The sequence below is a fragment of the Cervus elaphus genome, chromosome 2 (genome assembly GCF_910594005.1).
Source record: "Cervus elaphus chromosome 2, mCerEla1.1, whole genome shotgun sequence".
Lineage (NCBI taxonomy): Eukaryota > Metazoa > Chordata > Mammalia > Artiodactyla > Cervidae > Cervus > Cervus elaphus.
The window spans coordinates 985,674-1,124,117 of record NC_057816.1 but is presented as its reverse complement, the minus strand read 5'-3'; the positions used below and the strand labels follow the sequence as shown (position 1 = coordinate 1,124,117).

At 60.0% G+C, this 138,444-nt stretch overlaps 2 protein-coding genes across 27 annotated transcripts in view; one reads left to right on the top strand and one right to left on the bottom strand.

Moving 5' to 3' along the window:
* The window catches only part of MOB2 (MOB kinase activator 2), a 52,525-nt gene extending 11,738 nt beyond the window's left edge, over positions 1-40,787 (top strand). The window contains exons 1-6 of one of the 6 annotated variants that reach the window (XM_043923088.1): positions 13,829-14,072; positions 14,425-14,563; positions 26,931-27,091; positions 27,794-27,887; positions 39,420-39,544; positions 39,946-40,787. In XM_043923088.1, coding sequence (XP_043779023.1) covers positions 14,502-14,563; positions 26,931-27,091; positions 27,794-27,887; positions 39,420-39,544; positions 39,946-40,238 — 735 coding nt within the window. In that variant the 5' untranslated portion in view covers positions 13,829-14,072; positions 14,425-14,501 and the 3' untranslated portion in view covers positions 40,239-40,787. Of the gene's footprint in view, positions 1-13,828; positions 14,073-14,424; positions 14,564-21,389; positions 21,565-21,676; positions 22,315-23,502; positions 24,000-26,930; positions 27,092-27,793; positions 27,888-39,419; positions 39,545-39,945 lie in introns of those variants that run through there. The other 5 variants (XM_043923079.1, XM_043923072.1, XM_043923064.1 and 2 more) reach the window with 5 other exon arrangements.
* A 4,800-nt stretch (positions 40,788-45,587) lies between these two features.
* BRSK2 (BR serine/threonine kinase 2) lies at positions 45,588-94,350 on the bottom strand. Of its 21 annotated transcripts, none has more exons than XR_006344826.1 (23): positions 93,946-94,350; positions 65,659-65,753; positions 65,351-65,436; positions 62,962-63,102; positions 61,972-62,088; positions 61,506-61,539; positions 61,250-61,318; positions 60,935-61,081; positions 60,330-60,361; positions 59,873-60,037; positions 59,690-59,787; positions 59,468-59,618; positions 57,889-57,954; positions 56,827-56,844; positions 55,994-56,054; positions 55,120-55,327; positions 54,851-54,899; positions 51,699-51,822; positions 50,994-51,174; positions 50,821-50,910; positions 50,549-50,643; positions 48,540-48,587; positions 45,588-47,012 (listed from the first exon to the last, which is right to left on the bottom strand). XR_006344826.1 is itself a non-coding variant. In XM_043922936.1 (22 exons), the coding sequence occupies exons 1-22, from the start codon at positions 93,991-93,993 to the stop codon at positions 47,238-47,240; spliced, it is 2,277 nt and encodes a 758-aa protein (XP_043778871.1). In that variant the 5' UTR covers positions 93,994-94,350; the 3' UTR covers positions 45,588-47,237. The 21 variants fall into 21 exon arrangements, 16 of the variants coding, with proteins under 16 accessions (XP_043778871.1, XP_043778900.1, XP_043778866.1 ...); XR_006344827.1 differs by lacking the exon at positions 45,588-47,012 and adding an exon at positions 47,352-47,413; XR_006344828.1 differs by lacking the exon at positions 45,588-47,012 and adding an exon at positions 47,375-47,461.
* Positions 94,351-138,444: the final 44,094 nt, after the last annotated feature.

Sequence of the window (138,444 nt, the reverse complement as noted above, 5' to 3'; positions counted from 1 at the left end):
GCACCACCCCGGACCCTGCCCAACCATCGAGCTGGGTTCCGCCGGGCCCACGTGGCCGTCCGCACGGTATGGGGACCAGCCCAGGGCCCTCTGCCCCCGCTCGGCTCCTGCTTGGGGGTTGAGGCAGGTCTAGCTCCCCTCCCAGCTGGAGCTCCCCTGGGGTGCAGGAGTGCTCATGGGACCTGCGAGGACCCTTTGAGGACGGAGCAGCAGGGGCCTGACGGGGTCTGCTTCAGCTTCCGCCCCACCTCGGGCTGGCCTCCTCCTGTCAGCACAGCCAGAACCCGTGGGCACAGGGTGACCCGGGGCCGGCATGGCTGGCCCTGCATGTGGTGGTCAGAGGCCCTGCCCCTGCCGCCTCACCGCTGGGCTCCAGGCCTCTGTCTGCCTCCAGCCGGGTGACCACGGCTGCTCTCAGGTCTCCAGGCCTCAGTCTGGCCCCCCGCCTCCCCCGGGGGCTGTGGCCCCTCGCTGGGAGGAGGTCGTTCCTGGTGTCTGTTCCTGTCATGCCTACAGTGGTGGCTGTGTTGTGGGAACAGGCTCTGCTGCGAGGGTCCTGGTGACCATGTCTCCACAGCGCCCGTGCCCTGCGCCTCCCAGCAGGGAGGGGAGAGCAGGGCTGGCTGCGCGGCTCTGTTTTCCCAGTGTCCATGGGCCTTACGGCGTCAGCGCGCATCAGGACGCTGGGCCCGCAGACGCCCCCAGCTCTCTGCTGATTGGCTGTAATCGGGGTCACAGGCCCTCCGGTAGCACAGCTGATGGGAGAGCAGCGGTGGTCACGGGTCCCTCCGGGAGCTGAGTGACCCGCCGGGGGCAGTTCACAGGTGGTGCCACAGTTTTCCACCTCTCATGTTTTTCTCAGAAGTCTGGGTCACTTGGTTGCTAATGAAAACAATAAAATGTCCCCTAAAATGAGGTTTGGAGGGGTCTGGGCTAGAGACTGCACCCTGGCCTTCATGTCTGGGCTAGAGCCTGTGCTGGAACAGGCAGGGTCCTGACTGACGGCCCTGGCCATGGGACCCGATCCAGGAGTCACTTCTGGGCGGTATGACCACACCAGGGTCACGACTTCCCTGGGCTCCCTCCAGGCGGGCCTATGGTTCCCTGGGCTGACCCAACTCCAGGGCCTCAGGCCCTCCTAGACTCAGGCACCCATGGGTGGGATTGGGGAGCTTACGTCTTTATCTTTGGTTCGCATCTTCTGCAAACCAGCAGAGTACTGACCGTGTCGTACTCCTGCCCAGAAGACCTTCTGGACCCCCTTGTCTGAGGGGTGGAGCCCTCGTCTCCCTCCATCCCCCCCCACCCCCACGGGTGCCCGTTGCACTGAGCCTCTGACGCCAAAAGCCCTGCCTGTGCTCACGCGTCTCCTTGGCCTGGAGACCCTCCCGTCTGCCTGCCTGACTCCTGTGTGCTTCTCTGGTCACAGGCTTTTAGAGTATTTGACCTCCAGCTTCAGGGCCCAGACACAAATGAGGGCAAGGATCGGGCTTCCCAGCCGTCTTCTTAAAGATGCTTGCCGTGTCCATTAGAGGTATGAGGGGGGCGTGCCTGGCAGTCCAGTGGTTGGACTCTGGCTTCCACTGAAGGAGCTTGGGGCCAGTCCCTGGTTGAGGATCCTGCATGCCACATGGCATGGCCAGAAAAAAAGAAATTAAGAAAATGATCCCATTTCCAACAACATCAAAAAGAATAAAATATTTATGAATAAACTGAGGAAGTGAAAATTTTGTATGTTGGAAACTGTAAGACATCAATTAAATTGAAATCATAAAAGATACTCTGTTCATGGATTGGACGAACTAATATGGTTAAAATGTCCACACTATCCAAAGTAACCTAGCGATTCAGTATAATCACTATCAAAATTCTAATGGCATTTTTCACAAAAATATAAAAAATGATTGTAGAATTTGTATGGAAACACAGAAGACCCCAAAGCAATTGTGAAAAAGAACAGAGTTGGCGATAGATATCACATGCAATGATTTGAAACCATGTTATAAAACTGTAATAATCAAAACAGTGTGGTATTGGCATAAAAACAGATGTAGATCAATTGAACAGAATACATAGCCCAGAAAAAAAAACAAACAAAAAAAACCCACGTGTATATGGTCAGTTAATTTACAACAAAGGAGCCAAGAATATACAATGGGCAGAGGACAGTCTCTTTAGTAAATGTTACTGAGAAAACGACATGCACATGCAAAAGAATGAAACTGGACCACTGTCTTTTGCCACATAAAAGTGAACTTAAAGTGGATTAAATATTTGAACCTAGCACATGAAATCATAAAACTTACAGAAGAAAGCATAGGCAGTATGTTGACAACGGTCTTGGTGATGATTTTTTTTTTTTTTTTTGCATTTGACACCGAAAGGAAAGGCAACAAAAGCAAAAATAAGGGGGGCTACATTAAGTCAAAACCTTCTGCTCAGCAAAGGAGACCATCAACAAATGAAAAGACAGCCTAGGGAATGGAAGAGAATATTAGCAGACCACCCATCTGATATGGGGTTCATGTCCAAAATATACCATGAACTAAAGTGTACAAAAGACCTAAATAGACATTTCCCAAAGGAAATACACAGATGGCCAACAGGCACATGAAAAGATGCTCAACATCACTAATCATCAGGAAAACGCACGTCAAAACCATACTGAGATATCACCTCACCCGTCAGAATGGTCATAAAAAAGACGAGAGGTCTCAAGAGTTGGTGCAGATGTGGAGAAAAGGAAGGCTTTGTGCCAGGTTGGTGGGAATGTCAACTGGCACAGCCACTGTGGAAAACAGCGTGGAGGGGCCTCAAGAAACTGAAAATGGAACTAGTATCTGATGCAGCAGCCTGCTTTTAGGAGTACATCCAAAGGGAGTTGTTTTCTTGAAGAGCGTTCTCTACGCCTGTGTGTGTGGCGGCACTAGTCACGGTTGCCGAGATAACGGAAGTAACGTCAGTGTCGATTAGCGGGCGAACGAGTGGGAAAAATGCGGCCCCTGTGTGTGCACACAGAGACCTCTAAGGAAACGCCAGCCTCCTGGGGAGGCATGGTGCACGCGGCCCCGGCAGAAGGCACGTCCAGACCCCATCAGAGAACAGAGGAATGGGCAGAGGCCTCCTGGCAGTGGAGGATGTGCCCCCAGCCCCTGAGGAGAGCCTGGCCACGCTGCTCGTGGCTGTAGTCGAGGGGCCGTCCACAACGCGAGACTGCCCATCTCTGCTGGCCTCGTGTAAGTGGGCAAGCACACGTACGGAGATGCCCTTCACCCCTAGTGAGCACACGTGTAGGCTCCGGCCTTCCCGAGATGTGGGCCGAAGCCCTACTCAGGTTGAGGCGTAGGGCAGCGTGGACGAAACAGGGAGGAGAGGCTGCCGGGAGCAGCCAGGCTGCTGCTCCAGGGCCAGAGGCAGAGAGGCTGGGAAACAAGTGAAGTGAAGTGAAGGGTGCTCAGTCGTGTCCGACTCTTTGGGACCCCGTGGACTGTCCATGGAGTTCTCCAGGCCAGAGTACTGGAGTGGGTAGCGTTTTCCTTCTCCAGGGAGTCTTCACAACCCAGGGATGGAACCCAGGTCTCCTGTGTTGCAGGCAGATTCTTTACCAGCTGAGCCCCCAGGGAAGCCCAAGAATACCAGAGTGGCTAGCCTATCCCTTCTTCAACAAGACGGTCCTATACAGACATCGGCTGCGTGAGCGACTCAACCTGTTTCTTACTGAAGGATTTTGAAAGCAGCCTCTGTTGATGATAATCAGTAAGACCCTTCCTTTTTGTCTGCTGATTCTGCAGTATTTAGGTTGAAGCTGTTTACAAGAGAAGGCTGCTCCCCTGCTCCTGTCTGTAGGCCCTGCCTCTGCTCTGGGTCGCTGGGTGGTGGCATTAGAGCCCCTTGATCTGATTGTGAGGTCAATGGGCCAGTGTCCACTGGGGTTTCTGGGCAGGCTTTGCTCCAGCGTGCTTCCTTTCCCAGCAGACCTCATGTGACCCCGCTGGTGACCCTCCCAGTAGAGGCCTCACGCATGCCCTGGTGGGGCCCGGGCTCTCCCCGCGGCACCCCCCACAGGTTCCCAGGACGTCCTAGACGCACTGGTAGCTTCTCCTTCCATCCCATTCAGTATCTCGTTCTTCCCTCCTTCTCCACCGGGTGGCCAGACGTGCCCAGAAAGGCCCCGTCCCCGTGCTCCTGCAGTGTCGGGCCCCTCCAGCCGTCCCTCGTGTCAGCGCCCCTTGCTGGCCGTCCCTCTGGAGGCAGGCAGGGAGGGCTCACGTCTGTGAGTCGTCTCTGGGGCCGGCCTGGGGAGGTGCCGACTGCAGCGTGCACCTCGTCCGCCTGCTGCCACCCCCAGCCTCACGCTGGCATCCCAGAGAGACCACACGGTCCTCCCCACACAGCAGCCTGCCCTCGACCAGGCCTCTGCTGAGACAGGTCTGCCTGGCCCTCTGCCTTGGAGGGGAGCCGAGGCTGCCTCTTTGGTGGGTCCCGTGTGGTGTGAGCAAGGACCGCGCCCTGCAGAGCTTCCTGTGAGCCACTGGGGTCTGAGGTATGGCAGCAGCCCCTCTGTGACGGGAACAGGGCAAGTGCTGGGCTCCATGCAGCTCAGGACGGGGCAGCTTGCTGCCTCCCCCGGCTCAGCCGTGCCTGGGGACTGGGGAGAGGGAAACACACCCTCGGCCTCCTGAGAGCTGACAGCCCGCTGAGGGAGGCCCCGCCGGGCCGCTGCACACCGCCTCTCGTCCCAGTCCCCTCTGGTCCACGGGGGAGATGTCCTCCTGGGCCGTCGTGGCCCGGGGCCTGTCCTCAGCGCTCAGAGGAGATGGCGTGAGGCGGTGCCCGCCTCCTGCAGTGGCCACAGGCAGCGTGAGAGCGCGATCTGCAAAGCCCGACGTGACCTCTCTGAGTGCCGGCCAGAGAACCTCCCTTCTCGGAGCTCACGGTCTCTCTGGGGTCCCCACTCGCCTCCCAGGTCGGAGTTGGGCACATACTTCTGTTCACTGTGTGTCTTGTTCTCTCCTCACGGGGTGAGGGGGAGAGAGCAGGTGTGAGCCTTCGCCTTTCTGGGGTGTGGACACAGTGACAAAGGCTGCAGGCCAGCATTGGGGCGGCCTGGGGCACAGGGGCTTTGGCCGTGACGCCTCTGAAGAGACACTTTCTCCTGTCAGCCCTTTGGTTACCCCACATTAATATATACAAGTCCGGATAAATGCTTGATTCCTTGCGTCTACTTACCAGCTCTCAGAATCAAGTGTTGATTCTGTGACACCTTCTCCAAGTAACCAAGAAGGTTTAAAGTATATATTTCACTAAGAATTCATTGATTAAAACAGTCTCGGTCTTGGAGGATACCGCAGCTCTCATCCTCCTTGATGGTCACTTTGCCCCATCTGTGGCCTCTGGGCGTTTATTCAAGCTGGTTCCAAGCCTTGTGACAGGGACTCTGGGGGCTTTGGAGATTGTCCCTGCTCTCTGCTGTGACAGCGAGGCCCTGGCTAGAGCCCGCCTTTCCTCCAAGGAGCCCTGGTTTCTTGTGGTGGGAGTGGCTTGTAGAGACCACATTCCAGGTGCCGGGGCGCCCACTGCTTTGGGGTGGTCATTGTCTCTGGGGCTTCCCAGGGAACAGACCATGCGTGGGAAGACAAGGTGCCTTGGAGTCATGCTGGCCCTCCCCATTCCACTGCAGGGCACAGGGCTTTCACGGAATACCCGGCCCATGCTGCAGCCGTCTCACCACGCTGAGGAGCCAGGTGCTCCGTCGCCTGCTGACCAAGCCCCTTGACTCCTCCTTGTCTGGACAGGGGACTCTCCTGACAACCCAAGGCGGTGCTGAAAGCGGGGGTGGGAGCAGGGGGTTTCCTGACCACCCTTCAGTCACATCTGGCTGTTCCATTGTCACTGGGGTGGGTTTCTTCCCAGGAGGTTCTGCTACTAACCGACTGTATGATTATAGATAGCGGTTCTCTGCTGTCGGTCTGAATCTTTGTAATTCTGATTCATGATTATGGTGGTTCTGTCCTGGCTTTTTAAATTTTCCTAATGTTCAGAACAATTTTGGAATTATAGGTGATAGTTTTTATTTTCAGGGATAGATCTTTCTGGCATGCTGTCCTGGTATAGAGGATGTTCTAATTCTTACTTATTCATTCTCTGTGTTGTCTTTTTATTTTTTGAAAGAGAGCTCCACTTTAAAAAACAACATTTATTTATTTTTAAGTTTATTTCTGACTGCGCTGGGTCCTCATTGCTGTGTTTGGGCTTTCTCTAGTTGTGGCGAGTGTGGGCCACTCTGGTTGCCGTGTGCAGGCTTTTCATCGTGGTGGTGTCCCCTGTTGCGGAGCACAGGCTGTCGGTGTGCGGGCTTCAGGAGTTGCAGCTCGTGGGCTTAGTAGTTGGGGCCCCCACGCTCCAGAGCACAGGCTCCGTAGTTGACAAACGGGCTTAGTTGCCCCTCGGCATCGGAGAGCTTCCTGGGTCAGGAGTCAGACCTGTGTCTCCTGCATTGGCAGGTGGATTCTTATCCTCTGTGCCACCAAGGAAGTTCTCTGTGTTGTTTTTTAATAACTTTGAATCAGACCACCCATCACCCTTTCTTTTGATCTCTTTTTAAATAGAGTGAGTTTTCTTGTGTGTGTGTGTCTGTGTATGTTGGGTGGCCTGCTCTAGCTTTTTTAGTTTTGTGCTCTAGAGGTCCCACTTCTGTTGTTATCAGAAGTGACAAAGTTGGGCCAGATTGGCCTCCCCCAGCCAGGCTCCCCCTCGGAAAGGAGCTGTGGTTGGTTGGCCCTGGCTGGCCCATCCACAGCATCAGACCTCACCATGTAGGGGTCCACCCGAGCCCAGACGCCTTGATGGGCACCTTCCTTGCTTTCCAGGAGCCTGTTTTTGGTGGCGGGCTCCTTGGCATTCACAGAGCCCCGTGCCTTCCTTGCTGTCTCCGCTCATCGAGCCACCCCGTCGTGTGGTTAGCCTCAGTGGCTGTGCCCGGGGGCAGCCTGCTCAGCCCCGTGTGAGGGCCTGGGCATACAGGTCCACTGTGCCCCACCTCTTCTGCAAGGTCAGGCGGGCTGCTCTGCCTTCTGCTCTAGGCTGAAGGCCCAGCCTCGCCGCCCCTGGGCTGGGCCTGCCTTTGGGGAACGAGGTGTGGACTCAGCGGCTCTCCTTTCCGGGGTTACCATGGTCTTCACCTCCTCAGCCAGCCATCTGTTTATGCGCCGAGATGTTTCCTGTGAGTGAGGACATCAGCAGGGGGCACTGAGCACCTTCTCTGCCCGTGGAGGGAGTCCTGTTGGGTGGACTGGCCTCAGAGCCAGCAGAGGTATCCCCCTGTTGTCCCCTCATCTCTCAGCTTCCTTTTTTTCCGCGTGAGCAGCAGTCTCCTCCTCACCTGCCTGCTCTGCCCAGGGCAGCCGTGATCACAAAGCTTCCTGACCCACTGTAGGCCCTGGGTTTGGGGCAGCAGGGCTTTGATCATCTGTATGGGACAGGCAGGGTTTCCCTGGGTGAGAGGCCGGGGTCGGGCCTCTGAAGGGCTCCAGATCCAAGGAGACCTGGAGCGGGGAGCCTGATCCGGAGCAGAGAGAGCCGCTGGCCCAGCACCCACACCCAGGTGCCAGGGCGCAGAGCAGCCAGCGCCAGGCTCGAAGCTGAGCCTAGGTTCCTGAAGGGAACCAGGTCCAGCAGGAAGGCCCCGGTTGGGCCTGCTCCCCAGCTCGAGGTTTTTCTCATCGACCTGTCTTGACTCTTAAACCGCCAAACCCACTGGATCTGGAGAATTGCAGGCCTGGGAAATGCAGGCCCAGTGTCACACTGGAGCCTGAGACGGACACAGAAAGGGAACCACGGTGCCCAGGTGGTGAGCTGGATAGCGGGACGGGGCGTTGGTGTGTCAGTTCTGTAAGGTGTGTTTGGGAAAGGCATTTATTCATTAAGTGGACACTGAATAACTGTCTGGAGTAGAACTTGAAAAGCAGGTCTAAAAACAGCAGCCTTTGTTTGAAGTTCACGGCCAGCCTGTGGAAACACGGATTCATTGAACACACTTGAGGGCATCACGCTTGGAGAGCATTTCCCGTCGGCTCTGATTTTAGGCACAGCTCGGCTTTTCTCAGGACGGTCTCCTCAGCACTGTCACAGACCCCGGTGCTCGCCACGCTGCCCGCACCAGGCACTCGTGTGCCCCCCTGCAGGAAGGACCCCCTGTGCAGACCGCCGCAGACGGAGGGCCAGAGGCAGAGGCAGAAGTCTCTGGTCTAGTTGTGATGATGACCCCTAGTAATGCATCCTGTCACGTGACCTAGAGCGCGCTGTGTGCGCATGTGTGTGGTATGTGTGCCCACGCCGCGGGCAGTGTCCGGGAGGGGCTGAGACGCAGCCTGACCCGGCCTTGGAGCCAGTGCTGTTGGGATGGGCGTGAGCCAAGCACAGTCCTGCCTGGGGGTCCCTGGGCGCTGGGCCCTCGAGGCGCCGGCCCCTGGGCGATCCTCCGCAGTCCCTGGCGGCTGCTGTCTGCAGTGAAGGGGGCGGCACGGGGCCCCGGCTGTGCTGGTGCAGTCCCTCCCCCCGGCCTCTCCTCGCGGGGGGCCCCACACCTCTTCCTCTCTCTGAGCCCCTCCCTGGGCCCCCACAGAGCTCACCGCAGAGCTTGGGGCCCTTGACTTCACATCCTCCGCTCCCGGAACCTAGAGCGGTGAGGCTGTGGTGATGAGTAGAAGCAAGAGCCCCGGAGAAAGCGAGGTGCTCAGATGTCTGTGCCCGTGATTCTGTCAAGAGCATCACATGTCAGCTCGTGAGGAGAGGCTTTTCCCAAATTGAAGTCCCGTCTCACGTCCCTCCTCGGGCCGAGCCTTCCCCCTGAGCCTTCGTGGCGCCTGCCAAGAGCTGCAGGGTCTTGGAGGGCTGCTGCGCTGAGACGTCCAGCCCGCAGGGCCTGGTGGTCCCATGCCGATGGCTGGGAGGCTGCGGGGCCCCAGCTCTGTCTCCAGCCCCTCTCCCTGGCCCGGCCCAGGACGAGGTGGCGTGGAGACCATGGAGAGGGGTGAGCGGCAGGAGGGTGGGTCTGTTCTGGCTCCTAACCTGCTATGGCTCCGCACCCCCGTGGCCGTGTCACTCGTGTGAGTGTAACAGCCTGCAGTGGTCATCTCCTGGGTGTTGTCACGAGCAGCCGTTCCCCTTGCTGATTGTTCTCAGGAAACCACGGCTGGTCCACGGGGTCCCGCGCCTTCTCCTCCTGCTGACCGGCCCTGCCTTGGCTGCCGCTGTCCGTCTTTTCTGGTCCTCCGTGTGCAGAGTGGAGCGTCACTCCCGTCATGGCGTTTCTTGCCAGTGGGGCTGAGCCTACTGCGTTTTTATTGCCTTTTTTCATGAGCCTTCCTTTGTGAACTGCTCGGCAGGGCCTCGGGGGTGCCCTTGGGGCTCACGTGCCCGCCGTGGGGAAAGGTTTTGCTTGCCCCTTCCCTCAGCTGCGCTCACCCTGCCGAGGGCCTTCGTCCGGCGGCAGAAGCCGGGCGTCAGTCAGGTGGAGCGAGACCTCGGAAGCAGTGGTGCTTGGCGCCATGATGGTGCCGCAGGAAGATTTCCTTTTCTTCCCACGGCCACGCTTGCTGGAGGGCCATCCTTGCCTTGCCACCTGCGTTCTGCTCCTGTGGAAACGCTCCCTCACGCGGTGTATCCTGGGGGCCCAGGCTGGGCAGAAGCTCTGCGAGCCAGAAGCTTGCTGGATCGCCCCGCAGCTGTCCCATGGGGAGGGGGCGCGCTGGGAAGTGCTGGCCGCTCTCTGCCCCAGCCCACCCAGCCCGCTCTGCAGGCCTCTGGGCTGGTCTAGGGGCACCCAGAGGTACCCAGGAGGCGGTCGGACCCGCCTCGCGGTTCTCCTGTCGGGGGCGGGGGTGGGGAGGCTGCGGTAGCTCTTTCCCGCACTTGCTGGAGGAGGCGGGAGGCTCTGCAGGCTGAAAGCGCCGTCTGTGGCTCTTGCGTCCACCAGAGGGCGCGCCGGGCACGGAGGCCGCCCGAGCCCCGGGGCGGGGCTTCAGACCCCAGCGCTGGTGGGCGGAATGGTCTCCCTCTGCCGCTGGGCCCCGCGTCCGCACGGGCTGTTGGGTGCTGCTGCTCCGCTGGGTGGACGTGACACGGGGTGGGCTTGGTGGGAAGATGGGAGCCTCGGGTTTCCGGGGCCTGCACGGGATTCCCGTTCCCACCTGCGTGGGGCGGGGGCAGGGTGTGGGGACGGGGGCTCCCGGCAGCGTCAGTGTTTCAGTGTCTCGAGTGTCTGAAAGGTGAAGCAGGTGTTCTGTTGGCTCCGCTGGCCCCACTGCTGGCCTCCTTCATTGTATCTTGCCTCCTCCACCTCCCCACGCCCCCCACCCCCGCCACCACTGGGATCCTGTTTGAGGGATTCTTGGCAGTTTGTGAGCACCCCATGTCTGGAAGCAGCCCTCCAGTGACGGCGCTCGGGGGCACGTGTCCATCTGGTGCCCCGTGTCCATCTGGTGCCCCGTGCTCTGGGGAGCCCTGGCCACCACCAGGGGCTGGCTGCAGTGACTGCCGGTGTTTGAGCAGCTGAGGGCCGCCAAGGCCAGGGTCTGCGTTCTGCCGCTCACTGACCTTCAGTGAGGTTCCTGTCAGTACTTCTTAGAATCCTCATGGAAACATCGACCCCAGGCGGAGCACACTGCCCACTTGTGCCCATTCTGCCACAACGGCCTGAGAACGGGGCAGGCCATCCAGCACCCGGGACTGCGCCTGTGACCTCGGCAGGGGGGGCGGGGGCGTCTCTGAGCCACACAGCCCTCCTCCAGGAGCTCTGGTTTCAGAATTTCCAGGGGGGGCAGTGGCTGGTGGTGGTGTGGTCCTGTGAAGGCAAGGTGCCCGCGGGGCCGTGAGCACAAGGCTCACCAGAGCCGCTTTCTGAGTGGATGCGGGCGCGCCTGCTCCCCACATTCCTGTGCAGGCAGGAGCCTGCGTTCCCAGCCCTGGCCTGGCTCCGGCTGGACCTGTGCTTTGTCCTGGCCTCTGGGCGCGTCTCCGTGAAGACACAGGTGTCCATTTGGAGGCCTTGGACAGGATGCGCGCGGCCCACTGACCCTCAGGGCTGGGTTCCGGGGTTCTCTGACTCTGGGATTTGAGGGTGAGGGATGGAGGGAGGGGAGTTGGGCAAGGCTGAGCTGTTCAGGGACACCGTTAAGAAGAGTTTTCTCTGAGGCCCGCCAGTCCCATAGGCAGGCTAGGCCCGCCTCCGTGAGTCTGCCTGAACTGGGTGGGAAGCTTTGCCCAGAGGAGGAGTGTGGGCATCAATTGGTAGCTGAGTTGAGGGGCTGTCAGAAAGGGGAGAGCCCTGGGGCTCTGGAAGGGGAGCAGGGGGCCACCCACCAGTGTCCCATCGCATTTGGCCCCTTTGCCTAAAGAGAGTGGGCTTTGCACTTGTATGTTGAATCTGCTCCCTCCCCAGTCCCCCGGAATGAGAGCTGAGGGCTCTGGAAAGGCAGAGACCGAAGGGAGCAAAGGTGGGAGGCAGCAGAGTCAGAAGTTGGAAAGCTGGCGATCAGGTGGAATGCAGCCGTGAGGAAGCGGAAACCCGAGGAAGCTCAGCGTGGCTCCCTGGGCCGTGGGACCTCAGACCTTGGAGGGGGCCCGTTGGCGGTCTGGAGGTGCGCGGGAGCAGCAGACAGCCTGCTGCCTCCTGCTTGCCTCGAACCCAAGGATCGCTGTCCTGAGAGCGCGCGTCCCCGGACCACACCAGGGCCTCCCCCATGCAGATAAAGCCACGAGGACATGTTCCCCAACCCAGCCTGTGCCCAAGACCCTGGCGCCTGCAGTCCACTCTCCAGGCAGAAGAGTGGAGTCTGACCTGCCCAAGAGAGAGCCCTCCAGACACTTGCCAGTGGAGGTGGTGGGCGTGCCTCCTGCTTGGGAGCCAGGTGGTCCCCCAGGGCCTGCCTGAGCCAGCCCCGCCCCCTCATCCCCCGACACCAAACTGTCCGTGAGCCCTTCAGTGCCCGTCTTTAAATAGGAGTGGATGGCCTGTGATCACCACGTGTTTCATGGACTGTGTGAACAAGGAAGGCAGAGGCCAAAACCAGTAGAAAAGGAGGGAGCAGACTGAACAAACAGATGAGCTGCCCCATCTTAGTCCCCTGAGAGACCTGCAGGGCACGGAGGGTCCCCTGGCAAGTGAGAACCAACCGGTAGAGAAGAGGAATGTCCAGAGAGTTAACAGGAGTGCTTGGAAGCTGGAGGTGTGATGGCACAGTGAAGTCCTGGTGAAGGAAGAGGTGAAAAATGGGGTGCATTTCCCAGCAAGGGAACAGAACATCAGGTGTGGACACCAGGACGGCAGGAGTGAAGACGTTGGTGCATCAGTGCAAGGGGCTCTGAGCCACAGCAGGGTTCCAGAAAGAGGGACTTTTAAGCAACTCGGAAAATTTCTAGAATCACAGGAAGTGAGTTGAGATTGAGTAGGCTCACCCCGTGCCCCACAGAGTGAAAGCTTCCCCGCTGCCCCCAGGAAACACGAGTGGGACCTTCAGAACATGGGATAAGGGAAGGATTTCAGAAACCTTCAGAGGGCAACAGAGCAAAACTAACCAGGAATCTGAACAAAATCCAACCCGGAAACTAAAAACCAAGGAATTTCATTTCACATCAGCCACATCAGTGGAAGTCATTTCACATCAGCTGAACTATTAATCCAATGCAAGGATAGAATAAAATGTTTTTCCACTTGAAAATTCTGGAAAAAGTAGTACTTCTCATCCGCTACCTTTTGGGAAACTGCTGGGGAGGCCCAGTGCCCAAGGGAGAGGAAAGGGGTCCTTGGGAGGCGGCGCAGCCCAACAGGCTGGGGGTGGCCGGGCTGCGGGAAGAGCCAGGGCCGAGACGTTCCTCCTGGGCTCCTGTCAGGAACCCGCCTGGGAGGTACCAAGGCGGGTGCAGGTTCTGTTGGAGGAGTTTGATCCTTGCTGGGGGCTTGTCCTTAGCAGATCTCCCTGGACTCACGGTGGGATCACCTCCTGCCAAAGCTGTCATAAGCTGAAAATACAGAGCGCCGAAAAGGCATTCAGTGCATGTGACCTCCTCACCCGCCTCAGCCGTGCCCAGAGCTCACACGGCAGCCTCCACAGGGGCCAGACCATCTCACACAGCCCTGCGGACCCCCTGGGGACAGGCCCGCCCCCAGCCACGGCCACGGCGGGACAGCAGCCGGCAGGGTGGCGGGAGCTCTTTGGTGGTCCTCGACCCAGGTGCCGCCAGGTTCGCCCGTGTGCTGTGTGTCCGCAACAGGAAGCTGCTCCACTGGCTTGGCACGCCTCGGGCGCCTCTGGGGCGCGTGGACGTCTCCACGGACGTGCCGGGGCACTCCCAGACACTTGACCCGGTGGGGGCCAGCCTGGGGCGCTCACCATGGGTGGGGGCTGTGGGGCCTGTCACTCTCCATCCCCGCTGAGCTCCCAGCCTGTCTTTTCTTGGGGTCCTTTCCTCTTGGGAAGCTTCCCTACAGCCCTGCATGAGCAGTGGACCTCATCCAGCTCTCTCTGACGTTTTTCTCAGGGAAGTCTGTTTCTTGATTGGATTCCAGTATTTTAGATTCGGAGGATTCCCAGTGTCTGTGCTTGAGCGCCTGTAGGGGTCAGGCCCCAGGCAGGGGGGCGGCTCCCCTGCTCCATGTGCTCCACCAGCCGCCTTCCTGTGCACTGAGTCGGGGCTAAATGCTGCCTCCGACGTTTTTATACCAGCGGGGAGGGCGGGGTGACTTGGCAGGACCCACCTCAGCCTTTTCTTAGGCAGCCTGGGCTCTGTGCCTGCTGGGCTTGGGAAGGCTCGTGGGGGAAGGCAGCAGTCCCTGTGCCTGCGGCCAGCACTTCGGGGGGTCAGGAGTGGCTGCTGCGTGACCTGGGTGCCCCGTAGGCTGTGGTCCAGGAGCCCACTTGCCGGGCTCCACCAGCCTCTCCCACCAGGGTGCAGTTGGCTTGGCTGGAACCTCACCCAAAGCTGACGGCCTGTCGGGCATTTGTGCCACTCTCCCAGCCCCGAGCCCGCGCAGTGCAGCCTGCTTCCAAGCTCCCCCTGGCAGCCGGGCCCAGGTGGGTACTCTGCCCCAACCCTCACGTCGTCTTCTCTGCCCTCCTTGGCAGGCCGTCCGGGGTGGGGGGCTGACACAGGGATGCGGAGGGAGCCCGGCACTCAGCCTCGGGCGGGCGAGGCCAGCGGGGCTCCTGTTTGCCCGGGGCTGCGTGACGGGGGGCTGCCCTTCCCATGAGTGTGAGGTGTGTGGGCAGCTTCCCAGGAGCCCTGGCGGATCGGGGCTTCCTCTTCCTCTGGAGAGGGAGCACGGGGCTGGGAGGGAGGCGGGGTGTGGCCCTTGCGCTTCCAGTGACTCACCTGCCTCCTGAGCAGCTGCGGGGCTGTTTGTGAGGCTCGCCTCTCCCTGCCCAGGGCAGCTGCGCTCTCACCAGGGTCCCGGGCCTGCCTTCCTGGAGGTGTGAGCGGCCCGGAGCCGGTGGCGGGGTCAGATGTGGACCTGGTTTCGGCTCTGCCTCCGCCTCCTGCACTGTGAGATGGGACGTCGGGTCAGGTGAGCGGGCCTGGAGAGGGCAGTGCCGGGATGGGGCGGGGGGTGGCCCAGGCCTGGGGCTGGCACGAGGGTGTCGCCCTGGGCAGTGGCAGCTCGGGAGCCAGTGTGTAGGGCTCCCGGCTATTGAGGGTCCAGCCGGCTGGGGCGGAGCAGGCCGGGCTGTGAGGAGACGCCTGCCTCTTCCCCTCTGGGGGCCCTGGGCTGGGGGCCTCTGGTCTCAGGAGGCTATTTCTGTGCTGGCGGCGGAGGCAGTCACCGCAGAGGACCCCCCCACCCACCCACCTCCCACCACCGCCTCTCCCGCCACCAGCGGGCGCGTGCCCCAGGTTGTCCCCTGCTGTGTGCGCCCTTCCCTTGGCTCCACGCGGGTTCTTTGAGTGGATCTCTAGCTTTCCCCTCCGAGATCCAGCATGGTGAACCCCCCACCCCACCCCCGCCGGAAGCATCAGCTGTGACATTCAGCGAGGCATACCACCCTTCCCAGTGAAACCACAGGAGCCCCTGCCTCACTTGCAGGGCCTTGAACAGGGTGTCCGTCCACACCCCCAGCCTCGAGCTCACCAGGCTGCTGGCGCCTCTGGATGTGGCCCCAGTGGTGTGGCTGCCGTGCGGGGTGCTCAGGGGCCTATTGGGGGGGCAGGTGCTCTGGGGGTTCTGAGGACAGAGATAGGGCGGGCCTGGGAAGAGAGAGCCTCTGTGCGGCCACTCCAGGCCCTCAAACCTTTGCCTACTCCCTTTTGTCTTTGAAAACGTAGATCAAGCTCTTTGTTATTGTGAAATAGATCAGTCAGAGAAAAGGGACTGGAGAAAGTGGTAACAGAGCCTGAAACCACATCCAGCCTGGGAAGAAGACATTCCAGCACGGTCGTCCTCTTTTTCTCTCCTGCGATAAGTGAACAGCTCTTTGCAATGTAACGCAGGAAGAGAAACCACAGCAGTTCCAAGTGCGCAGGTGTGTGGGTTTCAGGTTAGCGCCCCGCGCCCCTCCCGAGTCACGGAACCGGGAAGGAGCAGTGGCACCTGGCCCTGGCCCTCTGGTCCCCCCCCGCCCGCCTCTGGCCCCTCCTGCCCTTGGGCGCCCTGTGCCTGGAGTCCTCGGCGGGAGCCCTGTGGGCAGCGGCTTCTTTGGGGCCCTCGGGACTCCCTGCAGGGGCCCCAGCGAGAGTTCCTGCTTTGCTGTGGGCGCATTTGCCTCCGGTCAGCTTGCGGAGGTGTAATTTACATTCCACTGAGTCTGAAGTGTAAGCTTTGTTGAATTTTGACATATGCGTAGCCTCCGACCTCCCGCAAGGCTGATCTAGAACCTTGGACTGCCCTCGCTACACCCTGGGGGCTTAGCACCCACTGAGCTGCCACGGCCTCAGGTTCCGACTAAAACCCGTTTGGAGGGGATCCTTGAGTGTCCGTGTGTGGGGTCTGCCCTTGAAGCCTGCTGCAGTGAGGTTTGCCGGCTGCTGTGCAGAGCTGTCCTCTGTCCTGTCATGAGGAGCAGCCTCACAGCAGAAGCCTGGTCGGCTCCACCCTTCCCGCGTGTTCAGACCAGGATCGCGCCGCCTGAGCACTCTCTGTGCCTCCATGTGCCCGGCACCTTAGTCCTTTGCCGAGGGGAGCAGGTGGCTGGGTCCCCAGGGAGGTGCGTGTGGCCTGCGGAGGATCGGGCTCTGTGTCTGCATGTGCTCTCTGGCCCTATCAGCCTCCGTGGTCTGATTCTGACCGTCCTGGTGGATGTGGGTGCCACTTCTCTGGGGAAATGTCTGTCACCATCTCCTGTCCATTTTCAGTTGCGTTTTGAGAGTGCTGTGTCTGCTGGGGATGCAAGTCCTGGGTCAGTACATGATGCTTTTTTTTCATTCTCTCACGGGGTCTCTTGAGGTGCAGATGTCCTTGCTGTGGACTGTGTCCAGCTCCTCATCGCTGTCCGGGGACCAGGCCCTGGCGGCTTGCTCTGTTATGTGCAAGGACTGAGCGTAGGTTGCTGCTGCTTCTGGACAGGATGCCCAGTTTGGTGCATGCCCCTTTCTGCACGCCTGGGGCCAGCCTCCTGAAGGGGGCAGGGGCGGGCAGGCAGGGTGTCCAGGTGGACGTGGGCACCTGACTCTGTTTCTGTGTCCTTTGCTGGAGCTCACTGACTCGATGGACATGAGTTTGAGCAAGCTCCAAGAGTTGGTGATGGGCGGGGAAGCCTGGTGTGCTGCAGTCCATGGGGTCGCGAAGAGTTGGACACGCCTGAGCGACTGAACTGAGCTTATTGGAGCTCAGGAAGGTGGGGGTTGCAGAGAGATGCATCCTGACAGCAGCCACAGGCCCGTGGAGGAGGGCCCGTGGTCCCGGAGGGCGGCCGCTCCTTCACCGTGCCCGTTCACAGCACCCTCGGGCCAGCAGGGTGGCGGGGGTGGCACCGGGGAAAGCCTGGGCCAGGGGTGGGAGGAAAGGGCATGGTTGCCCCGCAGCTGTGCTCACACACCCACGCACACGGTGCTTCCCCGTGTAGACACACACACACTCCACCTGAACAGCCCTGGAGGCGCCCACGGGGCTGGACCGTCCAGGTGCTTGTCCTGAAAATAAACATGAGGGTGGCTTCCGACCGGGAGAACATCTCTGCCCACTCAGCGGGGGGCGTGTTTCTGTATCTTTAAGTGGACGCACGTGACATATGCCCTGCACGGTGTGGTTAGGGTTTGTTTCCTGGGGTGCGGTGGTCTGAGAGGAGCTCGGAGGCTGGGACGGCTGTCGGGACCCTGAGTGCAGGGCACTCACTGTGAGTGAGGCTTCTGGCGCAGAAGCGCCTTCAGTCCAGCTCTGCCATCCCCCTGCCTCCTGGCCTTGGCAGAGGCCTGAGCTCTCCAGACTCTCCTTCCAGCATAGCAGGCTGCTCTCTGTTCTCCTGAAAGTCCACCCACGGGAGTGGGGGCCTTGACCTGATGGTGGCGTCTTGCCTGCGGTCTTACTGAGGAAGCGGGCAAGGTAACTCGTCAGGGGCCCCAGGCCCTCCTTCCTCAGCCTGGGTCAGCCTGCCCCCAGGGCACTTGGGCCAAGCCCCCACGTTCTATGTACTCACAGGCACCCTGCTGGCAGCGGGGCCGGGGCCCAGCCCCTATTCATTGGCGGTGAGGGACTCGGGGGGCCGTGGAAGCAAGGTCCAGGCCGTGGTTTGTGTCCTGAAAGGCCCTCTCCTTGGAGACAGCAGCCCTTGGGAATGGGCTCTGAGCTCTGGGCTTCTGGGGGGGGGGCCTAAGTATGGGGGTGCAGACGCCCGAGCGTGCCTGAACGCAGGGCACCAGACCGGGGACAGCTTGTGCTCCAGGGCACGAGCGCCTGTGCAGAGGCAGAGGCCCGCCTGCGGCGCTGGCCGGGTGGGTGCCCCCGGACTGTCGGCACTGGGCCTGTCCTGTCATGAGGGGCATCGCTCTGCTGGCTGGTGCCTTGGAGGCCCGTCCGCCCATTGCTGGTGGCCACGTGGATTGTTTCCAGTCTGTGACCTGGTGGGCAGGTTTCTGTGTAGATCTGCGCTCTCTCTCTGGGGTCCGAAAATGCTAGGCCGCCTTCTCCCAGGGTGGGCCCACCTGCCCTCTCTGAGCTCGCGGCAGCCTCTGAGTGTGGGTGCCACTTGTGTGTCCAGCCTGGTGGCCGCGTGGCCCCTCGTGCTGACCCCCCTGCTCTGCCTGGAGGGTCCCCGTTTCCTGTGCGGTCTTGCTGTTGAGATGCAGGAGCTGGATCTTCCGGGCGGGGGCGGGCCGGCGGCTTGCCCTCCGGCGGCCTTGTTGCGAACGCGGCCCCTCCTCTCGCGCCTGGTCCCGCCAACTCCCGCTGCAGCGCCTTCCGTCGTCAGCCCGTGTCTGCAGCGTTCGGCCTGCCCTCACCGCCATCCAGGGTACTTTTTGTCTCAGATCTTTCAGTTTCTATGTCTACAAGTTCAACTGGGATCTTCAAAACACATGTTTGTTAAATGTCCTTGTAAGGTATCCACTATTTCTCTTGTCTCTAGAACAGGTGGGGCAGTCATAGTGACCCTAACACCACTGTCTTCTCTCTCTGCCCCTGAGCCCCCTTGGGGTCTTTTTTGATCAGTGATTTGATTCCTAGCAATGCACTGTTTTCCTCCTTTGTCGAGGTTGGTGATTTCTGATTGGACACAAAACCTCGGGAGCTTTGCCTTGTGTGGTGTTCGTTTTTGCTGTTCAGTCGCCCAGTCGTGTCTGACTCTGTGACCCCGTGGACTGTAACACGCCAGACTCCTCTGTCCTCCACCATCTCCCAGAGTTTGCTCAAGTTCATGTCCATTGAGTCAATGATGCCATCCAACCATCTCACCCTCTGCCGCCCCCTTCTCCTCCTGCTCTCAAACTTTCCCAGCATTGGCTCTTTTGCGTTGTTTGCTGCTGGATATTTTTGTGTGTCTGTAAGTTGCTTGGACTCAGGTTGGAAATGATTGATTGCTTTCAGTCTTGTGTGTGTTCTGTGTTGGTGGGGTTATGGCGCTATTTCATATATTCATATATATGAAATATATTGAATGAATATATATGAAACATTCATATATATATTCATATTCAGATATTTCATATCTGGCCAGTTTTTCTCACCACTGACCTCTGGAGTTCTCCACCTGTCCCGCTCTGGTTGAGAGGAAGGAACTCGTTTTAGGCCCACGTGGGCCTTGAGGTCAGCCACGCCGATCCTTCTGGGTGGGGTATGCTCCTGGAGCATGTGTCCTGGGGGGCTTAGCCGGGGGCCCGAGGGCCCACAGCACATCCACACAGCGCTCGGGGTCCCATCCTCCTGGTGTGCTGCCCCCAACTGCTGCCCGTTTGGCCCCCCAGACTCGCTGCTGGCGCCCCTCAGCGGGGTCCTCTCCCTGCCGAGGAGCCTGGAGGAGGAGACACTGCCCAGCCGACTCCACGAGGCCGGAATATGACAGGACCCCGCCAGGCAGGCCCAGCTCCGCGCAGCGCCCTCCATGAACACCACGGGAAAGCTTCCTCAGCCCAGCAGTTGGCTGGAGGCTTCGTGGCCCTCTCTCTACCCACGTGGCCCTGCTCTGGTGTGCCCCGTCCACTCTGCTTCTCTGCCGTGCGTGTCCACAGCCCCAGCTTCTGTTCTTGAGTTCGCTGTGGCCGAGACCCTGGGGCCCTCCAGCAGGCTGTTGCGGCCCTCCCCAGGCCTTCTCTGTCGTCCAGGGCACCATCCCCCACATTGTCCAGCGTCTGAAACCAGTTGCTTCTTATGTTGTATCCAGTTTGAGGTTGTTGATGGTGGAGGGCAAGTCCAGCATCAGTTACTCCTGGTGGAGAAGCTCTTCATTCCTTTTTCATTAAAAACCAAAGCCCTTCCCCTAGTGTCTCCCCGGCACTGCCACGGTGTTTCTTGTAGTCTAGACTTCATTTAGGAGCTCCCGTTTCTGGTTCTCATTGTGAGCCTTTTTGTCTGTCATTTCAGTTCTTTAATTCGCTTTATTTCTGAGGTTTCCAAATTTGAATTTATTGAGGTACGGGTTTCACCTGTTTTATGTGTGTCTTTTTAGATTGTTTTAATTATTACTCTTCCCTCTTGTTTTCCATTTTCGTTGGACTTGGCCTTGGAGCTTTGCCCACTTGCTTTCACGTGAACCACGTGTTCCTGCGCCTTCAGCCAGGGTTCTGGGCTCTGCTGCCTTCACAGCTGGGGCGCCGCTCAGAGCCTCCAGGTGCGCCGTGGGTGGGAGGGTTACAGACAGGGAGGAGATGGGCGGGGTCCCCGGGGCCGGACCAGAGGCGGAGGCGTCAGGGTGCACGCATGTCTGGCTCCACGTGGATGCCGTGTCCCACCGGGTGGGGACGCAGACGTGGAGGTGAGTGTGCACACCCGTGTCCTCGCTTGTCAGCCCCGAGCGTCCAGGACGGGGACCCTGGCAGCAGTGGGATGACGGGTCAGGTCTCGGTCTTTCATCTGCTCCGATAGACGGGCCCGGGGCCCCTTGAGGAAGCAGCAGTTCTCAGCCCGTGGCGGGCAGTCAGGCACCCTCTGCTCAGGTGCACCAGCTGCCTGGCAGGCCGCGTCCTCCCCACCCAGGGCCTCCACGGCTCAGCTCCCCGGTGGGCACAGTACCCGGGTCCTGCCCTGGTCCTCATGTGTGGCCAGGCAGCCAGCCTGCCCCACTGCGTGTGGGGGCTCCTCCTGGGGGCTCTGCCGCGGCGCGGAGCTGGCTCGAGCCTGGGTGAGTGGTTGGTTTTATGGGACGCGGCCGCGGGGCTGGAGTCTGGCCACGGCCCGGGCGTGGGGGCGCACTCCTGCTGACTGCAGGTCGGCCCTGCACTGACGATGAGCCGGCCTTGCAGTCAGCCGGAGGCTGGAGCCCAGCCGGGCTCGTCCTGTCGGACGCTTGCTTCTCTAGGCCTTGATGGTCCTGTGTGGGGCCCGTGGTAACAAAGACCTTGGCCACACCCCTCTCGTGCCCCTTGGAGGCCTCTAGCTGTGTCCACGGGGCTTGCCGCCCTCTGCCTCGTGCCCACTTGGCACGCTGTCTTCCCGGGGCCATTCGGGTGGAAACGCTGCCCGCCTGCCCCGCTCTGCAGTGTGCAGCCCACCCGCCCGGAACGTCCCGGCCACGTCAGGAGGGCCCCCGGCAGGTCCTCTCTGGGGCCACGCCGACCCCGCCGCAGCGGCCTTGCCCCACACCGCGCCGGAGCGGCGCCACTTTGAAAGGCAACTGAGATGTTCCCTCAAGTAACCAGACTTGGCCGGCCTGCCTGTAAAAGGAGCAGCTGCTGTCCCTGCCCGCTGGGCCGGCCGCCTCCCCGCCCCACTTGTGCTCATTGGCCGGCGTGGCTGGCTCCTGGTCAGGGCTGCGAGGCCGGCGGGGAGCGTTGGGGCTGGGCGCCTGCTTCCCCGGCCGCTTCTGCGCTGCCCACCATGCTCGGAGACCACAGCGGTCTCCCCGCAGAGCGAGCTCTGCTCAGCCAGCCCCCCAAGGCTGGGCTCAGCTGCAAGACAGTGCTTCAGGCAGTTGGTAAAGTGCTCAGGTGAGCGTGGCAGGGCCGCGGGGCATCGGAGTGTCCCTCATCCCGCCCCAGGGCTGTCTGGGGAGGAGTAGCCGTCCCCCTGCTCAGGTCTCCGTGGCGTGCAGACCCTGCCGGGGCCGGGGAGCGGATGGGCCCCGGGCGGGAGCAGCTGGGTGTGCTCAGAACTTTGCTTGGAACGAGGCTCTCCCTAGACTTCAGCCCTTCCTGCTGTCTGTGGGAGGCAGGGAGCCCCCAAAGCGGGTACTCAGCCCAGAGGGTCTGGGTGAGAGCAGGGGGCTCCCGAGACCGGCGTCTGCCTGCGGTGAACCGTGCCCGCAGCAGACCTGCGTCGTGCCCTCCTGAGCCCCCTGGACCGCGCCTTCGCCACCCCCAGTCCCCGGGCAGAGTGCCCGGAGTCTGCGACGAGCGACCTTGTCCGGAGCCTGCCCTGGTCTTGTCTGCCGTGGGGCCTCTTTCCTCACTCGTCTCCCTCAGCTGCTCCACGGAGCCTCCAGCGTCCCACGTGAGAGGCTGGAGCCTCTCCGCCTCTTGTGCGTCAGGGTGGAAGCGTCCAGGTTGGGCATTCAGGAGCGCGGGGGGCTGGGGAGCAGACCTCCTGGGCCCTCCCAGGCAGGGCGTCCGCCCTGTGCTGCGTGCCCTGGGGGCCTGGCTCAGCCCTGTGGTGAGGGGGCCCCGGACACGCTGCTGGCGGGTGGAGCACTGCCCTCCCCTCCTGGGAGCCGCAGTTCAGACGAGACCCGGCCGGCCTCGGTGTGTGCTTCTTGTGTTTGCTTGTGAGTTGGGTGCATCACAGCTCTTAAGTAAAACTATCTTTTGCTCTTCTAATTCTTTGATTGTAATCAGGCTATGCAGGCCTCTGGGTGAGGGTCTGGGTGAGGCCCAGCTGTGGCTGCTGCTGGCCCTGGGGGAAGGACCACCGTCGGGCGCCGTGACCCGCGGCCCGAGTTTCTGTGGTTACTGCCCTCCTCCCCCACAGGGCCGCCCCCGGCCGCCCCCCACCATGGAGGACTCCGCAGGGTTGCAAGCAGAAGCCCAGAGTGAGCTGCCCTGGAGAGGTGTGGGGTGTGGGGACGCTGGCTCTGATCAGGAGCGGGGGGGCTGCTGTGTGCGCCCGGTGTGGCGGGGGGTGGCCGGACCCGGAGTGGGCGCCCTGGAGGCCACAGGCAGGGCTGGCCCTCCGAGCCGTCTGGGGGAGACAGGCCGAGGCCTGCCGCGGGACCAGGAGGACTTCGCACAAAGGTGGCGATTCAGCCAGAAGTGGGGAGGGAAGTCCCGTGGATGCGTCTCAGCGGCTGGCCCCCTAGAGGCTGCGCTGCCGGGTGGGCCGTGCCATGAGCACCCGGTGTGAGGACTGTCTCGGGGGTCGGCCGCCTTCACGTGTCTCCCCACAGCGTCTAGCCGCTGCAGCCCCTGGGGATTTGATGGGGGTTCCGTGGGGGTCTTCCTGGTCTTCTGCCTCCACGTCCCTGCTCTGGGAAGGGGCTGGGCACCAGGGCCCAGGAGGACCATGAGAACATGGCCGGGGGCAGGGTGGTCTCCAGGTGTCAAGAGTGCAGATGCCCCAGGCCCGCTCGTCAGAACCTGGGGTCTGGGGAAGGGGTGCGCTCTCCCTGGGCACCTCCTTCCTCAGCCGCCTGCCACACCACTCTCTCTGTCCTGGGCTTCGCTGTGGGGCCCACCCAGCACCCAGGTTTCACTCGGAGTCCACGTCCTCACGTCTCAGGAGGCTCGTGACCCAGCTCCCTTCCAGCCGTGAGGCCGCGCCTGGGCCGCCCGCCTCCATCAGGGTCTCCGCGCGCCCTGCTCCTGCGGCCCCTGGCCCAGACCGCCCCGAGCCCCCTCCTGGGGAATGCGCTGGCTGCGCTGGTATCTGTGTCGGCATCTGGGGAAGGCGGTGGGCCGGCCGGGCTCTGAGGGGAGAGGGGCGTGCCCCGCCTGTATCCGCCGCAGTCCGGCGCCACCTTGCCGGCTCCGGCCCACCTGGCCCTGTGCCTGAGGCCCCGGCCCCTCGCCCAGCACGGACGCCTATGCCTGACGCTGCCCGCCACTCCCGGAGGTCAGGACCTCACCACAGGTGTCCCTGTGGTGGCCCTTGGGGCGGCCTTGCCTGGGGCCGAGCCGGCCATGTTGCCTTTGGAAGGAGTTGAGCTGAGCTGGCGGCCTCGGCTGGAGGGGCGCCCACCGCCTGCGGGCCTGGAGCCGGGTCCTCCCCACTGGCGCCTGGGTCACCGTGTGTTGCCGGAAGCCTGTGCCCGAGGGCTCGGCCTCCTGGCTCCAGGCCTTCCCTTCATGGAAAGGACACCACGGAGGCGGAGGCCCTTGGGTGTGGCTGGCCCTGCCAGCCCCCAGACCCGCCCCAGGCAGGCCCTGCCCTCCGTCCTGCCGCCTTCTGGCCAGCGGCTGTCCTCTCGTGGTGGCGTGTGTGCGGGGCGCAGGTATGTGCAGGGCGTGGATGCAGAGAAGGCCAGGCCTGCTTCCCAGCAGTGCTGGAGCCTGGGGCCCAGGGCACTTCTGCTGGCCAGCTTGAGGAGGGCAGGTGCTGACGGCGGAGTGAGCGGATGGGGAGGCAAGGCCTCTGACCACACAGACCACAGCCCAGGGCCTCCAAGTCCCATCTCATGGAGCAGAAGCCCAGTTCCTCCGGGGGGGTGTGTCCCCCAAGAACCAGAGACAGCGGGCACCCCCCGCCAGAGGGGCTGACCATCCCCCTGGAAGGGACATGTGGGCACGGGGACACCATGCCCTGGGCAGGAGGCAGCCCTGGGCAGGCCTGCACGAGGCCCTGCGTCGCCCCTGCATGGCACCCACTTCCTCTGCCCCTCTGCCCGACCGCCCATGTGAAGGCCCCCGGGGGAGGCTGCTGTGCGTGCCCAGGCGCAGGGGTGGGGCCGTCGGGGGCTTCCCGGCCCGGGCTCCCCTCGCCCCAGCCCCCGTGGACGATGTTGGCGCCCTCCACCCCTGCCACCGCCTCGGGGTGGCTGGCCCCAGCCAGATGTGCCACCTGGAGCAGAGGCAAGGGGGTCGGGTCAGCGGGGCCGGGGCACAGTGGACAGTCCGCCCATGGGCAGACGCTCGGGGATGGGCAGAGCAGAGGGCCACCCAGGTTTGGAGGCGCATTCTGCGGGCTGGCCCCTGGTGCCCAGGCTGTGGACGCAGGCACCTTCCAGGCAAGCGCAGGCTTTCCGCCGGGTGGCGGCGGCTCCGTGGCGCAGACCCAGGCTCAGGAAGGCGCTCCACCCACCGATCCCTTGGTCGCTTCTGTGCCCGCTGAGGGAGCTGCAGGGCCCCCAGAGGTCCGTGTCCACGCTTGTCCCTGTGACCCGCACCCCCCCCAGGACTCCCGAGGTGCCCCCTGCGTGTGCTTGTGTGTGTGTGTGCAGTGTCCACACCTGGGCCCAGCGCAGGATCCCGCGGCCCCCACCCAGTGCTGGCCGCTGCCGTGCCGCACCCAGAGGCCGAGCACACGTTGCCTTTTAAGGCAAAGATCTGCTGTGAGAAGCTGAGGGGAAAGCATTTCCCTGGCATTCAGGGAGCATTTTTCCTTCCTGTTTCTCTTAAATAAACCACTAGCAACTTTTCAAAACAGAAGAACAAAAGGGGCAAGGTCAGGAGCTGCAGACCTTCCATCCCGTGTGACCCCCCCGACCTCTGCACCTCAGTGGGACTGGGGGGCGCACACAGTGTCTGGTTGGCGCCCGGGTCCTCCGTCTGCCCGCCCCCCACCCTCAGCCAGGCTGCATCCCCCAGGCCTGTGGCTGCCCCTCGCTGGGGGCCTCACTGGGCGGCTGTGCCCTCGGATTCCCCCCAACCCCAGCCAGGCTGCATCCCTTGGGCCTGTGGCTGCCCCTCACTGGGGGCCTCACTGGGCGTCTGTGCCCTCGGATGCCCCCCACCCCCCAGCCAGGCTGCATCCCCCAGGCCTGTGGCTGCCCCTCGCTGGGGGCCTCACTGGGCGGCTGTGCCCTCGGATTCCCCCCACCCCCAGCCAGGCTGCATCCCTTGGGCCTGTGGCTGCCCCTCGCTGGGGGCCTCACTGGGCGGCTGTGCCCTCGGATTCCCCCCACCCCCAGCCAGGCTGCATCCCTCGGGCCTGTGGCTGCCCCCTCGCTGGGGGCCTCGCTGGGCATCTGTGCCCTCGGATGCCCCCCACCCCCAGCCAGGCTGCATCCCTCGGGCCTGTGGCTGCCCCTCACTGGGGGCCTCGCTGGGCGTCTGTGCCCTCGGATGCCCCCCACCCCCATCCCAGATGGCCCGTCCCCAAGAGTCCACCCCTGAGGGCAGCCTTTTCTGGCCAGTGGACTCAGGCCGGGCTGATGGACCGACCGTGTATTTGCTCAGAGTCGGGATGTTGCCACTGGAGATCCCAGGCACTCGAGCCAAGGAAGGACACGAGTCCCTGCTCTTAGGAGCCTCCCCCACCCTCCGCGAGAGCCTGACCAGCCTTGAAACGTGGCGGAGGGGGAGCAGTGTCCCCTCGTGTCGGCCCGGGCGGGGCCCTGCTCCGGACACGGCACACACTGGCTCCCTCAGCCCCAGCCTGTGGCAGACACGGGGACTCGGGTCAAACCCGGCCCGGGCTGGTGTCCCGGCTACGGCTCCGGGTCTGCTCCGTTGGGCGTGTCCTCCCTGGGGGATGTGCCGTCCCCTCCATCTCGGGCCTCGGGTGGGGGCGAGGCTGGCTGTAGGGCCACCGCCATCCCGCCGAAGTGGGGCAGGGCCTCCCTCAGGCCCAGGGAGCTCTGAGTCTTGTTGCTCATGTTCAGAGAACATCTCAAAGCCGTGTGTCCTCTCTGTTATACGGCATCAGACTCTTAACAGGTGAGAAAAATGTTAGTGAGAAGTGGCTATTTCGTCAGATCTCTGTGACATCCGCTCACGCCGACGTCTGTCTGTGCCTGGAACCACGCGGTGCCCCTTAGCGGGTGTGTGGGCAGCGGGCAGGGGGGCCTGTGGGGACAGCAGGCCTCGGGGCGGCCCGGGGTGCCAGCACACAGCAGGGCCTCCACGAACGTGGGTCAGACAGGACCCTGTGAGGCCGCGGGCCCAGCCAGGTGGTGCCCCCGCCACGTGCCCCCGGTGGCCCTGCAGTGGGGGCCTGGGCCTGGTGGGGGCCGGGAGGGCTGCGGGGCCGTGGTGTCACACGTTGGGGGGTGAGCCGGCTCATGTGGCCACTCTCCTGTCCTTGGGTGGGCTACGAGCCCCCTGCTGCCTCGGGTTCCAGGCTTGGGCCTTGAAAGGGCAGGGAGGGCACAGGCGCAGGGCGGCTTCCGCCCACACCTGGGCCGCAGGAGCTGCAGCCCCCAGGGCCAGGCCTGCGGCCTCCATGCCTGCCTCCGCCGTGACCCCTGCCTCCCTTCTCTCTGCAGGAAGTCCAAAGCCAAGCCCAACGGGAAGAAGCCCGCCGCCGAGGAGAAGAAGGTGTACCTGGAGCCAGAGTACGCCAAGTCCAGGATCACAGACTTCGGGTTCAAGGAGCTGGTGGTGCTGCCCCGGGAGATCGATCTCAACGAGTGGCTGGCCAGCAACAGTGCGTGGGGGTGGGGTGGGGCCAGGGCGGGGTGGAGGGCAGGGCGGCCCCTCGTTTCCCCCGAAACCCCGGAGCTGGTGCTCAGCATCCTTGCGCACAAGCTGACTGACGCTGAGGCACGGGATGGCCAACCAACAGAGCCTTGGGGTCCCCGCAGAGATGGCGACTCGGTGGGGGTCCTGGTCACGCCGGGGGCGGGACACCAGGGCCAGGGAAAGCTGTGGGATGCAAGCGTGGTGGCAGGGCCGCGGTGGGGAGGGCCACGGCCTGGGGGATGGCTCCCCCCACCTGCCAGCCAGGCTCGGGGCTCCGCTCGCAGGACACCCCCCACAGGGCCGTGTGCCGGCTCTCCTTGGAGAGGAAGTCATCTCTGTGGCCGCAAGCTGGTGCTGCCGGCCATGTTAATGGTGTTCCTGACCAGCTGGGGATGCTAAGACTAGGGTGGGAGGTTTTCTACCCAGGCCTTCGTGGAGGGCACTTGGTCTCAATGGCCAGGGGCACCCTGCCCAGCTCAGCACCGTGGCCTGTGCCGCCCACCCCCGAGGGCCGTGCTGTGCTGAGGCTGTGGTCTCTGCTCTGTGGTCGGCACCAGCCCGCACACCCAGGGCCTGCGGAGAAGCTCCGGTCCTCTTGGGCCCGCAGGACACCGGAGACGAGACGGGCACCACGGTGAGGCTCTCAGGTGCCACCCTTCCTTTGCAGCCACGACGTTCTTCCACCACGTGAACCTGCAGTACAGCACCATCTCGGAGTTCTGCACCGGGGAGGCGTGCCAGACCATGGCCGTGTGCAACACGTGAGTCCAGGCCCGGCGCGGCCACGCCCGGGGCTCCCCTGTCTGACTCCACTCCTGCAGCGTCCCTGCTGAGGTCTCTGCAGGGCCCTTTACCAGGGCTGCTCCCTTGTCCCCCGAGGCCCCAACCTGGTGGGGAAACGGGAAGCAGAGCCCAGCAGAGTGGGGGACCCGGGCAGCATGGGTACCCCTGGGCATGGGTGCCGGGAGCCAGCTGGGGCCCAGCGGGCTGTGTCCTGGGGCAGAGACATTTCCACGGGACGTGCCCACCGTGCTCCCTGAGACCGTGGGGCGTGTGCAGCCAGAGACACTTCCCGGCGCTGGTCCCGCCGGCTGAGGCCCGACCCAGATCTCCTGCTCTGCGTGGAGGAGGCGCTGCTGGCCCATGGGGCTGGGATGCCCTCCTGTGGGCCTGCTCTCTTCTGGAAACGGGCACCCCGAGGGCTCCAGGACACCCCGCCTCTGTGGCAGCTCTTGAAGCTACATGGGTAGGAGAGCCACCACATGGCCCCAGGCTCACCCCCAGCCCCGGGGGCAGGAGCCACGGAAGCGGCCACGGACAGGAGGCTGCGTGGGCCGAGGAGGAGGCACGGATGCTCCTCTGATGGCTCCTTGTCAGGGTCACGGCTTGCATGCCGAGCTGACATGAGCGTGTGCGAGCAGCCGGCCTCCACTCGTGGACGTGCTGTGCTGCCGCGGGCAGCCTGGCTCAGGCCGGACACGGGGCCCTGCTCTTGCTGAGACCCCTGAAAGCCCCTGCCCCTCAGAGGGCGTGAGTGCAGAAGACGGCTGCTCTCCACTCCTTACGTGGCTAGAGCTGCTGATGGCATGTTCAGGTGTCACTGTGTTCCCCAGAGAGCCACAGCCCGGCCTGGCCCGGGGCAGGTGCAGCAGTGCTGGGGGCATGCGCGAAGTGAGCCCTGGCCCCTCAGTGGGACGGTGGCCTCCAGAGCAGATGTGGCTGGGCGGCTGGAAGTGGGCAGGGCAGGGCTGCATCGCCCTGCCTGCGGCCTGTGCGCATGAGAGGCCCGGCCAGGCACCCAGGCGTCAGAGGGGGCCTGCGGGCTGGCAGGTGTGGGAGCCAGGGTCCTTCTGAGGCACCACCAGGCACCTTTCAGGCAGCAATGTGCTTGAGAAGAGGCTCCTTGAAGGAGCCCAGGATTGGGTGTGAGGCAGACCTGTGTCTAGATGGCTCTGCCACGTCAAACTTGGAGATCTGGAGATCTTGAGAATTCTGCTCTTTATTTTTCCTACCTGTAACCTGCTTTATATGGCTTTTGTAGATTTATATGAATGATTATTGTTGTTCATTCATTCAGTAATGCACAATTCTTTGTGACCCCATGGACTGCAGCACACCAGGCTCCCCTGTCCTTCACCGTCTCCTGGAACTTGCTCAGACTCAGGTCCATTGAGTCGGTAATGCCATCCAACCATCTCATCCTCTGTCATCCCCTTCTCCTCCTACCTTCAGTCTTTCCCAGCTTCAGGGTCTTTTCCAGTGAGTCAGTTCTTCCCATCAGATGGCCAAAGTATTGGAGCTTCAGCTTCAGCATCAGTCCTTCCAATGAATATTCAGGACTGACTTCCTTTAGGATGGACTGGTTGGATCTCCTTGCAGTCCAAGGGACTCTCAAGAGTCTTCTCCAACACCACAGTTCAAAACCATCAATTCTTCAGTGCTCAGTTTTCTTTATAGTCCAACTCTCACATCCATACATGACCACTGGAAAAACCATACCTTTGACTTGATGGACCTTTGTCAGCATAGTAGTGTCTCTGCTTTTTAATATGCTGTCTAGGTTGGTTGTAGGTTTTCTTTCAAGGAGCAAGAGTCTTTCATTTCATGACTGCAGTCACCATCTGCAGTTATTTTGGAGCCCAAGAAAATAAAGTCTATCATGGTTTCCATTGTTTCCGCGTCTATTTGCCATGAAATGATGGGACCGGATGCCATGATCTTAGCTTCTGAATGTTGAGTTTTAAGCCAGCTTTTTCACTTTCCTCTTTCAGCTTCTCAAGAGGCTCTTCAGTTCCTCTTCCCTTTCTGCTGTAAGGGTGATATCTGAGGTTATTGATATTTCTCCCTGCAATCGTGATTCCAGCTTGTGCTTCATCCAGCCCAGCATTTTGCATGATGTACTTTGCATATAAGTTAAATAAGCGGGGTGAAAATATATATCCTTGATGTACTTCTTTCCAAATTTTGAACCAGTCTGTTGTTCCATGTCCAGTTCTAACTGTTGCTTCTTGGCCTGCGTACAGGTTTCTCAGGAGGCAGGTCAGGTGGTCTGGTATTCCCATCTCTTTCAGAATTTTCCACAGTTTCTTGTGATCCACAGTCAAAGGCTTTGGCATAGTCAATGAAGCAGAAGTAGATGTTTTTCTGGAATTCTCTTGCTTTTTCGGTGATTCAGTGGATGTTGGCAATTTGATCTCTGGTTCCTCTGCCTTTTCTAAATCCAGTTTGAACATCTGGAAGTTCTCAGTTCATGTACTGTTGAAGCCTGACTTGAATTTTAAGCATTACTTTGCTGGCATGTGGGAAGAGTGCAATTGTGCGGTAGTTTGAGCATTCTTCGGCATTGCCCTTCTTTGGAATTGGAATGAAAACTGACCTTTTCCAGTCCTGTGGCCAGACTGGAACTGCTGAGTTCCAAAACTGCTCAGTTTCCCAAATTTGCTGGCATATTGAGTGCAGCACTTTAATAGCATCATTTTTTAGGACTTGAAATGGTTCAGCTGGAATTCCATTACCTCCACTAGCTTTGTTTGTAGTGATGCTTCCTAAGGCCCACTTGACTTCACATTCCAGGATGTCTGGCTCTAGGTGAGTGATCACACCATTGTGGTTACCTGGGTCATTAAGATCTCTTTTATATGGTTTTTCTGTGTATTTTTGCCACCTCTTCTTAATATCTTCTGCTTCTGTTAGGTCCATATCGTTTCTGTCCTTTATTGTGTCCATCTTTGCATGAAATGTTCCTTTTATCTCTGATTTTCTTGAAGAGATCCCTAGTCTTTCCCATTCTGTTGTTTTCTTCTATTTCTTTGCATTGATCGGTGAAGAAGGCTTTTTTATCTCTCCTTGCTATTTTTTGAAACTCTGGATATATCTTTCCTTTTCTCCTTTGCCTTTCACTTTTCTTCTTTTCTCAGGTATTTGTAAGGCCTCCTCAGATAACCATTTTGCCTGTTTGCATTTCTTTTTCTTGGGGATTATAGAAAAAGCAAGAGAGTTCACGAAAAACATCTACTTCTGCTTTATTGACTACACCAAAGACTTTGACTGTGTGGATCACAACAAACTATGGAAAATTCTGAAAGAGATGGGAATACCAGCCTCCTCAGAAATCTGTATGCTGGTCAAGAAGCAACAGTTAGAATCGGACATGCAACAATGCACTGGTTCAAAATTGGGAAAGGAGTACGTCAAGGCTGTATATTGTCACCCTGTTTATTTAACTTATATGCAGAGAACATCACGAGAAATGCTGGGTTGGGTGAAGCCCAAGCTGGAATTATGATTGCAGGGAGAAATCTCTATAACCTCAGATATGCAGATGACACCACTCTTATGGCAGAAAGTGAAAAGGAACTAAAGAGCCTCTTGATGAAAGTGAAAGAGGAGAATGAAGAAGTTGGCTTAAAGCTTAACATTCAGAAAACTAAGATCGTGGCATCCAGTCCCATCACTTCATGGCAAATAGATGGGGAAACAGTGGAAACAGTGACAAACTATTTTCTTGGGCTCCAAAATCACTGCCGATGGTGACTGCAGCCATGAAATGAAAAGACGCTTGCTCCTTGAAAGAAAAGCTGTGACCAATCTAGACAGCATATTAAAAAGCAGAGACATTCCTTTGCCAACAAAGGTCCATCTAGTCAAGGCTATGGTTTTTCCAGTGGTCATGTATGGATGTGAGAGTTGAACCATAAAGAAAGCTGAGCGCCGAAGAATTGATGGTTTTGAACTGTGGTGTTGGAGAAGACTCTTGAGAGTCCCTTGGACTGCAAGGAGATCCAACCAGTCCATCCTAAAGGAGATCAGTCCTGAATATTCATTGGAAGGACTAATGCTGAAGCTGAAGCTCCAATACTTTGGCCACCTGATGGGAAGAACTGACTCACTGGAAAAGACCCTGAAGCTGGGAAAGACTGAAGGTAGGAGGAGAAGGGGATGACAGAGGATGAGATGGTTGGATGGCATCACCCACTCGATGGACATGAGTTTGAGCAAGTTCTGGGAGCTGGTAATGGACAGGGAAGCCTGGTGTGCTGCAGTCCACAGGGTCACAAAGAGTTGGACACGACTGAGGAACTGAACTGAACTGAACTTCTTGGGGATGGTCTTGATCACTGCCTCGTGTTATGAACCTCCACCCATAGTTCTTCAGGTACTCTATCAGATTTTATCCCTTGAATCTATTTGTCACTTCCACTGTATAATTGTGAGGGATTTGATTTAGGTCATACCTGAATGGTCTAGTGGTGTTCACTACTTTCTTCCGTTTAAGTCTGAATTTTACAATAAGGAGTTCATTATCTGAGGCACAGTCAGCTCCTAGCCTTGTTTTTGCTGACTGTATAGAGCTTCTCCATCTTTGGTTGCAAATCAGTCTGATTTCGGTATTGACCATTTGGTGATATCTATGTGTAGACTCGTCTTCTTGTGTTGTTGGAAGAGGGTGTTTGCTATGACCAGTGCGTTCTCTTTGCAAAACTCTGTTAGCCTTTGCCTTGCTTCATTTTGTACCCCAAGGCCAAATTTGCCTGTTACTCCACGTATCTCTTGACTTCCTATTTTTGCATTCGAGTCCCCTATGATGAAAACAATATCACTTTTTGGTCTTAGTTCTAGAAGGTCTTGTAGGTCTTCATAGAACTGTTCAACTTCAGCTTCTTTACCATTGCTTTTGGGGCATATACTTGGATTACTGTGATGTTGAACGGTTTGCCTTGGAAACAAAGAGATCATTCTGTCATTTTTGAGATTGTACCCAAGTACTTCATTTTGGACTCTTTTGTTGACTATGAGGGCTACTCCATTTCTTCTAAGGGATTTTTGCCCACAGTAGTAGCTATAATAATGGTCATTTGAATTAAATTTTCCCATTCCAGTCCATTTTAGTTTACTGATTCATAAAATGTCATTGTTCACTCTTGCTATCTCCTGTTTGACCACTTCCAATTTACCTTGATTCATGGACCTGACATTCCAGGATCCTGTGCAATACTGCTCTCTACAGCATCACCATTTCCATCACCAGTCACATCCACAGCTGGGCGTTGTTTCCATTTTGTTCTGTGTCTTCATTCTTTCTGGAGTTATTTCTCCACTCTTCTCCAGTAGCATTTTGGGCACCTGCCGACCTGGGGAGTTCATCTTTCTGTATCATATCTTTTTATCTTTTCATACTGTTTATGGGGTTCTCAGCAAGAACACTGAAGTGGTTTGCCAGTCCCTTCTCTAGTGGACCATGTTTTGTCAGAACTCTCCACCATGACCCGTTCATCTTGGGTGGCCCTACACAGCATGGCTCATAGTTTCATTGAGTTAGAGAAGGCTAATGTGCTGTCTAGGTTTGTCATAGTTTCTCTTCCAAGGAGCAGATGCCTTTCTAGGAATCGTTCAAGATCAAGGAATGGAAACTCACACGAGTCAGTTTAAAGGAAACGGGAGGTTTGTCAGGCCCACAGAGCCGTGTGCTGTCTGTTGCAGGGCCATCAAGTCCACCCAGGGCCCAGGCCGGACACCCTTCTCCACCCTGCTGATGCCTGAAGGACTGGAACCAAAGGGGAGTTTGCAGTCCCAAAAGAAGGAAGGCCTATGCCCAAAACACATTTGAAGACCTAACAGCTGAAAACTTAACAAATTTGGCCAAGACACAAACCTACAGATTTAGGAAGCCTAATGAATTCAAAATAGGATAAATCCAATGAATCCACCCCAGGCATGTAATCAAACTGCTGAAGAGAACACGCTGTAACAGCCAGCAGAGCCAGCAGCTTCGCCCCTGCAGGGATGTGGTGGGGTGGCTGTGGCCATCCTCTCCCATCTGGGGGCCAGGAGGAGGCCCCACAGCATGGTTAAGGTGCTGCATGGAATCAGCAGTCTCCCGGGAGTTCCACATAATGTCTTTCAAGGATGAAGGTAAGATAGAGACAGCTGTCAGTGAAGGGAGACTTGGAGAGTTCACTTGCAGTGCAGTCAGGGAGGCTGTGCTAGGAGGGAGCACGGGGCAGAGGACGCGGGGCGACGTGATGGCCGCCTCTTCAGCTCCTTGAAATACGTCTGGAAGGTGAGCAAAAGCCATGACCGTCTGACAGGTCTCCAGTGTGCGTCCGCAGCACTGCCACAGGGTGGCCTGGGGGCGGGCAGAGAGCCCTGTGTGCTGGTCGGCTTTCTGACTCAGATGCGGAAGAGGTCCTGGGCGCCAGGTGCAGGGTGGAAACATCGGGACGCGCTTTGTAATCCTTTGAGCCACCTCTAAAAAAGTTGCATGAGGGACATAAATCATAATAGATAAATTAAAAGGAAATAGAGAGTGGGGAAGAAGGCAGGAAATATAAGGAGTGAGAATCAAAGGGAACAAATAGTAAATGATTGTGAACTTAAATTCAGACAGATCCGTCATTGCAGTGAATGTCAGTGGTGTAAACATGCTGGTGACAAGACAGAGACCGTAAGTCTGGATTTTCAAAATGAACCAGCTGTACAGGGTATATGAGAAACTCCCTTTAAAGCAGTGACATTGGCAGGTTGAAAGTGAAAATATGGAAGAAGAGATGCCAACAAAACATAAGTCAGAAGAAAGCTAAAGTGGCTGCGCTCATGCGGACAAAGCAGACTTCGAGTCAGGAAGCACTGACCTTGAATGCGTCTGTGCCAGATAGCAGAGCTTGTACACGAAGCAGGCAGACAGAACTGAAAGGACAAGTGCTAGGGCTGGAGATTTCAACATGCCTCTTTTGGTAATATACAGACTAGTGGACAGAAAGCCAGCAAGAATCTGGAACTAAATAGCACCACCAGCCAGCTGGACTGAATTGACATTCACTGCACCCTCAGTAGCAAAATCCACATTCCTTTCAGGTGCACTGGGATTATTCACCAGAGGAGGTCACGTCCTGGCTCACAAAACGGACCTTAGCAAACTGATCAGAGGTGCAGAGTAAGTTATCTGCCCACAATTAGTTACGTTTGAAATCAGTAGCAGAAAAGTCTCCAAACATTTAGAGATCACTGTACTTTTTTTCCCTTGCCACGCTGTGTGGCATGTAGACTCTTAGTTCCCTGATCAAGGCAGATCGAATGTGCCCCCTCCGTTGGGCACACAGAGTCTTAACCACTGGAATGTCGGGGACATCCCAAGAAATTAACGCACTTTCAAATCGTCCATGGGTCAGAGAGGAAGTCTCCAGGGAACTTAGAAAACGTTGTAAACTGAAATGAGAACGCAGCATATTTGAACTGCATTTGAGATGCAGCTAAAGCAAGGTTTAGAGGATTAAATGCTTATTTTAGAAGAAGAAAGATCTCAATTCAACCTCAGCTTCCATGTTAAGAAATGAGAAAAAAAAGAAGCATGTGTGCGGTGTATGTGTGTGCTGTCATGTCCAGTTCTTACAGCCACAGACTGCCAGGCTCTGTCCATGGGATTTTCCCAGCAAGAACACTGGAGTGGATTGCCACGCCCTCCTCCAGGGGGTCTTCCTGACCCAGGAATCAAACCTGCATCTCCTGTGACTTCCTGCATTGCAGATTCTTTACTACTGAGCCCGTGGGGAATCCCAGAAAAAACAAGAGCAAAAAACAAAACCCTAAATGGAGCAGAAGAAAAGAAATGATAAAATAAGAACAGAAGCCACTGACATGATTGTTTCTGAAAACAATAGGGGAAATTAATGAAACCAGAAGCCGATTCCCTGAAAAGAGAAGTAAAATTGAGAAACCTCTAGTAAAACTAACAAAAGTAAAAAGAGAAAAGATACAGATTATCAATATAAGGAGTAAAAGAGGAAATAACTATAAACCCAGCAGAAATTAAGAGGGTAATAAGGAACCATCAGAAAAATCTCTGCATACGTAAATTTAACAGTTTAGGTTAAATGAATTAGTTCCTTGGAAAGCACAAAATATCACAATTGACCCAAGATGGGTAATGCAATAAGGCAAGAAAAATGAATAAAAGTCATTTAAATTGGAGAAGAAAATAAAACTATTTGCATACAGCATGATTGTCTATGTAAAAAAGCCCAAGAGCTCTGGCAAAAGGTTGAATCAATAAATTTAGCAAGCTCAACACACAAAAAAATCAGTCATAGTTTGTATACTAGCAGTGTACAACTGGAACACAAAATTGATACAGTTTTATCATTTACAGTAGCTCCAAAAACAGTGAAATACTTAGCTATGGACTTAAGGAAACGTGTACATGCTGGAAACTACAAAATGCTGATGAATGAACCCAAAGACCAGCAGCGTAAATGGAGAGACACTGTATTCATGGATGGGAAGACAGCATACCAGAAGTATAGATTCATTTAATGCAACTTCAGTCAAACTCCCAGCAGAGTTTTTATCCATAAATAAGCTGATTATAGAATGTACATGGAGTAGCAGAATCCCTAGAATAGCTACAGTGATTTTGAAAAAAGAACAGTCAGATCAGTAGAGTCCAACAGCGCTGTGCTAAGAGTTACTATAAAACTGTGGTAATCGAGACCGGGGGCTTGGTGACGGAAGAGGCACAGAGGTCAGTGCCACAGAGCAGGGTCCAGAAATGCACCCCCACAAACACGGCCCCTTGGTGTTTGGCAGGGATCAGAAGCATTCAGTGGAGAAAGGATAGTCTTTTCACCTAAAGCTGTTAGAAAAACCGGTCATCCAAATGCCTCCTTCTGCCAGAGTTGACTGCCACAAGATACAGTCCATTGATGAAGGAGAATCAGTAAAGTTGACTTCATCAAAATTTAGAACTTCTGTTCTGTGAAAGACACTGTTGAGAGAAAGGAAAGACAACTGCAGACTAATCAAGAAAGGACTAGTGCCTGGAAGGGATGAGGAACCCTCACAGCTCACAGTGAGAGAGCTGGTTATGACTGGGCACAGGACTCAGACCGGCCACGGGGGAGGACCCGAGCAGGACGGAGGAGCACCAGCAGCAAGTGGAGAACACGGATTCAGACTTGGCTGTAGGAGCGTCTGTTAGCTCCTCGCCACGTGCCGGCGAGGATGGAGGGGCTGCCGGTGGGGCGGCCGTTCCGAGGACATCTTGGTGGCGTTCCTACTGCGGACCCGGCGCTGCTGCTCCCGAGCATCCTCCCAAGAGAAACGGGAACTGGAGCTCATACAGACACCTGCCCAGGAAGGGTTTCGCAGCCTGACCCATAATTGCCCCAAACTGCAGGCCACCCAGGTGTCCTGCAGCAGGTGACGAGATGGACTAGTGCATCCACATAGGAGTCCATCTCAACGAGGAGAAAGACAGGGTGGATGGCAGAGCCGGGCTCCGGACATCACCTGGAGTTCCTGTGGACACATCGCTAGTGTGCGGAGGACTGACCGGCAGGCCAGGGGCCGCGGTGGGAGCTGTGCCTCGTCACGTGTCCTCTGTTGGGGTTAAAACCCGTCAGGCTGCACGCCAGAGCCAGTCAGCTTTACTGTGAGACAGTGCAAAAATAAAACGAGAACGAAGAAAAGGAGTGCTGAAAGCAGAGGATCCCAGCTGTCACGGAGGCAGGGCAACCGCGGCAGGGCCCCTGAGGACCTGGTCTCTCGGGTCTGACCTCTGGAAGCTCTCCTGGTTTCGAGCTGCAGTGGTTTTCTGACTCTGGCACTGGTGGCCAGGGACATCTGCACCAAACGAGGCTGGAGAATCGCTGGGGTGGAGCTGCCCTCTTCCCTGCACCGGCCCCAGGACCCCAGGGGCCGCTGTGAGGGGAGGGACAAGTCACCTGTCTTCTCTCAGCGCGTCCTTGGATGGGGCAGGGGCCCGGGCAGGGGCCAGACAGTCAGCAGGGCCACTCTGTGGTGGGGAGGGCTCTGGATCCTTGCTGGGTGTCTGCTTCCTGGGGGCCTGCAGGGAGCTCGGCAAGCTTCTCAGGACTTTGTCTGACCCGCTCCGGGGCCTTGTGGGGTGTGCGGGTGCTGGGCTCTGCGGGGCAGCGTGGGCACAGGCGTGGCAGGGAGGCCTCGCCGAGGTGGAAGTGGCTGGCAGGTGTCGTCTGCCTTCTGCATCGGGGAGGCCGGAGCCAGGTACCCAGTGGCAGTCAGGGCTGTGTTCCCTTGTCCACAGAGGGGTGGCCTTTTTCCTGGTGGCCTGCCCATTTGTTGTGGGCTGTGTTCCTGTCTTGCAGCCTGACCCCATCCCGACCAGGGGCACAGATGAACTCACAGGCGAGGGGGGTGGAGAGCCCCGTTCCTGCTCGAGGAGTGGGGATGGGCAGGGCAGCAGGGCTGTTCTGAGGTCCCCTAGGCCATGTCCTTTCTTTCGGCCATGAGACCTGGAGAGCCTGCTGTCCTAACAGCAGGTCTGGCCAGGTGCCGGGAGGGGGGGCCCTGGGGCTGTCACCCAGGGGTGCCTAGTGAGCTCAGGAAATCAGGGCAGGGTGCTCAGGGCCAGCCTGGGGTCCTGGCCTGCGATTAAGTGGGATGGTGTCGGGGAAAGCTGTCTGTTCTGAAGCCCAGTAAAGACAGTGAGAAGGCGGTGGGGTGCTGGTGGAAGTCTGTGTGCAGCCTTGCCATCTGGCTGGGGCAGGGTTGGCGCCTCGGCTGTAGAAGGGGCTGCCTTGGTCATCACTCACTGACCCAGGCAGCATGCGGTTCCCCCCTCCCTGCCATGGGCTCCGAGCAGCCCTTGGCCAGCCCGCCTGCAGGTACAGGGCCCCCTGCTGGGAAGACTGGAGCCCACCCTGAGGCGGGAGGGGAGAGTGGGACTTGGCGGCTGCCGGGGCTGATGTCTGAAGGACGGCCGAACAACAGTGTTACGTGGACTAGGATATGTGCTGGGCTGGGGTCCACATCTCCCGACACCCTGACCCACTCCCACCTGAGGACTGCCCACCCTACCCCCACCTGCTGGGCAAGTTTCTGAGGTACACAGAGACCGAGTGGGTGTGCAGAGGCCCCCTCACCCAACCTGGCCCAGGGCGCAGGTTTGGCCCCTACTGGGGGCAGCAGGAAGCCTCCCATGGAGAAAGTGAAAGTGTTGGTCGCTCAGTCCTGTTGGACACTTTGTGGCCCATGGACTGTAGTCTGCCAGGCTCCCCTGTCCATGAGATGCTCCAGGTGAGAGTACAGGAGTGGGGTGCTGACCTCTTCTCCAGGGGATCTTCCCGACCCTGGGACCGTACCCAGCTCTCCCGCACTGCAGGCAGATTCTTCACCATCTGAGCCACCAGGGCAGCCCTGGATCCTGACAAGTCAAGGCAGGGTCTCCGGGGAAGGACGGCAAAGCTGTCTGTCACCGTTAACCTAGGGGGAGGTCCCGTACAGCCAGCTGTCCCGTCACCACGCGCTTGTCCCCACAGACAGTACTACTGGTACGACGAGCGGGGCAAGAAGGTGAAGTGCACGGCCCCCCAGTACGTGGACTTCGTCATGAGCTCCGTGCAGAAGCTGGTCACTGACGAGGACGTGTTCCCCACGAAATACGGTGCGTGTCCCCGCCCTGCCCTGCCCATGACCCCGCCCACTCCAGGCCAGGCCGGAGGAGCCAGGGTGGAGCCCAGACCCGCCCTGAGCCACCACGGCAGCACCTGGCCAACGGGAGGTACCATTGCCCAGGCCCCTCCTCTGCGGCCAGGGCACCGAGAGCCCTGGGCGCTGGGCCGGCTTCAGCTGGGTCGCGGGCCCCTGGTCCCAGAGGCGCCCGGTCCAGCGGGGAGAGCACCCACCGTCAGGACCCCGCGTGGCGCCCACTCACTCGGGCGCTGCAGGCGGGCACGCAGGGCGGCCTGTGGCAGGGGGAGGGGGGCAGACCCCCGGTCCGGGCCTGGGGACGGTGCCACGGCCTTCCTCCCCCGGGGCCGGGGTGGTGACCCGGCCGTCCCGCAGGCCGCGAGTTCCCCAGCTCCTTCGAGGCCCTGGTGAAGAAGATCTGCAAGTACCTGTTCCACGTGCTGGCGCACATCTACTCGGCGCACTTCAAGGAGACCCTGGCGCTCGAGCTGCACGGACACTTGAACACGCTTTACGTGCACTTCATCCTCTTCGCCCGCGAGTTCAACCTGCTCGACCCCAAAGAGACGGCGGTCATGGACGACCTGACGGAGGCGCTGTGCGGCGGGGGCGGTGGGGACGGGCCGGGCGGGGCGGCGGGCGCACAGAACCACGTCAAGGAGAGGTGAGCCCGGCGGCGCCCGCACCGAGGGAGCGGCGGCGCGCCGCGCGCGTCCGTGTCTGTGCGCGCACGGATTGTGCGCACCTTGGACTCCGCTCGTCCGTGGCAGACACTTCCGGGGCCGCCCGCCCGAGTCTCCCTCTAGGGTCTTCCGCGTCCGCCCCACCCCCGGCTGGGCCTTGGCCTCCGGGGAGACACGCAGCGGGGCGGGGGGGCCCTTCCCCGAGGCGGGGGCCGCAGGCTTCGCTTCCGCCGCCCTTGGTCTTGGCTCCGGTTGGAGTGGCTTTTAGAGACCCTAGCCTGGCTTTCTCCTCTCTCCGCCCGATCTGGACTCACTCTGGCTCAGGGCCGGCTGGAGGGCCAGGGAGGCCGCGTGTCTGGAGCTCCGCGAGCTGCAGTGTCTCCCTCCACTGCCTTCACTGCCCAGGAGGGGCCCCGGGCCAGCAAGGGTCCGGGCTGCGGTGCCCGGGGGGGCGGCCTGTGTGGAGCCGCGGCCGGGGGTTGGGAGAGCCTGGCGTCCCTGTGCGGGTGTAATAAAGAGACTTCTCTCAGGTCAGCTCCTGTGTGTGTCCTCAGCGTCTCGGTGCAGAGGGCGGCCTGGCCATGTGCCCTGTTCCTCACATGGCTCAGGGCAGCGCCCTCCCTTGCAGGCCAGCCCAGGGAGCCCTCACTGACCACAGCTGTGCTGGCCGAGAGCAGGTGCTGCCTTCCTGCCAGGGCCCACCCCAGACTCCTCTGCTGCATGCGTCCACGGTTGCTGGGAGCTGGGGGCAGGGCTGTGTTCCGTGGGTCAGGTCCCCAGGGGTTCCGGACCCTCAGTCTCCCTGTGGTGTGCCCTCTCCACCCGGGCAGCAGGGACCCTGGAGTGGGGGCCACAGTCGGCCAGAGGTGAGCGTCCTGGCCAGCTGGCACAGAGGCTTTGCTGCGGGGGCCACCTCTGGAACGGGCAGCATCACTTGGGTGGGTGTAGGATAGCTGGGGGGGTGGTAGGGTGGGGGGTGGTATGAACAGCCCTGGAGCTGGTCCAGCCCCCTGTGGGCAGAGACGCGGGTTTCCCGCAGGGCCCTGCACCGTCCCCGCGTGTTGACTCCTGTCATGCGCCCCTGCCCCCTGCCAGCCCGTGCCCTGCTGGATCCTGAATTTCCTGCCCTCCTGATGCTCAGCTGACCTCAAACTCAGTCGTGGCCAGCAGACCCTTCCTCTGCTGCCCTGGCATGTCACCAGCCCCCAGGCCTGGCGGGGCCAGCTGCTCCCTCCACCTCCCAAAAGGACAGGCTCCTAGCTGACCACCCTACGCCCGCATGCCAGCTGCAAGAGCTCTGTGCCTCTGGGAGGCCACAGCCCCTCCCAGGCCACCCACCCTGCCCGTCCTGCTCACCTCCCCTCTGCCTCCCGGCTCACTGTGAGCCCTTGGCCCACAGGCCGCATGGGCTGTCCCCCTCCTCTTTGGGTATGGATCTCTGAAGTAGAGGCCTTCAGACGCAGGGGAACTAGACCACGGCTGACCTGGCACCCAGGGAGGACCCTCTGGGGGAAGCCGGAGGGAGGGTGGAAGGGAGCCGGCCTGCTGGGTCCCCAAATGTCCGTGCAGCAGGCTTGTGAGCAAGCAGCTTGGATGTTTAGCTGAGGAGACTCCAGCCAAAGTGTCAAAGGTGCAGCCTGCTTTCTCTGTTGCTTATAGTAAAATACACGTTGAGAGACTGAGAAAGAGCTAGTGACAAAAGGGACCAAAACACTCGATGGTCTAAGAAGTTCTCAGCCCAGCCCGACGAAAAAGACACTAGAATGAGGAGATTGCCGGTCGGGAAATGCCCCCTGGAGAAAAAGCCAAGGGTTGCTGGGCAGCCTTTCGCTGATAACTCGGAACATGAACGAGGGCAGAGATTCCATCAGAGAGTCTTGGAACAGACCTCAGTCGTCCCGGCAGAGCCGGAAACAGGAAGGATCTCGGGAGGATCTGAAGGAGCCTCTTGCCTTAGGGAGAGAACCCCCACGACGTACCACGATACCTCCATGGTTCTTGAGAACTTCATTCCGTCACAAACGCTGCCAGCGAGGACTGAAGGGGGCAGAGGGTCGAGTGGGAGGCTGTTGGACTCACAGCTGTCTGGGCAGGACACAGGCTGATGGAACCTCGGCTGAGGACGCTGGCTCCTTCTCTCTAAAATGAAGGGCTGAAGGGGGCAGAGTCCTGGGCGTGGAGCCCTCAGCCGCAGAGGGCAACTCCCAGGCCTTGCTGGGCACCTCCCTCAAGGGGTGTGCCCCATTGGACTTCGAAATCCTCCTCCTTCATTTTCTCCCTTTTTGTATGGAAACACCCGTACCTGGCCTCTTGTACCTGTTCTACTGTTGTATTTTGGAAGTAGATGACTTCTCGTCTCAGAGGCCCAACATGGAAAGGGGCAGTTCCCCAGTATGTGCCGGGACAGTTCACATTCTGCGTCTGGCTTTTACCTGGTTCAGGTGGTTGAGGTGAGATTTGGGGTTTGACTTGACCTTGCAGTAGGTTGAGACTTCAGGAAAGCTCAGGAGACTGGTGTGTTTTACACACGAGATGGATGTGGAACTTGCTAGGGAGCAGTCTGCAGTGAGTGGGCAGAGTAACACACCCTCCCCCCAAAAAGGGTCCACCCCCACGTGCCTGGAACCTTACGGCCTGCTACCTTCCCCAGCGGAGGGGGACAGCTGCAGGTAGAGTGAAGCTTGCTCACCGGCTGAACTTCAGGGGGGAGCCTGGGCCGAGTGTGGTCACGGGGCTCCTTCAGACGGAGGGGGGAGAACCAGGGCAACGCAGCGTAAGGAGGGCTGGCCTGTGCTCCTGGCTCCAGGGAGGCAGGGGAGCCTCCGGAAGCTGACCACGGGGATGTCCCTGGTGGCTCAGTGGTTAAGAATCGGCTTTCAGCGCAGGGTAGTTCAATCCCTGGTCGGCCCCGTGCCTGTGTGCCCCAGTGACAGAGCCCGGGGGCACCCAAGAGTGAATCAAATGCTAAAAGAAAAAGCTAAGGAAGGAAGCGGATCTTCCCCCAGGGCCTGCAGAAGTGAGGCCATTTCAGTGAAACCCCGTTCATGAACTCCGTAACTTAAGAAGGCACGTTTGTATGGTTTAAGCCCCTAGGTTTTGAGAACACGTTATACCAGCACCATGTGTAAGGCGGGCCATGGAAGTCTTACAGGGTCATCGAGGGCCCGAGAGGGTCCACACAGGCACTGCACCCAGGGCCTGACCCCACGGACAAGCGTGACCGCAGCATAGACTCCGCAGTCCCACCTGCGCCCTGGGGCCAGCACTTGCCTCCCCGCCTTGGCGGGGGACTGTGTCCGCGGCCCCCGCCTACGCTGACACCCCGGCTTTGACGTCCACACTGCTTCTCCTCCCAGCCCTGGCCACCGTCTCTGCGCCCTGCCACCTCCACCCCTGCCAAGCCACACAGGGAGACTGGGCTGCTGGGCGGTGGGGGCGGGCCCAGGAGGGAGGAGCTGTGGACTGGACCTGGTGGCCTAGGGTGAGGAAGGAGTGGGCGCGGAGCCGCGGGGGGGCGGGGTGGGGGCGGGGTGGGGACCGGGTGGGGCGGGTGGAGGGCCAGGCCCCTCCTGCGGCAAGCGAGCTCTCCGCTCCGCAGAGAAGCCGGCGGGTGGAAGCGCCTCTCCCAGCTCAGGCACCCCTGTCAGCTGAGCGCGTGGACAGGCCAGGGTGGGCTCCGGGCAGGGCGGAGGGAGGGCTGGGTGGGGGCTCCACCCACGGCTGGGTGCCCTGCCCACCGACTCTGCCCCCGGGGCCCCCCGCCCAGGGTTACCCTGGGGGGGCTGCACCCACACCGGTTGGTGGGTCACCAGGCCTGCGACGTCATCCTCTGATCCTTTTTGTTTTCTGCAAGGGCCCATTGAAGTCTCTACTTCACAGACATGGTGCTCAGTGTAAAGCGCTCAGAAGGCATCTGTCTGGCACACACTGACGTAGTTATAGGAGGAAACAGTAGCCCTAGCAGCTTGTGGCTTAGCTTGCTTTGGTTTCTTTTGTTTACAACCAAGAGCAAGCTTGGTGTAGAAGCGGGGCTGCGGAAGGGGTGCTCCACCTCAGGGAGCGCGCTGGTGGGCTCCCACGGGAGGCTGAGGGCGCTGCTGACGACTGTGGTGTCCTCTGGGGATGCCAGTCATGCCCACTGAGGCCGACTCGTCAGACTGCAGACTGTAAGAGGGCCGGGGGGAGAGCCGGGAAGGTCTGTGGCGAGTCAGCTGCTTTCAGTGAAGCACGTGCAGAACCGTGGGGTCAAGAAAACCTCTCTGGCGGCCGGTCAAGAGCCTGACGGCCACGCGCCTTGCCAGGATGTAGCAACCAGACCCCCCCCTCCCCCCGGTTCTTAAGCTGAAGTGAACGGGACACCACGCGGGGCTGGGGCCCAGGGCACCCTCTGGGCGCCAATCTCCTCGGCGGTGGGCGGTTTCCAGCGTCGCCTCATGAGTCCGGGGCCCGCCCTGCTGCAGCAGAGCCCCCAAGCTCAGAGCTATGCCCGGGAAGCCCGCTGTGCTCCCCGCATGATGGCCGGGAGGGGAGTGCGTGAACCGTCGGCCCGACCTGCCCGCCCCAGGGCCAGACGGCAGCATCTAGGAACAGCCGGTTGGGTGGCTGGAAGCCGGGGATGTTGCCTCCCCCACCACGGGCGAGACGGCCGCCCAGCCCCCACACCGGGGGCGCTGCGCTGGTGCGGACGGCTGGGTGCAGAGAGTCCCCTCCACGCGCCGGGTGGCGGCTCCGAGGGCCTCGTGCTCCCCGCTGGGGGCCCGGTCAGGGGCTGCCCTGCGTCCCTCCTCCCGGCTGCTGCCCTCGCATCGTGCGGCTGGGCGGCTGGGCGGGGAGGCTGGGCCTGTCCCCGGCATTGCAGCAAGGGCGGTGGGGCGGGGGGGGCGTGGGCTGCCAGTCAGGGGGTTGTGGTGCCTCCGCCCCTGGCGGGGACCACGCTGCCCTGCCGGCCCGCCGGCCCAGGGCTGCCCACCGCCTTAGCCCATCACTCCCGGGCTGGGCCACATACCCCTCTGCCTCTTCCCGCAGAAGGGAGTGGCGAAAAGGAAGGTCATCGTCCCAGAAGGGCTCAGGTGTGATCTCAGGGTGTGGTCTCAGGGAGGCAGCAGAGGCACAGTGGCCGGGCGGGGGCGCGCCCGCCCGGCGCCCGTCCCCAGCAGAATGCCCTCCTGGCGTCCGCGCCCCACCTGGCCCAGCCCCCGCGACGCCCACTCAGGTCCGCGGCCCAGGTCCTCGCTGGCCAGGCAGACGTCGCGCCATCACACCTGCTGGCTCGGTCCCAGGCCGCCCCACGTCCCCGCCCGCCCGCCCACCCGCCCTCACGGAGACTGGCGTGGGTGACTTTACGGAAGGAATTTATTGTTCGGAACTAAAGTTGCTCACAGTTATTTGATGGGGTACACTGGGTGGGGCTCGTCCAATTCCGTGACGTCTGTGTGTGTCCGAGTACAAAAGAGGGAGGCTAAGGAGAGGTATTGCTTTCCGGTCCTCGTCTCTGGAGGAGCCCCTCCAACGGGGCCGCGTGGCTTTGCTGTTATAGGTGTTTCGGTTTTTGTTATGTACTGAGATCCCAGCCTGGGGCGGGGTCAATGGAACAGAAGCATTAAAATGTATCCACGACGGGCGAGCAGGCAGGTGGACGCGACGTGGCCTTGTGGCGGCGCGGGCATGCAACCCCGCCTGCCGCGCGGCCCTCCGGGTGCAGTGACTCGCTGCCTTTCTTTGTCCTTGGTTGTTTTTTTTTTTTTTTAACTTTTTGTCATTTTAGTAAAAAAAAAAACCCTTGCAATGCCCCCTGCCGTCTTGCGTGTTACGTGTAGGGGGCCAACTCGGGCCTTCCCCGGGCCCCACACTCGGACACAAAACCAAGATGGGCCCCGGCCTGGGCCCCCCAGGATGGAGTTGCGTCTCCTTGGGACCGAACCTGGGACAGAGCGAACCACGCCATTCTCTAAATATATTTATATGTGTGTGTATAGAAAGAACCGAACTCCAAGTCTAGCCCTGCCCCGCGGCCCGCCCCCCCACCCCAACACCCTTCTCCAAAAACAACCAAGAAAAAAAGTTTATAAAAATATCTTGCAGGAATTCTTTAAAGTTTACAGTAGCTTGCCGGCGCTGCACCGGCCGGCTGCCCCCAGCACCCCAACGGCTCTGTCCACGGGGCACCTCGGCCCAGACCCCACCCTGCCCAAGACACACACACACAGACAGACAGACGGATGGACAGACGGCAGGACGGCGCTGCTGCTGCCCCTTCCCTGAACAGAGAAGAAACTCAATAAGTTAAAACAGCAAATAAATAATACTGATCTCAGCCAGCCTCTGGGCGGGCGGGCACGCTCGGCCCTGGGTCTCTTTCCACCTGCGGCGCCCAGGGAGCTGGGGTGGGACGCGGCGGGTCAGGTGGGCAGCGCTGAGGTGCATGGATGTGGACGAGGAGCGGCAGGGAGGGGTGGGGCGCGCCGGGAAGAGGCCGAGGCGGCCGGGCCAGACGACTGCTTCGCCCCCTCGGGCCCGCCCCGGAGGCCGGCTGGACCGGCCGAGGGCGCTGGTCAGCGCGCGTCCAGTCGGGGGGCCCGGGTCCTCCTCCCCATGGCCATGCGGAGCTGAAACTGGGCAGAGCTGCCGCGCGGGCGGGCGGGCGGGCGGGCGGCGGGAGGAGGGCGGGTCTGCGGCAGCTGCCTTCGGTCAGCCAGAGTCCGGCGCAGAGCACGGAGGACGGCCTCGTGGAGGTGACATGTTAACTTTTCGGGATAATTCCTGGTATCAGAGTGGAGACAGTGGCGTTGTCAGAGACAGGCAGAGAGAGAGACAGCGAGAGAAAGAGAGAGCGGGCCCGGGCGGCCCGGCCTGGGCTGCAGACCCCGGGGCCCCCTTTCCTTTCCTCCCCGGCTTCACGACAGTCTAGACGGACAGAAGGGCGTGGCCCTCGGTCCACACGGGGCGGGCGGCGGGCCGCGCGAGGGGAGGGGGCTATGTGTCTGTCTAAGGCTGCTCCCGGCGGGCGGCGGGCAGCCCCGTCCTGGCCGCGTCCTTGCCCGCTGAGTACTCGGCGTCCCCTCCAGGGCCGGGGCCAGCGGCCGCGGAGTCCCCGAGTGGGCCGTGGGCACTCCGCTTGGCGGGTGTGCTGGGGGCCTGGGCCGCCTGCCCGTTCTTCTCGTCTGAAAAAAGTTGTTTAATTACGTCAAAGAAGTTACTCAATGGGCTGCCTGGGTGCACAGAACAGAAGACAAAAGAAAAAAAGAAAAGAGAGAAAAGGGGGGAGGGAGGGAAGAGAGAGAACAAGACGAATGAACCAGGGGCCCGCGAGGGCGTCTGCGCGGGCGCACGGGGCCGCGGCAGCAAGCGGGGCAGGTGGCCGGGGGGCTCGAGGCCTCTGGGCAGCGGGCTGGGGCCCAGGCCAGCAGGGACCCTCCTCCTCCGCCAGGCCTCCTGTCACCCTGCATCTTCAGCGGCAGGCCGGCCCAGCTCTGGAGTCAGAGGCGGAAAGGCCAGGGCCAGGCGGGACCCAGGGACTGGAGGCCAGAGCCAGTGTGCCCATCACACTCCTCCCGGGAGGCCTGGAGCCCGGCCCCCGGCCAGCCCAGATGGCACAGCGTGGACACAGAGGTCAGCAGCGGACAGACAGACGGACGGATGGGTGGACACGCATGGAGCTTGAGTGTGGTGGGGGCTGGGGCAGGCAGCCAGAGTGGGGGCCCTGGTCCCGGCGAGACCGTCCCAAGGGAAGAGGAAGGGGCAGCCATGGGGGCCCAGCCCACCAGGGACCCTGTGCTCTGGCCCCGGGACACCTCAGCCCCTCCTCCTAAGCCGGGCCCCACCCGGGCAAGAACGGGCAGGACCCCCTCTCTGCTCCGACGACGGAGCAGCAGGAGCCCCGCCCCCGCCCCTTCCAGGGGGCAGAGGGCCTGACCCCAGCCTGCGGCCCAGGGATTAGGAGACCTAATCCAGCAGCTGGGAGCCTTGCTGGCCTTGGGGCCGAAGCGGCCCTTCCTGCTCTGAGCCTTGAAGTCCCTCCCTGGCCTGCCCTGATCTTGGGTTGGGCCTGCGGCCGCTCTGGAAACTGAGTGAGGGAGGCAGCTGGTGGCAGAGGCTGGGGGCTGGGCAAGCCGGGCTCCTTGGGGGCCAGCGCAGCCACGTGTGCATGTCCAGGCCCCTCAGGTACACGGGGACCCCAGGACAGCCGGGGGTGGGGGCAGCACCCACCAGGAGCAGGCTGCAGGGGGTGCAGGGGTGAGCGACGGGGTGACAGGCTGGGGGGCCCAGGTGCGCGTGAGGGCTTCTTACCACATTTGGAAAGCCTCCCCGTCATCATTTCCATACAGTTAGTGGTGTCTGGAGCACAGAACGGAGAGAGGAGGGGAGACGTGTGAACACAGCTTCCAGCTCAGACCTCCAGCTGGGGGCAGCCTCAGGCCGGGCCCTGGGAGGGGGCGGGGCCGAGGGCAGGGCCGTAGCCACGGGTGGGCGGGGCCGTGGCCAAGGGTGGGCGGGGCTGTGGCCAAGGGGTGGGGCCAACGCAGGCGGGCTAAGAGGGCCGGGGCTCAGAGCCGGGCAGGGCTCCGCAGAGGGCAGAGGGCAGCGGAAAGCGGGGCCCCTCTCCTGGGCACTGGGGGGGGGGGGTCGTGCCTGGCCCTCCCTCCCCTCTGACTCTGGGCCCAGAGCATGTGCATCGAAGCTGAGAGGTCCAAGCCTCTGGTTGGGGTCTGTGCTGGCTACCTTTGGCTCCTCAGCCTACCACTCACTCTTCGACCCGCTAGCTACAAGGCTCCCCTTTGCCCCAGACTCAGGGAGGCACCCTTTTCCCTACCCTCTCCACCCTCTGCTGGGCTGGGTCGGGTGGGCTGGGGGTGGGGAAGGCAGCCATGCCCTCTAAGGGCCCCTCCCTGGGCTGTGGCGGGGCCCTGCCGGAGTGGCCACCAGGTCTCAGCCTGGAGCCCCAGGGGGACCCCAGCTTCTGCACCCCTCCCCCCGTCCAGTGGCTCTAGGAATGAACTCTCTGGACAAACGAATCCAGTATGAGAGGGAGGGAACAGGTAAGGGCCAACCCCTGGGAGGGGCTAGGACTCCTCAAGTCCAGGGCTCCCTGAAAGAAGGCAGGGCAGAGGCCCAGAGCCGGCACCCAGCAGCCTCCAGGGAGGAGGTTCAGACCCAGAGCTGACGCGGGGGTGGGGCCTTGCAAAAAGGCTCGGTCCACCAGGTTTGCTACTGGGCCGGGGCCTAGTGGGGGGACACTGGCTGACGGGAGGGGGTCCCCTAGGATGGGACTCTGCCTGGCCAGGAGCAAAGAGGGCCCGTGTCCCTGTCCTCCAGGCAGTTCGCCAGGCCCCCTGCTCGCTTCCCGGGACAAGCTGTTCTTCCCCAGCTTTGGCCTCCCCCTGGGAACACTGCCTCCTCTGAGGTGGGGGCATTAAAGGCACAGCCCCCAGGCCAGCCAGCCCCCAGGGCCAGGGGAGTGGGCCCCCTCCGTGGGTCAGAGCCCCCCAGCCCCAGCCCCCCCACCAGTGGGGCACACGTGACAAGGGGCGAAGGTGGAACACAGACGATGGAATGAGCATGGCAGGGCGGGATGGACGGGGGCCACTCGGCCTCTAGGACCCCACACACAAGCACAGACGGTCACGGGGGCCCTGAGAAGGGGGCTCTGAGGGGGGTTCTGGGCTGGACCCTGTGCTCCCCAGGCCCACAAGGGCCTCACGGTCAGCTGGCATCTCCCGCCGCGAACCCGCGCCGCACGCCCTCCCTGACACGCCGCTCACCACTCATGCACGAGCCCCAGGGCTCACCCACACCCGCGCGGCTGCAGCCCCTCCCCGGCAGGGCCCAACAGGGCTGACGCTCAGGCTCCCGGGCCTCCAGCGCTGCAGGCCTGGGCAGCGCCGGCCCCTGTGTGCCCCGCTCTAGGCCCAGCTGGGGGGCCCCTGCTTTGGACCCCCCTGTCCTGCCCATCTAGGGGAGGGTGGGTGTGGTGGACAGCCCCTCACATCAGCCAGAGTGGGTACCAGAGTGGGTACCACCCCCGCCCAGGAGGATGCTCTGTGGGGGACCCCAAGGGCGCAGGGCCCCGGCAGGACCCTGGTCACTCCAGAGGAGCCCGCTCTCGCTGGCCTGGGGCCGGGTCGCCCCAAGTCCAGCTGCTCAGCTGGGTGCTGGGCCCGCGTGGCCTGTCCAGGGCCGGGAGGCGGCCGCTGGATGTGTGGGCGGGCGCAGGGCGCCCTCCTTGGGCCGGCCTGGCTCTCACAGAGGACCTGCCCACAGCCCCCTCCCTGCCCCGGCGGTGGGGCCGGACACCTTACCTGCCAGCGTCAGAGGCTACTCTCGTAGCTGGTAGCCACCTTCTGGCCCTTAAGCCCAGCACCCCAGCTCAGTCCCGGAGCTGGCGGGGGGGGTTCTACAGTGGACAAGAGGCGCCTTTCAGCGTGCGTGCGGCCCTACCTCCCTGGTGTGCAGACGCCGCTGGTGGGAGGGCCCTGCTCCCTGGGGGCGCGCGGCTGCGGGCAAGGCGGCTCGTGGATGGGCCGCGCCCCGTCCCCAGCCCTCGCGCAGCCGAGCGGGGCCCCACCCTCACCTGACAAGTGCTGGGCAGAGGGCTGCTCATGTGTGCTCAGCAACTGGGCCTGAATGGTCTCCACGACCCTCTTGAAGCGGCGGCTCGGGCCTGGGGGAGACAGGGCAGGTGAGGGGCAGGGCCGGTGGGGACCCCGCGCCCGGGGGCGGCCCCGGGCCTCCCCAGCGACTCACCAGACAAGAGCGTGAACGTGACCGAGTAAATGCCGTTCTCCTTCTGCGCGGCCCCGCCCTCCGTGTACGTGATGTCCACCTGGAACTTGACCGGCTTCTGGAACACGGCCGGGCCCCCCGTCGCCTTGTACTCGGCCCGGAAGCTCGTCTGGGAGATGACGCTGTGGCTGAGGCTGGGGATCTGTGGGCGCAGGCGGCGTGAGCGCGGCCTCCCCTTGTGGAGCCGCCCCCTCCAGCCCTGGCCCCAGGCCCCAGTGGCGGGGGCTCTCCGCCTCAGGCAGGTGGACCCCGACACAGGGCAGAAAGCAGGGCTCGAGTGGTGGGAGGGGAGAGGCCGGGCCAGAGTCTGGGCCGCGTGTAGGGGATGTGCGCCCCCGGGGTCGAGGCCCGGCTCTGCTGGATGCAGACCTGCGGTTCTGGTCGGGCCAAGCAGCCTCTGCGTGGAGGGGCTGCGGGGCGACCCACCAGGGGGCGCGTGGGGCTGCGGGAGGCGGGCAGTCTTGAGGCCCCAGGCGAACCCCCCAGACCTGCAGAGCCCCCTGCCCCATGACGAGGCCTCAGGCCCCTCCTCAGAGCAGCTGTGTGTCACCCCACCTCACCCTCGCCCCCAGCCTGGGCCCGCCCCAGGGGACCCCCGTCTCCCGCACCCCCGGCCCTGCCCAGGCCAGGGTCCCGGGGGCAGGGACCTCGTGGCATGAGGCTTACCGACAGGAAGGCGTGGACGATGTCCGCTTTGATGGAGCTCAGCGGCTTGTCCTTGATGACCACAAAGATCTGCTCCTCCTTCTCCAGGCTGATGAAGTTCCCGAACCAGGACTTCTTGGCAAGCCTGGGTGCAGGCGGGCGGCTGGTCAGCTCAGGGCAAGCCAGCATGCCGTGAGCGCCGGCCTGTCCACCCCCTGGGCTGCGGGCAGCTCGCTGTCCTAACTGGACCCCTACCCTGGCCCCAGCATCCTGACCCTCAGCCCACAGCCCCGACCCTCACCATCCTGACCCTGACCTCTGACCAATTATCCTGACCCTCACCCCACAGCCCTGACCCCCACCATCCTGACCTGACCTCTGACCCCATCATCCTGACCCTCACCCCACAGCCCTGACCCCCCACCATCCTGACCCTGACCTCTGACTCCATTCTGACCCTCACCCCACAGCTCCTGCCTTGACCCCATCATGGTGACTGTGACCCCACAGCCCTGACCCCCACCATCCTGACCTGACCTCTGACCCCATCCTGGCCCACACCTTGACCCCATCACGGTGACTGTGACCCCACAGCTCTGACCCCCCATCCTGACCCCCATCCCAGCTGTGACTGTGACCCCATCTTGACTCCACTATCCTGACCGACTCCCCACCCTAATCGTCCCTCCATCCTGACCCCTGACCACCCCCGCCCGACCCCGCAGCCCTCACGCTGGTCCCACAGCCACCCCCTCCCACCTGGGTGTGGACAGCAGCCACTGAGACCCCATCAGGAGGGGAGAGTGGGGGGCGCCCTGCCCTCAAGTGCCCCCAACCCCAGCCTTGCGTTACGCCACGGTTTGGGGGTGACTTGCGGAGCGGCCTCCCTGCAGTTTCCAGGGAGAGGTACCCATCGGGGGCTCTGTGGGTGGGGCGGGGCGGGGGGGACTCTGCGCAGGTCTGCCCAGGGTGGGGGCAGGGATGGGGTCAGAGGACAGGGTTTGTGCCCCAGATGCCACCTGCCCTCCCTCTGTGCCCGGGGACTGGTGCCGGTGCCCCCGCCCAGGTTACTCCTGGAACACTGAGCTCGCTTCGACCCCAGGGGGCCCAGCTGCTGCGTGGGGCAGAGCAGGGGCCACCCCAGGGACCCAGGGCAGCAGCACCCTCTCGCATGAGAGCCCGCATCTCGTGGGCACCCAGCCTGCGCTGCCCATTGCCCTCCGTCCCTCTGCCGCGTCCGAGGCCCTTCTCCGGGCCGGGCCGCCCCTCAGCGCACACGTCCTGCCTCCCGCATTCAGCCTGTGTGGGCCCCTCCCACAGAGGACAAGGCCTGAGACTCGCTTCTGAGCAGGAGGGCGGTGGGCCTCTCCCCAGAGATCAGGCTCTGAAAGGCCGGCCTCCACAAGCAGGGGCCCCACCCAGGCCAGTCTTGCTCGCAAGGCGCTGGCAGCGTGAGCGGTGGAGCCTGACGCCCCGCGGGCGCCGGGCTGGGTCGTGGCTTGCGGGGTATCCTCCCGCTGTGCGGCGCCGCTTTGTCTTGACCGTTTCTGGAGCTGCTCTGAGGCCCCTGGTGACGCCACGGTGGCTGGCAGCCTGCCCACAGAGGCTGTGTCCACTCATGGGGCCGGAGCCGGCCTCTGGGCGTGGCCTCCAAGGCAGAGACGCGGGACCTGCCCTTCCTGGCCCGCGGCGGTTGCTGGCCACCTTCGCCTCCTTCCGCACACCCTGCTGGCTCTGCAGCCGTCGGCGCATCAGAACGCTGTGGGCCTGAAGTTCAGACGAGGGGCCAGGAGGTGACCCTGGAGTCCGCGGTGGGGGCCAGCACCCCGTCTCCCTTGACGAAGAGGCCAAGAAACAGGAGCGCTCAGTTGTGCACTTGGCGTCGGGTCTGACGGCAGCCTGAGGGGCTGGGAAGGCCTGTGAGGTCCAGTCTGGGCCCGGCTGGGCCTGTTGGTGAAGGCATGTTGTCTGATAGCAGCTTTTACACGTGCTGACACGGACTCTGAGCCTCACCCGCTGGGGGAAGGCGCTGAGAGCAAAGGCTGGGCCTCCCGGAGGAGACGGGGCTCACAGGCCCGAGATGAGGCACCTGCCTGGTTCCCTGCCCACGGAGCCCAGAGTCTGCGCCATTGTGCAGGCTGGATGCGAACGCCGCGCACACACAACGGGCCGAGGCTGCGACCATGTGGGGGGCACGTCTCTGGGTGGGCGACCACGACCTCACGAGGAGTGGGTGCCGGGGACGCCCCTGCCCCAGAGCCACCCATCTGCTCCCCCGTCACCCACACCCACTGGATGCCAGCCAGGGCCCTTGGCGGGGGGATGAGGCCTCCAGGACTTGAGCGTGGGCGCGAGAGGCTGTGGGCCGCCTGCACGTGCTGTCCGCTGCTCTGGGTAGGCTTTTTTTTTTTAGCTTTTCTGGAAAACCTAACAATTAAGTTACAAACGTGGTTGCCAGAGCTGCTAATGACAGCAGGAAATCTGGCCGAACGGACACCAACGGGGGTCCCAGAGGCCCCGAGACCCTGCACCTGGGGCTGGCAGCCCCGTGGCTCCAGCCTAGTACTGCATCGACAGGCCCCATGCGGGGTCTCGACACTGCGGAAAGGGAGCTTCTCTCGCAGTGAGGTCACGGCAGCCCTGCCCACGGCCACCCCGCAGGTCGCGTTCACACGGTGAAGGGAGAGAGGCTGGAGCCTCTAGGGTGTCTGGGCTGCAGACACAGGGACTTGTGTCCAGACGCCCAGGCAGCACTGCGCCCCTGTCACCTCAGGGCCGCGCTTCCGCCTCATGCGGGATGGTTGGCAGAGGCCCTTCCTATGGGCACTTCACAGCTGGCCCCCAGGGGCTTGGGGCCCGCCAGCTTCCCTGCGTGGAGCCCGTGGCTCGCAGCAGGAGCAGAGTCACTCTGAGGCGCAGCTGTGCCATCCCCACTGCCTGCGACCCCCCCACCCCAGCTTCGGAGTAGCTTTGGAGCAGATCTGGGCAGGCCCGCGTCCCCCTCCGCCCGGCCCGGCGCCTGCCCTGGCACTCAAGGTGGAGACGCGGGCGGCCCCACCGCCCTAGTGACCCCGGCCTGACACCCAGGGTCCATCCTGGATGCCCACGCACTCCACATCCAGGCAGCGGAAGGAGCCGGCAGCTCACACTCGAGCTCAAGCAGGGCCACTTACTCTGGGGACGACTCCGGGGTCAGGTTGGACATCTCCTCGGGCGTCGGAACTGCGCGGGAAGGACAGGGAGAGAGCGCGGTGACTGCCCCGCCCCCGGCAGGGCCGCCGCACGGGGAGCTGTCCGCTCTCCTGGTGCTGAAACCAGGCTTCGCCTTCTCTGGCCTCAGCCGGCGCCGCGGTCTCTGATGGCGGCCCCGCCCCCCGCGCCCTGCCCGGCTGACCGGGTGCGGCTGCTGTGCCCGGCCCCCGCCGTGTCTGGCCACGCTCACCTTGCAGTTTCCGGCGGTGGAAGCGGGGTGACCCCAGGAAGCTGTTCTTGATGGAGTTGAGCCGCGTCCTCCAGGGCACCCCTCCCACGCTGGGGCTGGACGGCGGCGTGGGGTTGGGCGTGCCGGCCGGGCTCTCCTTGGGCGTGTGCACAGGCGTCCCCTTGGGGGTAGGGAGGGGACTGCCCCTTGGAGAGGGGTGAGGGGTCACCTGTATGGTGGGGACAGATTTGGTGTTCGGTTCAGTTCCGGTGGGTGGGAGCTGGGCAGGCGACGGCAGGGCGGGTGGGCCCGGGGGCGGGGCCAGCTGCGGGCTGAGGCCCCCTGGGACAAGGGGCTGGGCCTGGGTGCCCGCCGGGAGCGGGTTGGACTTGGCGCCCTGCAGCGGCTTGTCGGTCAGCTTGGCCTTGCTCGGCAAGGTCTGGGTCTTGGGGTTGGGCCGCGGGGCGGCCTGCGGAGGGAGGAGTTGTCCAGGCCGGGAGGCGCTCCGGCAAGCTTCAGGCTCCGCGGAGGTGGCCGGGGGGCAGGGCACAAAGGGGAGCTCATGGGGCGGGGGAGGCAGGACGAACTTTCTAATAGGCTACAGGGCAGGCAGGAGCCGCAGGTAGAGCAGGGGGCCCCCAGAGCCCAGCGCGCGCCCCGCCCCCCGCATGCCCCGCCCCCCCGCAAGTACACACAGCGCCAGGAGGACCCCAAGGCAGGAGGGGGGAGCAGGCGGGCGGGGGGAGCGTTCGCCACAAGAGGAAACGACACACGAGAAAACAAAACAGAGAACGTGCAGTTAGCGAGAGCAGCCGGAGCCCCAGAGCAGCACGCAGGGCGGGGGTCCGCCCGGCCGCCCCCTACCCGGGCTCGCCCTGGCGGGCAGCTCACTCACCCGGGGGCTGCTGAGCGGGCTGGTGGACAGGCCTGAGGAGGCACCGCTGATGGACCTGGACCTGGGAACACAGGCGCGCAGAGCAGCTCAGACGGCGGGGGGTGGCCACCAGCTCCCGGCGCCTCTCTTCTCAGGGGCGCCTGCAGAGAGCCCCGCAGCAGCCCCGGCCCAGCGCATGCCTGGCAGTGCCCAGGGCGGGCCCGCCGTCCCCACCAGCCTCGCACCAGGCCCAGGAGGGCCCGGGCCCCTGGGGGCCGTTGGAGCCGGCGGCCTGGGGGCTCCTCTTCCCCCCACGCAAAAGCTGCCCCACGTCCGAGGCCCGAAGCCCCAGGTCTGGAGGGCAGAGAGGGGCCCTCAGCAAGGCTCGAGAGCCTGGTGAGCAGAGGGACGGGGGAGGCGAGGCTCCCGGGGTCCCCTCTCTGTGGGCCCACTGACCCGAGCCCAACTGAACCTCCAGGCTGAGTTGGCACAGACCCAGAGTCCTGCACTCTGCCCAGCGCCTCACCCCCTGGTGCCTGGGCACCAGCCCAGCCCCTCCATGCCCACGGCCCACCCGTGTGGCCCAGAGCCGCCCACCGCCCCGCCTCACTCGTACGGCGCCTGTGACGGCCGTCAGCAGGGACACAGACTCTGTCCACCCTGGCCCTATGTGGCCTGCAGACCTGGCCTGGGCACAACCGCACAGAGGTCACTGGCCCAGCACGCCCGGCAGAGACCACCACGGCCGCTGCCCCCTCGGGGCAGGAACCGGACACCTCTCAGGGCAGGGCCGGGCCTGCGGGGCCTTGCTCCACCACCCATGTGGCCTCGAGGGAAAGGAGACGCCCGCTCACCCCTGGGCGCCAGCCATCCTTAGAGGAAGGAAACCGGAGGGGTCGAGGCAGCCACAGGAGAGAAGAGGACAGAACAGAGTGAAGGGCGGCCACACCGCCCGCCCGGCCATGCTGCCGACGCTGCGGCCAGCCCCTGGGCCTCGGGGAGGAGCCGGGCCCCTGCAGGCCAGGCCCCCAGCACCTGTGGGCTAGAGCCCCACAGCGACGACCCTCCGACTGCCCCCGCCTGACGCAGCCACAGAGCCGGCACGGCGCTGACCTTGCCCTCGGCAGCCCCAGCCCAGTCCGCCTGCGTCCACCGGGCCGGGCCCGATGCTCTCAGACGTGACAGACGTGAGCACAGAGCTGGGGCTGGTGGCGGTCCCGGCAGGGGCCCAGCCCCACACCGCAGCCGGCAGGGGCAGCAATCGCGAGCTTGCCGCTCGGCACAGAGGAAGCAAAAAAGCAGCACAGAGAGACGGGCCGCGTCCACACCCTGCTGTCTAACCCTGGAAGCTGAGCTGCGGGAAGGTCACGCCAGCGCGGAGCAGCCGGCGGGGGGGGGGGGGCACGGAGGGGGAGCTGGGGGGGCCAGAGCAGGCGAGGCCCCACCACGGGCACTGCCGCGGGCAGCGGGCCCTACAGGCGGGGCGCCGGGGGCCCGGAGGGCTGGGCCACATGCAGGGCCTCCTGGGACCCACACGGCCCCTGCCCCTTCCTGGGGAGCCTGCAGCGCCCGGGGCAACCACCGCCACTCTGGTCCTTGTGGACAGCAGGGCGGCCCCTGGACATAGGCCAGTGTGGAGTGGGGAAGGGTAGCTGAACAGGCACAGAGGCCCGCTGACCACAGCCGAGGGCAGCCCAGGGCCCAGGGCGGGCAGAGTCCGGGTCTCCTGGCCCACCTTAGGGGGCCGCATTCCTCCTCCTGGGCGTCAGCCTCAGCTGACCAGCCCTTCCCCCGGCTCGTGGCTTGCGGGAAGGCTCCCTCGCCAGAGGGCGGAGGCCACCCGAGGCCCGGCCCTGCCCCCAGGCCCGCCCGCTGTCTGTGGGGCTGGGGCGGGGGATGGGGGGCAGGGTGTATACCTGTCTTCTTTGCTGAATTGGGGGTGGGCTTCAGCGATATCCAGGCTTTTACTGAACATTGCTTTACTACAGCGGGAACAAAGCGAGAAAACAGAGTTACTGCCGCGGGCCCGCCAGGCGGTCCAGGAGGCCGGCCCTCCACACCTCCGAGCTGGGCACAGCCCGCCGGCCGAGGCCAGGCGCACAGGAGGGCCGGTCAGGCGGGAGCGCCCAGCGCTGGGCAGGGCGGCCTGGCCTGCCTCGGAGGACACCTGGCACCGCCCAGGGGTGTGGCCTGCCACCAGGACAAGGGGCCAAGCCAGGGGGGAAGCAGCCTCTGAGGAGGAGCAGAGAGTGCGGGGGGCTGGGGTGGGGACCGGGGAGGGGGCGGCTTTCCAGTGACCCCTGGGGTTGGTCACCCCTGACCGGTGACCCCTGACCCCGCCTCAGCCCCCTGCAGCCCCTGAGGCACGAGGGCCTGAAAGGCAGAGCGGAAGCCAGGACGGCCGCAGGTGGGGTGTGCGGGGTGGGGGGAGGCTGGCGAGCCCCCAGCGTGCCCACAGCTGTGGAACCGGAAGCCAGCGCAAGGCTCGGGAAGGATGGTGGCGGCCTTTCTGCAGGGCCCCTCCAGGAGAGGCATGCTCCAACAAGCAGGAGGCGGGCACAATCCGGGCAGGACCTTCCTCCTGCTCCTCCCTGCCCCCTACCCCAGGGCAGGACCCGTGGGCAGTGGACCGCAGTGGCCGGCAGACCTGGAGAGGGCCCCAGAAGCTGGGACCCCGGAGGGTGGGGGCTGGGACCACTCAGGGTGGGGGCCGTGGCCAGTGGGTCAGTGGCCCGTTTAATCCTGACAGTGGCCCATAGCCTGCAGCTCCTCAGAGGCCTGGCTGGCCCCAGCGCCGAGCACCCCGCTGACCGGTGTGGCTGGGGCTCCGGCGGCGAGACCTTCCGCAGAGCTCCCAGCCCAGGGCGTCCCCGAGGGCTGAAGGCCCTGCCTGGGCAGGGAGGCTTGGTCTCACCCAGCATCTCGAGGGCAGTAGAGGCTCTGAAGGGCCCCGATGCCCGTCCCTCCTCGGGGGGGGGGGGGGTCCAGAAACCCCCACCCCAAGATTCCATGTCTCTGACCCCTGCGTGGCCACAGCTGACCCAAACATGGGCTCAGCATCAACCAGGGTCAAGCCTCCTGGGCTGCGGTTCTGAACACAGCCGCCCTCCGCCCAGCCCAGTCTGGCCCTGCCCGGTCTAATCCACTCCGGCCTCGCTCCATCCAGGATGGCCTCACCCAACCCAGTCTGACCCAGGCCAACCAAGCAAAGCCCTGCCGCTCAGCCCAGCCCAGCCCAGCCCAGCCCAGCCCAGCCTGCTCCGGCCCAGAGTTCGGCCCAGATCACCTTATTCCAGCTAAGCCCAGCCAGCCAGCCCAGTTCAGCCCTTCCCAGCCAGCTCCGAGCAGCCAGCGCAGCCCATGCAGGCCCCCGCCCCCCAGGCACAGCACAGCCCAGTGCCACGCAGCGGCCTTGGCCCAGCCCCAGGGCCGGGGTGCAGAGAGGAGCCAGGCCTGGTCCAGCGCCGCCCGGCCAGGGCGACAGGAGGCACGCACCTCTGGCCATGCTGGGCCATCTCCAGGGCCCGCCGCGCGGGCACGGGGGAGCCGCCGTCAGTCACGCTCAGCACCTCCATGGACTTCCGCTCGGGCCGCCGCTTGCCGTGCCGATTGAGCATTGGAGAGTCCACGCGCTTCCGGGGCGGGTCTGCGTGCAGAGCGGGGTCAGGGCCCGGCAGCCCCCAGGGGCGGCACGGGCCGGCCCCGGGGACCCCGTACCTATCTCGTTCCTGGGTGGCAGGTCCTCGTCCTCGTGGCTCGGGTACCTTTCCTTCCGGTCCAGGAGGAGGAAGTAGATCATCTTCTCCTGGTTCTCCCTGCAGAGGGTGAGAGGCGCCGGGAAGGGTGGATGGGGGTCCCTGGAGGGCGGAACCCCGCCCCCAGGCAGGCCCCCGGACGCACTCCTCGGACAGCAGGTCCTGCAGCAGCTTGTTGCGGTCCCGGAAGCAGCCGAGCGAGTGCATGCTGTCCAGCACGTCGGGGTCGATGTCCTCCAGGCTGGGCAGCGAGCGGATCTGCACCTTGCGGGGGACGGGCTGCTCCGGCTCCGGCTCGTTCTTGCCTCCTCTGCGGGGACAGGGCCCGGTCACTCCCTCCAGCCACGCCTGAGGCTCCTCGCCCGCTCCCCGGCCCTGGGCCTGAGTCCTGCTGCTCTCCCTGTGCCCGGCCTCTGCACATCTCCTGCGTCCTGCCTGTGCCCAGCGCGGGCCGGCCAGGGTCCCCGAGAGCTGGCCGGGGGCCACCGAGGCTGGAGGCAGGCCTGCGCTGGGCCGGGCCCTCCCCCCACGCCGTCCCTAGCGGGCCCTCCGGGCCACAGAGGCAGGCAAAGCGGGCGATGAGGGCAGGAAAAGCTACTTACATATACCATATGTGTTTCTGAATGTGCTCTAGCTACAAGGAAAGAGAAACAGGGAGTTAGTAGGAGGAAGGAGCGGAGGCCGCGTTAGGAGGCCAGAGGGGCAGGAGCGGAGGGGCGGGGCAGGAGGCTGAGCAGAGCGAGCCAGTCGCGGGGGCGGGGGGAGACAGGTGTGGAGCGGGGGGCAGGCGGGGACGGCGGGGGCTCACGGAGGGGGGCCATCCCAGACGCCTGGCTAGCACCCTGAGCCTACCTACCCACGGGGGAGAGAACAGGCCTCCCCGGAGACGGCGGGGAGCTAGGGGAGAGCGGGGCTCCGGGGTGGCAGTAGGAGCCCTCCGGGGGGGCTCGGGGCGGGGAGGAGGAAGGGGAGCAGGGGGCAGCGGGGGCGCTGGACGCAGGGAGAGCAGGAGGCGTCCGCCCCGACGGGGGCGCGCTGGGCCTCTCTTCAGAGCGGGGCCCCCAAACCCTGGTCCCCCCAGAAGCTGGCTCCCCCCACCCCACCGCCGGGCGCCCCCGACCCTGGTCCCCCCCAGACCCTAGTCCCCCCCCAGCCCCGGAGCGAGTCCGGAAGAACCGCACTCAGGGCTCTGCCCCGGCGCACGCACCGTGAGGCGCCGCGCCGCGTCCACCTCGATCATGCCGCGCAGCAGGCTCTGGCAGTCGGGCGGAATAAAGTGCGGCATGTGGAAGACGCCGCGCTTCACCTTCTCCAGCAGCTGCCGCAGGTTGTCGTCGTCGAAGGGCAGCGCCCCCTGCCGGCGGGGCGGGGTCAAGGCGGGCGGACCCACAGGGCGGGGCGTGGGGGGCAGAGGGGCGGGGATTGGGGGGATGGAGGGGGAGGGGGCGATGGGGGAGGAGGTGCGGGGGCGAGGGGCGCTGGGAGGACCGACGAGGCGGGGTACGGGCGCAGGGAGCCTCACCACCAGCAGCGCGAACAGAATCACGCCGCAGCTCCACACGTCTGCCTTGCGGCCATCGTATTTCTCCCCCTGCGGACAGTCCTGGGGTTGGCGGGTGCGCAGGGCCGGAATTCTTGCGGGGACGGAGGGTCCGGGAGAGGCTGGCCCCGGGGGCGGCGCCTCGGCCAGGCGGCCAAGCCCCAACCTGGGGGTCTGCAATCACCGGGGCAGGGAGGCCCCTTGTCTGGACAGGGGCTGGGGTGGGGTGGCTACTTACCCGGATCACCTCTGGACAGGCATAGTGGGGCGACCTGAAGGCAAAAGCCGAAGTCAGGGCAGGAGGCTCAGGACGCACCATGCCCCGGCCATCCCATCCCCTGGACTTCTGGGCTGCCCCGCAGAACGGCAGCAGGTGGAGACTGAGGGCGGGGTGACCCCCGCTCCATGCCTCCAGACTCTGCCTGGCGTGGATGCCCTACTGGGGCGTCCCAGGGCTTTGGTGCCAATTCTCCCACAACCTCATACCCTCTGCATGCTCCCGGGAGCCGGGGACCCAAGGAGCCGGCGGGCAGAGGCAGGACCACGGGGCACGCCTTATCCCCGCCCCGGCAGCCCCACGGGGGAGCCGGGCCCCTGCCTCCAGCCTAGACCACGGGGCCACCTGGCGGGGCAGCCATGGGCCCAGGCTGCGGCCACCGTCCTGGCCCGTGTAGAACCGGAGGCCGGCTTGGGGCTCAGCTCACCCGCAGCTGGTCTCCAGCAGGCTGTCGCCAACCTGCAGCGACGCCATGCCGAAGTCTGCGATCCGGATGTTATTCTTCTCGTCCAGCAGAAGGTTTTCTGGTTTCAGATCCCTGTGGCTGGAAGGAAGGTGGGATTGAGGCTGACCGCCGCGGGAGCCCTCGGCCCCCCTAAAACCCCGCCCTCACAGCACGAGGCCAATGGCAGCGCAGCCTGCTGACGTCACCAGCGGCCAATCGGAAGTCTCCCTCGGGCAGATGGCTGCAGGGTGGCAGGATGGGCAGACAGGGCTGCCAGCGATGGGCACGCTCTGCTTTACTCCCTAGAGTCTCTCCCCTTTCCTGCTTCCCCCACCACATCTCACACGTGTTCTGTCTGGGCCCTTCCCCCACCACACCTGCTCTGGGCCAGCACCAACCTGGGGCCCCCAGACCAAGGATGCCCTGGCCCCGGGGCCTCTGAAAGCACCAAGGAGATTTGGGTGGGCACCTGGCAGAAAGCTTTCTGATGCCCCGAGGGGGTCAGTAGGGATATACTGTCTGATCCACTGAGGGGCGGGGGGAGTGCAAGAGCTGGGGCAGGCACACCAGCAGGGATGGGGCCTACTCGGTGGGGAATGGGGTGCCTGGGGCACCCGCACAGAGATCCAACCAGTGCGCCCTAAAGGAGGTCAGAATGATGAAGCTGAAGCATCAATACTTTGGCCACCTGATGCGAAGAGCTGACTTATTGGAAAAGACCCTGATGCTGGGAAAGACTGAAGGCAGTAGGAGAAGGGGACGACAGAGGATGAGATGGTTGGATGGCATCACCGACTCAATGGATATGAGTTTGAGTAAGCTCTGGGAGTTGGTGATGGACAGGGAGGCCTGGCGTGCTGTAGTCCATGGGGTCGCCAAGAGTCGGACATGACTGAGCGACTGAACTGGGGTGCATGGAGGGGCAGAGGGGCACCTGGTTGGGACAGGGCGCCTGGTGGGCAGGGCACACACCATATGGAGTGGCTGTGGCAGAAGTCCAGCGCAGAGATGATCTGGCGGAAGAACTTCCGGGCCTCTTTGGGGGTCAGCCTCCCCTTCTTGACCAGGTAGTCAAAAAGCTCTCCACCAGACACGTGTTCTAGCACCAGGTATCTGCAGGGGGCAGGCAGGCGTTGGGTGGGTGCACCCAGCCAGGCCACCGCTGGCCAGAGGCGGTGGGCCACCACCTGGTCCCAGCACTGCCCTCGGCAGGTGGGCGCCCACCCACTCCCCTCCTGGCAGGCCCAAGAAACAGGCCCACACTGAGCCTCAAGGCCAGAGAGCACTGAGGTAGCTGACCCTCTCGTGAGCCTGAGGTGTGGTCCTTCCAGGCCCTTCCTGGGTTCCTGGATGAGCGAGGACACGTCAGATGCTTAGGCCCTGAGGGAGCCGGGGGCCAGCAGGGCAGACCTCAAACGGGATGGGAGCTGGCAGGGCACAGCTGGTCTGGGAAGATGTGTGGTAGGGCGGAAGGAGGGCCCGGGGAAGGAGGGGCCAGGGTGAGGAGGAGGGGCCTGGGGAGGAGGGGCCAGGGTGGGGAGGGGCCAGGGTGAGGAGGGACCTGGGTGGGGGTTCAGATGGCAGGTAGAGACGGCCCCCACTTGGCTCAACACAGCTGGGTGCTGTATGGGGGGAACCCCACGGCCCTCTGAACCGAGAAGTGGGCTGTGTCCGAGCTGAGCCTCCCTGGGGTGGAGCCTGAGGGGCTGGTCTCTGGGGTGGGCTGGGCGGTGGTCCTCAGGGGAGCTGGGACTCAGGCTGAGCACAGACCCTGAGGAACCCCTGGTGGGAGCTGGCCAAGGGTGGTTCTGGTGGTCTGAGGGGACTTGGGGACAGGAGGGGGTGACAGGGGCCATGTGGTGGGACCAGGGCGGGCAGGGATGGAGTGTGGGCCTGGGGGGCGGGGTGGCATCAGGAGCTGGTCTTACAGAAATGGAGGGGCTGGTGCAGGGGCAGCCTGTGTGTGTGGCGAGGAGGAGTTCGGGGAGGAAGGGCCTGGGACACGGGGTGGGGACATGGGGTGTCAGCAGGGAGAAGGGCGATTCCCGGGGCCTGCCCTGTTCCTGAGAGGGGTCCAGGAGGTACCCCAGCTCAGGAGCAGAGACCCCCGCCTGAGCTCCCACCTCCAGGCTCCCAGCCCACCCTGGCACCCGGGAGGGTGCTGGGCCCAGCAGCAGCCAGGCTGGCCAGCCTGTGTCCTCCCAGCATCCCGCCCCGTCACCCAGCCTGTCTTGACCGTGTCCCCCACCTGGCCTGCCATCCCTGGTCCCTCCCTGCTTCTAGCTCATCTTGGGCGGCCTCCCAGGAGCCACACTATCTGCCCAGCAGCCCCATAAGTATCAGAACAGCAGGACACGTGACTCTCTCCTGTGTGCAGACATGGGCCAGACCTGCGCAGCACCCACCCGCACCCCAGGCTCACAGGCCATCACCGAGACACGACCAGGTGGGTCCTCAGTCAGGTCAACGGGGGTGATGTAGACAGGAGGGGAGACCCATGGGTCGTGCCCCTCATCGTGGTCCTGATGGAAGCTCCAGCTCACCAGTGTTGGGGGCCCAGAACCACCCCCACCTCCCTCAGCCCCCAGGCCTGAGGTGCGGGGGCAGTGTTCTTCCCGGGGCCCCATGGGGGCGGCTTGTCACACCGTCTGCCACTGAACACTCGGAGGGGGCTGTTGGTGGGGCGCTGGGCCCCCTGCTCCCCCAGGGCTGCCCAGGACAGAGCCCCCGGGGCTGGCCGGCCTGCGTGCATCAGGGCGCAGTCAGGGCCGGGCTGGAGGCCCGGAGGGCTGGGGCCACGGGCCTGCGGGGGCGGTGCCAGGCCGGCGTCCCACCCTCACCCCCTCGCTCCGCCGCGGTCCCAAGGAGGGCGCGGGCCCTGCCTCCAGCCGCGCCCGCGGCAGCAGCAGAGCCGACGCCCCCTGGTGACCCTGTGAGCGGGCGGCCCCACCCCGCTGCGCTCGCTGAGGCCACGCGCGGGAGGGGGCACGTGCGCAGGCTTTGCACGCAGTGAGAGGTCCGCCGGCCTCAGTGGTGACGGAAGGGCAGCCACGCTCCGCAGTCGGACAGCAGGCCGTGGCGACGGTGCAGCCAGCCAGCCTGGGGTCCCCACGCCGTGAGGAGCACGTGGGGGCTGCGGGGGCTGCGCGAGGGTCACGGGGCAGGGGAAACGGCCTGAGTGGCTCCTGCCCCTCGACCCCTGCCTCCGGCCCCGCCCCCCGAGCACCGTCCCCAGGAGGTCCTGCTCCCGGAGGCCCGTCCCCGAGGCCCCGCCCCCGGAGCACTACCCCCAGGAGGCCCCGCCCTGCAGGCCCCGCCCCCAGGCGGCCCCGCCCCGCTCTCCGCACCCAGCAATACCTACAAATATTTTTTGTTTTCATAGACGTCGTGCAGCTTAAGGACGTGGGGGTGCTCGATCAGCTTCAGGATCGCGATCTCCCGCTCCACCTGCGGGGCGCCGCCGTCACTGGGGGCTCCCCCGGGGGTCTCCCTGCCCCCAGCTGCGCCCGGTCCCTGCCCCCTGCCCCCCAGCTCTGCCCGGTCCCTGCCCGCCCACCCCGGGGTCCCCTTCCGTGAGCTCCCAGCTCCCCACCCGGGTATCCTGGAGCATCTTGAACTTCCTGCCCCCAACCCGGCCGCCAGCGGCAGGGCCCCCGCCTCCCCCCTCACCTTCATCAGCACAGACTCGCTGAGCTTCTCCCGGTTGACGATCTTGACGGCCACCTTCTGGCACGTGACACAGTGGACCCCCAGCTTCACCAGGCCTGGGGGGACAGCAGGCCTCAGAGCCTGTCCGGCCAGACCATGGCTCGCACCCTGCCCTCAGGGCCCCTCACTCAGCCCCTGCCCCGCCTGGCACATCCTGAGCCAGACCCCAGGAGCTCTCTGCCCCCACTCCTCAGGCACCAGCCAGAGGCTGCCCCGAGCAGTCCCTGCCCCACGCCACACGGCGTCCTCCAGCCTGGCCTCAGTCCGGCCTTCACTTCCTCGCCAGTGACGCCTAGAGTCCCTCCCCAGACCTCAGTGGGGAAGCCAGGGTGACACCCGGTCCCACACGGCACCCCCCCCCCAAGGCTGGGCCTCACCGACCCTGCACCACTACCCCTCACCCTCCTTCTGGCCTGAGGGACGCTGGGCACCAGCTCACCCGGGACACCGATGCAGGCGCAGGGCCCCTCCCCGGGCAGGGTGATGTCAGCGCACCTCTGCTGTCACCAGCATGCTGCAGGGACCCTCAGCCCTGCTCGCTGCCTCCCGGCCACGCGGGCACAGCCAGGCACCTGGCCCTACCACCCACCCTCCCCCGAAGATTCGCCGGCAGAGCCCCCGACAGCCTCTCTGCCTCCCGGGCCTGGTTCCTGGCCTCCTGGGCCCCACCTGGACATTCCCCGATGGGAACGGAGGTGACCACCACAGCTGGAGCCGCCTCCAGCACGTGGGAGCCCAGAGGCAGCCCCGGGGGAGACGCGGGGCTCCCAGCTCCGCAGCCTGTGCTCAGCCTGGGCGGACGCCCGTCTCTTTCACGCTCTGCGCTGCTCTAACTGCGACCGTGACGCGGCTCGTGGCTCCGACCAGCTGGGTTTGCACTTGCCCCTTTGGATGCTGCTGTGGGGCAGCGCTCAGAAAACTGCGAAGCCCTTTGCTTGGGAAGCAAATCTCTTGCCACATCCAGGTTCCCCTAAGGGGCACGCGTCTCTTTATCTGACCATTGGGGTCATTTCGTGAGTGCTCACACTTTCCCAGCAGTTCGCGTCCTCCTCCCCACCCGCTGCCTCCTCCCCGCCACCCCCCTGCAGCCTCACCCATGGGCAGCGAGCTCGCAGGTGGCTGGGAGGTGATCCGTGCTCCCCAGAGGCAGGGGGGCCGGTCAAGGGCCAGGGACCAGGCCTGGTGGAAGCCCTGAGCCCTGAGCCTGCCCTTTGTCAGCTCAGGGAAGGACGGAGGCCCCGCAGGGGTGCCCGCTGAGCCCCAGCTCTCGCGGGGAAGGGCTGTGGCTCCTGGGGCTCTCACCAGCTGCCTTTGATCTGAGCCTGTGATTCAGGTCAGGAGACAGCAGAGCGAGCAGCAGTGTCTGCGATTCAGAGCCGAGACCCAGGGCCTCCACGCCTCCAGGACGGCCTCCAGTATGGCAACCGGGACTGGCACAGACCCCTCCCCCAGACAAGGTGGACAGGCCTCAAGGAGCCGCAGCCACAGTGGCCCGGCTGCTCCCGGGGACATGAGCCCCTCCGAGGCCCAGGGCAGACGTGGGACAAACTGCAGACACAACAGGGGAGGGTTCCTGGGGAGTCGCCAGCGGCCCTACCGCCGAGCCTCACACCCCGCACGGGGGCCTGGCACACCAGTGCACACACACCCCTACACACGCGTCCTCAGGAGGCAGGACTCAGAGACACGTGGCCAATGAGAGAACGAGCTTCACCTCAATGTCAGCCTGGGGGGGCGACGCCGACGGCCCCATAAGTGGGGTGTGAGGTGGCTGCCGCCACCCCCCCACCCCGATAATCACAGCAGGCAGCCTGCTGACGGCACACAGGGGCCGGGAGGACGGAGAACCCAGCGGACAAGGCGCCTGGGACACGCCCCACGCAGGCGGGGAGCTGCTCTGGGCCCGGGGACCAGGGACACGTGGCCAGGGCACAGCGGGCTGCCCTGAGCCGTGTCCCAGAACTCTGGTGGCTTCCTCCTTGCCTTCATCTTCTCCCGCTTGTTGCCTCTGTCCCCAAAATTCCACTGTGCACGGATTCCTACACACCCTGCAAAGGCCAGCATGGAGGCGCCTCTGTCAGCTGGAGCTTCTGGGCCCCTGGGTATGCTGGTCTCCTGCAGCCCCAGGGCCCTCTGGGCGGCAGGTTTGGCTTTCAAGGAGCCCCACCACTTCCCTGGAGCCGGGGAGCAGAGCGCACCCTCGGGAGGGCCTGTGAGGGAAGCCCAGGGCCGCCCTAATTACCAGCCCTCCAACTGCTCAGGCTCATTTTCCAATTGTGACTTTATCTCTAATTATTGTCTTTACAGCAAATTCAGGCACACTCAAGAGAAGAAAAGTATACAGTGTCACAGATAATTGCTGGAGAAGCTGGCAGTCCTGCTCAGGCGGCGGGCGCCCGGGGCTGCAGGGAGCGCTCCTCAGCACCCCAGCAGGCACCCACATACGTGTATGGACATGGGCAACACCCCCCGCAGGCTTCCTGAGCACAGCCTGGGGAGTCCAGGGACCCAGGGGCCGCTGGCTGAGTGCAGACCCCCGCACCCAGGCCCAGGTGCTGACCACAGGACCCTTCCCTACCCAGGCGGCCCAGCCTACCGAGCAGCCCTGCCCTCCCCTCAGCCACTGGGCCCAAGAGCCTCGAGGCAGTCACAGGAGGCGGGGCAGTCTCCAGGCCAGGCTCAGCACCCTCTGCGGCAGGCGCCCGGCTCCCGCCCCCAGCTACTGGAGGAAGGACGGCAGAGCCTTGGGGACCTGGGAGCGGGGGGAGCAGGAGGGGGAGGCGTGAGGCTCAGGCTGCGGCCCTGGGGCCCCAGACCTGCAGGGAGAAAGCTGGAGGGCCTGAGGGGTCAGAGGCTGGGTGGGGTGGCCCTCACCCAGGCCCTCTGGTCATCCTTGACCTCCCTTTTCTTCTTGGTCATGGTGCTTCGGAAAAGATCCTTTTGGAGGGCTCAGCAACCCAGGGACCAGCTCAGAGAACAGGACAGAGTACAAGGGACCGCACCCAGGGGTGCGCTGCCTGGGGCTGGACGGAGGTCTGGACAGGCGCTGCTGCCGCACCTGAGACGGAGGGGACCTCTCACCCCGGGCCCAGCCCTGTGGCCCCGCAGGGAGTTGAAGTCGAAAGGGAGAGGGCGCAGCAGGACTGCCTGGGGACCCCCCTCCCTACAGACATGGCGGGGGACACTCCCCAGACTGTGCCCCAGCCTCCAGCACTGTTTCCCCCCTTCCCTGAGCAATGAGAGTCTGCAGGCCTGGCCGGACGGGAACCGGGCTTCCCTCACCGAGTTCTCGAGATGCCCAGCTGAGGTGGGCTGCCCTGGGCCCCCAGCCCCCGCGGGCGGGCAGCACAGCTCAGCTCCCCAGGCAACTCTTCCCCCGTCCTGCGTGCTGAGCGAGGCCCCCCGGCCATCCACCTCCACTCCACCCGAGACCCCTGCTGTGGCTTCTGCCACGCGCCCCCCAAATGAGGGTGAAGGCTCATGAAAAGGTGGGAGTCAGCTTGTCTCGGGAGGCTCTGGGGGAGGGGGAGGGCCCCAGCGCCGAGTGGGCACTGTCAATCTGAGTCACTGTACGCAGGGAGGGCGCGGAGGGCGCGGAGGCGGAGGGCGCGGAGGCGGAGGCGGAGGGGGACTGGAACCCACTTCGCTGCAGCGCCGCCCCCCAACCCCGGCCGCTGTCCGTGGTGCTGACAGAGCAGGGGCTGCGGACGCCCAGCGCGGTCTCTGACGACCCCAGGTCTTTGAGGGACGGGCCACACCCGCTCCTGCGAAGCCCCCTCCGTGTGCCCACACCGGCCTCCCCGTGCTGGGGGCTCGGGCCCGGTGACCAGGCCGAGCGGGAGGGGGCACAGGACGCACCAGAGCCCAGCGCCAGGAACCCGGGGGCCCCTCCCTTCAGCCTTCCGCGGAGCCAGGAAGAGGGAAGGGCAGCCTGGACACCCCCCGCCCCCCCAGAGCCCCTCTCGGTGCCTCAGGAGACACCAGCGTCCAGCCGCTAACGCTCACCGGGCCACCTAAAGGTCACTGACCCTGGGGCAGGTGGCCGGCCCTCCCCATGACTGTCACTGCGCCACTGGACCATGTGGCCAGCTCCCCGGGGCCACAGGCACAGCTGACGGCGACCCAGTTTCCACCGCCTCTGCACACCTTGTCGGGGGGTGTGGGGGCCGCTGCTTTCCCGGGGTGGATGGAACGGACAGCCCGCCGCCCCTCCTGCGGGGCTCTCCCTGGATGAGGGCAGGGGATGCCGCTCCACACTGGCTCCTGGGGAGATGAGTCAGCACAGCTGGCCACCTTGAGCCGTCCCTGCCTCCCAGCTGGCTTCCCACGCCGGCACCGAGGAGCTTGGAGGACAGTGGGGGCAGGCACGGCTTGTTAACATAACTGAGAAGGGGCAGGACAGGGCTGAGTCCCCACTCTGGGAGGGGCCGCCTCTGGTGTACCGCTGAGAGCCTGCGGGCTGCCCGTGACCATCCCCGGGACCAGAGCTCCCCAGGCCCTGCACCCAAGGCCAGCCCAGTGGCTCCTCTGAGGAGGTCCTGCTGAGTGGGGGTCTCAGCTGCTCCTGCAGCTTCCCGGCTCTGCTCTGGCCACACACCCGCCCCCCACCTGAGTGCCAGCCCACGGACCCCAGCCCGCCCTCACCGGGGCTCACATGTGCCCTCTTGATGCAGAGAGGGTGGGTGGTTGTGGAGGCAGAACTCAGGAAGGAGCCCAGGTTCTCCATGAGCCCAAGGCCAGAGAGGAGCCTGTGCCACCCAGGGGGCAGCCAAAGGGGGGGGGCAGGACCAGGGCGGGCCTGAGGGGGCTCCCCAAGAAACTGCGTCCAAGGAGCAGCCCCTCCCCCAGCTCCCCAGGCTCCACCAGGCAGGAGTGATGAGGCAGGAGGTGCAGGCCCGGCTCGAGGAACCACACGTGTCTGCACCTGCCACCTCGGTACCCTGCTGTCCATTCACCTCAGCAGAATGCAGCCCCACAAGGACCCCTGGTGGCCCCCTGGGCAGTGTGGTCCTCCCCAGGGACCCCCGGTGGTCCCCCAGGGACCCCCGGTGACCCCCCCAGGGCAGTGTGGTCCTCCCCAGGGACCCCCGGTGACCCCCCCAGGGCAGTGTGGTCCTCCCCAGGGACCCTCTGGTGACCCCCAAGGCAGTGTGGTCCTTCCCAGGGACCCCTTGGTGACCCCCAGGGCAGTGTGGTCCTTCCCAGGCTGCACCAGGGCTGGTCTGTGTGGCCAGTGGGACATGGCAGAATGGACAGCCTCCTTTCTCCAAGGTCTGATGCTAACAAGAGCTCAGCTTCCTTTGGGATCCTGGGGGTCACTGCTCGAAGGAGCCTGCTGCCTTGTCTCAAGGCGATACCCCGTGGAGACACACTGACCCATCTCTTCCCCTGACACGGCCCCCTCCAGAGTCTGCCTGGGTGTGGGGGGTCCTGAGGGTGGGCAGGAGGCCACCCCACTGGTGTGAGGGTTCACCCCTTGTGCCCACCTGGCTCTCCTCCTACCCCCCACCCCCAGGTGTTGGCTGTGGGCGAGAAGCCGCAGCTCAGGCTTCCAGGAAGGGCACTGGCTCCTCGCTCTGCAGGATGAGTGCTCCGGGTGGCGGCTGAGCAGCCCTGCCCACGGGCAGGCATGCGCCTGGGGCCCCAAACCCAGGTGTGCAGGGGTGGAACGGAGGCCCACGTCCCGATACCTGGACCCCAGGCATGAGCCTGTTTGGGAACCTGGCCTTTGCAGAGGCACTTAAGCCACAGATTTCAGGAGGAATCGCCCTGTGTGTGGGACAAGTTGGCCTCAAGGCCAACGACAAGGCTCTCACAAAGAAAGGCAGACGGAGGCATGGGAGAAGGCCTCGCGGACATGGAGACAGGCTGCGGCGGTGCTTCCACAAGAGCCACAGGCCACCGGCAGCCGGGGCGAGGGGCCGGGCCCACCTCCCTCAGAAGGTCAGAGAGCCACCTGCAGACTTCCAACCCCCGGAGCTGAGAACAGACTCTTGTTGTAACGACCAGGCTTGCGGCAGGCGTGCGGCCCAGAGGGCTGTGCACGGGGCCGTTGGCTCACACGGCATCCACCCTGTCTCCTCTCATCACACCCTCCTGGTACATTTCAGAAGGCTTTCCCTTCATTCCAGAGGATGCTACGTAAGCACAGGCTTCCCTGGTGGCCCAGACAGTAAAGAATCCACCTGCAGTGCAGGAGACCCGAGTTGGATCCCTGGGTCGGAAAGTTCCCATGAAGAAGGGGATGGCCACCCACTCCAGTATCCTTGCGTGGAGGACTCCATGGACGGAGGAGCCTGGCGGGCTACAGCTCCTGGGGTCACAAAGAGTCTGACATGATGGAGTGGCTGACACTTTCACTCTTCTATGTAAGCGTCTTCCCGTCACTCACTGTTAGGTGGGCCCCTCCTCACGCCCACCCAAACGCAGCAGAGGCCTCATGCACTGGAAACAGGCAGTTCCCAAGAGTCCTCAGCACTCGTGGGGGCCTGAGATGTAAGGACAGGATTGGGAGGGGGTGGGGGTCTGCGCCTCCACGAGAGCCGACACCGGCAAGCCCAGCTCTCTTCCTCACCCTGCCTGCACCGGGCACAGCGCTGGGGAGGGCGCCTCATGGGCCGCAGACCCGGCCACCCTGCGCATGGCTGAGACCCCGGGGGCGGTGCCCTGGGCAGCGGTCGGGCCTGGATGCGGCCACCTGCTGCAGCCAACCACCACCTAGTCAGAACTAAGGCCCCTCCGTGTGTTCCACTGGAACCCTGACCCTTGCAACAGCCCCTCCCTTCCTCAGCAAGGGAAACAAGACCAGACCAGGCCTGCGCAGCCCCAAGGCCCGCTCGCTGCCACTGCCGGAGGGGTCAGGGCGAAGCTGCCCCACGGCCGGCCAGCCCCGAGGCGGGCCTCCCTGCCGCTCCCTCAGGACAGGCTTGGGGAGTCGCAGGTGTGCTGCGCAAACAGGCGGGGACAGAAGAGAGACGCTAGAGCGAATACCGGCCCTTCCCCGGGACTGCGGATGGGCGGGTTTCAGCACCACGGACAGGAGCCCGCCCAGGGAGGGAGCCAGAGCTCCGAGGCGCCCCCTCTTCTCTGGGCCAAGCAGGAGGCCTCCTGCACCACATCCCCGGCTGTGACCTCTAAGCCCAGACACCCCCGACACTAGCCCCAACCTCAGGAGAGGCCCGCCACTAGCTGGGCCTGGTGCCCGGATGCCGGGCCCCATCCGCACCCCCACAGAGCCTCCCACAGCCCGAAGAGCCCTCGGAGTCCAGGAGAACACTCTTCAGGAGCCCCCACCTTCTGGGGGGGGGGCAGGGCCAGGACTGGGCTGGTGGGGGATGGGGCTCCAGGGCCCAGGGGGGTCCTGGGGGAGGGACCCTCCGTCACTGGGGGATCCTCTTGGCTCCCTCCAAGCCTGAGGGAGACTGCTGGGACAGGGCCCACGGTGCTCTGGGCTGGCGCAGAGGGAGCTGGGGGGTCGCACGGAAGCCAAGCCTCACCCCCACTTGCCGCTGTTCCCCCCACCTGCCGGCAGCTTTGCAGCCCGCTGCCCAGCACTCTCTCCGACTCTCCGAGTGACTTCCCTTCGCACCTGCCCACCCCGGGGCCCATGCGCGGCTGGGGAAGTTCTGAGGCTGCGGGCCTCGCCTTCAGTAGACAGAGACTTGATGAATAAATGGAGAAAGGCCATGGAGCCCTGTCCCCCGCAGGCCAGCAGCGCGCGAGCTCCATCCGCGTCCCTGGCCGCGGCCCCAGTCAGTCCCTTGGCCTGGACTTGAGGCCGGGCCACGAGGACGTCTGGCGGCGCCCTGAACTGCCGCCCCCTCTTCTGAGATCCCTGGCAGAGTCCAGGACCGTCTCCCTGGAGGCTTCAAAGTCTGCTCCTCCAGGCGCAGCGCAGGGAGAGCGGAGAGCTGGACCTGGGGGCACCCCCACCGCCCCGGGCGCCCCGGATCCCAGCCCTGCGGGCGCCTGCCCAGGGGCTCACTTCAAACAGGCCGCCGCCTGCGCGCAGAGCCCGGGCGGACGCAGACCCGCGCGGAAGGGGCGGCTTCTTTGAAGTTGCCGCCACATCAAAGTGCACGCGCTCCCCTCATCCGTGCCCCGCCCGGTGCTTCCCGCGGCCCCTCCTTCCCCGCCCCCGGGCCAAGCTCCTGGTGCGCCGAGCGGCACCCCGGTTCCCTCGGGCTCTCCTCCGGGGGCCGAGCTCCCCAGCCTCCCCTCCCCCTCGGGTTGGTGGGGACGCCCTGGTGGGGATGCCCTCATCGCGCGCCCAGGCTTCGCGCGACATCCACCCCGGGGGCCCCCACGCTTCCGGGCTCCCCGCGACACCCTCACACCCCGCCCCGCGCTCCTCCAGGGCTGGGAATGAGGCCGCGACGGGAGGAATCGAGCCGGGGGCGCGCCGCACCGCGCGGCTCACGCTCAATATAGACTCTGCGGATTCCTTCGCCCACCAGCGCCAGGCAGGCGGAAGGGGGAGGGGGCGGCGCACGTCTCTTGGGAGACGACTGTTCACGCCCCGAAAGGAACCTCTCAAATTAAATTAATTAAGCCCTGAAATATTTCACACAGCACTGTAGCCGCCTCTGCAGGGCTCCCTGCCCACCCCCGCTACAGCACCCAAACACCAGAGGCGGCTGCCGGAAGCTCAGTGGGGCAGCCCTCGACCCAAGGGAGGAAGGAGATGGGGGTTTGCTCCCCACCAGCCCTCAGGAGCCCTGCCCGCCTCCGTGGCCATCCTGTGCCCCTTACGCGGCCCCCTTCCTGCTGGGACCTGAAGGCCCTCCCCAGCTGGGCCAGCGGTGGGCACAGAGCTGCAGGCAGGGCCACCCTCCTCTCCTGGGGGGCTTGCCTGCCCTCCCCCCACACTCCCACTCAGGCTTTGCGGCCTGGTCCCCATCTCTCCTGGGGGGCTTGCCTGCCCTCCCCCCAACCCCCCCAAGCTCCCGCTCAGCTCCGTGCCCAGTAGGAAGGTGCTGAGAGACACCACCAGCGGAAGCCCTGGGATGAAGGCTCAGTTGCCAGGACCAAGCGGAGGGCAGAGGGAGGGGCCGCAGTGACCCTGGGGACACAGACCCTCCTCCCCAAGAGCCGCTCAGCCCAGGCTCCCCAGGTCAAAGCTGAGATTGGGCAGGAGAGGTTGGGCACCTGCTGGGCGTGAAGGGGATGCCGACCACCCTGGCCTCTGGCTCAGCATCTGGGAGACCTGCCCCCACCACAGGCTGGCATGGGCTCTGGAGGCAGCCAGGAATAGGAGCACCCTCCGTGGCCAGGAGGTGCCCGGAGGCGTTTCCCAAGCAGGCCACACCGAGGCGCACGTGCAGAAGCAGCTCCAGTGATGACGATGATGAATCAGGAGAGGAAGCGGGAGGGGAGGACCGGCCCAGAGGACTCTGGCGGTCCAGGTGATGGCAGAGCAGAGCCGGGTGGGGCTCTGGGGCAGGGGGGCAGGATGCTGGCGGGACCTGGGAGGAGGTCAGCTGGGGGTCAGCACCAGGAGAGGCTGCCAGGGTCCTGCCAGCCAGACAGGTCCAGGTCCCTTGTGTTGGCCTCCTGCTGACCCCACCCCACGGATTATAAGGAGAGATTGAAAGGAGAGATCTCAAAACCAGAAACCTCTGGAAGGAGGAATGCAGGTGATGGGGGCAGGGCAGGGGCCGGGCCTGCCAGCCTCTGGGGTGGGGTGCCCGAGAGAGGCTGCAGGTGCCAGTGCCAGCTGGGCCCGGGATGGGGCTGCAGGAGCAGACGGGCACTCACCAAGGGTGCAGCCAGGGGGGCAGCCCAGGTCAGCATCCCCCCTCAGGCCGAGAGTGCAACACGGCCGGGGACACAGCCCAGGACCCCAGGGGCCAGGAGGCACCCGAACGGCCAGGCCCTGCCCTCAGCACGCCCCCACCAGACACCACACACCGAACTCGAGGCAGGAGACGCCCCGGGAGATGCCTAGGAAACCAAACATTCCTGAATCTCCCACAGGTGGTAAACAGCCAGGTGGTAAACAGACAGCTTTAAATTATTTTACTGTTTATTGCATTGATTTACCAGGACTTAATAAGTTGCTACACCTATAAAACAAGAAATCCCCCAAAAGGAAGAGAAAACAAGAGCTCTAAGATATAACAGTAAGAGAGAAAGAAACTGCTGAAATAAAGACTAAAAACATGAGAAATTGCCCAACCAGGCAGAGCAAAAAGGCAAAAAGAAAAAGTGAAACGGAAACAGATGATCAGCCCACGATGAGACCCAAAGGGAGTAGCCGAGTGTACAGAGTTAGTGCCCGGAGCAGAGGGTCCTGCCAGAGCAACAGGCCCTGGGTCCGCCCATCCACTGCCTCCAAGTGGACCCACATCCAGGCACAGCCTCTCAAAGGTGAGGTCACGGAAGCTTGCTTCATTCATTCACTCATTCACTTGACAAGTACGCACTGGGCTTCTCCAGGGACAGGCATTCAAACCAACGACAAAAAAAGAGGTGTCCACACCGTGGGGCTTTACACCCTCGAGACACCTGGCTAGAGGTGGACAGAAAGTCACTGAAGTGGCCACCCAGTCCTGGGCCAGGGAAAGCCCTACCACCCTCCATGCCTGACGGGGGGAAAGGTGAGCCTTCCTGGGGGACCCCACTGATCTTCTGAATAAATGACGCCTGGTGGACAATAAAGATGATGGCATACACAAAGAAGCAGCAAAAGGGACCTAGACCTCCAGAGAAAAAACAGCCAACGAAGCAGGCTGCAGCTGACCGAAGTGGCAGGATTTTCTGAAAAGGACTTTGCAATAATATTACAAAATATCTTTTTAATTAGAGGAAAAGATGCACAAAAAGAATTCATTGAATGGATCACACAGCAGAAGAAAGGACCAGTGAAATCTAAGACAGGTCAACGTAGAACATCCAGGCTGAAGTACAGAGGGCAAAAGAATGAAAACAGTTTGGCCCTTGGGGCTCCCTATGAGGGTCTCCCCAGCAGTCCCTGGTCGAAGACTTTGAGGACAACAGCTCTAGAGCCACCTCTAAAGAAATAATAAAAGAGGGGTGGCTAAAACACTACAAGAGGAAAGGAAGTGGAATAATTTTAAAAAATACCTGCTTGACACCAAAAAAGGCAGGAAAGGAGGACAACTGTACAGAGAGCAGATGAGACAGAAAACAGAAAGACGGCAGACATAAGCCAAAGCGTGTCAGTAATGACACAACATGTAAATGAGCTAAACGCTCAGACTAAAAGACACTCAGACGGGAAAGGGAAACCCAGGCTGAAAGTGAGGGGAGGATAAAGATGCTCCAGGCAGGCCCTGAGCACCCGGGGCAGCAGCAGCTCGCCTGGGGTGACCGTCCGCCAGCAGAGGAGGGCCAAGCTGATGGGGGCCTCCAGCTCTCAGCCTGGCGGGATCAGAGGGTCCGGAGGCGCGGGACGGCGAGGAGGGAACGAAAGGGCAAACGCGGGGTTTCACCAGTGAAGGAGGCTGTCCGCCTGGGCCCCACGCTGCGGACGGGGCAGGTCTGCCGAGTGACCGCAGACTCGCACCGCAAGGGTCGGGCAGCCGGGTCAAGGAGCAGAGGGGAAAGACTGGCTTCAGGGAGAGTAACACCTTCGAGGGGCTCTGATGCAAAGAAAAAGGCAGGAGAGTCAGACGGGCGCCTGGTCCCATTAGCACTCGAGGTCCAGAGCTCACAGGGGAGCCTGAGTGTGCAGAGGGGGCACCTCCCAGGCCGCCTCTCCTGGGAAGTCACCTGCCGAGAGGGCGCGCCAGACCACAAGGAAGCCACCATCCCACCCAGAGGGGTCCTGGGAACCCCCACCCGAGGAGGAGGCCCTTCAGAGACACACAGCAGTCCCGGGGCAGGACCGAGGGCTTTGCCGGGAGAAAGGAACCCGACAGACTGGGCGGCCTCCCTGGAAACCTGCGCGATGAGTTTCCAGTAAACACTGTAGTGAAAAAGAAAGGCAACGGGGAACGCCAGGAAAACCAAAGGACTCTTTGAGAAAGCCATGGACGGACGTCCCCGGCAGTGCAGTGGTTAAGCGACCAGACCGGGCCTACAGGAGGGACGCTGTCTGCAGGAACCTCCAGCCTGGCCTAGCGGAGGACGTGGCGGGGGCCGGGGGCACAGGGTGGGCTGAGGGGCCTTCACCCCACAAAGTTGGGCCCCTCCCCAGACGCAGCGGGACACGGTGGACCGGAGGGGCCGTGGGCCCAGGACCCTCCAGGGCTTGGTCAGGCTGCGCTGGCGCCCCCAGGCGGGCTCCCCTGCCGTCGGGGACTGCAGGGGGCGACGCTGCTGCGCTCAGCCAGCCCGTCTCCCACCCCAGGGCGGGGGCCACAGCCAGGCTCACTGCCCAGCCGCAGCCCCCCCACGGCACTGTGCCTGCCGACCCAGGCTCCTGGGGTGTCTGGGGGGAAGCACCAGCCTCGAGAGGAGGGGAGAGGGCAGGGCAGGCAGGACACCCACAGAGGCGCCTGTGTCTACAACCTTCCTGGGAACCTGGGCTGCACTGGGGGCCAGAGCCCCCCCCCAAAGGATCCCAGCTGGTCTCCAAATCCCCAGCCTCCTCACACAAAGCCCTCCCCCTCCTGTCTCCTGCCAAACCACCATCTGTTGCCATGACGACGCCGGGAGCAGACAGGCAGGGGCACTGAGCTCCCCCCACCCCAAGCTCCCTTCAGCTGGGCCCTGGGCTCAGAGCAAGCCGCTGACTGCAGCCCCCACGGGCCTCAGGGACCCCTGCCCCAGCCCCAGGAGCACCTGCCTCCTGCCCAAGCGGCAAGGCGGAGCCCCCTCCCCTGCCCGCATCCCCTCGCCGTGGCGCCGGCCTGCCCAGCAGGGCCTGTCCTGTGCTCGGGGTGGCTGCTGACCTGCCTGGTCTCTGACCCACCTCCCCTGCTGCGCCCCCTGCCGCCCCGCCGCCGTGAGGCCCCGGCCTGTGGCCAGCCCCACCCAAGGAGCAGCACCAGGAGACCAGTCCACCCTTGACCCTACCCTGGGGCGGCTCTGGGAGCCCCGGCGGCCCGCAGGCAGGGCCCGGCAGGAGGTGCCCCAGGTCAGCTTGAGCGGAGCAGGGAGACCCCCGGGAAGAGCGGCCAGCACACGTGGAGGCCGTGGCCGAGGAGGACACGCGGCCACAGGCGGCTCTCATGCCTCTGCCAGGCAGACACGTGATGACCGCTCTCAGTGCAGGGCCCGGGCTCGGACAGGCTCCGTGACCGGCCCGGAGTTGCCCAGGCTGAGACCGGCGGAGTGGAGGGTTTTCCTTCCCTTGCATTTGCTGAGCCCGGGTTGCTGCCCCATCTCAGCAGCTCTGGGAAGGAGTCAGCGACTTGAGGACTTAAAAGTGCCAGAGTGTTTCCACCCTGCTGGGACCGGCCGACCGCCTCCCCAAGGCGTCCAGGCCCCTTCACCCCTCACCCCAGTAGCCTGCTCACGGTGCACAGCCCGCCTGCCCTGGGATTTCCCATGAACCAAGTTGCTGGGAGACACACAGCCAGAAGTGACTCAGGCAGGAAGGAGGCCTGGTGAACCCGGCCCTCCTACGAGACGAGCTCTTTTAGAATCCACCAGCGCCGGCTGCTTCCAGGAGCCGAGGAGGAGATCAGCAATTCCCAGGAGAAACACCAGCGTCCGAGACACCCAGGAAGGAGCCGTGGCCCGACGAGAACCAGACAGAGCCGTGTGCAGACCTGGGGCCTGAGATGCTCCAGGTGCGGCCCCAGCCCCAGGCCTGGCCCAGGAGCGGGGAGCCAGGAGCCAGGCGGGGCTGCAGGCAGAGCTGGGGGCCCTCGCCGTCTGCCTGGCTGCCCGTGGGTCTGGGAGGCAGGGGTGGGAGGGAGCAGGGACAGCCTGGGGCTGCAGTACGACACCCCCCACCCCCTGTGGTCACCATGTGCCCCCTAGATCCTTCCAAGGGCCACTGCCCCGGCACCCGTCCACCCATGCGTGTCCAGAACCCCCGCACAGGCGGGACCCACTCGGGGCTGCAGAAGGACACGCTCACGGCAGGCAGAGCAGGGTCAGGGCCGGGGAGGCCGAGGTGCCCCCACCCCAGGCTGATGGGAGACGAGAGGGCCAGGGGGCGGGGGCTGCCTTCGGGGGCTCAGGGCCCAGCCAGAGATGCTGCCCCCAGCTCGGCAGCACGCAGTTGCCATGGCGATGACAGGGGCGGCCCCCAACTCACTCCCCGTCCCACTCTGTGACCCCGTCTCCCAGCCAATTCCCCATACCCAAGGAGCCCCCGGAGCCCCCGCAGAGGGTGGACGCTCCTCCCCAGCCTAGGTACCCTGGCTGACACCCAGAGCGAGGGCATCACAGCCCCGCGTCCAGGCTGAGGTTTCCCTGTGTGCGGCAGGCCCCTGGACCCCCTCAGCCACACCACCGAAAGCCCACCCGCCCAGCCAGCATCTCTGCGGGGCGCCCACCTACTGTGCGCTCAGCGGCCCCCCCTCCTCCCGCCCTGCTGGGCTCCTGGGGGCCGCGGCCAGCAGGCAGGATGCCCCGGGGGGACCGTGGCCCTGTCCGGGGGCAGCGCTGTGGAGCCATTAGTTCTGGGGTGTGCCTGACCCAGCAACGGCTCACAGCCAGCCGGCTGTGTCCAGACAGCCAGTCCTCCGTGTCCAGACCCCACACCCACTCACGCGGGGAAACCCTCGCAGGTGGCCAGGGAATGGGCTCCACTTCCGACGGTGGCAGATGACCACGTGAGGTTTTTATTAACTGCTTTATCAACTCAACACTGTAAAATTAGCCCAATGAAACATTCTGATTGAATTCAGCAACTGTTCAGTAATTCAATCTGGTAAATTGTTTTTTTTTCCCCCAAGCTGGTACCCTAGTTTCAGAAGCCTCAGGACTGGGGGCTGGTGCCGGGGCCGCAGGCCAGGCGTCCGTAAGAAGGTGGGTGACCGGCTCGAGGGCAGCAGGGAGCCGGGGGCAGAGGGCGCAGACGCCGCGAGGGCAAGGTGCGAGGAGCCCCACGTCCGAGGAGACGGGCCGCCAGGGGCCGGGTTGCACCTGCTGCACGGACGCTGGGGTGACGGGAGGCCCCGCCGGGCGCAGCCCCTTGGCCGGCAGCTGTCCGGGCCCCGGGGATGCCGGGCGGCAGAGGGACAGAGTGGGGCTGACGGGCAGGAGCGACGCAGGGTCAGTGACCCGGGGCCTGGCGCAGGAGGGGAGGGGAGGGGTCCCCACGGAGCTGACACGGTTGCCTCGGTGACGGCGACATGGCTGGGGACGTCTGCCCCGGGAGACCCATGGGAGCGCCGCCTGCCACCGCAGACACAGACAGACACACCCACAGCCTCCCTGGGGGCAGGTGCGGCCCACGCCACGGCCGGGCGTGCGGCCCCTCCAGCACGGAGCCGGCCCAGGGCTGCTCGGAGCTGAGCCAGGGGCGGGAAGGAGCCCCGGGGCCTCCCTCAGCCCCCACCCTGTGGGGCTGGAGCTGCGGGTGACCCCCCAGCCCCCAGCACAGGACACAGGGAAGCTTGGTGCAGGGCAGGAGCCTCCCATCTGCCGCCGGCCCGGGCTCAAGAGGAGGAAGGCACAGCGTGCTCACTGGCGGCCGCACCCCCGCCCCGCCCGCCTGGGAGGGCCGCCGGGTGGGTCTGGGAAGCGGCCCAGCGGGTGGGGCAGGGGCACGGCTGCAGGGCAGACAAGCACTCTGGTCAGTGGCCAGGAACTCCTGCCCCTCCAAGGGCACGGAGCCGGGGCCACAGGACCACTCTGCCGTGTCAAACATGGACTCTGCTTTTAAAAAACCCTCATCCACATTTTAAAAAACTGTTTGCTGACTTGGCTTCCCCAACCGCAAGACAGGTCTTCTGTCCTACCCTCCCCAGGGTCAAGAAGCCTGTGTCCCCACCCCGCCTGTGGGTCGGAGGGCCGGGCACCCCGTCCTAGACTCATCCCAGGCTCGGTGGTCCCGGGTGGGAGAGGAAGGAGGCTGCAGGCAAGCTCGGGGCGTGGTCTCGGCCTCTGCACCCACACTGTCTGTGGAGCCTCGAGACCGCAGGTGGGGGCGCCCGATCTCGGGGAGTCAGGGGCTGGGGCTGGGCATGAGACAAACAGCAAGGCGCTGGGCAAGCTCCCTGCCCAGGCCCCTCAGACAGACAGACAGACCCACACCCTGCCTGCGGTACCAGCAGGAAGTGAAAAACGCCTGTGGTCTGAGCCCCGCCCGGCCCAGACAGGTCAGGTGTCAGGAGCGCGCGCCTGTCCCCGGAAGAGCGCCAGTGTGGGGTAAGAATAGACGCTGCTCAGCGGTCAGCGCCCCTGAAGGACAGAGGGAAGGAGAGAGGCAGAGCGCCCGCCCACACGGGCCCCAGCGCATCCACGGGGGCCAGGCGGTGGAGCCGGGTGGGCTGCCCACCCCTGCACCTCCTGCCCTTGGGAAGCAAATGCAAGGGCCGGGCAACGGGACCTGCCCGCCGCTGGCACAATTGTGAACGAGGTCTCAGGACGGGAGCCCAGCCCTGCAGGGATGCTGCAGAGCGGCCCCGCCAGACGTGCCAGCCCCAGGACCTGCTCAGTGTCCCCTGGACCTCTGCCCTGACCCCTGACCCCACCCCAGGCAGCAGAGCCTGTCCCATGTGTGCCCCCAGCACACTCCCAGGGACAGGCAGGAGAGGCGCTGGGTTCGCGCACAGCTCCCCACGGGCCCATGGGCTGCAGGCCTGGCTCCTGGGGGCCTGGACCCAACGCCTGAGGAGGCGGAGGCACACGCCGTCCTGCCAGCACGGGGTCCCCGGGCTCTCGCCCTGCCGGCCCCCACCTACCCGGGTCCCCAAGCCAGAGAAGAGGAGGGACGCAGGCAGCCAACCTCTCCATCAACACCCGCCCTGAGCCGGCCTGGGGCTGACAACTCCCCAAACCCATGATGCTTCTGGGGCCGCCCCACAGCATGGGCCGCCTGGCAGCCCAGAGCAGAGGCGCCCCATGGGGACAGGAGCCGGCCCGCGGCGCCCCAGGATCAGCAGGACTCACCCAGGTGGGGAACCCGAGACCCAGCGAGGAACCGCAGGGCCCCCAGGACAGCACCCGCGCCGTGCACCGATGCCCACGCGCCTGGAGTCTGCCCAGGGCCCGACGGGCGCGCTCGGGGCCCTCCCCTCCCCAGGGCCCACGGGGTGCTCTTGGCAGAGGTGGGAGGGCAGCCAGGGCCCCAGGCCCAGCCGGAGCGGACAGGCCCAGGAGCTGCCCTCCCTGAACCGTGGCTGCCTGTCTGGTCCCTGCGCCCAGGTCAGGGCTGCCCCCAGCAGCACCCGGCCTGCTTCACCCAGATGCCACGACGTGTCCACCGGCCAGAGACCACCGCCTCCCACAGCAGCACCAGGAGGGCTGCCAACCAGTCCTCGGTCAGCGCAGGACCCCTCGCTCACCACCTGCCCGGCGTGACTCAGAGGGGCGGTGAGTCTGCAAGGTCGGGGCTCCAGTCACCTCTGGAGGCCCGAAGCCCTGACTGGCCCTAGGCTCACTCCCTGGCCTTTGCCCAAAAGCGGCCAGCGGCCCAACTGTGCTGTCCCACCAGCCTGGATCTTGACAGGGCATCACCAGCGTCACCCCAACTGGGAGGGGGCCCCACACCCCCTGCTGCGGACGCCAGGGCAGCTCACAGATGCCCAGAGGGCGTGCCCTGCAGAGCCGGCGGCAGGAAGCGGGGCCCCTAAGTCGAGGCCCTACAGCCAGCCGACCCCAAAGGCGGGCTGTGGGACAGGGGTCTGAGCACCCCTCTGGCAGAGGGACGGGTGGGCACAGGTGGCACCAGGGCGGCAGCCGGCTCTCATGGACGCGGAGACGCCACGTGCTCAGCAGGGCCAGCAGTGAAGCCGACCGTGCATCTAGGAGCGTGGCCCACAGACCCTGGGCCCCTGCAGCCCCCAGGAAGTGCCCGGCACCTGCCTCCCAGGCGGCACAGCCCACACCCGCCCACAGGTGCCCTCAGCTGCCCCGCGGCATCTGCTGGAGGAGGTCCTATCTGTGCCACTTTATAATTAGTCACAAATCCCCCGGGATTGGGGTTTAGAGCCAGCAAACCTCCAATCTGAGAGGAGCTCTCGCCTGGAGAGATAAGCCAGCGTTTGACCCTTCCCGTCTGCCCAGCCCAGCCCCCACCCCACACACGGGGACACTCCCTCCGCCCCAAGGCCTCGGTCCATCCCAAATACAGCCTGTCCCCGGCCTCCCCACCTGCCTAGCACAGGATGATGTTTAGTGGGGGTTGGAGCTGGGGACGCTCGCTTCCTGAGTCCAGGTCCCAGGCCTGGGGCAGGGGCTGCAGACACAGCCTGAGGCCGGAGGACCCTCCCTGTATGTGCAGGGAGCTTGGCCGATCCGCCCAAGGCTGAGCCTGTGGAGGGCAACACCTGCCCTTCACACCCACCACACCTGTACCCCGAGGGGCTCAGGCAGGCAGACCCCAGACTCAGAGGGTCAGTGCAGAGCCCGGCCCACGGCTGGTCCCCACCTCCCCGGGCCACCCCGATGTCCCAGCGTTCTGCAGGAACGCCTGCGTTTCATGCACCCTTGGGTCACAAGAGCCTCGAGATAAGGGGATCCAGGAGGGAGCCAGAGCCTCTCACGGCTTGCCCACCCCTCCCTGGGGCACCCGCAGCCTACAGCGCCCGGGCACAGGTGGGTGACGGTTCCCAGGGAGGCACCTCGCGTCGACACGAGACCAGAGAAGGTGCTGCAGCCTCGGGAGGCGAACAGCGCTCGCTCACGGGCACCCTGCCCTCCCCTCGCCTGGCCAGTCAGCAGCAGCCCCAGGAGAACCGGCCACCAGCTCCTTCAGCCCAGGGAGGGGACTGGGGGCCGGGGTCTCCCCCAGGAGCACACAAGGCGGCTCCCATCTGCCCCTCCTCAGCACAGAACCAGCCCCACACCGGGAAGCCAGGTGCGGGAACTCACCGAAGACCCCAGGCCTGTCCACAGGCCTGCTCAGAGCTGCAGGGAACGTGGGCGGACAAACTAATGGCAGCCTCCCTCCTGCGGCGCCAGGAAGCTGCGAATTCAGCACCGCCGCGCCGGACAGCTCCACCCGCAGGCCGCCCGGGGCGAGGGCCTGGCGCCAGGCTGCAGGCCGCTCAGGCCGGAAAAGGTACACCAGCGGCCGCCCAGCCTCACCCCTGCAAGCCCCGGAGGAGGCTGCGGCAGAGACGGGCACCGCCCCAGGGCTTGCACTGCCCTCCTGAAGACTCACAGGGGCGAGTGCGGGAGGTGGGGGTCCCACAGGCAGCTGGCCCTGGGCGCAGGGGCTCCCGGCAGCTGCGGCTGTCCTCAACTGTCCTGGGCCTGAAGAGCAGTTCTCCCAGGTCACTGGGCCCCCAGTTCTGCATGCAAGCAGGCGCCCGCGGTGTGAGCCCCTTTAGCAGGAGCACGTGCCCCAGCCTCAAGCAGCCCTGACGCCAGGCGGGAAACCCCAGACCCAGACAGGGCGAGGGGTCCGGGCTTGGGGGCTCCCGAGTGAGGCCACATGTTGCAGCCACAGGCCAGACGTGGTGGCAGAGGCGACCCAGGAGGAGGAGCTGGAGGCACGGGCTGGGGGTGGGCAAGGCCGAGGCTGCCCCGCCGGAGCACGGCCTGCCTCGCACAGCATCCGTCCGCCCCCGTGACACAGCCACCGCGGCCTGCGGGCGGAGCCGGGACCCAGCGTGACAGGACACGGGGCGCCCGCCCGCCCCAAGCTGTCCAAGCTCTCCAGGACGGCCTCCCTCAGCCTCCCACAAGCTGTGTGAGGCCCCTGGGTCCGTGGCTGTTCCTCACCTACACCCCCAAGGGCTGCAGCGGCTCGGGGCTGGGGGGCCAGGGGGTGACCAGCCACCATCGTCCACTGCCTCAGGCTCACTCGCTGCAGGACAGAGCTGACCCTGGGAGCTCCTCACGGAACAGCCCCCCTGGGCCCGCACCCACGTGCACCGTGAGCAGGGCAGCCTCGGTGGACCCACTGCCCCCGGGCAGGGCCAGGCCGGCATCTCGCGGTGCACTGCCCGCCAGCACCAACGGCCGTCACAGCAGGACTGGGGCGGGAATGAGGGCGGCCAGGCCACAACCACGCAAGGATTCCTGGGTCCAGCCGGCCAGCGTCAGCACCCCTGAAACCCGAGTCACACATGCTGAGGCGAGGCCCGCACGACCTCCAGGGGCCGCGCCGGGGGCCAGAGGGGCTCGGCCTCCAGGAAGCAGTCCCCACCCACCAAACCAGCGTCTGACGGGGCTTCTGCCAGCTTTGGAAATCAGCCTTGACTTCTCAGGATGCTAAGCATCTGGTACTTTTTAAAACAGTATCTTTTAGACCCAGCCCTGAAACATTGACAGTTCAACAACGTTTGGGGAGCGGGCTGAGGCAAACTGACCCTGTGACTTGCCGAGGCTGGGTGGGCTCTCGGGGCCTGGGGGGCTCTTTTCTCTACTGCTGTCTCTGGAAGTGCCCGTATGCGGTGGGTTCTCATGGGAGCCCAGAAATGTTGGCCCTCCTGGGCGGGCCCCTGGAACAAAGGCGTCTGCCGGCCAGGTGGCGGGAGGCTGGGCACGAGAGGTCAGCGGGAGTGGGGGCACGGGGGGAGGGGAGGCAGGCCGCGCCCAGAGCGCCGTGTGCCACGGAAAGGGACAAGACAGCCCCCCCAGCCCAGGCTGCGTCCCCCCGGGGGGCCCTCAGCCCGGCACAGCTGGCCGCTCTGCCACAATCCCCAACCACTCTGCCCACTCACTGCCCCCAAAACCGGCGCTGCCCAGAAATATGGCTGCCGAGGGGAGAAGCAGACACAACGCCCATCTGTCCCATCCTGGCGCTGCCTTCCCCCGGCCCGCAGCCGAGGCCACGCATTCGGCCCAGGGGTGACCGCCGCTGCCAGCCCCCTCCCTAGTCCCAAGCAGGCGCATCCCCTCAGGGCATACCACCCCAGCCCCCACCCCAGGGCCAGGACAGGAAACGGAGGCCTGGAGACGCGTGACTTTCCCACGGCACAGCCTGGGCTGGGGGTCCTGCCCCACGGGCTCTGCACCCAGGCTGACCGCAGAGACCCCGGACAAGAGACCCCAGACACTCTGTGCCTTCTGGCTGGCTCCCAGGGGTGCCACCATGGGCCTGGGACGGGGTGCCCTGTCCAGCTCCTTCCCGGCTCCACAGGGCTGACCGAGGGACTCCCGAACGGCTGTGTAAGACTCTCAGCTCCTCAAACACACCAAGACCCCCACCCCGAAGGGCAGGGGCTGGGGAGCTCCACATGCAGCCCTCTCTAGGGGCCTTGGGCATCCCCAGGTCCCCGCACTGCCCGCCCAGCACCTGCCCCGCTCCCCGCAGGGAGGAAACAGGCCCACAAGGCTGCCCGGCTCCTTCGCAGGCCCGCCCGGACGGCGGGTCGGGGGGAGTCTGCTGGGGGCTGCAGAGCCTGCGCCCCCCAGTGGGCAGGTCTCCTCACGGCCTCTGCAGACCTGGGCTCCCACGGCCCTGCCCACCCGTGCCCCGGCCTCCAGCTGGCGCCAGAGTCAACGCCTGAGGAAGCTGGACCTTCGGGCCCAACGCACTGCTGGGTCCGGTTCAGGGGGAACTAGGAGCAGGAAGCAGCAGCCTTGGGGCTGCGGCTGCTCTGGCCTCGTGGCCTGCGGTTCAGGCCAAAGCCGGCCATCAGGAGGGACCATCGGGAGGGCCCCACTGGTTCCCGGTGGCCACCCCCCCACCCCCAAGTAGGCTCCGCCGCCTCGGCCTCCACCTTCCAGCTCCTCCACTGAGCCGGCGGCTGCCAGCAGCTCTGGCGTCACCCAGGGGCACCGTGGCCAAGCCTGCCCCCAGAGAGGCCACATTCCTGGGCGAGCAGCCTCCCGCCGCCCCCAAGAACCGCCCACATCCTGACGTGTCCTCAGTGCCGGCCACGTCATGCAGGTCAGGCGGGCCTCCCAGCTCTGCCCCGGGGTGAGGAGGGCCGGCCCCGGGCCTGGCTGAGCCCTGGGGGCAGCAGAGGCCTGAGTGCCCTGTCCTCAGGGTCCGGTCGGGGGCGGGGCCGTGGCCCTGCGTGGACAAGGACTGGCCGGCCCCTGGGGACCATGCAGGCCAGCACCCCAGCCAGGGGTGTCCCAGGACCCCACGTTGGTGCTGGACACGCACTGATCTCGGGACCCCGACCCACCCCAGGGCACAGGGGAGAAACTGAGGCGCAGCGGCCTCCCGGGGCCCTGAGGGACGGGAAGAAAACCCGCAAGAGGAGGACGTTTCCTGGGCCTGCGCGGGGCTCCCAGCTGCCTGGCTCCGGAACACTGGCCCCTCAGAGGCTGCAGAACAAGGCCGGAGCCGCCTCCCAGGGCCCAGCCCGGACAATCCCCGCTTTGTCCCCGCGGCCTCAGCCCCAGCCCAACCTCCGCCTTGTCCCGAGTCCGAGGCAGCTGGCCCCTCAGCCCTGCTTGGCGGCCGGCAGCTCTGCCTGGGGCAGTGCCTCAGGCAGGCTGTGGGCAGCTCCGATGACCCCAGCCAGGACCTGGGCGCTGGGCTCACAGAGGCCCACCCCGGGCCTACCACCCAGCGCAGGCCAGCCTGGCTGCCTTGGCCGGCCTGCGGGGGATGGGGGTGCTGGCCAAGCCTGGCACTGGGGAGGGATCCCCTGCAGGACCTGCCCGGAGGTGCCAGCCCACTCTGTGTCCAAGGACTTCTTGCAGAGTCCAAGGCAACACCAGGGACCACCCACAGGTGCAGGAGGCCCTTCCCCTCCCCCGAGACCCTCAATGGACCCTGGCAGATGCTGGCCCGCTATATGCTGAGCACCGCAGGTGAGTCCGGCGCTGCAACTGGCCATCGGGGCCTCACAGAGGCCGTGGGGGGTGCTGGGGCTCAAAGCCCCTCGAGTGCCAAAGTCAGGGGTTGGCCCTGGCTGAGCCTCCGGACGGTGGACACAGAATCGCCCCAAGAGGAACAAGGCATCCACGAGGGCCTGGGGGCCTGGCTGCATGGCGGGGGAGGCCAGGCCCATAGCAGCACCCCAGGGATCACAGGCAGGCCCCAAGGGGCCCCGCTCCGAGCAGCCAGAAGGTGCAGGTGGAGCCGGCAGGAAGGGACGCTGTGAGCAGGCAGCCGGAGAGCAGCCGCCTCTGCGGGCACTGCCCGACCCTCTGGTGCCCACTGGCCTCGAAGGTGCTCTCCAAACCGGAGCACGAGGTGGCCACCAGGTCCCCCGGATACTCCTGGTACCCGGCAGCCATAGACCCTCCCTGGGCCCACGGGCACTGCAGCACGGCCCACGTAAGCTGTCCATGCACGGGCTCTGACCCTGGAGGACCTGTCCGCTCCGGGCACACAGAAGGCGCAGGCAGCGAGCGGGGCACACGAGCAGGCAGAGAAGATGCGGCCAGGGCTGCTGCCCGGCCTCTCATGACGCCAGACTCTTCTCCCTGACACCTGCAGGCCCAGAGACCTCCCCACAGACAGGTGCCTGCAGTGAAAACCAGGGGAAGCAGCAGCCAGAGAAGGTGCAGTGGACAGCTGGGACCTGGAGTCTCCTGGCCGAGCCCTCCCCACCCCACCCACAGCGGTCGAGGTTGGCTGGGACAGGCCAGGGCGGGGGAGCCAGCCCCGGGGGCCCAGTGCACACGTGCCCCCAACACGTACAGCCCAGCCTGCCAGTCACCAGCAAGGCTCGGGGAGGCCCTGGCCACCGTCCAGCCATCCGGGGCTGAGTCTGAGACCCTCCGCTCCTCTGCCCGGAGCACAGTCAGATGGCTGCCTGTCCAGCGGGGATCCCCCCGGAGCCCCGAGTGAGGATCTGCCTCAGAGCCATGGCCAGTGTTGGCCTGGCTGCTTCCAGAAGAGCCAGGCCTGGCCCTGTCCACAAGCCACTCCTGGACAGACACCTCCAGAGATGATGCCTGGCACATGTGGGCAGAAGCGGGCCCCTGCACCATGCTGGGGGCCGCTGGTCCCCATGCTCCCCGCAAACCCCACAGTGCAGATGAGCCCCGGCCGGAGTGGCACCAGGCAGCACCCAGCTCTGCCAGAGCAGGTCAGGCCTCTGCCCCCCGCCCCATCTCTGCAGAACCTGGCACCACAGCCAGTGACGAGGCAAGGGGGCGGGGTGGGTGCATGAAAACCCAGAGGTGTTCAGAGCCACAGGGGACTACGGTGGGCCGGGGACACTCTGGGATGGGGGTCCTAGGGCTCGGTCCACACAGGACCCTCCCATCCCTTCGGGAAAAGGCCCCCCCTCTGAGGTGAGACCCCCCCATCACCCCGGGGACCCTGTGCAGAGCTGCCCTGTGTGGACAAGCACAGCCCCCCAGGGCTGGCTCCGAGCCTAGGCAAGGGGCTTCCTGGAGGAGGGTCTGTGCCTCGGGAGGACGGCCGAGCAGCGTCTGTCCCAGCGTCACTGACGGGGCGCCAAGCCTTTCCAACTCCCCCCGGGAGGCAGGGGCATAGGTGCGGGCTCCCCACTGCCCCCCAGCTCTGCCCACAGCTCCTCCAGGACAGGGTGCCAATGTCTAACCAGGGTGCCGTGAGCATCGTGGGCTTTCCCACGGCCCCTGGGAGCCACTGTCCTGGACCAAGTTCAGATTCTGAGCCCACTCCCAGCTTACAGAGTGGGTTAGACGGACTGGGTCTGGCCTGGGACACAGAGTGGGAGGTTCCGGACCCACAGCAAAGGGCGACGTGCCTGCCGACCGCGCTGACCATTGGACAGGACAGCTGGTCCACGTGCGGCCAGTGGAGGCCCACCCTACCCAGCCTGCTCTGCCCACCCAAGCGGGACGCCCACTCCTCCGGGCCTTAGCCCCCCATGGCGCCCCAGGCTGGTTCCTGGGCCGGCCCCTCCCTGACCATCCCCAGGGCCAACGGGCTGTGGCCACTGGCTGGCCGCACAGCCGCCTCCCTCTGCTCAGCCTCCTGAAGCGGACACAGCCCTGCACATCACCCCGCCCGTCTCCACCTCTGCCTGCCCCTCCGCCCCCGTCCTGCTCTGAGCCACGGGTCACCCCAGGCTCTGCAAACCCTCCCTCCAGCTCACCTGTCTCTCCTGCTCACACCTGCCTCTTCCCAGCTCACCCGTTTCCCTCCAGCTCACACCTGTCTTTCTTCCCAGCTCACCTGAGTCTCCCTCGTTCACCTGCCCCATCCCATCCCAGGAGTGCCCTCCAGCCTGCCTGCCACCAGCACCCACGTTAATTCTCCCAGGGGTCCCTTGAAAGCCTGGAGGGGCTCTCCCCACCAGCGCGCCCATCACCTTGTGAGCCTGCCCATGGGCAGCAGGGCGGCCCCCCGATTCCCTCTTCCCTCTTTAGCTGGACGGACCCCTCGCCCGAGAGCCCCGTCTCAGCCCCCATCTCCTCCCCGCTGGACAAGGGGTTTCCAAGGGTGGACTCCACCTCCTCCCATGGACGCCGGTGCCCCGCCTCCCTGCTGTCCTCCCCAGGGTCCTCCTGGCCGACGGGCGCTGAGCCCCCTGCGCTGGGTCTGCTGCGCCCTGGGGGAGTGAAGATGGCACAGCCCCTCCCGGCCTCCTCGGTCCCTGCTGGACCCTCTGGGGGTGCCTCCCCGCCACCCCCCCCCCAGCTGAAGAAGCCTCTCCTGGACAAGCGAGTGGACTCCACCCTGCTGAACAACACCGGCCCAGCGGGCCTGGATGGCCCTGTCCCCCGACCGACCAGGAACCACAGTGCAGCTGGGGTGAGGGCCCTCACCAGGCTGCCTACAGAGGTAGTGCCAGGCCACTAAGGACAGCTGTGCAGAGATGACGTCCTGACCACCTCGCCAGCCCCGACGGGGAGGCCCAACACTGCAGGAGCGACGGACCCCCTCCCAGAGCCCAGGGCCAAGGGAGCAAAATAGAACCACTTGTGGCTACAGAGGCGCAACAGAAGTGTAAACTGGACCCTGCCAGCCACCAGAGGGATGTCGAGCCAGACAGAGGAGGTGGCTCTGTCCACACCTGCCTCCCACGCCTGTGGCATCCCCCACCCCATATCTGACTCCCCAAAAGCAGTGTCTCGAGGGAGAGCGGCGGGCCCACCTCCCAACAGGAACCCCGCCCCTGGGACATGGGGTCAAAGTGGCCGGATCAGCCACTGCACGCGGCCCACCACCCTGACGTCTACCCTCAGCTCCCCTTTACAGAACCTTGACAGAGGGCAGGCCATGCATGGGGAGGTCGGAGGTGTCCATGAGATGAGGGGGGCTGGGCTGGACCCCCCCCACACCCCAGGCCTGGGGGGGGCCGCACGGCTCAGGGGGAGCTGCTCCCCCGCAGCGCACTGTTCCCCGAGAGCTCCGGGCAAGAAGCCTGGCCCCCAGATAAGGTCAGGCAGTTATCTCGGGAGTGAATGGATAGGCCTGGGAAGTCACAGCTTTCTGGGCATTTGCTGCCAAAGAGCAGCCTGCAGGCCAAGTGAGCAGGCCTGGTGGATGCAGGCCACGAAGCTCCGTATCCACCAAACTCTAGGTGACCCTGCTACAGAAGGGACCGAGAGACGGGCCAACAGGAAGCTGGCACTCCAGCCATCAGGGTCTCAAGGGGCAGCTCTGAGCACTCAGGCCAAGAGGAGCAGAGGACAGACAGACCCCCAGAGGGGCCTCACCCAGAGAGCGGATCCCACTCTGAGACAGGGGCCGGAGGAGCTGCTTCTAAACATCACGGGGCCTGTTGTTCACACACCACACACATCCTTTTGTGTTCATTACTGTTAATTACAGTGGAAACCTCCTGTAATTAACCGCACGACAGAATAACTCAATGAAGAGTACGGAGACCAGCCCTACCCACGGAGACAACGCTGCCGTGTAATTCACTGCTGTCATCGCTTACAGGCCGATGTTTCCTTATAATAACATTTTATTGGTATGATAATTAGATTATTTCACTGCCTCCTGCATTCTGCTGCCCCACGCCCTTCCCCCATTGAGGATTTCACCAACGACGGTTGTTTCTCCCAGGAAACATGCGTATTTGAACTCAGTTGAACATGGGCTGTCTGCCACCTCCTCCTTGAACCCGGGCCCGCCGCCCCCACTTCCAATGCCTGCACTAGAGCCCGGGCCCCAGGTGCCTCGGCAGTTGGCAAGAGCTATCCACCCAGGAGGAGAGGGAGAGCACCCACCTCCCCCGCCCAGGCACCCTCTCTCCACCTCAGTTACATCACAGCCCCCACCCCACCCCCACCCAGCCCCGAGCTTGGCCCACTTTCCTCCCACCTCCAGGCTCCGCCTCTGGGCCACCCTGGGGGCCTTGGGGAGGGCCGGCAGCGTCCCTGGCTGGAGCGGCTCCCTCCTGGACCCCGAGCCTGCCGCACCCTCCTCGGAGGTCCAAGGAACTTCCCAGAGAGACAGGGGAAGGAGGCAATGCCGATCGGACCTCTGGGCCGCGAGAGAGGCCCATCCAGGAGCAAGAGGAAAATGGCTGAGCGCAGCCTCTCACAAAGCAGATGAGGAACTGGCCGCCGGCCGGGTCTAACCCAACCGCCAGAAAGACCGCCGGCCAGGAGCAGCCGGCGAGCCCCCTCCTCCCCTTCACCGGGGGTCTGCTCCGCTGCCTGTGTGGGATCCCTGGGCCGGGCTCTGCGCTCGGGCCCGTCAGCAGCCTCCCTCTCCCTCCCCCGGGGGAGCGCAGTGTCGCAGACGTTCCGAGCCGAGGCGGGGAGGAGAGAGAGTCGCTGTCCAGCCCCGTGAGTCGCCCGGGCGCTCTCCCACTCCCACCGTGAGGGAGGACCCGGCCTGGCCGGAGCGGCCGGTCCCCGCAGGACGCGCGCGGCGACCTCCCCGCGCGCCGGCCGCCGGAGTTGGGGTCGCGGCCGGGGGCGCGCGGCCCGGGACGCAGCTGCTCCGGCAGCACGCCGATTAGCGCGGCCGCGGCAGACGGCAGATGGGCTCCCGCCCGGCCCCCTCCTCCCGCGGCACAATGGGCCGGGCCGCTCGGGCTCACAATGCGGCCGGGCCCGCGCACCTGCAGCCGGGCCGAGGGGCGCTGGCCCGGCCCGGGCCCCGCCGCTCGCGCCGCGTGTCCTTGGGCCGCGCCCGGCCGACCGCAACCGCGCGGCCTGCGGGACTCCGCGGCGGGCCTGGGCGCCTGGCCTCCTATTGTTCGCGGCTCCGAGCCGGAGCCGCGGGCCCGGCCTGCGGCGCCCAGCTCGGGGCGGCCTCCTTCCCCGGCCCCCGCGCGGAGCGCCCGGGCGGCGGGCCTGCGCGCCCCGGCCCTCACGGTCCCCTGGCTCCCCCGGCGCCCATCGGCGCCCCCGGCCCTCCGGCCCCGCCGCGGGCCGGCCTCCCGGCACCGGCCGGCGCGCACGCACCTGTCTGCCCCTTGCCCAGCGTCTTCTCCAGCCGGTAGGGCCCCACATACTGCGCGTGCTGCGCCCCGCCGCCGTCCTTCCCCGTCGATGTCATCGCTCCCGGGCCCGGCGCCGGCGAGGTGGGCGCCCCGGGCGGGCGCGGGCGGGCGGCGGCAGGGAGGGGCCGCGTCCGCGCGAGTCCGTCCGTCCGTCGGCTGGGCCGGGTCGGCGGCGCCCGGCGGGCCGCGCTCGCTCCGAGACCCCGCGCCTCCCCCGCGCCGCCGCCCCCCGCGCCTGCGCCCGCTCAGCTACGGCCGGCGCGCGCTACCTCCGCCTCTGCGAGAAGACCGGGCGGGCGGGGGCACAAGCCTTCCGCCGCCGTCGCCGCCGCCGCCGCCGAGGCCCGCGCCCCGCGCCCCCCGCGCACGCCCGTCCGTCCGTCCGCGGCCGCGCAGCCGAGCCGAGCCGAGCCGAGCCGAGCCCGCACGAGGGCAGCCCGACGCAGCGGCGGCCGCGAGGGGCTCCTGCGTCGGCCAATCAGCAGCGCCGACCAATCAGCGGCCTCCTCTGCCGGCCCCGCCCCCGCCCCGTCCGCGAGGCGGAGGCCGGCGCTCCCGGGAGCTGGTCTCCGGGAGGCGAGGCCGGGGCGGCGTCCGGGCGGGGCCGGGGCGAGGCCGGGGCGGGGGCGGGGCCTGCGCGTCTCGGGCCCCCTGCCCACCGCCCACCCCCCCCCAACCCTCCGGCCCCGCCCAGGGGGCGAGCTTCGGTTGCCTGACGGCCCGCCTTTAAAGCGCATCCCAGGACCAGGCAGGCGGCAGGCCTTGGGGTGGATGGTCTGCGACCCCGGCTCCCGGCGTCGTCCCTGCTGGGCGCGACCACCAGGGTGGAAAGGCGTTACTAGCCCTTCCGCACCCCTCTCGCTGGGGCTGCGGCGCTGCGTGGCGCGTGGCCCAGCCGTGACCTTGCGCGCCCGGAGGCAGTGCCCGGGACACTGCGCTCCTCCGCTCCGTTTTCTCGGGCACACGACGGTGACCAGCACAGCGGAGTCAAGAACTCATCCAAGGCCACACAGCAGGCCTTTGCGCTGGCCCACCCTGCAGAGGGAAGCCTGACCTGGGGGCCCGGTGTTTTCTTGCGGAAAACACACGTGCTGCCTGAGCCAGGGCCGCAGAGGCGGGGGTAGTGCGGGGCTGTGGAGGGGGGGCAAGAGAGGTGAGGGCCGGGAGCAGGGAGTGCCAGCCGTGCAGGTGTGGACCCCGCACCCTCTGAGCGGCTGCGTGCCCTGCTGTGGCTCCGATCTGCCACCAAGTCCTGGGTGGCCACGTTTCTCCGGCAGGTTTTCTGCGGGCTCCGGGGCTTCAGCCCCAGCCCGCGCTCCAGTCAGGGTAATGCCCTGCTCCGGCCCAGCCTGTGTCAGCTGGCTGTGTCAGAGGGCTGTGTCAGCTCAGGGAACCGCAGATCGTCCCAGCACCCGCCCTGGGAGGGCTGGCTTGCGTTTTCTCCCCTCTCTCCACTCAGGAAAGGGAGAAAGCCCTCCAAACCCCAGCCCTCCGCCCTTGCAGGTCCCCCCTTGCTTCCTGCTTGTTTCTTAAAAGGTTGCAGACTGAGTCTTCAGGTGGCAGGTGCTGGGTTCCCCAAAGATGTGCAGGGCCTCACCCCACAAAACAGGACAGCTCCAGGCTTGGGGGGTGGGCACAGGTTTAACTGGATATACGGAGAGTTTGGGACTTTGGACGGGAGACTCCAGGGGCTGAAGGCACAATAGGAGTCATCTGGTCAGGGTGGTCAAGATTCGGGCTAGGGCCATCGGCAGACAGAGGAGGGCGGCATGCCCAGGCATCTGGAGGAGGGGTCCCTGCCAGGAAAGGGACATGCCCTGTGGCCTCCCTGTCTTCCTCTGCTGGAGCCGTGCCTGCTGCGGTCCCCTGCTTTCCCCAGCCTGCAGGACTCACCAGACACATCCTTCTCGTGCCCTCAGCAGCACTGGCCAGCTAACCATTCTTATCTGGATACTCTTGGGCTAAAGCACCTGGCTTTCAAGATTCCCAGTCCCCACCCACACTGCACCCTGTGCCCCTGGGGTCTTCCCTCTCTGGCCACTTCTCAGTCTTCTGTGTCCGTGCAGCCCACACCTGTCATCATTTCTCAGGGCTCCCTGGGGGACCCCGCTGCTTGCCTCTCCGTGTTCTCCATGTCCACTTCTAGCACATTTCTGAAGCACCCTTGCCAGCTCCACCCTCACTCCAGGGCCGCAGGGCAGCCTCCCTCCTGCACCTCTCCTGGTATCGGTTGCACAAACTCTCAAACTCAACACAGCACAGAACCATCTTTGTGCCTGGCCCCTTGTGGCCGGGCTTCCATCTGCCTGGCCCAGCATTGGCCTTGATGCAGAGAAAGTCCAGGGGAGAGGCCTCACTGGAGGATCTCAGCAAACCTTTAAAGGAGAAATAACACGGTCACTGCAGAGTGCTTTCAGAACACAGAGGGGGAGAGAACTCTTTTGTGAGACCATCTTAATGCTGGTACTGAGTCCAGAGAGGACACAGCATGAAAAGGAAATTTAAGTCCAGTACACCTCATAAGGCCAGACAAAAGTACTTAACGGAATATTAAAAGAAGAATACAAGGGCTTCCCTGGTGGCTCAGTGGTAAAGAATCCACCTGCCAATGCAGGAGACATAGGCTTGATCCCTGATCCTGGAAGATCCCACATGCCTCGGAGCAACTAAATCCCTGTGCCACAACTTCTGAGCCTGTGCTCTCAAGACCAGGAGCTGTGACTACTCAGCCCATGTGATGCAACGACTAAAACCTGAGCGCTCTGGAGCCTGTGCTCCGCACAAGAGAAGCCATCACAGTGAAAAGCCCGCGTACCACAGCTAGAGAAAGCCCATATGCAGCAACGAAGACCCAGCACTGACAAAATTAAATATTTTTTTTTTACAAAAGGACAACACATATGACCAAGCAGGGCTAATTTCAAGAATGTAAGTTACCATAACATTTCAGAATTGATGGATGTAGTTCACGATGTGAGTGGTCTGAAACAGAAAACCACAAAATCATTTCAATAAATGCCAAAAAAGTAAGGCATTTGGCAAAAGTCAATGCCCATTTATGGTTTAAACACACACACACATCAGTAAACTAGGACTAAAAGGAGCTCCTTCAACTGACAAGGGCGTCCCTGATAGCTCAGTTGGTAAAGAATCTGCCTGCAATGTGGGAGACCCTGGTTTGATCCACTGGTTGGGAAGATCCCCTGGAGAAGGGAAAAATACCCACTCCAATATTCTGGCCTGGAGAATTCCATGGACTGTATAGTCCATGGGGGTCACAAAGAGTCGGATACGACTGAGTGACTCTCACTTCAACTGATAAAGGGGATCTAGAAAAACCCAGTGACATCACCCTTGGTGGTGAAAGACTGAGTGGGAATGAGGCAAAAACATCCACTGCCACCAGGTGGCGCTAGTGGTAAAGAGCCCGCCTGCCGATGCAAGGGATCTAAGAGATGTGGGTTCCATCCCTGAGTCAGGAACATGGCTGGGAGGAGGGCACGACAACGCACTCCACTATCCTTGCCTGGAGAATCCCATGCACAGAGAAGCCTGGTGGGCTACCATCCATAGGATCACAAAGAGTCAGACGCGACTGAAGAGACTTAGCACACACGCATCATCGCTTTACTAGAGGACATGGCCAATGTAATAAGGCAAGGAAAATATTTTTATATAACTGGAAAGGGAAAATTGAAACAATCTTGATCCACAGATGACATTTTTATCTGTAGATTAAACTACATGATACTCCTAGAACTAACAAGTGAGTTTGGCAAAGTCACAGGATAAAAAGCCAAAATATAAAAATCCTATCTCTGTGTCCTAAAAGTGGACAATTAGAAGTTGAAATTGTAAGAACAATATAATTTATAAACAGAATAAAAAACCATGAATTATTTAGAGGTAAATTTAACAGAATGTGTGTGAGACATGTACCCAAAAAAAAAAACTATAAAATATTGCTGAGAGATCTAAAAAGACCTAAATGCATGCAGAGTCATGCCTTGTTTGTTACCAAGCCAAACCTGGATCCACTCACCCAATGTGCAGCAAAGCCAATCTTCTGACCCTGGATTCTGATGAAGAAAAGTGCGATTCATCACAAAGTCAACCAAGGAGAACGGGCAGCTCAGCTCATGCTCAAAAGGCACAAACTCCCCCACAGCTTTCAGGGAAGCGATTTTATAGACAGTGTGGGGAGGCGGGGGGGGGGGTCACAGGGCGTGCACAATTCTCTGACGGGTTGCTGGTGAAGTGTCGGGAATCTCAACCGTCAACCATCCAGTTCCAGCCAGTCTGGGGTCTCCATGCTGGTAGTCAGCTTGCAGTTAACTTCTTCTACCTGCAAATCAACTGGAGGCTATGGCTCAGAGTATTTCCCGTAGCCATCAAGGAGGAACCTTGGCTTTGACTCTCATTATTTTGTCTTGCTTGACTCCTTGCCTTTGTTTCTGCATTTTCTCACTTCTCTGATTAAATTTGCTCTTCAGAACTCAGGGAGGGCCTAGGAGGCTGAAGCCTTTCTACGCACAAGAGGTGTGGGGCCCAGAGGGAGTCTGTGCCTGAAGCCCCCACAGGGTCCTGCTTGGTTTCACGGTCATGGGTTTCAAGACTGTATTGTTAAGGTGCTGGTTCTTCCCCATATTGATCTGTAGGTTCAATGCAATTTCCGGCAAAACCATCCAGTTTTTTAAAAAGACTTTGACAAGATGATTCTAAAATTTCTAAAGAGATACAAAGGACGAGGGAAATTCCAAACAATGATGAAGAAGGAAGTTGAGAGACTTATACTACCTGATTCCAAGTCTTATAAAGCTATAGCAGATAAGACAGGACAGTGTTGGCTTAAAGACAGATAAATCAAAGGACGAGACTAGAGTTTAGAACTCAGTCCTTGCATTTGTGACAAGAGGTGTTCAACTAAGGTGCAGAGGTCAACTAACAGAGAAAAGATAGTCAATTCAGAAGAAGGTACTGAAATAATTAGACATCATATGTTAATAAAGAAACTTGGGGCTTCCCTGGTTGTCCAGTGGTTAAGAATCTGCCCTGCAATGAAAGGCACATCAGTTCAATTCCTGGTCCAGGAAGATCCCACACGTCTTGGGGCAACTAAGCCCATATGCTACAACTACTGAGCCCAGGCTCTAGAGCCCAGGAGCTGCCAGGGCAGCCAAAAATAAATAAATACAATTTAAAAAAAGAACCTCAAACTCACTCACTATGTTTGATACAAATATCAACTAGACTAATGCTTATTCATATTAACTAGCAATAGTACAGATATAAGTGTAAGAATTATAAACATAAAACTGCTAAAAGAAAACACAGAAAAACAATCTTTTTGTCCTTGAGTTTATATGAAGGTTTCTCTATAAAATATGAAAAGCACAAACCATATAATTTTTTAAATAATAAATTGGACCTCATCAAAATTAAAAATATCTGTGCTCCAAAAAAACACTGTAAAGAAGATGAAAAGCCACAAATTGGGAGAAAATATTTGCAAAGCACATCCCAGGAATGGATTCGCGTTGTGAGTACACAAAGAACAGTCACCACTCGGTAAGAAGACAACTTGATTTAAAAACTGCGGACAACAGGACTTCCCTGGAGGCACAGTGGGTAAGAAGCCAGCTGTCAATGGAGGGGACGTGGGTTTTGGTCCCTGGCCCGGAAAGATTCCACGTGCCACGGAGCAGCTAAGCCCAAGTGCCACCACTGCTGAGCCCGCTGCTGCAACTGCTGAAGCCTGCGTGCTGTGGGGCCCCTGAGCTGCGATCCACGAGCCCCTGTGTGGCAACTACTGAAGCCTGAGCACCTCAGAGCCCGCAAGCCACGACTGCCGTAACTGCTGCGCTGTGACTACTGACGCCCACGGGCCTGGGGCCTGGGCTCCGCAACGAGAGAAACCGCTGCAATAAGAAGCCCACCCACCGCAACGCAGAGGAGTCCCCGCTCGCCCCAGAGGAAAGCCCACGCAGCAACGAAGGCCCAGCCTACACAAATAAAATAAACGTTAAGACTGGGCAAGGCGTCTCAACCAAGAAGAGGAAGAGATGGCAAATAAGCACGTGGGGGAGAAAATGGCCAAAGTGATTGGTCACGTGATCCAGGAAAGGTGCAACCACAACTACAGGCCTGTTGGAACGACTGCAACTGCCGGTGTGGCCAACGAACACCTCCTGCTGGGGCGCTCATGTGTGTTGCTGACGGGGATGCAGACATCTGGCCACTCTGGAAATCAGTCTGGTAATTCCTTATAAAGTTCAACACACACTTACCACACAATCCCACAATCCCAGTCAGAGGTATTTTCCCTGGTAAGCGAAAGTTCAGTCCACTTGAACCAGCATGCCAATGTTCGTAGCAGCTTTGTTTTTTGATTTATAATGTTTTATTTTAGTCTGTGTAGAACCAGAAGTGCTGCTACTTGAACACATCATGGTTTGGATTATTGCACACGACAGTTGTACTGAAAGTAGAGGCATCTCCAAGTTACAGACTGTCTGAAGCTGCTTTCTTCTTTTTAAATTAATTCTCATTGGCATATAGTTGCTTTACAAAGTTGCGTCAGTTTATTTATTTTTCCATTTATTTTTATTAGTTGGAGGCTAATTGCTTTACAGTATTGTAGTGGTTTTTGCCATACATTGACATGAATCAGCCATGGATTTACATGTGTTCCCCTTCCCGATCCCCCCTCCCGCCTCCCTCCCCATCCGATCCCTCTGGGTCTTCCCAGTGCACCAGGCCCGAGCATTTGTCTCATGCATCCAACCTGGGCTGGTGATCTGTTTCACCCTGGATAATATACATGTTTCGATGCTGTTCTCTCAGAACATCCCACCCTCGCCTTCTCCCACAGAGTCTAAAAGTCTGTTCTGTACATCTGTGTCTCTTTTTCTGTTTCGCATATTGGGTTATCGTTACCATCTTTTTAAATTCCATATATATGCATTAGTATACTGCATTGGTCTTTATCTTTCTGGCTTACTTCACTCTGTATAATGGGCTCCAGTTTCATCCATCTCATTAGAACTGATTCAAATGAATTCTTTTTAACAGCTGAGTAATATTCCATTGTGTATATGTACCACAGCTTCCTTATCCATTCGTCTGCTGATGGGCATCTAGGTTGCTTCCATGTCCTGGCAGTTGTGTCCGCTTCCATCATACAGCAAAGTGAACCAGCCGTCCATATACATATTGGTGGTTGTTGCCGTTGTTTGGCTCAGTCGTGTCTGACTCTCTGTGGCCCCCTGGACTGCAGCCCGCCAGGCTCCTCTATTCATGGGCATCTCAGGCAAGAGTACTGGAGTGGGTCGGCATTTTCTCCTGCAGTCCAGGGATTTAAACCAAGTCTCCTGCATTGGCTGGCAGATTCTTTACCACTGAGCCACTTGGGAAGCCCACATATATATGTATGTGTGTGTGTGTACATAAATATTCCCTCTCTTTTGGATTTCCTTCCCATTAGGTGCCTACAGCGCACTGAGTAGTTTCCCTGAGCTATATTGTAGGTAAAAGCAGCTTTATTTATAGTGGCCAAAAATTGGGAGCAACCCAGATGTCCTCCAGTGAGTGGTAGGATGGGTGGACACCTGCCCCACAGTAAACGGGACTGTGGGGAATGCTCGCCCTGACTCAGATGAACGGCGAACACATCACACCGAGAATCCGGGCTCAAGAGTCATGGAGTGATGTCACGTATGAAATTCTGGAAGAGGCAAGACTGCAGTTGCAGAAAGCAGACTGGGGCTGCCAGGTGTGGGGCGGGGGATCGGAAGCTGCTGGCAGAGGGAAACACTGGAAGGGATGGGCGTGCTCTAGGGCCCCGTTGTGGTGGTGATGCAACCGTGGCTTTTGTCAAACTCATCGAATCATACACGTAACACAGTTTTACTGCATGTGAATTTTATTTGGCTAAAGCTGACTGGCACAAATGGGATCTACCCAAGGAGCTGAGGGCCAGGTGGGGAGAGAAAGCCTATGTCCTCTGCCTGTTTTCAGCATTCCCTGGCTGTGGGCAGGCAAGTGGCAGAAGGCTTCCTGGAGGAGGCGGGCTTGAGCTGTCTGAGGACCTGAGTGCAGAGCAGAAGACAAGGATACCCAGCTGTCACTGGGTCTTCCCGCGTCTACTGCATGGGGTCAGGGCAGATACTGTGGGTTCACAGCACCCACAGCCCACGCACAGGCCCTCAGGAGGATGATCTGGAATGAGCAGGCTTGCTCACTCAGCTCCATGAGAGGCAGAGGGCAGTGGACCAGCCGTGGCAGGAGGGCAGGGTGTAGGACTCAGGCTGCAGCAGCTCCCCCAGGAGGGGGTCCGGGGGCCACACGGGACGTCTGGCTGGCCGTGACGGCAGCAGGGGGTCTCTCTCGCCTGCCCGCCATCCTGCCCACTTGCGTCCCAGGGGCAGAGGCTCCAGCTCCACGGCGCCGGCACTTGCTTTCTGAGGTCAAGTGCAGATGGACTCATCATTCACTCATTCCACGTGGCCTGAGACTCATGGCCACAGGGATTAAAGACAGTGTGGCAGCCCCTGGACACAGAATCACACAAGTAGATAATTAGAAGACCTGGCGGCACAAATGAGCTGGGGAGACGCTCCCAGCCCTGAGTCACCAAGTCACCCCCATGGAGGTATGTGATGCTGGGTGTGAGCGAAGCCCCCAAGGAGGGTGTGCAGCGCTGAAGACAGGCCAGAGGGACGCGGAGAGATGGGCCCCTGGGCGGGCCTGCGAAGCCAGAGGAGGGGGGGCAGTGGACCCAGGGCGGGCGGAGGGGACGCAGGGGGCAGAGGGGGTGGAGGGCGGGTGGGACCATGTGCTCTCAGGCTCCCTGGGGAAGATGATGCTTATGGGAGTCTTAATTACCAAGGAGCGTGTGCTCATGGAGAGCATTTCTACACAAGTGTCGTGCTTCTTTTGTTAAATGTATTCTTAAGTATTTTATTCTTGATTATGTTATTATAAGTGTAAGTGTTTTCATAATTTCGTTTTCAGATTGCTCTTGCTAATATATAGAGATGCACACGATTCTTGCACTGCCTCTTGTTAATCTGCCAACCTTGCTAGTTCTGGTAGCTTTTAGTAGATTCCTTACATTCCTTATATTCAAGCTCAGGCTGTCTGCATACAGAGACAGCCCTACTCCTTCTATTCCAACCTGGATGCCTTTATTTCTTTTTCTTGCCTTATTACCCTGTCCCAAACCTCCTGGAGAGTGTTGAATAAAAGTGGAGGTGAGCAGACATCTGTATCTTGTTCCTAATGTCAGGAGGAAAGCATCTAGTCTTCTGTTGCTAATATAGTGTGAGCTGTGGGATTTTCCTAAATACCCTTTATCAAGTGGAGGAAGTTCACTTCAATTCCGAATTTGTTAAATGTTTTTATCATGCAAGGGTGTTACATTTGGTCAAATGCTTTTTCTAAGTCTGTTGAGGTGGTGTGGCTTTCTAAAATCCAATTGATGTGGTGTATGACATTAATTGATTTTCAAACACCAAAGCAACTTTGCGTTCCTGTGATCAATACCACTTGGTCATGGTACGTAGTGTTGATGGATTCAGTCTGCTAACATTTCGTTGAGGATTTTTGTGTCTATATGTGTAGGGTATACTGGTCGGAAGCTTTCTTTTCTTGTGGTGTCTATATCTGGCTTTGCTATCAGGGTGGTTCTGGCCTCGTAGAACGACTTGGGAAGTGTTCTGCCCTCTTCTTGGAAGGGTTTGTGAAGGATTAGAGTTAATTCTTCATTCATGTTTGGTCAGATTCACCAGAGAAGCCATCTGGGCAAGGGTTTGTCCTTGTGGGAATCTAAATTGTTAATTCGATCTCTTTACTTGTGGTAAGTCTATTTGGATTTTCCATTTCTTTTGGAGTTAGTTTTAGTTGTCTGTGTCTTTCCAGGAACGCGCCCGTCTCCCCTAAGTTGTCTAGTTGGTTGGAGCACACGTATATTCACTTGAGTCCTTTGCTGTCTGGGTCTTCCCCTCGGCCTCTCAGGGGCTGAGATTGGAAAGTCAGGTCCTGTCCCCCCTCTGCTCGTACCTTCCATGGCTTCTCATACCCCCAGGCCTCCTCTCCCACCAGCTGGCCCACCTCACCCTGGCTCCTCGCCCGGTACCTGGGTACCAGGCCCATTTGTCCCCACAGCCTGGAAGGGCCTGCATGTTCTTCATCAAGTGTCAGCGGATTTGTTTGCCAGGATGGCTGTAACAAGTCCCACAAACAGGCCGGCTTAAACAGCAAACGTTCACTGTCTCCAGCCCTGGAGCTGGAATCCCAGACCCAGGTGTGGGCAGGCCTGGGCCTCCTGAGGCCCCCTCCTGGGCGTGCAGACGGGGAGTCTCCTCCCGTGTCCTCACAGGGTCGTCTTCTGAGTGTGTTTGAGCCCTGACCACCTGGGGCTGATCCTCCTGAGGCCCCTCTCCTGGGCGTGCAGACGGCGGGCTGTCTCCTCCCGTGTCCTCACAGGGTCGTCATTCTGAGTGTGTCGTGTCCTGACCTCCTCTTCCTGTAAGGACTCCAGGCTGGGGGATTAGGGCCCACTCTAGTGACCTCACTTTGCCTTGTTTAGTTGCTAAGTGATGTCCAACTCTAGTGAGCCCATGGCCTGTAGCCCATTTTGCCTTGATCACCTCTTTAAAGGCCCAGCTCCAGACATAGCTGCAGTCTGAAGTTCCAGGGATTAAACACATGAATCTGGGGAACAGGATTCAGCCCGTAACCTTCAGTTCTCCCTAGGCCTGACACGGCCTTGCCTCTAGAAACGGGCAACGTTTCCTTCCAAAGACACCACATCCCTCTCCCCTGCTCACCCCTCCCCTGCTCACCCCTCCCCTGCTCACCCCTCTCCTGTTCACCCCTCTCCCCTGCTCAACCCTCCCCTGCTCACCCCTCCCCTGCTCAACCCTCCCCTGCTCACCCCTCTCCCCTGCTCACCCCTCTCCCCTGCTCAACCCTCCCCTGCTCACCCCTCTCCCCTGCTCACCCCTCTCCCCTGCTCAACCCTCCCCTGCTCACCCCTCTCCCCTGCTTACCCCTCCCCTGTTCACCCCTCTCCCCTGCTTACCCCTCCCCTGTTCACCCCTCTCCCCTGCTCACCCCTCTCCCCTGCTCAACCCTCCCCTGCTCACCCCTCTCCCCTGCTCACCCCTCTCCCCTGCTCAACCCTCCCCTGCTCACCCCTCTCCCCTGCTCACCCCTCTCCCCTGCTCAACCCTCCCCTGTTCACCCCTCTCCCCTGCTTACCCCTCCCCTGTTCACCCCTCTCCCCTGCTCACCCCTCTCCCCTGCTCACCCCTCTCCCCTGCTCAACCCTCTCCCCTGCTCAACCCTCCCCTGCTCACCCCTCCCCTGCTCACCCCTCCCCTGCTCACTCCTCCCCTGTTCACCCCTCTCCCCTGCTCACCCCTCTCCCCTGCTCGTCATTTCCTTGTCCACAGCAGGTATCATCTCCTGAGGTCCATCCTACATTACCTTTGGCTCATCCCCTGCTGTGGAGCTCAGCCCTGTGAGGCAGGATCCTTGTTTTGTTTCTGGATGAATCTTGGGAGCCAGAGCCCTGCCTGGCACAAGGTTGGTGCTCAGCCAATGAACCGCTTCCCTCCCTACAGGTCCTTGAGTAGCATGAGCTCCAGGGGCTGCAACAGGCGCAGGCATCGTAACGGTGAGTGCTTCCCGGGTCTCCCCGGGACAGAAGCCGCAGCTCTCTGCATCCTCTCTGTCTCTCTCTAATTGCCTTCCCTGCTCTCTCCCGGAGACCCCAGGAGCAGGTGGTGTGGTTCCAGTCTGAAGGCAGGAGCAGACTGATGTCCCAGCTCACATAGTCGGGCAGGAGGGATTCTCTCTTACCTGGGGAGGCTCAGCCTTCTGGGCTATTCAGGCCTTCAACTGATTGGATGAGGCCCACCCACCATTGGAAGAACCATCTGCTTTACAGAGTCCACCAATTCAGATGTTCCTCTTATCCAGACACACCAAGACTCTTTGGACATATATATGTATATTTAAATTGTTAATTGGATGGTAATGACTGGTGTTGGTTTCCGCCATACATGAACATGAATAAGCCATAGGCGTACATGTGTCCCCTCCCTCTAGAACCTCCCTCCCGCCCCCCACCCATCCCACCCCTCTAGGTTGTCACAGAGCATTGGGCTTGAGCTCCCTGCATCACACGCAAATTCCCACAGGCTACCCTTTGTCCATATGGTGACGCACTGCGTGTGTTTCCACGCTGCTCTCTCAGCTCACCCCACCCTCTGCTTCCCTCACAGTGACCACAAGCCTGTCCTTTATCTGTGTCTCCTCACTGCCCGGCAAATGGGCCCATCAGCACCATCTTTCTAGATGCCACAAATACGTATTAATACACGGTATTTGCTTTTCTCTTCCTGACTAGTAGGCTCTGGGTTCATCCACCTCATTAGCACTGACTCAAACACCCAGACTCTTGTTTGACCAAATGTCTGGGCCCCCAGTGGTCCAAATGAGTTGACATGTAAAATCCATGCTCACACTGTGTCTTCACTTACAAACAAGGATGCTGGTCTGGCCCATCTGCACGCGTGTGTTTGACCTGCCTCTCTGATCACTTTCCTGCAGTGAATTTCCCAGCAGAGGGTGGTCAGGGCACCGGGTGCTGCGTTCTATACACCTTCTCTCCAGCCCTCCCGCACACGGCCCTCGCTCTAGAACAGGTGTGATGATTTCCTGGGCTCTCCTGCTCACCCCCCCGCCATTCAAACCATCATGAACCACCTTCGTCTGTCCGCCCCCGCGGAACAGGGTCATGTGTTGACACCTGGCAGCTCTGGTACCTGGCAGCCGCCCTCTTCACTTGCAGGACGGTTCCGGTCACTGGCGAGGCTAGAGGTTTTCTCTCCTGCCTTTGGTCACCATTTGCATTTTTCTTTTCTGAATGACTTCTTCCTGTGTTTGCCTGCTTTTCTTTCGAGGTGTTCGGCTTCGACTCACTGGTTTGCGAGAGCCCTTTCAGTGTTGAAGACATTAGCATTCCCTGGCGCGCTTGCTGCAAGTGTTTTTTCCGGGCTCATTCTTTGACTCTCAGTCGTGATTACAGTGTTTGGTGGGCTAAGTGCATTGTCGATGTCCGTGTCGTTGGGTCTTGTCATCTCCCCTCCACAGCTCCAGCGAGGCAGAGGCCTCTGTTAGGGCCCCCCCGCTGTCACTGGCCTCACCTCTGAGCCGTATCTGTTGGTGCTCTGCAACAGCGGCCTTGGCTCAGGAGGCCTGTCTGCCCACTTGGGGCCAACTGGGGTCCCCCTCCTCATCATTTGGGACTGGGATCCAGAGGTGCCTGCCACGCGTTGCTGCCCGTTCCTCCTGAGGACACAGAAGCCTGGGGGCTGTGAGCGTGGGGTGGCCCCTAGGGACCCTGAGATGCAGGAACCGTCAGATTACCGAGAGGGAGGCGGGAGAGAGGGTGGCAGAGGTGAGCAGGCTGGACGGGGGGACACAAGCTATCGGGATGGAGAGAGCACCCTGGGCCTGGAAGGTTCCCCAGGCCTGGAGGCCAGTCTGGGACCCTGGGCATTTCTAGCTTGTTAGCTGGGTGGTCATTGGCCCCCACAGAGCCTTGGTCAAGCCCCACAGGGACGAGACGCCCACACTTGAGTGTGTCTGGCAGGCTTACCATCTGCTGTCCTCCAGGAAATAAAGGCCTTTGTGAGCAGGCAGGCCTCCCTAACTTATGCAACCCCCCAGCTTGTCCTAGGGGGACCCCAAGGGGCAGTTTTACTCTCTTCTGGCTGGGCTGGTCGCTAGTTCCTGAGGTCACCACTCTATCCCTCCACCCTTCTCCTCAGGGTGGGGAGGGACAGATGACAAGGTGGGGGGTTTGGAGCAGGTGACCCGGTGGCCCCCAGGGCCAGTCTCAGATGCCTCCCTGCCTGTGCCATGCTGGGATACACCCAGGTTCCCAGTGTTTGGCCCTTGGAGCTGGTTCTCAGAGGGAGCTGGGTGGAGGGCCTTGTTTCCAAGCCGGCTCTCCCCACACTGGCGCCTATTTTTGGAGCATTAATCCCATTCCTCGAGAGACTGCCCAGCTGTAGGCCCCTCCTCCCTCACTGGCAGGCAGGAGCCAGTGCACTAGGGTCAGTGCCACTGCTGACGAAGGGGCAGCAGGGCGGGCTGGAAATGACGCTTGTTAGACAAACAGTGAACGCGGGTGCTGGGCGGGGCCGTGTGTGCGTGTGTGTGTGAGTGTGTGAGCACATGTGTGTGTGCGTGTGTGAGAGAATGTATGCATGTGTGTGTGCATGTGTGTGTATGTGCATGTGTGCATGCATGTGCGCGCGCATGTGTCTGTGAGAGTGTGTGTGTGCGCGTGTGTGTGAGTTGTGAGCACGTGTGTGCATGTGTCTGTGAGAGTGCGCGTGTGTGTGAGCACATGTGTGCATGTGTGTGTGTGATAATGTGTGCATGTGCATGTGTGTGCATGTGTGTCCATGTGTGTGCATGTGCGTGTGTGTGCGTGCATGTGTCTGTGAGAGTGTGTGTGTGCATGCGTGTGTGAGTGTGTGAGCACATGTGTGCATGTGTGTGTGCATGCGTGTGTGAGAATGTGTGCATGTGCGTGTGTGTGCGTGTCTGTGTGTGCATGTGTCTGTGAGAGTGTGTGTGTGCGTGTGTGTGTGAGTGTGTGAGCACATGTGTGCATGTGTGTGTGATAATGTGTGCATGTGCATGTGTGTGCATGTGTGTCCACGTGTGTGCATGTGCGTGTGTGTGCGCGTGTGTGTGTGGAGGGGCAGGGCCTGCGCATTTCTCCTCCCTCGTTTCCCCTCGAGCTGACCACCAAGAGTTGATATAAAAGAAACATGCCCAGGCGCCAGCACAGAAAACGCTCCACGGAGTCCCCACCTGACTGACACGGGCAAATCCAGACTTAATGACGCCTACACTGGGCGAATTGCAGCTTAATATTTGATGCATCTTCAGTGAGACTGTCCTTGTATTTACTTGCTTAACAACACAGGGCCCCGGAGACCCTGGAGAGGTCCCGGCCCTGGAAGTGCTGCAGGGGACGGGGAGGTGCCTCAGCCCGCCTTCCCATTCTGTCTGCTCCTGGCTTGCAGTGAGACCATTTATTTATGTTTTCAATTTGGTTTTTATTATTATTTGTTTTTTCAGATTTAGGAGAAGTACATCAAACATCCTCACGGCCCCAGAAGCCAGTCAGATAGATGTCTGCGAAGTGCAAGTAAAGTGTCTCCCTCAGATGGAAGCTGAAGAAAAATATCTAATAATTATGTTGAATGTTAATAATTAAAGTTAATATAACTCAGTGGATTGAGTCCATATTTCTTGGAGTGTGCGCGTCTCATCGCTAGGCAAGCCTGTGCATCAATTCTTTGCACGCAAATAGCTGGCAGATTTGCATTTTTGCAGTTATAGTGTTTCCCACAAAATTGGCCTTTAATACAGGATTTTTCTCTTGTTTTCTCAGGACCCCTTCGACACAATCGGCCACTTGGTCTGGACCTGACCCGATTCCTGAGTCCCGTGTGAGGTCGTGAGGCAACCTGTGGTTGACCTTGGTTATCCGTGGGCTCCATCCTGTTGGGCGCTTGTGGGAGAATCTCGTCACCAGCGATCTGGGAAGCAGCCCCCTGCAGGGAGAGCCCGTGTGGGGAGCCACAGGCCTGGGTGAGTACTTGGAAGCCTCTTTGGTTGCCAGAAGGTGGAGCCTTTCAGGGTTGGGTGCAGCTGCTGGAGACCTGTGTAGATTGCCCAAGACCACGTTCTCGGGCCACACCTCTGCCCTGGCCAGGCCCCAGGAGCACAGTAGCTTGGACGGGAGCTGGCCAGGGCTGCCCCTCCCGGGAGGGGCCTCGACCCACCGCCGAGGGAGGCGGGGTCCGGCCCAGCGGCTGCAGGCACCGTGATGGGACAACACCTTGCGGCCCCGCAGGGGCCCGGGGCCGAGTCCTTCGCTCCCTCCCCACAGCCGTGTGCTCCTGGGCTCTGGTCAGCACTGGCCACCTGTGGAGGCCACCTTTGGGTAGCTGAGCATCCCTGAGCCCCCAGAGCATCCAGCCCCTCCAGCCCGACCGCCAGGGCAGACCCCAGGGAGCTTACCGCTGCCGAGGTCATCAGCCCCTGCTCTGCTGCCCACCCCCGCCGAAGTGCGGGGCAGCCGTGTCCCCTGCAGCGTGCCCTGTGCTCAGAGCTCTGTGGGCCCGTGGCTCCACCCAGCCCCGGCGTGTGGCCCCGTCCCCTGCTCCCCCTGCCTCCCGCTCTGGGTCTGTCTCAGCCTCCTGACTGTGCCCCATTGACCACCTGCCCCACCCCCTCACGGGGTGTTGGGGGGGCCTCTGGGCCCCAGTCTCCTGGCCCCTCCAGTACTGGTCCCCGGCCCACAGCACCCCCTCCGTCCAGTGAAGAGTGCAGCCTGACCGGGTTCCGAGTTCCCCGATGGGCTGGTCCCTCATCGCACTGCACCCAGGGCCTGCCCGGCAGCTTTGGCTCCTCCTCCCATCACTGGTCCCTGACAATGACCCTGGCCCTTCCGACCCCCACCTGGGTGCCTCTGTGAATGGACGAGTGGCCAGGTTAGAGGGCGCAGGAGGGAACAACCATCCAGGTGAGCAGCATGTCTCAGGCCTGGCCTGAGAAGGCCCTCTCCCTGGAAGGGTCTGGCCTGAGCAAGGCTGGGTGCCCAGCTGGAGAGGCCTGCTGCCCCTCTGAGGCCTCAACCACATCCTGAGATGTTCCCACCTCAGGAACAGGAAGGGGTCCGGTTGTGCCGCCGTCTGCCTCCCTACTGTGGCCTGGCATGTGTCCCCCAGGGTCCCAGCTTGAAGCCTAAACCTCAGCGCCTCCGGCGTGGCTGTATTTGGAGGCACAACCCCTTAAAGGGGCGACGTAAATGACTGAGGTACACCGGGGTGGGTCCTGATCCCACAGGACTGGGTCCTTATAAGAAGAAGCCGTCAGGACGCGGACACACGCAGAGGGATGGCCCTGTGAGCACACGGGGAGGGGACAGCCGTCTGCACACCCAGGAGGGGGGCCCAGGAGGACCTCCCTGCCCACACCAGGACGTGGGATTCCAGCCTCCAGTCAGGAGACAGTGAACGACTTCGAGGCCTGTGTTCGGACGTTGTTAGGGCAGCCCCGGCACACTCGCCGCCATGCCCACCACCGTTTCCCCCGCTGCTCCCTGACCTGAGCGGGCTTTCGAGGACGGCAGAGCCCGGCCTCCGGGGTGGGCTGTGCTCAGCAGCACCACTGGCCGGGCCAGGCCCTGTGTAGACGGAACCTGATCCAGGCCCTCGCTCCCGCCACCACCGAACACGAGGCGTGCCTCCATGGGAGCGGCCCAAAAGCCGACGCGGCCGTGAGACTTGGTTTGGCCAACGGGACGCAGTTACCAGTGACAGCTTGCTGTCCGGCCAGGCCCCGGGGCCCTGTGAGCTCCAGCCATCGCCGTGAGCACGGTCACAAGGGCCTCACCAGAGGGGACACAGCGCTTGGACCCCAAGCACAGCCGCGAGCCACGGCCCTGACCCCTCCACGCCCTCCTCAGCTCTGTGGCCTGCCTCAGGCTCCTTGTGAATGCCCAGCTCGGGGCTGGTTCTCAGGAGGACTTTGCAGCGATGAGGAACGGATAGGGAGTGGTCCCCCAGGGTGGTATGAGTGGGGGCACCCCCCTGTATGTACCCCAAACCTGAATGTGAACCCGAGCCTGCATCGGTACCCTCCCTGTCACAGTCCTCGCCCTCCAGGGCTGCTGGCCCAGCTGCCCCCGTGTGGGCAGACCTGCAGATGCCCCCCTGGGGCCTCAAGTCCCGGTGTCAGCCCCAAGGCCTCTTCTCCCTGGACAGAGCTCCCCAGCCGACGGCAACTAGAGCAAAGAGGGCCTGACCTGTGCACAACAGACATCAACGCGGGCAGAGAGGAAGCTGAGACATTCCGTTTTCATTAGAATTCCTCAAATGCAGGGCAGATAACCATGTTTCCTAATGGCCAGTACCCACCCCTGAGGCCAAGGCGGTGTGTCCACAGATAATTGACCTGCTGGTGTGAGGGGGGCAGGGAGGCACCTGGTGAACGGAGGGCCCTGAAGGGCCAGGAGCTGCCATGTGGCAGCCGCGTGCTCCCGGCTCCTCACCTTCCCGCTGTTAGAACCGCAGCGGGGGGCACCTGTGAGGGGCCTCTCTCTACCGCCCACTCCAGATGAAGCATCTGCGGCGGTGACTTTTCCTGCTTCGTGACACACGACCCCTGGATGGGCCGCCCTCTCTGCGGATCCCAGGGGCCCCTCCACTGCCCACCTGTTGCCCCCTCCAGCCGAGATGGGCCGGTGGCTGTGGGGTCAGGCACCCTCCCCGCCTCAGCCCTACACCCGGCACTGGGCACTGAGATGCGTGTCTGCGGCCACACCAGGTCACATCCTGGGGACACCGTGCGTGCACAAGAGCATCGCCCAGCCTCGGGAATGGCTGCCCGTGGCCACTTCTCCGGAAGCTGGTGGAGCTTCCCGGGTGCAGCGTCTGTCTGAACAGAGAGGCCGAGGCCGAGGGTGCGCCCTGAAGCAAGCGAGCATCAGCGGGAGAGGGGACCTGGGGGAGGAGCCAGAGGGTTCCTCCTCACCAGCAGCATCCCAGGAGAAAGGGTGTTGCTGATCTTGACACCTGTCTCACCGCTAGGTCTGCCCCTTCCCGCCCCGCCCCGGCCCCGGCCCCGGCCCCGGCCCCGGCCCCCTGACCCTCCCCTCCCCCTCCCCCGCCCCGCCCCTCCCCGCCTCCTGCCCCACACCCGCCCCCTGCCCCGCCCCGCCCCACTCCGGCCCCGGACCCGCCCCACCCCGGCCGGCCCCGCCCCCAGCCCCGCCTTGGCCGGCCCCGCCCCGCCCCTGCCCCACCCCCGGCCCCGCCCAAGCCCCTTCCCCGGCCCCGCCCCGGCCCCACCCCCGGTCCATGCCCCGCCCCGGCCCCGGCTCCGCCCCAGGCCAGTCCCACCCCGGCCCCGCCCCCAGCCCCACATCACCTGTTGGTTGCGTCCCTTGTCATTAATGCCTCCTGGGACTCTGTTTCCATAAAATGGGTTAATTCTCAACAGGGCTACACACTGAGCCGGCAGAGTATGATGTGTGCGGTGGTCAGCCACCAGGCAGCTGGAATTGTGGTCAGCGGTCAAAGACTCAGTCTGCGGATTAATTGAACATTCTTATTCACCGAAGGTCACCCAGAAAAAGAAAATGAAACTGTTTCCCAAGCAATGATAGAAAACACTTTCCCTAAAGTCGGGTTTCCTGCCTGGCGAGAATGGCCAGGGGCCAGGATGGACTGTTTGGGGTTTTTTGCTTGTTTTTAAAAATTTCTTCTTTATTCATTTTTGGCAGTGCTGGGTCTTCACTGCTGCACAATCTTTTCTCCAGTTGCAACGAGCGGGGACTACTTCTAGCTGCGGTGTGCGGACTTCTCCGTGCAGTGGCTTCTCTAGCTGCAAAGCACAGGCTCTGGAACACGGGCTTCAGCAGTTGTGGCTCCCGGGCTTGGTTGCTCTGAGGCATGTGGAATCTTCCCAGATCAGGGATCGAACCTGTGTTTCCTGCACTGGCAGGTAGATTCTTTACCACTGAGCCACCAGGAAAGCCCTCCTCTATTAGTTCCTAGTTGGTCTATTTATTTATTTGGGCTGTGCTGGGTCTTCACTGCCATGCACAGGCTTCTCTCATTGTGGAGAGTGGGCCCGGCAGTTGCAGCACTCAGGCTTAGTTGCCCCACGGAACGTGGGATCTCAGTTCTCTGATCAGAGATCAAAACCCACCTCCCCTGCCTTCCAAGGCAGATTCCTAACCACTGGGCCACCAGGGAAGTCCTTAATTGGTCAGTTTTAGGTATTACTCACTAATTTCCATTATGCTAGATGAGAAGCCTGTGTATCACTGACTGGATGGACATGAGTTTGAGCAAGCTCCAGGAGTTGGTGATGGACAGGGAAGCCTGGCAAGCTGCAGTCCAGGGGGTCACAGAGTCGGACACGACTGAGAGAATGAACTGACTGAGATGAGGATTAGCTCTAACTCCTTACCTGTCCTCACCTGTCCTTCCCTGCATGCTCAATATACACAGTACCTCTACATTTGATTCAACGGTCAATATTTACACTATTGTACCTAGATATCACCCACCCCAGTAGACAAACAGTGTAGTTTCATTTCCTTCCCTTTGCAGCCTATCATTTTTCCTGGAGTTTGTTATTGCCGCACAGTCCACTTGCATCAATAACTGTGTTTTCATCTTTAATTCTTTCCAGTTTCTCTGCCCTACCTTAGAGCTGTCTACTGCTACTGTACCAAACTGCCACAAACTTAGTGGGGAATGCCTTGAAGTGTTCACTTCATGACCAGTGAAGTTTCTAGAAGCATCCCTGTGTGTCCAATTGGACCAGGTCCTGCCAGAGTAGACAGAGGCCCTCCCAAGGCCACAGTGCTGGGCCAAGGGCTGAGCACAGCAGGGAGGGGTGTCCAGGGAGGGGAGACCATGCCCAGCCGGAAGGAGGTGTGGCGGCAGCAGGTGGCACCTGGCAGATAGGTGACATTAAGGGCAAAGGCAGAGAACCAGGACCTGCTTCGCCCGAGATCTGCCTCCTCGGCCACACCCTCCACAGAGGGCAGGACCATCTGCCTCTGTGCTCCGTTCTGCCCCAGCGCCCCTCAGACCAGTGACTGCCCCAAGACTGACTAAGTTCTGGACGGAATGCCTGCCTTCACGGACCAGACATGTCTGGAGAAGGCCAGATTTGGGGGGAACCTGGGAAGAGAGGGGGATGTGCATTCCTGGGGGGAGGGGAGGGGTCCTCAGAGGTGGAGGGAAGAGGAGGCAGGGCTTGACGTCAGGGGTAGCCCGCACCGGAGGTGTGGCCAAGGGGAGGACTGTGGGCACTGATGGATGGAAGAAAATCTGATGGGCGCGGCCCCCAGGATGGCACGTGGGTAGGAGGGGGCTGGGTGTCAGGAGGGAAGGGTCAGCTGAGACAACCTAGGGTGAAGTGGGAGATGGCGGGGAAAGGGGCCACCAGAAGGTTCTAGAAGCCAGTGGGGCGCCAGCCCATGTTTGGGTCAGAGCTGGGTTGTCTGTCCACAGGGGCTCCAGGCAGGTGATTATCTAAACGGCTGTCCAGCCCAGCACCGGGTCAGTTCCCACGATCACTGATGGGCCCTGGCTGCCCCATAGGCCTGCGGGATGGGCGCTTACAGCCAGGGTCTCCGAGGAGGGAGGAGGGAAAAGACAACAAAGGCGGCAGCAGCCTGTCCCGGTCCGTCAGGCCAGATGGAGCAGGTGGGCCTCGGGGGCCTGGGCCTTTGTGCTTGGGGCCCAGTGACAGCCACAAATCATCCATCAGATTGAAGGCCCCATTGAAATTCTAATGGGAAGGGGGCCGGGAGGCAGGGACTTCCCGGCTGCCCTCCTGGCTGAGAGCTAGCCACTGCAGGGTCGCAAGGCCCCATGAGGACCACGCAGAAGTGCGGCCACTCCCCCAGGAGCGCGGGCCTTGGGTGGCCTTCCTGGGGACCCACAGGGAGGCAGCAAACCCCTCCCCCAGGGCCGCAGAGCCGTCCCTTCCCCGACACCTGCGGGCCGCTAGGAGGGCTGTGTGGTGGACAGTCGCAGGAGGCTGGGTTTTCAAAGGGGCTCCGGGGCAGCTGGCCTTTTGTCTGCATGAATTACAGATGCCCCCCTCCCCAAGTGGCAGGACACGGCTCGCCCTCAGGTGCCCCCCACTGGGGTGAGCCCAGCGGCCTCTCTGCCCTGGTGTCCACTCGCGAACTCCCCACCCCCTCATCCCCGCCTGGCATCGTGTGCCCAGGACTCCGTCTTGGTTTTCATTCAGCTCAGAACAAGGGTGGGGGAAGGGGTGCTGGAGACAGAACCCTCATACCCCAGCGTGTGTGTGCTGAGCAGGAGGGACCCCGAGGCTGGCAGGCCGGGACAGGTGGGTGACCGGAGGGGAGGGGTTGGGGGAGGAGTCCGGAGGGCGTGGCAAGGACCTGGAGTCTTGTTCCAAAGGCGTGTCCAACTAATCGCTCACCAGAGATACACAGTTCAGATCACGTCTACTCTTGCAGGACCTCCTCCAGCCGGGAGGGAGGCCACCAGCCCTGCACCCCCCTCTGAGGGTCCTGCCACCCCCAGATTCACCAAGAAATCATCCCGTCCAGCTCCGGCGAGGCAGGGTGTCCACGCCCCGCCCACCAGCACCGATCCACTGCTGGGAAGCTCAGTGCAGGACCCTTGGGCCGCTGCCGGTGTCTCGACCACAGATGGAGGTGGAGGAGGACCTGCAGGCTTGGGGCGACCAGAGCACAGGAGAACCTTCCAGATGCCAACTGGACATGGCTGCGATGCTGGATTTCACCTGATGTGTTTATCACCGTGACCTCAAAATAAGTGGCCCTTATGTTAAAAGAGAACGTGGTGGCTGCTGGTCTCTGTTCCCCTCCCAATACTGGAGTGGGGAGCCCTTCCCTTCTCCAGGGGATCTTCCCAATGCAGGGATCGAACCCAGGTCTCTTGCACTGCAGGCAGATTCTTTACCAGCTGAGCCACCGGGGAAGCCTCAAGTCTCTTATTATATCTTATTTTATGTGTGTTTATATATTTTTATTTACTTTTTTGGAAAGGTAAATTATGCATATATTTATATTGAAAAGCCTCACTCCCATCTTTGTCTTCCCTATTCATCCTGTTACCCCCATGGCCTCCCACTAGTGACTATTTTTATTAGTTTCTCCTATATTCTTCCAATGTTTCCTTATAAATATATCTATATATTTCTTTCCTTTTTTTTCTTTTCCCTTTTTTATTATTTTTTATTGAAGGATAATTGCTTTACAGAATTGTGTTGTTTTCTATCAAACCTCAGCATGAATCAGCCATAGGTATACATATATCCCCTCCCTTTTGAACCTCCCTCCCGTCTCCCTCCCATCTCCCTCCTCTAGGTTGATGCAGAGCCCCTGTTTGAGTTTCCTGAGCCATACGGCAAATTTCCACTGGCTCTCTGTTTTACACATGGTAATGTAAGTTTCCATGTTACTCTCCCCATACATCTCACCCTCTCCTCCCCTCTCCCCATGTCCATAAATCTATTCTCTGTCTGCTTCTCCATTGCTGCCCTGTAAGTAAATTCTTCAGTACTATTTTTCTAGATTCTGTATACATGCGTTAGAATACAATATTTATCTTTCTCTTTCTGACTTACTTCACTCTGTATAACAGGTTCTAGGTTCATCCACCTCATTAGAACTGACTCAAAGGCGTTCATTTTTATGGCTGAGTAAACTTCCATTGTGTATATTTACCACAATTTCTTTACCCATTCATCTGTCGATGGACATCTAGGTTGCTTCCATCAGGGTATATGCCTAGGAGTGGGAGTCCTGTGTCATATGGTGGTTTTATTCCTAGTTTTTAAAGGAATCTCCATTTCTTACAAAACTGGAAATAGAACTGCCATATGACCCATCAATCCCACTTCTGGGCATACACACTGAGGAAACCAGATCTGAAAGAGACACGTGCACCCCAATGTTCATCATAGCACTGTTTATAATAGCCAGGACATGGAAGCAACCTAGATGCCCATCAGCAGATGAATGGATAAGGAAGCTGTGGTACATATACACCATGGAATATTACTCAGCCATTAAAAAGAATTCATTTGAACCAGTTCTAATGAGATGGATGAAACTGGAGCCCATTATACAGAGTGAGGTAAGCCAGAAAGATAAAGAACATTACAGCATACTAACACATATATATGGAATTTAGAAAGATGGTAACGACAACCCTTTATGCAAAACAGAAAAAGAGACACAGAAGTACAGAACAGACTTTTGAACTCTGTGGGAGAAGGTGAGGGTGGGATGTTGCAAAAGAACAGCATGTATATTATCTATGATGAAACAGGTCACCAGCCCAGGTGGGATGCATGAGACAAGTGCTCGGGCCTGGTGCACTGGGAAGACCCAGAGGAATCGGGTGGAGAGGGAGGTGGGAGGGGGGATCGGGATGGGGAATACGTGTAAATCTATTGCTGATTCATGTCAATGTATGACAAAACCCACTGAAAAAAAAAATAAATAAATAAATAAAAAAGAATTTATAGCCAGACAAAAATATGCTATAGGGATGCCAAAATAAATAATAGCAAGAGAACTTGCTTGACTAAAAAAATAAAAAATAAAAAAAAAATAAAGGAATCTCCATACCATCTTCCATAGTGGCTATATCAGTTTACATTCCCCCCAACAGTGCAAAAGTTCCCTTTTCTCCACACCCTCTCCAGCATTTATTGTTTGTAGACTTTTTGATGATGTTCATTCTGACTGGTGTGAGGTGATATTTCATTGTAGTTTTGATTTGTATTTCTCTAATAATGAGTGATGTTGAGCATATTTTCATGTGTTTGTCAGCCATCTGTATGTCTTCTTTGGAGAAATGTCTGTTTAGGTCTTTTCCCCACTTTTTGATTGGGTTGTTTTTCTGTTATTGAGTTGTATGAACTGCTTGTATATTTTGGAAATTAATCAGTTGTTTCATTTGCTATTGTTTTCTCCCATTCTGAGGATCATCTTTTCACCTGGCTTATAGTTTCCTTTGCTGTGCAAAAGCTTTTAAATTTAATCAGGTCTCACTTGTTTACTTTTGTTTTTATTTCTGTTACTCTAAGAGGTGAGTCATAGAGGGTCTTGGTTTGATTTATGTCATCGAGTGATCTGCCTATGCTTTCCTCTAAGAGTTTTATAGTTTCTGGTCTTACATTTAGATCTTTAGTCCTTTTTTAGGAATTTTGTGCATGGTGTTGGGAAGTGTTCTAATTTCATTCTTTTAGATGTAGCTGTCCAGTCTTCCCAGCACCATTTATTGAAGAGGCTGTCTTTACCCCATTGTATATTCTTGCCTCCTTTGTCAAAAATAAGGTACCTATAGATGCATGGGTTTATTTCTAGGCTTTCTATCTTGCTCCATTGGTCTATATTTCTGTTGTGTTTCCATATGAATTGTGGTTTTTTTTCTGTTCTAGTTCTGTGAAAAATGCCATTGGTAATTTGATAGTGATAGCATTGAACCTGTAGATTGTGTTTGGTAGTATAATCATTTTCACAATATTGATTCTTCCTACCCAGGAACATGGAATATCTCTCCATCTGTTTATATCATATTTGATTTCTTTCTTTAGTGTTTTATAATTATCTGTGTACAGTTCTTTTGTCTCCTTAGATAAGTTTATTCCTAGATATTTAATTCTTTTTGTTGCAATGGTAAGTAGGATTGATTTCTTAATTTCTCTTTCTGATTTTTCATTGTTACTGTATAGAAATGCAAGTCATTTCTGTGTATTGATTTTGCATCCTGAAACTTTGCTAAATTCACTGATTAGCTCTAGTAATTTTCTGATACTATCTTTAGGGTTTTCTATGTACAGTATCATGTCATCTGTAAACAGTGAGAGCTTTACTTCTTTTCTGATCTGGATTCCTTTTATTTCTTTTTCTTCTCTGATTGCTGTAGCTAGGACTTCCAGAGCTATGTTGAGTAATAGTGGTGAAAGTGAACATCCTTGTTTTGTTCCTGATCTTAGGGGGAATGCTTTCAGTTTTTCACCATTGAGAGTAATGTTTACTATATGCTTATCATATACGGCCTTCACTATGTTGAGGTAGGTTCCTTCTATGCCCATTTTTTGAAGAGTTTTCATCATAAATGGGTTCTGAATTTTGTCAAAGGCTTTATCTGCATCTATTGAGATTATCATATGGTTTTTATCTTTCAGTTTGTTAATATGGTATATCACATTGATTGATTTGCATATATTGAAGAATCTTTGCATCCCTGGAATAAACCCAACTTGATCATGGTGTGTGAGCTTTCTGATATGTTGCTGAATTCTGTTTGCTAAAATTTTATTGAGGATTCTTGCATCTATGTTCATCAGCGATACTGGTCTGTAGTTTTCTTTTTTTGTGTTGTCTTTGTCTGGTTTTGGTATCAAGGTGATGATGGCCTTGTAGAATGAGTTTGGAAGTGTTCCTTCCTCTGAAATTGTTTTGAAAGAGTTTTAGAAGGATAGGCATTAGCTCTTCTCTAAATGTTTGATAGAATTCTCCTGTGAAGCTGTCTGGCCCTGGGCTTTTGTTTTTTAGATTTTTTATCACAGCTTCAATTTCAGTGCCTGTAACTGCGTTGTTCATAATTTCTATTTCTTCCTGGTTCAGTCTTGGAAAACTGAGCTTCTCTAAGACTCTGTCCATTTCTTCCAGGTTATCCATTTTATTGCCATAGAGCTGTTCATAATAGTCTCTTATAATCCTTTGTATTTCTGTATTGTCTGTTGTAACCTCTCCTTTTTAATTTCTAATTCTCTTGATTTGATTCTTCTTTTTTCTTGATTAAATTGATAATAATTATTGGCTAAAGATTTGTCAATTTTGTTTGTCTTCTCAAAGAACCAGTTTTTAGTTTTTTAGTCTTTACTATTGTTTCTTTCATTTCTTTTTCATTTATTTCTCCTCAGATTTTTGTGATTTCTTTCCTTCTACCAATTTTGGATTTTTTTTTGTTCTTTTTCCAGTTGTTTTAGGTTGTCTATTCAATGTTTTCCTTGTTTCTTGAGGTAGGATTGTATTTCTATAAACTTCCCTCTTAAAACTGCGTTTGCTGCATCCCATAGGTTTGAGTTGTCATATTTTCATTGTCATTTGTTTCTAGAAATTTTTTTTCCCTTTTGATTTCTTCAGTAACCTGTTGGCTATTTAGAAACATATTGTTTAATCTCCATGTGTTTGTGTTCCTTACAGTTTTTTTTCTTGCAGCTGATATCTAGTCTCATAGTGTAATTGGAGAAGATACTTCATACGATTTCAATTTTCTTAAATTTACTGAGGTTTGATTTGTGACCCAAGATGTGGTCTATCCTGGGGAACATTCCAGGTGCACTTGAGAAGAAGGTGTTCTTCTGCATCTGGATGGAATGTCCTGAAGATATCAATGAGATCCATCTCATCTAATATATCGTTTAAGACGTGTTTTCTTATTAATTTTCTGTTTTGATGATCTGTCCATTGGTGTGGGTGGGGTGTTAAAGTCTCTTATTATTATTGTGTTACTGTCAATTTCTCCTTTCATGTCTGTTAGTGTTTTTCTTATGTATTGAGGTGCTCCTATGTTGGGTGCATAGATATTTACAATTGTTATGTCTTCCTCTTGGATTGATCCCTTGATCATTATGTAGTGTCCTTCCTTATCTCTTGTAATACACTTTATTTTGTGTCTATTTTGTCTGATATGAGTATTGCTACTCCAGCTTTCTTTTGCTTCCCATTCATGTGGAATATATTTTTCCATCCCCTCACTTTCAGTCTATATGTGTCTTTAGGTCTGAGTGGGTTTATTGCAGACAACATATATATGGGTCTTGTTTTTGTATCCATTTAACCAGTCTGTGTCTTTTGGATGGAGCATTTAATCCATTTACATTTAAAGTAATTATTGGTATATATGTTCCTATTGCCATTTTCTTAATTGCTTGGGGTTGATTTTGTAGATCTTGTTACTTCTCTTCTCTTTCCTGACTATATGAGTCCCTTTAACGTTTGTTGTAAAGCTGGTTTGGTGGTACTGAATTCTCTTAACTATTGCTTGTCTGAAAAGCTTTTTATTTCTCCACCAATTTTGAATGAGATCCTTGCCAGGTACAGAAATCTTGGTTGTAGATTTTTCCCTTTCAGTACTTTAAATATATCCTGCCATTCCCTTCTGATCTGCAGAGTTTCTGCTAGAAGATCAGCTATTAACATATGCGGCTTCCCTTGTATGTTACTTGTTGCTTTTCTCTTTCTGCTTTTAATATTCTTTCTTTATGTTTAGTCCTTGTTAGTTTGATTAGTATGTGTCTTGGCATGTTTCTCCTCGGGTTTATCCTGTATGGGACTCTTTGTGCCTCTTGGACTTGATTGATTATTTCCTTTTCCATGTTGGGGAAATTTTCAACTATAATCTCTTCAAAAATTTTCTCATATCCTTTCTTTTTCTCTTCTTTTTCTGGGACCCCTATAATTCGAATGTTGGTGCATTTGATATTGTCCCAGAGGTCTCTTAGACTACCCTCGATTTTTTTCATTCTTTTTACTTTATTCTGCTCTTCAGAAGTTATTTCCACCATTTTATCTTCCAGCTCACTGACTCATTCTTCTGCTTCAGATATTCTATTGATTCCTTCCAGAGTATGTTTAATTTCAGTAATTGTGTTGTTTGTTCCTGTATGTTTATGCTTTAACTTCTAGGTCTTGGTTAATTGATTCTTGCATTTTCTCCATTTTCTTTTCAAAGTTTTTGACCATCTTACTATCATTATTCTGAATTCTTTTTCAGGTAGTTTACCTATTTCCTCTTCATCTATTTGGACTTCTGTATTTCTAATTTGTTCCCTCATTTGTGTACTATTTCTCTGCCTTTTCATTAATTTTCTTTAAACTTGTGTTTGAGGTCTCCTTTTCCCAGGCTTCAGTGCTGAATTCTTTCTTCCTTTTGGTTTCTGCCCTCCTAAGTTTGGTCCATTGGTTTGTGTAAGCTTCGTATAAAGTGAGATTTGTGCTGAGTTTTTTTGTTGTTCATTTGTTTTTCCACTGATGGGCAAGGCTGACTGAGGTGGTAATGCTGTCTGCTGATGACTGGGCTTATATTTTTCTTTTGTTTATTGTTTAGATGAGGTGTGCTGCACAGGGTGCTACTGGTGGTTGGGTGATGTGGGTCTTGTATTCAAGTGTTTTCCTTTGTGTGAGTTCTCACTATTTGATACTCCCTAGGGTTATTTCTCTGGTAGTTTAGGGGTCTTGGAGTCAATGCTTCCACTGCAAAGGCTCAGGGCTTGATCTCTGATCAAGAACCAAGCTTCCACAAGTGGTTTGTTATGCCATTATGTGAGATTAAAACAATTACCCAAAAATGAGAAATCAAAGATGAACCCCCAACAAATGGCAGTTACAAAATCAGGCAAATAATAATTAAAGTAATGGAATATACACATATACATGTACACTCATAAGCAAAGTCAAAACAGTCCAACTAAAGTAAAGTACAGTAGACTGACCCAGCGAACAAAGGAAACAAAAAATTATATCTACCAGTTAAGAACAAAACTAACTAGAGCACACACTGGAAAACAAAACTAAAGCAAGGTGCCACTTGGGGAATAAAGCAATGAAAATAAAACTAACAAATATGTAGAGAGGAAAGGAAAGAAAGAAAAAAAAGAAAGAATAGATATGCAAAGTTAAATAGAGGTTAGAGAAAGAAGATTTATATTCATTAGAGATTAACTGCAAGGGGAAAAGAACAGTAGGAAAGGCAAACAAAGAATAAATGTAGAAAAAATAATAGTAGGTTTAAAAAATTAAAAATTAAAGTTAAAAAGAGAGAGAGAGAGAAAAGGAAAACTCCACAGAACTGCAAAAGCCCAACATACAGACAGGCAGAGGTTCATAACAACAATAAAAAGTGTGACTGAGGGGAAAAAAAAAAAAGCTCAAAAACTTAATTAGATTTCATAATGCCAATAAAATCGACAACTATATCGGGGGGGGGGGTAGGGAGGTAAAAAGAAAAAGAAAAAATTCAAAAGGATCTACAGAACAAATGAACATACAAGAATAATAAATGTTTTTCTTGAGTGCTGTCAGAGTCCTTTCCCTCCCTGGGGGTCACAGTCCACCTCGCCTCCCTAGGATGCCCTCCAACACTGGGCTGGTTTCTGGATCTGCTGCGGGGGCAGCTCAGATTCTAATCTGGTCCTACGCCTGTGTGTTCTTGCCCCCAATGTCCACTGCTATCAGAACTAGTGCGTCTTCTTTTGTGGAAGTTCTCAACAACCTTTTATATATTCCAGAAACACAGAGTCTGGCTAGTTGCTCATGTGGGTTTAATCTGCAGCTTCTAAAGCTGGTGGGAGGGTTTTGGGTCTTCTTCCTTAGTCACCCTGCCCTGGGTTTCAACTGTGCTTTTATTTCCACCTCCAAAATTACTGCAGATGGTGACTGCAGCCATGAAATTAAAAGATACTTGCTCCTTGGAAGAAAAGCTATGACAGCAAATTAAAAATCTAGACAGCATATTAAAAAGCAGAGATGTTACTTTGCTAACAAAGGTCCGTCTAGTCAAAGCTGTGGTTTTTCCAGTAGTCATGTATGGATGTGAGGACTATAAAGAAAGCTGAGTGCCAAAGAATTGATGCTTTTGAACTGTGGTGCTGGAGAAGAGTCTTGAGAGTCCCTTGGACTGCAAGGAGATCCAACCAGTCCATCCTAAAGGAAATCAGTCCTGAATATTCATTGGAAGGACTGATGCTGAAGCTGAAACTCCAATTCTTTGGCCACCTGATGTGAAGAACTGACTCATTGGAAAAGACCCTGATGCTGGGAAAGATTGAAGGCAGGAAGAGGAGGAGACGACAAAGGATGAGATGGTTGGATGGCATCACCGACTCAATGGACATGAGTTTGAATAAATTTCAGGAGTTGGTGATGGACAGGGAGGCCTGGCGTGCTGCAGTCCATGGGGTCGTAAAGAGTCGGACACAACTGAGCGACTGGACTGAACTGAACCTCCACCTCTACATGTGGGTCGTCCACTGGGGTTTGCTCCTGAGGCTGCCCTGGAGGGCTCGGGTCTGTCCCAGTGAGGGCCAGGTGTGGAGGTGGTGCAGCTGCTTGGGTCGCAGGGGTCCTGGCAGGGCCAGGTACTCAGGCGAGTTGGCGGCTAGTGCAGCAGGAAAGGGTGTGGCAACCAGTACTGGCCAGTGCGCTCCAGTGTTCTTGCCTGGAGAGCCCCACTGACAGAAGCCTGGCAGACCGCAGTCTACAGGGCCGCAAAGAGTCTGACACAGCCGAAGCGACTCTGCATGCGTAGACAAAGACTTCTTTTTCCTGCGGCCGCTCCGCCCCAGTGAGAGCTGAACATGAAGGTGGTGCAGCTGCTTGGCTTGCGGGGGCCCTGGCGGCGCCAAGTGTGCGGGGACACAGACTGCCTCCACCGCAGGAGTTATGTCCCTATCAGAGTCTTTTCTCGGGCCTCTTGTAGCTGGCGATCAGAAGGCCTCTTTGGCCAGTGTTTCCCTATAGCTCTGTCCATGCAGGCACTTAGAGGGCTCCCTTGCCTGGGGTCCTTCTCTGTTGTTCCACGTGTCAGGTGATCAGTGGATCATCTACTTAAAGGGACACCCTGGGTGGGGTCCTACTCTGTAGTTCAGACCAAGCATTTGACGGGCCAGCCTCGCTATTGTTCAGCTGCCGATGCTGGCATGTGGGGGGAAAGAGGCTATGGTGATGCTCCACCCCCTACACATGACTCCGCAGTATCGCCTTGCTTCCATGGCTGCCCGGCTTTCCTCCACAGGCATTTCCCACCACAGTCTCCTCCCTCACATCCCCTCTGTCTGACTCTCCGCAGTCAATAGCAGCCTTCTCCCTGGGATTGCTCCACAATCCCTAAACCCCAGCTCCCAGCCGCTGCGCCTTCCAGGGGACCTGCGTCCCTGTCCGGGGTATGCGTGGCTGCGGCAAGGACTGTCTGATTCTCATTCTATTTAGGCTGCCCCAGATCAGCTGTTTCACTCTCAGCCTTAAAGTTTCTCCTCTGACTCAGACAATTGCCCCGCTGTGGGGATGGGACCCCTGCTTCAGTTCCCCCACCCGCCGAGGGCAGGTCCAGTCCTACTAACACTCCTGATTTTCCCCCTAGTTCCTTCACCCTACCGAGTTTTGCGTGGCTCTATATATTCTCTTCCGCTGGTCAGGTCCTCCTGTTCACTCTCTGCTGGTGTTCTGCATGCACTTCTGTGTCTGAGGGTGAATTCCTGATGTATCTGTGGAGAGAGATGTGCTCCACGTCCACCTGCCCCTCCGCAACCTTGTTCTCCCTGTCTCTCATTTTAAAAGAGAACGTGCAGGCTGCTGGTCTCCGTTCCTCTCCCACGTACCCAGTTCCTGTCTGGCTGGCTGTGTCCTGAAGATGCTGGTGGCCCCGGCCCAGCTGAGTTGACAAGACCACCACCTGGGGCCTGACGTTCCCCGGATGGGCCACTGCAGATGGCCGTCTGGAGTTGGGGGCATCACTGGAGGGCTGGCTATTTGGAGAAGCCATTGCCCCAGAGTTAAGAATCCAGGCTCTGGGCCCCAGTGCTGGATCACCAGGCCAGCCCGGCTTCTCCCTGCCTTCGAGCCTTTGGACAGGTTCTAGGGGAACCTGCTGTCCTCTCCTCTCACATAAACCAGGGTCATGGCAAGTCAGCCTTGCGAGGCCCTTGAGAGAACTTAGTGAATGCACGTAAAAGCTTTTACAAGTATCTATTCTCATTAGATGATAGGGAAGTGTTAGCTCGTATTACTGTATGGATGAAGCATAATTGGGCCCAAATTTGGGAGTATCTTTATGATGTCATCACAGAACCTCTGACAGCCTGTTCCAGACACCCTGGCTGGACACAGTAAGCCTGGAAACCAGGAGAGAGATGCACTTACACCTGGGGTGGGGTATGAGCTTGCTCAGGTGCTGTAACAAGCATCGCAGATGGGGGAGCTTACACAGCAGACGTCCGCTGTCTCCCATCCTGGAGGCTGGACCCCAGACCCGGGTGGGGGCAGGGCTGGTCCCCCCGAGCCCTCTCTCCTGGGCATGTGGACAGCTGTCTCCTCCCCGTGTCCTCACAGGGTCATCCCTGTGTCTGTGTCCTGGCCTCCTCCTCTTATAAGGACACCAGTCCTTGGGTCTCGGGTCCGTGTCTTATGAGCTCATTCACCTTAGGAACCTCTTTAAAGACCCCACCTCCAAACACAGTCACACTCTAAGGTCCTGGGGTTGACGTCTGCAGCGCAGGAATTTTGCGGGAATGCGACTCAGCCAGTCACGGATGGAGAACAGCACTGCGGTCAAGTGTAGCTCTAGCCGGTCAGAGCCTCCTGGAGGTAACGGCTGCACTGCCCTGCAGAGGCCCCAAAGAGCGGGGGTCATGGGCTCCCTGGACAGCCCAGAGAGGGGGCTCTCTAATCCCCCACAGGCTTTGTGTTAGGATCAAGAGGTGGTGGACATGTCCCCTGCCGCCCCTGCCCTGATGGGTCTTCTTGGAGACTGAGGAGGGGGCCTTTCTTATTGGATAGCTAAGCAGAAGGGCAGGACAGTGATTCTCCACACCTCCCTGGGAACCAACCTGCCCAAGCATCTCTGCTGCTCCAGCCTCTGAGGTCTGCAGGGTCAGCCTCTACCCTTGGGGAAGGACCAGAGACACGTGGGCCTGGAGGGCAAGTCTGTACCTTCTGAGGGTCATTATGAAAAAGACCTTGGAATCAAGACTGTTGGGAGAAATATCAATAACCTCAGATACACAGATGACACCACCCTTATGCCTGAAAGTGAAGAAGAACTAAAGAGCCTCTTGATGAAAGTGAAAGAGGAGAGTGAAAAAGCTGGCTTAAAACTCATCATTCAAAAAACTAATATCATGAATCCAGTCCCATCACTTCATGGCCAATAGAGGTGGAAACAATGGAAACTGTGACAGATTTTATTTTCTTGGGCTCCAAAATCACTGCAGATGGTGACTGCGGCCATGAAATGAAAAAACACTTGCTCCTTGGAAGAAAAGCTATGACCAACCTAGACAGCATATTAAAAAGCAGAGACATTACTTTGCCGATAAAGGCCCATCCAGTCAAAGCTATGGTTTTTCCAGTGGTCATGTATGGATGTGAGAGTAGGACTATAAAAAGAGCTGAGCACCGAGGAACTGATGCTTTTGTGCTGTGGTGTTGGAGAAGACTCTTGAGAGTCCCTTGGACTGCAAGAAGATCCAACCAGTCCATCCTAAAGGAAATCAGTCCTGAATATTCATTGGAAGGACTGATGCTGAAGCTGAAACTCCAATACTTTGGCCACCTGATGCAAAGAACTGACTGACTGGAAAAGACCCTGATGCTGGGGAAGATTGAAGGCAGGAGGAGAAGGGGATGACAGAGGATGAGATGGTTTTATGGCATTATCAACTCGATGGACATGAGGTTGAGTAAGCTCCGGGAGTTGCCGATGGACAGGGAAGCCTGGCATGCTGCAGTCCATGGGGTCGCAAAGAGCTGGACACGACTGAGCAACTGAACTGAACTGATGAAAAAAACTACTTCCCTCATATTCTCCAACAACAGCTTGGTCAGTAATGAACAAAACATCGGCCCCCAAAGTGAGTTGCTCAGTCATGTCTGACTCTTTGTGATCCCGTGAACTGTAGCCCACCAGACTCCCCTGTCCATGGGATTCTCCAGGCAAGAATACTGGAGTGGGTTGCCATGCCCTTCTCCAGGGGATCTTCCTGACCCAGGGATCGAACCCAGGTCTCCTGAATTGCAAGAAGATTCTTTACCAGCTGAGCCACCAGGGAAGCCAAACCTCATGCTTATTTCTCAGCTGGTGCAGAACCCCACAGGGAGAAGTGTTGTTTACTGGGCCTCCTCAAACCCCATCAGAACGAGTCCAGAATTTCTGGAATTTGAGGAACCAGATGATAATTTCATGGGCATTCTGTGATTCTCCTGACCCTGGATGAAAACAAAACTCACCTACAAGGGAAATTACCAGGTTTATTTCTGAATTTTCCACGGCAACATGTAGTGCCAGGAGCAGCATCTACAAGGATCTCAGAGAAACTGTAATCTAATCATTCTATAACCAGCTACCTTTTTATGCAAGGAATGGCCATAGGCTTTCAAAATGTGAAATTATTGAATTTTTGAAATTTGAAGCTTTGTTGTGGTGTAACTGGTACAGAATAAACTGTCCAGTTCAATAAGCTGTAAAAAGAGAAATGCACACAGCTTTATAGCTGCCTACCCAGGCCAGATCTGGAGCATTTCAAGCTGCCTGGAAAGTTTCTTTTTGCTCCTTTGCAATGAATCCCTCAACATTCAAAAAACTCAAAATTCAGAAAACTAAGATCATGGCATCTGGTCCCGTCACTTCATAGCAAATAGATGGAGAAACAATGGAAACCGTGACAGACTTTATTTTCTTGGGCTCCAAAATCACTGAAGATGGTGACTGCAGCCATGAAATTAAAAGAAGCTTGCTCCTTGGAAGAAAAGCTATGACAAACCTAGACAGAGCATTAAAAATCAAAAACATTGTTTTGTCAACAAAGGTCCATATAGTCAGAGCTATGGTTTTTCCAGTAGTCATGTATGGATGTGAAAGCTGGACCATAAAGAAAGCTGAGCACTGAAGAATTGACGCTTTTGAGCTGTGGTGTTAGAGAAGACTCTTGAGAGTCCCTTTGACTGCAAGGAGATACAACCAGTCCATCCTAAAGGAAATCAGTCCTGAATATTCATTGGAAGGACTGATGCTAAAGCTGACGCTCTAATCATTTGGCCACCTGATGCGAAGAACTGGCTGATTGGAAAAGATCCTGATGCTGGGGAAGATTGAAGGCGGGAGGAGAAGGGGATGACAGGGTGAGATGGTTGGATGGCATCACTGACTCGATGGATATGAGTTTGAGCAAGCTGTGGGAGTTGGTGATGGACGGGGAGGCCTGGCGTGCTGCGGTCCACGGGGTCACAGAGTCTGCGAGACTGAACTATACTGAGTGACCCCTGATGCCCCGTCTCAGACCACCGCCGACCGGGCTCCTCTCAAGAGATCAATTCCGCCTGCCCTGTGTGTTCAGTTGCTCTGTCATATCCGGCTCTCTGAGGCCCTTTGGACTGTATCCCGCCAGACTCCTCTGTCCATGGGATTTTTCAGGCAAGAATCCAGGAGTGGGTTGCCATTTCCTTTTCCAGGGGATCTTCCCAACCCAGATCTCGAAGCTGGGCCTCCTGCATTGCAGGCAGGCTCTTTACCACTGAGGCCCTCTAGGACTTGGTGATGATGAAATCAGATGGCACACTCTCTCTTCGTCTCTTTTCACTCATTATCACGTCTGTGAGATCTGCCTGTCCTGCAGCACCGCAGACAACATTTTCAAACGCCTCAACAACCAGAGCCTCTTGGAGACTCTAGTGGTGCTTCCTCTACTTTCTGAGAGCTGGATGGCCAGGGAGAACTTGCCGTGTGCATCACTTTATATCCAGCACCTCAGGCGGGCCTCCAGCACCTGCTACAGAAACAAATGAAGAAATAAAAGGAGATGCTGTGAAGTGAGTGAGGTCGACCCTGAACCAGCTTAAAATGTGGAGTGACTAAACAAAACAAAGAACACAAGCAGCTCAACCGCGATGACTTAGAAATAATACAGCCAACAGGAATCGGGGACTTGGAGGGTGAAACAGTGATGGGCCACTTCCTGGATGACTGAGTGAGGAGCTTGGCCGCTCCTCCCCTCAAAGATGCAGTCATCAGTTCAGTTCAGTAGCTCAGTCATGTGTGACTCTTTGCGACCCTATGGACTGCAGCACGTCAGGCCTCCCTGTCCATCACCAACTCCCAGAGCTTACTCAAACTCATGCCCATCGAGTCAGTGATACCATCCAACCATCTCATCCTCTGTCATCCCCTTCTCCGCTGCCTTCAATCTTTCCCAACATCAGGGGCTTTTCCAGTGAGTCAGCTCTTTGAATCAAGTGGCAAAAGTATTGGATTTTCAGCTTCAGCATCAGTCCTTCCAATGAATATTCAGGACTGATTTCCTTTAGGATGGACTGGTTGGATCTCCCTGCAGTCCAAGGGACTCTCAAGAGCTTGTGGCACTTTAGCCAGAAGCTGCTCCCATCCCTCCCCACCCGCCAGGCCCCAGAGGGCAGGAGGACCGAGACAGAGGAGACCAGCTTTCTCTGAAGCTGAGTGTGGAAAGTTCCATGTTCAGATCGTCACCCCAAACAATTAACTCTGTGGCCACTCACTGAGAAGGCCAGCACCCCATACCCGAGGTCTCCCTAGCGGTTGGGGCAAGCAGTAGACCAACCAGACAGACAGATAGACAGACATTTCAGGTGGACACGGGGGGATGAGAAAGCCAGAGAGGACCTCGAAGGATGCCACGTGTCCCCACTGGCGACCTGACAGACATGAGTCTCCTTTCTGAAGGGACTGCTTGGCTCTCCCAACACTGTCACTGAAGGTTCTGTCTTTACCTGTGACCTGTGACCTGTGACCCGCCTCTGTCATAGATGAACTTTCTGGCTCACCTGTCTCCCTGGTCCATGTCCACTCCAGCACCAGCACCACAGGGCCCTGAACGGTTACAGAGACCTCGGGGTGTTGTCATGTCTGCTGAGAAGTGAAAAAGTGAAGGTGAAAGTCGTTCAATTGTGTCCGACTCTTTGAGACTCCACAGACTATACAGTCCATGGAATTCTCCAGGCCAGAACACTGGAGAGGCCTTTCCCTTCTCCAGGGAATCTTCCCAACCCAGGAATCGAACTGGGGTCTCCTGCATTGCAGACAGATTCTTTACCAAATGAGCTATCAGAGAAGCCCATCTGCTAGGTCCTCAGTTTCTCCCTTTTCAGGGTGTTCCTGGTTCTTCCTACATAAGATCTGTGTCCCCTGGAGGAGGAAATGGCAACCCACTCCAGTATTCTTGCCTGGAGAATCCCAAGGACAGAGGAGCCTGGTGGGCTACAGCTCATGGGGTCACACTGAGTTGGACATGACTAAGCAACTAAGCACGCAAGATCTATATCGCCAACTTGTTTAACTCTGTAAACATGTCTTGGTATCTCAGTTGGGGCTGCACTGAATTTAAGAATCAACTGGGAAGAAGTGACATTTTATATGTCAGGTCCAAGGGTGTGGGGATGTCATCCCACTTCTTCACACCGTCTTGCACTCCTTGCCAGAGAGTTTTTTAAAATTTTTACATTTAATTTTTATTGGACTATAATTTGCTTTACAATGTTGTGTTCCAGGGTGTATTCAAGTTTTCCCCATGTGGGTTTCAGCCAAGTGTTGTCCAAAATAGTGGTCCGTTGTCTCTCCCTTCTAAGCAGCTGATTTCAATTCTCTAAGTTCTGACATTAAAAAAAAAACCTTACTGGAAGGTGTTAAGCAGAGTTTCAGACAAGAGAGAGAACTCAGATTCTTTCTCAGATGGTCCTTACAGGGCTTCTTGGGTGACAGTTGTGGAGGGCTGGTCATTGTCCAGCCAGACCCACAGGAGGGACGGTCAGGTTTTCCTGTGTGCAGGGGGGTGGGGGGTGACCAGACGTCCACATGTCATAGCCGCCATCAGGAGGACATGATTATCAGACAGTACCCGCCGCCACTCACTGATCTAGAGAACTAGCTAGGTGTCACCAGCGGGGAGGTGGCGAGGACAGGGGAAAAGGCAGCGTGGGGTCGGGGGTTAAGAGGACAAACTATTAGGTATGTCAGACACCTAACTAGTTACATCATTGCAGATGATACACACAAGGATACATCGTACAACACAGGGGAAATAGCTCATGTTTTCTAATAGTTATAAATGGAGTATAACCCTTAAAAATTGTGAACCATTGTTATGTGCATGTGTACTTCGTCGTGTCCGACTCTTTGCAACTCCATGGACTGTAGCCCACCAGGCTCCTCTGTCCGTGGAATTTTCTAGGCAAGAGTACTGGAGTGGGTTTCCATTTCCTACTCCAGGGAATCTTCCTGACCTAGGGATCAAACCAGTGTCTCTTATGTCTCTTGCATTGGCAGGCAGACTCTTTACCACTAGCGCCACCTGGGAAGCCCATCATTATACCATACACCTGTAATTTACATTGTATTATACATCACATATACTTCGATAATAATGAAAAAAGACAACATTCACTGCAACAGTTGCACCTGACTTCAGAGATATTAAGTGGTGAGAGAAAATGTGCCTAGGAATTTACAAAATACAGTGCATCCTGGCAAAGGCCCCTGGATATGTCGGCATGGCTCACAAATTAAAGAAGGAAATCCTGGGATCATCTCAACAGATGCTGAGGACACTTTTGAGAAAACCCAGTGTTGCTGCATTAGATTCAAAAGATAACTAGAGGGACATCCCTGGAGGCACAGTGGACAAGACTCCACCTGTCAATGCAGGGCACACGGGTTCCCTCCCTGGTCCAGGAAGATGTCACATGCTTCAGGGCAACTAAGCTCGTGTGCCGCAGCTGCTGAAGCCCGAGTTCTAGAGCCTGAAAGCCACGACAGGAGAAGCCACTGCAATATGAGGCCCATGCCCAGCAACGCCCCGCTCACTAGAGGAAGCCCAGTGCAGCCACACAGACCCAAAGTAAAAATAAAAAGATCGTTAAAAGAAAAAGTGACTGGTGCAGGAAGGGAGTCACAGAACACGGTCCCTCTGAGGCTGGGCCCTGCGTTTGGTGCTGGGGTCCCAACCGCTGCTGCAAGAAAGAGACATTAAAGGGAGAAATCACATGACACGTGACATAGTTGGATACACAGAAAACCCCAAAGAGCTAATGCTGCAGGCTAAACTGTGTCCGCAGTCTCTCATGCTGGAATCCAAACTCCCAAACTCCAGAGTGCGGCTGTATTTGGAGCTGGGACCTTTAGAAAGTGGCTGAGTGGACATGCGGTCACTGGGTGGGTCTAGTCCAGTGTGACCGGTGTCCTTATAAGAAGAGGTCAGGACACATAGGATGACCCTGTGAGGACGTGGGGAGGAGGCAGCCATCTGCACACCCAGGAGAGAGGCCTCAGGAGGACCAGCCCTGCCCTCACCTGGGTCTGGGTTCCAGCCTCCAGGACTGGAGAGATGTCTGTTACTAAAGCTGCCTGGTGTGAGGGGTGTTGTTACGGTGGCCCTAGCAAACTAATACAGTCTTGACTGACTGATGCAAAATCTACATACAGGCTATTGTTATGCCCAATGTCCGAATCCCCGAGCAGGAAGAGAGAAGGCCTCCAAGACAATGCAACTCGCAGGAAGGGAAGTTTATTACTGACTCGAGCCAGGACTCTCCGCCCGCAACCAACGCAGTGGTGCAAGTCAGAGAGCCCCGAGCCCAACCTGTTACACAAATTTATAGGGTGAGAAGCGGATTGGTTACACATTTGCAAAGCAATTTCATTGGTCAATACTTTTTCCGCCCCGTTCCTAATTTCCTAATTGGCAAACAGCGGTCAGTATTAAGTGAAAGCTAATTGGTCCTAATTGGCAATCAGTGGTACCAAGTAGGAAGGTCTACTCCTAATCTAAGCTGTGTTACCCCTGCTCGCCTCACAGGTATACAGTTTCTGTTTGGGGTGGTGAGAAAGTTCTGGAGATGGATGGTGGTGACGGCAGGACAAAAATGTAGACGTGCTCAGTGACCCTGAGCTATGCCCTTGAAAGCAGTTACAATGGTGAGTTTTATCGTATATATATTTTACCACAGTAAAAAAAAATCAGTACAGAAATCAATTATTCAGGTGCTTGTGACAAACTGTTGACAATAGAATTTGGAAAGTGATATTTGTAATAAGCATCAAAAAATATCAGATAACTATGAATCTAACAGAAGATGTACGACCTCTATGGTGAAAATCATGACTTTTCGAGGGGATTTAAAGATTATCACTAAAAATGGAGACAAACTCCGTTATTTATGGACCTTGAGACTCAATACTGTCAGGGTGTCAGTTCTCCCCAGAGTTGCTGTCAACGTCTTACACCAGATTTTAATGGGATGCTGCTCAGGTGTAAGAAACAGATAGGACAGTTGCTTACGTTTTCAGCTTCATGAAGTGAAGGAGGAGCCCCTGATTCGCTGAGAGGTTCCACCTTTGAGCTCTTCACGTAGGAACAGACCTGCGCTGATGGGCGTGGTGCGGGTGGAAGGCCCCCCCACAGGCTGAGAAGAGGCCTCCTTCCCACGGGGACCACTCTCATGCCTGGCTGGGTTGTTTGCTGGTGTTTTATTAGGCAAGTTCGGAACACAACCTGCTTACACACAGACATGCCTGAGAGGTTCCAGATGGCCAGGTGCTTACCTCCGGGGAGGGGAGGGGCTGGGGCATCGAACCGCCGTCTGCCTTGTGTGACGCTGTGTGTGGCTCCAGATGCTGAAACCTGTAGGGGGCCTGCAACCTCAGTCTCCTGCGATGCTGCCTGGGGTTTTCCTTCACTGTGTCTTTTCCTTTGTGTGTGTCTGTGTGTACTACCCGGTGTTCGGCTTCAGTGTTCATGTATGTGCGTGACTGTGAGCGTGTGGACGTCTGCAGGCTGCAAGGGGAGGCTGGCGTGGGTGGGCAGCTGCTGCCTGAGGGCCAGGACCCCTGTCTATCTTTTGGCCACATATTCTTGCCTAGAGAATCCCGTGGACAGAGAAGCCTGGTGGGCTGCTGTCCGTAGGGTCACCAAGAGTCAGACACGACTGAAGCGACTTAGCATGCCTGCATGCGTTGGAGAAGGAAATGGCAACCCACTCCAGTGCTCTTGCCTGAGAATCCCAGGGACAGAGGAGCCTGGTGGGCTGCCGTCTATGCGATCGCACAGAGTCGGACACAACTGAAGCGACTTAGCAGCAGCAGCAGCCATGAGGAGGTGCTGCCCACAGCTCGGCTCTGCTCTTTGGGTCTCCCTCACTGCATCCCGTCCTCCTGGTCACCGTCTGCTTTCCTCACAGAGTCAGAGCCCCGAGGACTGGGGTCCCCATCGGTCTGTCTGTCCCCAGCTCATGGCACGTGCCCCCAAATATCTGGAGATAAATGAACAACTCCGTCTCATACCCTAGTTCCTCAGTTTCACACAGACCTTCAGGTTCCTGGGCAGAACCTTGTGCGTGAAGTTCTCTGTTAACTTTGCATGTCCCTTTGGTTTTTGTCTTTATTTTACTTATCTTTCTCTTTGTTGTTGTTCAGTTGCTCAGTTGTGTCTGACTCTTTGTGACCCCATGGACTGCAGCAGGCCAGGCTTCCCTGTCCATCACTGTTCCCTGGAGTTTGCTCAGAGTCATGTGCGTTGAGTCAGTGATGACATCCAACCATCTCATCCTCTGTCATCCCCTTCTCCTCCTGCCTTCAGTCTTTCCCAGCATCAGTGTCTTTTCCAATGAGTTGCCTCTTCACATCAGGTGGCCAAAGTATTGGAGTTTCAGCTTCAGCATCAGTCCTTCCAGTGAACATTCAGGGTTGATTTCCTTTAGGATTGACTGGTTGGATCTCCTTGCTGTCCAAGGGACCCTCAAGAGTCTTCTCCAACACCACAGTCCGAAAGCATCAATTTTTTAGCTCTCAGCCTTCTTTATGGTCCAACTCTCACATCCATACGTGACTACTGGAAAAACCATAGCTTTGACTCTCTGCACCTTTGGTTTCTGTCCTTATGTTACTTTTTTATCTTTCTCTTTAATAAAGTTCATTTTCCCCCAAAGTCCAGCTTTGGCTTTCTGGGCTCCCTTTGCCCTCCGTGGGCCCTCGCCTCCCACAGGGCGCATCTGCTCGGCAGCGGCCTCCCCTCCACGCCCGCCCCTGCTTGCTGTGCGGCTCAGATGGGCCAGTTCCAGGTGGCTTTAACCAGAAAGCTGTTTACAAAAGTCTTTTTAAAGGGTTCTGGGGAGCAGGTCCACTCATTGCTGGGCACCAAGGGAGCTCGTGGGCACTCCCACCCCTTGCCCAAGTCTCCTCTGCTTTCACTGACCACACGCTCGGCCTGCCCTCCAACCAGGTAGCTCCATTCCTGGGTCCTACTTACCTATTTACCTCCTACACCAGCCTCTGTGAGAGTGGCTGGTTTCTCACTGTGAGGGTGGTTCTCACTTGAAAAGTTCCTACATCCCGAAGCTGAGTGTTTAGCTGCACAACTCAGACCTGTTCCATCTCTCTGGAGGACTGCACCTTTAGTCAATAGAAAATCTTCCTCTTTTTCTGGTTGAAGCCTTCCGATCTTCTAAACTGACATTTGTTCGGGCACAGTTTACGGCACAACTGTTCTCTGCCTGCACGGCTGCTTTCCTCGCTCTCTTTCCCTTTGTGTTAACAGGTTCTTCTCATTTAGCTTCCGACTGTGTCTCTTACAATCAGCATACAGAACGGTCCACTAATCCCTCTTCAGCCCCCTCAGATCTGGAAGATTCTTCGCAGGGACCTAAGCCCTTGACACTTCTATGTGGTCAGTGGTGGCTCTGCATTCGTCTGGCCGTCTTGTCTTCCGTTATTTACTGTGGTTTTTACCGGTACCCCTCCTCCACAGCCTTTCATTGTATTGATTGGATTTTCTTTCTTCCGTTGTCTTGATTGTACTTTGAAAGCTCTTCATCCTATTTCTTTTCTCCTGGTGGCTGCCTTTAAAATCCTTTTTAAATTTTATTTTATATTAGAGTATAGTTGATTTAGAATGTTGTGTTAGCTTCAAGCGTACAGCCTTGTATACACATACCAATGCATGTGCATTCTCAGTCATGTCCGACTCTCCTCTGCCCATGAGATTTTCCAGGCAAGGATACTGGAGTGGATTGCCATTTCCTCCTCCAGGACATACACCCATATCTGCTATTTTTCAGATTCTTTGCCTGATTGGTTATTGCAGGATATTGAGTCAAGTTCCCTGTGTTACACAGCAGGCCCTTGCTGATTATCTACAAAATCTTAATATATATGTTACTATATAAGATATTTTTCTGTTGATGCCTGGAATCAGTCTCGTGCTGGGGGGTCACAGAGGAGATGGCCCTCCAGGGAGACAATTTATCAACACTACCTAGGAGGTCAGAGTGTGGTGACGACAGGCATGGACACTCCGCCTGTTGGTCATGGGGACTCCGCTGGGCACCTGGGCTGGGGTGCCCATCACCCTCTTCAGGCACGGTCAGCCAGCATCCCTGCCCTCCTCAGAAACAAGAGGAGAAGCTGCTGAGTTTGCAACACCCACATAAAACCCACAGGTGCACACGTGTGTGCACATACATACACACATGTGTGTGCACAGATACACCACACATCCATAGGCATGACCACACACATGCACACATCCTACACGCACATACGTGCACACTCACCATTGCATTGGCCCCATGGCTGCAGGGCTCAGCCCCTTCTGCTGCTCTGCGCCCCCAACACCAGGAGCCGAGGGCACCCGCCGCCACCCAGGGACAGCTCCGGGAGGCAGGAGCCACACGCTGGCGGGAGGAGAGGAGGACCCACGGTTCTGTCCGTTCAGGAATGTTGCGTGAGTTTCCACAGATGCTCGAAAGAGAAAACAATTTCCTGTTGGTGGCCGAGCAGCTGGCAACAGTCCAGCCTTCCAGATGGCCGGCCACTGCCAGCCCAGATACCCCTGAGGGTGGCAGAGGGTCATCGGCCAGTGGCCACTGAGGGGGCCCCAGTGCTGGGGACGGTTCCAGCCATGAGAACAAGCAACAGCCTGGGGCACTGTGAGGACGGGGCCCGGGGGCTGAGAGAGAGGGCGCAGGGGGACTAGGGCAAAGGAGCACGGGGGCCAGGGTGGCGGAGGGCTGGACCCCGCGGCC

Bases quoted from the DNA above. Each gene is read 5' to 3' on its own strand.
- BRSK2 (XM_043922931.1), bottom strand. From the start codon at position 94,039: ATGACATCGACGGGGAAGGACGGCGGCGGGGCGCAGCACGCGCAGTAT. The intron at 63,103-65,350 runs GTAGGTATTGCT...TGCCCCCTGCAG, and splicing joins TATGAAAACAAAAAATATTT to ATACCTGGTGCTAGAACACG. The intron at 61,319-61,505 runs GTAAGTAGCCAC...GACTGTCCGCAG, and splicing joins CCTGTCCAGAGGTGATCCGG to GGGGAGAAATACGATGGCCG.